At 36.3% G+C, this 144,179-nt stretch overlaps 3 protein-coding genes across 3 annotated transcripts; 2 read left to right on the forward strand and 1 right to left on the reverse strand.

Annotated features, from left to right (window-relative positions):
• Positions 1-2,036: 2,036 nt before the first annotated feature.
• Positions 2,037-45,687, reverse strand: LOC129758082 (monocarboxylate transporter 7). Its single transcript, XM_055755524.1, has 5 exons — positions 45,266-45,687; positions 20,519-21,129; positions 18,639-18,783; positions 18,166-18,286; positions 2,037-2,409 (listed from the first exon to the last, which is right to left on the reverse strand). The coding sequence occupies exons 1-5, from the start codon at positions 45,612-45,614 to the stop codon at positions 2,097-2,099; spliced, it is 1,539 nt and encodes a 512-aa protein (XP_055611499.1). The 5' UTR covers positions 45,615-45,687; the 3' UTR covers positions 2,037-2,096.
• A 21,845-nt stretch (positions 45,688-67,532) lies between these two features.
• On the forward strand, positions 67,533-80,062 carry LOC129753300 (glutamyl aminopeptidase-like). Its single transcript, XM_055749102.1, has 3 exons — positions 67,533-67,881; positions 77,835-78,605; positions 79,410-80,062. Exons 1-3 carry the CDS (start codon positions 67,533-67,535, stop codon positions 80,060-80,062), a joined length of 1,773 nt encoding a protein of 590 aa, XP_055605077.1.
• A 33,841-nt stretch (positions 80,063-113,903) lies between these two features.
• LOC129756211 (uncharacterized) lies at positions 113,904-124,040 on the forward strand. The gene is made up of 2 exons (XM_055753026.1): positions 113,904-114,272; positions 123,249-124,040. The coding sequence occupies exons 1-2, from the start codon at positions 114,204-114,206 to the stop codon at positions 123,942-123,944; spliced, it is 765 nt and encodes a 254-aa protein (XP_055609001.1). The 5' UTR covers positions 113,904-114,203; the 3' UTR covers positions 123,945-124,040.
• Positions 124,041-144,179: the final 20,139 nt, after the last annotated feature.

Below are 144,179 nucleotides of genomic sequence, written 5' to 3' on the forward strand. Positions count from 1 at the left end.
CGGAAACAAGCCAAACCCTCCCGACAACTTCGTCGGAAGGCTCTAAAAACTAAGAAGGTTAAAACTGTCCGACGTATTAGCAAGGTACCGAGAAAGAAGCGCACCTCAACTACCGCTGGGAGCTCAAAGTTTCGTTCTGTTTCCAGAAAGGCTACCACCAACAAGGTCAAGCTGGTACGAAAAGCTCGAAAGGCACATCCACTCGGAGGAACGACGAGGAGACCAAAGAAAATTAAACTGATGCGCAAGAAAAAGGGCAGCTCAGTAGGGACCACCCCAAGCAAACGAAATGATGGGCACAAGCGAGGAAGAAAGGTCGTGAAAAAATTACTAAAGAAACGCAAAGTTGGCACTTCTACTACGGAAGTTTCTACACAATAATAAATGTTTCACAAGAATAGCAGTGTTTTATAAATACACAGAGTGACAATAAAGTTCTAGATTTGTTTTAACGAGTCGTAGCTTCCTTACATAAAATAAAATCGAATCAACCAAACAATAATGTTAAATTTTTTCTATCTGATTAAAACGAAAAAATACAAAAGTAGCTCAAAATATCCTCCTTGGATGTCTTTACATTTTTTCAGTAAGTGAAATATTCATTCGACGATGTTTGGTACTAAAACGGGTTCGGGAAACTACTTGATCCCAAAAAGTATTTAACAATAAATGTTAACAAACATGTCAGAAAATTGGTTCGCCTTCGGGGTAACTTAGTCCTTCTCACTTAGATTGCAAATATTCTGCTAGGGATAATGAGTCTTCAAACCACAGGGAAATTGCTCAAGTTTCACGAAATTCGAACGAAACTTCTTCCGAATTTCGTAAAACATCATTTCTCCTGATATTTAGGGTGAAATTTTACGAGTGCAGAAGAGTAAGTAGCAAAGATTATACTGACTAGCATTAGGAAGTTTTATTATGGTTTTATTATGGCATTTTTTGTGCAGCTCGTTTTATGACGGTTTTATTATGGTCATGCAATATGATTATATTCTACCATGTTTTCAGATAGTTTTGAAAATGCTAAAATGCTTTTATTAAACATGCTGTTCTAGTTGTTTCGAAAGAGTTATGAATGCTCTGTTTAAAATACAATAAAACACAAACTTAGAAGTTTGCTCCAAGGTTTTTTTTTACATTATTATAATAGCACTCAGAGCTTGATTAATCAACAACCATAAAGCTTAGTGACAGTTCTCGATCAAGATGTCAAAACAGGACACGCTCAGGTTAGACAGCACATATTGGAATCGGAATTCCCATTGATACACATTTTTAATATGTTATTTGTGTTGTTTTTGAGTTAAAATAAAAAAAATATTTGAGAATCTTCGAAAACTTCAAATTACCAGAAGTTGAATGAATATCTCCACAATATGAGTATTGAGTGAAAGGGCCCAATATTAGGAAAAAAAAATCTGTTGCATGACGCCATCATAAATCCAAGATTTCTATTTTCAAAGTTGTAAATTCTTGAAAACATCTTGAAACCTTCAGAATACGGTTATTAGGTGAAAGTGATAAACGAGTAGAAGTCGAATTTCGTTGTCCGTCGCCATCTTGAATTTCTAGATGGCGGCTTCCGCTGAACATTAAAATGTTTTAAATGACTTAAAATCGCATGACACCCTAACAATACTGGTATTGGGTGAAAGGGCTAAACGAGTAGAAGAAAAAATTTACTATCTGACGTCATCTTGAAATCTAAGATGGCGGCTTTCACCTAACTTTAAATGAAAAAAATTGCATTCAACTGGCACTATGTGGCTAAACTATAAAAAGTCGATTTTTTCCTTTCTGGCGCCACCTTGAAATCCAAGTTGGCGGCTTTCATTGAACTTTAAAATGCTGTGAAACGCCACCAAGCACAAATGTTGCGAATCCTGAAAGAATGCCATAAAGTCGTAAATTTCGGGGAAATAAAATAAATTCTTGGATAAAACATATTACAAGCAAATTTTCCAAATAAATTCCAACAAAAATCTGGACCATAAAACTTAATGGATGTCATCATACATAATAGGAGCTGTCACTAAAAGTTGAATCAGAAACACACACATACACCGCTACTGTAGCTATATCATCACTTTACTTCACTTCCGTCCATCACCTGCCGCAGAGTCAATCGGTTCCAGAACAATGTCCACTCGTGGGATACCCTCCAGGTCCGGGTCGCCTCCGTTGCTTTCCAGCCCTCCGAGCGCCCGAGAATGGGCCTTTTCCTTCAGCCGCAGATAGACGATCTCAAACAGCCACGGCACGACGCACAGCGCCATGAACAGCGTCAGGCAGTGGAACGAAATCGTATAGCTTCCGGTCACGTCACGGATGTAGCCAACGATGGGACCGACTGCGAAAGTGATGTTCCCTTGTAGGAACATAAATAACCCGTAACCGGAAGGAAATCTGCGAAATCAGAGCAAGAACGCATGAATGATAGAGATGGAGATTGGTTCTACATGTTGTAGGTAGGGTTATGTATGCTTGAAATGTACACATGGAAGAGTGAGAGAGAGAAAAAAAATGCGAAATGCGTATCATTCCGGAGCAGGAAAATGAAGCCCATCAATCAGATTTATGCATAAAGGCAGGGGCTCTAGAATTTATGGCCATTTGTTTTTCTTTTCGATACTAGCGTGCCCGAGCCTATCGAGCCTGATATAATAAACGTTCTCGGAAACCGTATGCTTCACTTAGCTGTTTCAATTCTACTAGAAGTAATTTTGAAAAAGTTCATTGCTTTTACAATCAGGAGCAGTGCAGCTCATAAAATGATTCAAATAGTTTGTAAATAAGCTAGACACATTTTTGAATAATATCAAAGCTGATTCTAGTACAGCTCTATAACTAACTATCCTGTTTTTATCATTTGTTTTAATAGCAAAATTATTCGTAATGTTCTATTCTCAGTAGTTTACGATATTATGGAAAACTTTTTCCAAAACCGATGAAACCGGGATTGAGGGTTCATTCAAATACAAACAACGAAATGATGGTCAAGATTTATCTGAAGAAAAAAAAAACATAAACATACCTACTTAAAAACTGTATCGAAAAGTCATTAGCAACTTTTAAATTAGTTAACCTGGTTCCAGTCAGCCCCAGTAGAATGCTTAAGCAATCACTCATATCGTAACGCTTTTCGGGCCAGTCTGCGAGCTATTTGTACCTGTGGACTGCGGTCAAGTATTTGTATTTTGTATTTTGTCACCGCTGCTTTTTCTCATCGTTATGGATGAGATCTAGACTGGATCGATTGACAGTAGACCAAACCGAGGATTGCCGTGGAATCCTTCAATCATGGAGCAACTGAACGACCTTGACCTGGCAGACGATATTGTTTTGCTCGCCCAAACACAACAAAACATGCAGAGCAAACCCGACGACCTCACCGAAAGCTCCAAGGCAGCAGGTCTCAAAATCAATGTCGGAAAGACCAAATCGATGGAAATCAACACAGAAAATCGTTCCAATTTCGTGGTAGCTGGACAACAGGTTGAGACAGTGGAGTGCTTCCGGTATCTTGGTAGCCAGATTACGCCTGATGGTGGTACCAAGAAGGACATCGAAACCCGAATCAGAAAAACCCGATTTGCGTTTGCGAGTCTCCTAAACATCTGGCGCTCACGCCTGATCTCTCTACTAACTAAGATCCGAATCTTCAACTCAAACGTCAAATCCGTATTGCTGTACGGGTGTGAAACTTGGTGCACATATGCGGTGACGACGCGAAAACTGCAAGTTTTTGTGAATCGTTGCCTGCGGAACATCATCCGCGCTTGGTGGCCTGGCAACTGCATCTCAAACGTTGAACTTCATCGCCGGTGTCATCAAAAGGCGCTAGAAATCGAGATTCGAGAACGTAAGTGGAGATGGATTGGGCACACGCTGCGAAGAGATGAAAACGAGATTTGCAGAGAGGCGCTTGACTGGAATCCAGAAGGCAACGAAGAAGAAGCAGGCCCAAAAGCTCGTGGCGGCGAAGTCTAGCCGCTGAAATCCGCACAGTTGACGAGAACCTTGGCTGGCAGCAAGTGAAGACGCTGGCTCCAGTTCGCCAGCAATGGAGATCTTTTATCTCAGCCCTATGCGTCAGTCAATCGACGCCGGACCCTTAGGTAGGTAGGTACTGCGGTCAAGTATTTTCTTTACAAAAGGTACAATAAATGCTCAAGTTTAAAAAGATGAATGCTTGAAAAAAGTGGGCTGCCCCTCAATAAAAAGCATCAGTATCCTCCTCTCTTTTGACTGGATTTGGCATCTGCACATAACGTCAAGCAAATACTGCAGTGGCCTCATGAAGACGTAATTCGGACTATGAACATGGAACATCTATTGGAAACCGACTCCATTTGGTGAAGGTGTAATGCTGAACCGTTCCGATGTTCCTGTAAGGCTGGCGGGTCGTCAAGTCACGTAAGTCCCAAACGGTAGCCTGTGGGGCACCAGGACACACACTACAGTATTCCAGTCCATGCTGCGCTAAGCAGCTCACTGGCGCACCGTATACTTACCTCGCTACTCGTGGGATTAATCATGGACATAAATACAAAAAATTAAAACGGAGGAATGAGAATAAGGCGGAGAAGGCGCTCGCCGGTTAGGGAACTCGCCGAGCCGGTGAGGACGCCTGTAGACAGTGGAGAGAGCGAAGACCCCTTCGCTCAAACCCAGCAGGCAGTAGAGGAACTCCTAAGCTCCCTGGAGCTTCAGGACTCTGAGACTCCTGCTGAACTAGCGGTGGCTATGGCGGGCATACAGGACCGTGTGGATTATGTTAGAAAGAAGTCTAACATCCACAAGGAAAACTGGGAGAAACTCATCAACGTAAAGGCGATATTCGTTAAGGCGAACCGAGCTAGAGAGCTTGGAAGTTGGTGTCCCTCAAGGCAGCAACACAGGACCCTTAATGTTCTTACTTTACATCAATGATCTCAGCAAATTACCGCTGCGTGGTATACCTCGTCTATTTGCTGATGATACAGCCTTATTTTATCCTGAAAACTGCCCAAATGCTGTTATAACCAACATGGAAGAAGATTTAAAACTCCTTCACAAATATTTTTCAGCTAACCACCTGACCCTCAATCTTGCTAAAACGAAGTACATGATTTTTCATTCTCCAAGGAAAAAAATCGAACTTAATTGCGATCTCAATCTATCCAATACAACTATAGAGAGGGTTACCAACTTCAAATATCTTGGAATAATTCTAGACGAAACTCTGTCATGGCTCTGCCACATTGATCAACTACATAAAAAAATTTCATCCCTGAGCGGAGTCTTATGGAGGGTGAAAGCTTTTGTTCCACGTCATATTTTACTTAAATTTTATTTTGCTTTTGTACACTCCCGTTTATATTATTTAATAGCTGTATGGGGCAGAGCGTCGTTATCCCTTGTTTCTCGTCTACAAACCCTTCAAAACCATTGTCTGAAAACCATATTCAATTTTCCCTTTCTCTATCCAACCAATTTAATTTATTCTAATCGCTCTCATAATGTATTACCTCTCTCAATACTTTGTGATCTTCAAACTATAACCTATGTTTTTGATAATTTAAACTCTTCAAACAATAATCAAAACTTAAGATTCAATGCGGGTTTGCGATATCACAATACTTGTCAATCTCACCATTTGATGCGCAGTACAAGTTCAACAAGCTTTGGCCAACGTCGAATTTCCTTCATTGGTCCAACCAAATTCAACAGCCTTCCTGAAGAAATTAAAAACAGTTCCAACAGAAATATTTTTAAGACCAAACTTATGCAGTACTTCAAAGATAACCTAAACCGATGATCAACCAACCACTTATTTCAGTCCTTTTTTTTAGTTTTCTTAGCGATAAATTTAATTTTTAATTATGTAGTTTTAGTTGTACTCTTAGTAACTCTTTATATTAATAATTCTTTTAACTCTTAGTTTTTTTCATTAAATAAATAATGGATCTCTTAAAAGGAATTTCTTCCACTGAGATTCATTTCAACAAATATTGTTATATTCCCTCTTACATTTCCTCGCATTAAATAATCACTTTGAAAGTTCTCAGCATTATTAAAACTTTGCTCGCGTTTTCAAGTACATATTAAGTTTTTTTCTTGTTTTGCTGCCAGACATGCTGAGAACAGTTAGCGTCCATTACCAGGGGGCTAAAATCGAGTTTTTTGGTGTGGGGGAGTGTGGTGGGCCGCTTAGAAAAAAAAACCGAGCGGTGGTGAGCCTGCTCACCGCACCGGAGTGCCGGAAGAATGATCCCTCTGCGGGCAGATACCATTCGACCAAAGAAGGTCAGCGTCTGCGTGCAGACGGATGACGAAGAGGAGTTTGCTGGAAATGGCAAGAGAAAGAGAGGGTCTCCAGGAGAGACGAGACCAGGAGCCCTGAAAAAACGTGCCCGGGATCCTAAGGTCCGGCAGGATCCGGGCGAAAAAGAGGGAAAGGCCAAGTCTCGATGCGCCAACCGGGTGGCAGACGGTTGAACGCAAAAGGAAAAAGGCCACGGAGGCCAAAGCTTAACCCATGCCCAAACCCAAAACCCAAACTGGTCAGGGACTAGTGGGAGGCGTTCTTGGTGAAGGCACCGGAAGGTACCTACGCCGATGTCCTTCGTCAGATGAGGACGAGCGATAGGCTGGTGGTCCTAGGAGGGGATGTCAGGAGAATCCGCTGAACACGTTTCCGGCGATATGATCCTTGTAAGATCGTGTGTAAGATCGGAACAGACCTGATTTCGGTCAAGATGCGGGAAGGGCCTCCCAAATCCGGGACACAGGTGGCGTTCGTTAAGCTTCCGGTTGCGGCAGCAAACGCAGCACTCAAGTGTGGGTTGGGGTGGTCTATCTGCCAGATAGTCATCTCCCAGCAACCGGAAAGGTGTTTCTGGTGTGTCGAGTACGGGCACAAATCATTTGCCTACAAGGGCACTGATAGGAGTGGCTTGTGTTGGCGGTGAGGTGAAGCCGGCTATCAGGCGGCTAGTTGAGCCAACGATGCAAAATGTCTCCACTGCGGTGGAGGACACAGACAAGACCTTCTCCGCAGTCGAATTTCTAGGGGGAAGAGTATTCTCGTCGCGTAGTACTCTCGGGTAGAGTGGTCTCACGTCACCGTCGGATGAGCCACTTGAGTCGGGTAGGATGACATCACCGTCGGGATTCATCTGAGTCGCAAGTATTAAAGACCCGTACGTGTTCTGTGACAGACTCGAGTCTAGGATAAGCTGCTTTCGATTCGGCACACGGCGAGCAAACAGCCTAGGGCTGTTAGGTTCGTCGCGAACGTTGTGTAGGATACCTCCACCGCCGCAGCAGTTACCGGGATTGGATCGGACAAGACACCGTCGTGCAAGACTTTGCACGAAAATGCCTCGTACTGTACGATGAGATGAACTAGTTTCTCTGGGACTCCTCGTCGCCTTAGAGCAGCCCAGATGTTTTCATGGTTAAGTCGGTTGATTGCTTTTTCGAAATCAACGAACACCAGCAGAAGAGAGTCCTGGAATTCTTTGATTTGTTCCAGTATGATTCGTAGCGTTGTGATGTGGTCCACACATGATCGTCGGATCGGAATCCAGCTTGTTGCCGTCTGAGTGTAGCGTCGATTTTCTCCTGGATCCTGTTCAGGATCACTTTGCAGAGTACTATGACAGTTTTACAGATCAACGTTATGCCTCGCCAGTTACCGCACTCGGTCAGGTCTCCTTTCTTCGGGAATACAGTCGGCCGGGAATTTTGCAGTATCCAAAATGTCAGCGAAAAGACGGTGCAACATTTGTGCTGACAAGGCAGGGTTAGCTTTCAGCATTTCAGCAGGAATGCAATCGATTCCAGAAGCTTTGATTGATTTCATGTCTTTGATTGCCGCTGCAGGTTCGGTTGGCCTTCGCTATTCGTGACTCGGAAGAGTTTTTTCGAAGTGCTCAGTCCATCGTTTGAGCTGATCTGGTTGATCGGTCAATAACCGATCGAGTTAGTGCTCGACTTCCGAACAGTGCGGTCGATTTTTCGGTTTAGCTATTCGGGAAGTACTCACGGACTATACAAAGTTTAATTTTACCCTCGTACGATTGGTGTCACGTGTGACCCCTGATCGTAGCGATGGGTCGCCGCGAAAATACGTTTCGCATCGACTATTCTCAGGCGCCAAAAGCGCCTTCTTTTGCCGAAATACATGACTTTATTGGCGATCAACTTGGATTGACTCGCGAAAACGTTCTTGAAATTCAACCCAACCGGCGGCAAGCATGTGTGTACGTTGAGGTCACTGACCTCGAGCTTGCACAGCATATTGTCGACGACCACGACAATAAACACGAAATCGTCGTGGACAACAAGGCCTTCAAAGTCCGAATCATCTTGGAGGATGGGGCCGTAGAGGTGAGAATTTTCGACTTGACGAAAGTTGTCACCAACACGCGAGTGTCTGAATTTCTCAGTTCTTACGGAGAGGTATTATCCGTGCGCAATGTTCTATGGGACGAGAAACTCCGCTTTGGTGGAATACCAACAGGAGTTCGCTCGGCCCGAGTAATAATCTCAAAAAACATACCATCAACCGTCATTATTGACGGACAATCCACGGGGGTCAGCTACAAGGGTCAGCGGAAAACCTGTGTGTACTGCGAAGAATACTCTCACGCAGGCATTCCCTGTGTCCAGAACAAAAAGCTTCTGGTGCAGAAACTAACAGCTCTATCGTACGCGAACGTTGCTAAGCTTTCGTCGCAGCCCAAACCAAATCCAAAGGTCATCAGTGTACCAAACACAACTACAGCCACTACTCCAGGTGCTGTTGGAGAGCAGCCAACGGGAGCTGCAACACAAAACCCACCAACCCTCGGAGAACCGAAGGTAACTAAACACAGACCCACACCATCTTCAACACTACCCCTCAAATCCACAGAACAAATGTCTATTCCTCCGAAAACAACTGCTGCCAAAACTGCCTCAAACCTGTCTAATGATGATGAGACTGATGACTCCTCTGCACCAAGCACCAACCGCACACGTCTGCGTGAACGTCTACCAACCAAAAAGGTGAAACACACTGTAACCGTTGTGTCGGATCAAGATGAAGAAATGCAATAAATATGGATTTTGTAAGTTGTAATATAGCAACCATTAATATAAACACGATCACCAACACCGCAAAAATAGAAGCTTTACGTACCTTTATGCGATCTATGAATCTTGATATTGTTTTCCTCCAAGAAGTGGAAAACGACCAACTTTTCTTGCCAGGCTACAACGTTGTTGCTAATGTGGATATAACTCGTAGAGGAACAGCAATCGCTCTCAAAAACCATATACGTTACACACACGTTGAAAAAAGTTTGGACGGTCGACTTGTTGCACTCAGAATACACGATACGACGCTCTGCAATGTGTATGCACCCTCGGGTACTGCATTGAGAGCCGAAAGAGAACGTTTCTTTAACACTACGTTAGCTTACTATCTCCGACATAGCACTGAACACATCATCCTGGGAGGAGACTTTAATAGCGTTCTTCGCCAATGTGATGCCACGGGATACAACACAAGTCCCGCACTACAAAACACTATTCGACAAATACATTTGCAAGATGTATGGCTGCAACTACGACCTCGGGATCTAGAGTATACCTACATTACACAAAACTCTTCATCTAGGCTTGACAGAATCTACACAAGTATAGGGCTACGTGCCCAGCTGAGATCCATCGAAACTCATGTATTTTGTTTCTCAGACCACAAAGCTCTCACTGCAAGAATATGTCTCCCTATCCCGGATCAAACAAATGGCTCTGGTTACTGGTCCCTACGGCCCCACCTCCTAACCCCCGAAAACACCGAAGAACTGCAAATTTCCTGGCAATACTGGACACGACAACGACGAGCTTATGCGTCGTGGATAGAATGGTGGATCGCATATGCTAAACCGAAAATTAAATCCTTCTTCAAGTGGAAGTCTAAAATCGCACTGCAAAAGTTTCACCGAGAACAACAACAGCTTTACGCGCAACTGAAACGAGCTTACGATGGATACTACCAGAACCCGAGCATGATACAAACCATTAATCGCCTGAAAGGAGAGATGCTGGCGCATCAGCGCCGCTTTACAAGTGTTTTTGTGAGAATCAGAGGTGCAAATGAACGTTCAGCGCAAACGTCGTCGAGAAAAAGTCGCAAGCTGATTATTTCTTGAAAAGGTTAAGATCAGCTACGACGCCTAACTTGTGGTTGGAAAAAATGAACGCATCGCAACGACGCTGTGGCACGATTGGTTCAAATGACTGCATCTCTTAAGTTCATTCCGATGCTTTGCGAACAGTTCGCCTACTGATTTTAAGGCGACGTCAACCGAAGGATCCGTTCGTTTGAATTTATCGGGGATAAGTTCAAACGACCTTATCGAGATAGGGTCACTTTTGAACGTTCAATTGAATGTTCGTCTGATGCGTTCGGCAGCCTAAGGCAAGACGCCGAGCCGTGTTTGGATGGGATGGATTATTGATATGGTGCATTGCTTGCATTGCTTGTTCGGTCGTCGCTCGACGATAGAGGGTGTCGGGTGTCTTGTAGCGCGCGGACGACTTGGTAAAGAGAATGAGGCGCAGCTACAGTTTCATTTAACGGTGCAATTTTACTGAATAAAATACAAACCGCCCAACTACGGTAAGGCTTGTAAGAGATTGTTTATTCTTTTTCATTCCATGTTAGGTTCAGAACTGAAGCAAACCGTCAATACATGCGAAATTTAATTCAAATTTTCAGATTTTAGATTCAGATTTCAGATTCAGATTTCAGATTCAGATTCAGATTTCAAATTCAGATTTCAGATTCAGATTTCAGATTCAGATTTCAGATTCAGATTTCAGATTCAGATTTCAGATTCAGATTTCAGATTCAGATTTCAGATTCAGATTTCAGATTCAGATTTCAGATTCAGATTTCAGATTCAGATTTCAGATTCAGATTTCAGATTCAGATTTCAGATTCAGATTTCAGATTTCAGATTTCAGATTCAGATTTCAGATTCAGATTTCAGATTCAGATTTCAGATTCAGATTTCAGATTCAGATTTCAGATTCAGATTTCAGATTCAGATTCAGATTTCAGATTCAGATTTCAGATTCAGATTTCAGATTCAGATTTCAGATTCAGATTCAGATTTCTGATTCCGATTTCAGATTCAGATTTCAGATTCAGATTTCAGATTCAGATTCAGATTTCTGATTCCGATTTCAGATTCCGATTTCAGATTCAGATTTCAGATTCAGATTTCAGATTCAGATTTCAGATTCAGATTTCAGATTCAGATTTCAGATTTCAGATTTCAGATTTCAGATTCAGATTTCAGATTTAGATTTCAAATTCAGATTTCAGATTCAGATTTCAGATTCAGATTTCAGATTCAGATTTCAGATTCAGATTTCAGATTCAGATTTCAGATTCAGATTTCAGATTCAGATTTCAGATTCAGATTTCAGATTCAGATTTCAGATTCAGATTTCAGATTCAGATTTCAGATTCAGATTTCAGATTCAGATTTCAGATTCAGATTTCAGATTCAGATTTCAGATTCAGATTTCAGATTCAGATTTCAGATTCAGATTTCAGATTCAGATTTCAGATTCAGATTTCAGATTCAGATTTCAGATTCAGATTTAAGATTCAGATTTCAGATTCAGATTTCAGATTCAGATTTCAGATTCAGATTCAGATTTCTGATTCTGATTTCAGATTCCGATTTCAGATCCAGATTTCAGATTCAGATTCAGATTCAGATTTCAGATTCAGTTTTCTGATTCAGATTTCAGATTCAGATTTCAGATTCAGATTTCAGATTCAGATTTCAGATTCAGATTTCAGATTCAGATTTCAAATTCAGATTTTAGATTCAGATTTCAGATTCAGATTTCAGATTCAGATTTCAGATTCAGATTTCAGATTCAGATTTCAGATTCAGATTTCAGATTCAGATTTCAGATTCAGATTTCAGATTCAGATTTCAGATTCAGATTTCAGATTCAGATTTCAGATTCAGATTTCAGATTCAGATTTCAGATTCAGATTTCAGATTCAGATTTCAGATTCAGATTTCAGATTCAGATTTCAGATTCAGATTTCAGATTCAGATTTCAGATGCAGATTTCAGATTCATATTTTGATGCAGATTTCAAATTTCAGATCCTGATTCAGATATCAGATTCCGATTTCATATTAAGCATTCAGTTTTAGAATTAAGGTTAAGATTTTGGGTTAAGATTTTATATTCATATTTGAGGCCCTTGGAGCCAAAGGGGTATAAGTGCAAAATGGAAAAAAATCGAGTTAACCATCGAGAACAAATCTTCGACTATCAAACATCATATGCTGTTTTAATCACAATTTTATTTCGCTATTTTCTCATGTTTTGATATTGTTGAAAAAATCCTGCTTACTGAAAATTACTTTTCGTTTGGAGCCAAAGGGGTATAAGTGTAGACCCCTTTGCTACCAAGTAATTTACTTATACGGTATAAGTTATACCCCTTTGCCACCAACCCAAACGTCATTTCCATTTAAAGTGTTCATTCCATCGGGACGAAAAAAATATGGAATTTAATTGGCATTTGAAAAGTAAATCATGTTTGAAAATTTACCACCAACACTTAATCATTTCATTACATTTAGTGATAGTTCTGGTGAACAAAATATTACCAAATTTTTCATTTTTCTATTCTAACCCCAATAAATGAATTCCAAATTTCTGATTTCGGGTCTTAATCAAATGGTGTACGCCATGAATTTGGGACTCAATATATTTAATCATCAACTCATTAACTCATATATGTTAAACATCAACTCATACATATATGTAAAACATCAACTCATAATGAGCGGAAGTCCATTTCCAATCTGAAATCTGAATCTGAAATCTGAATCTGAATCTGAAATCTGAATCTGAAATCTGAATCTGAAATCTGAATCTGAAATCTGAATCTGAAATCTGAATCTGAAATCTGAATCTGAAATCTGAATCTGAAATCTGAATCTGAAATCTGAATCTGAAATCTGAATCTGAAATCTGAATCTGAAATCTGAATCTGAAATCTGAATCTAAAATCTGAAATCTGAAATCTGAAAATTTGAATTAAATTTCGCATGTATTGACGGTTTGCTTCAGTTCTGAACCTAACATGGAATGAAAAAGAATAAACAATCTCTTACAAGCCTTACCGTAGTTGGGCGGTTTGTATTTTATTCAGTAAAATTGCACCGTTAAATGAAACTGTAGCTGCGCCTCATTCTCTTTACCAAGTCGTCCGCGCGCTACAAGACACCCGACACCCTCTATCGTCGAGCGACGACCGAACAAGCAATGCAAGCAATGCACCATATCAATAATCCATCCCATCCAAACACGGTTCGGCGTCTTGCCTTAGGCTGCCGAACGCATCAGACGAACATTCAATTGAACGTTCAAAAGTGACCCTATCTCGATAAGGTCGTTTGAACTTATCCCCGACAAATTCAAACGAACGGATCCTTCGGTTGACGTCGCCTTAAAATCAGTAGGCGAACTGTTCGCAAAGCGTCGGAATGAACTTAAGAGATGCAGTCATTTGAACCAATCGTGCCACAGCGTCGTTGCGATGCGTTCATTTGCAATCAAAAGTCGGCGTGCTATGTTCGCAAGCCGACGCTTCCGAAGATAAAGTTATGGCGTATTTTTTTTTGATTCCGGATTTGGCTCTGGAACCGTCAGAATAGAAAAACGAGTTTCGGGTTTCGAGTTATTCCATACGTAGGTGTGCGTGAGAACGAGCGCAATGTTTACATGCAGCTGTCATTTTGTTCTCCCTTCTGGATTTCTTCATTCAGTTCTTCACATCCGGATTGCCGTTTTTCGTGTCCGGATTGCACTGGACTGCATATAGTACGATTTTCCTTGGCTGAGAGGTTCAAAATCTTGGCAATAATCATTTGCCCGTTCATTATTTCAACTGTTTGTTTTCAGCCAAAAACAGCTGTTTAATGTTTTGACAACAACGTTGAGTGTATTGGTGGACTTCTCGCAAAACTGACTTTTTTCTCAGGGCGACTCCGTCCCTTTTTCGAGCGAACCTAGGTTGCCTCTCGAGCAATAAATGAGCACGATGACAGCAGTTAGAGCGAACCTAGGTTGCCTCTAGTTTGCCTCCAGGAGTAAAAAAATACGGTATTAGTTTGATCTGGTCGGGAAAAAGTCGAACGCTGCATGCAAAATGATGCGATGCTTTGCACCTCTGGTGAGAATAAATGAGACTCATGTTGGTGGAGAGCCGATTTCAACCTTCCAACTGGGAGAGCGAAGAAGAAAGAAAACAGTGATAGTGAAACTAAAAAACGAACGAGACGAAATGATGAATGACCCCGTAGAAATCCGACAGCATATGGTACGACACTTTTCGAATTTGTATGAGCGAAGTGAAGTGAATTCGGTTGAGAACACTGTTTTCCGATGTGATCAGATTATTCCAGATAGTGATGAAACCAATCAGGCCTGTATGAATGAAATTGTTACCTCCGAGATATATTCCGCAATAAAGACAAGCCAATCCAGGAAATGTCCTGGACCAGACGGAATTCCTAAAGAATTTTATTTGTGCTGTTTCGACATAATACACCGTGAGTTAAACCTAGTTTTGAACGAAGCCCTTGCCAAAAACATTCCAGAAGAATTCGTGGAAGGTGTTATTGTTTTGGTTAAAAAACGTGATACTGACAACACAGTTCAATCATACAGGCCTCTATCCATGCTCAACTATGATTACAAACTGCTATCGCGAGTGCTAAAAAAGAGACTGGATTGTGTTCTCCGAGCACACAATATCTTAACTGCTTCTCAAAAATGCTCAAACGGTGACCACAACATCTTTCAAGCTACACTCTCATTAAAAGATCGAATTGCGTATTTGAACACTACACGACAACACGGTAAAATGATCTCGTTCGATCTAAAAAGTGCCTTCGACTGTGTAGACTACTCATACTTGTTTCGTACCATGTGCTCTCTCGGTTTAAATCGGGATCTTGTCGAACTGCTGACCTGTATTGCTGAACGATCGAAATCACGACTACTGATCAACGGACACCTCTCTGCATCATTCCCAATAAATCGATCCGTGCGACAAGGAGATCCTCTCTCGATGCACCTCTTTGTGCTATACCTGCATCCGCTGCTCCGAGAACTTGAACGTGTTTGTGGAAGAAACTTGGTCGTTGCCTATGCCGACGATATTAGCGTGATTGTAACCAGCGCAGACGAGATTAATGCAATCAAACAGCTGTTCGATGCATTCGGTAGGGTATCTGGTGCCGAATTGAACACTCAGAAAACTACCTCAATCGACGTGGGTTTTATAGATGGAAACAGAATTAACGTAAATTGGTTGAAAACTGAAAACACAATCAAAGTGCTAGGAGTTGTATTCGCCAATTCAATACGAACCATGATCCACATAAACTGGGACTCGATAGTTGCCAAGTTTGGTCAGCATCTTTGGCTCCACACAATGAGGCAGCTCACGATACACCAAAAAGTGACGCTTTTAAACACATTCGTTAGTTCAAAGATCTGGTACATGTCGGCAATTTTGCCTCCTTACTGTGTTCACATTTCCAAACTGACGAGCCTGATGGGATCATTCATATGGAAAGGGCACCCAACTCGAGTCCCCATCCAGCAGCTAGCGAGAAACATAGAAGACGGTGGCTTGAAACTACAGCTCCCAGGTACAAAGTGCAAGGCACTTTTGACAAATCGTCACATACAGGACATTAGTGCTATGCCATTCTATAGCACTTTCCTGAATACTAACAATATTCCAAGTGTTCCTGCCGATCTAATCTGTTTGAAAACTGTACTCCAAGTGTCAAGGCAGTTACCCGACAATATTCTTAGGGGTCCTACATCGGCAACTATACTGCAGTGGATGTTGCAAAACACAGACCGACCAAAAGTAGAAACAAACAGTCCAACTGTCAACTGGTCTCGCATATGGCGAAGTATAGCTTCTCGCCAACTCTCTCCGTTGCACAAACAACAGCTGTTCATCTTTATAAATGAGAAAACAGCTCATAAACAGCTCTCCTACCGAATGCAGAGAGTAAACGACGACATGTGCGACTTCTGTAGAGCTGCGACAGAAACAATTCAGCATAAATTTTCTGAGTGCCCGCGTGTCGATGCTGGATGGAGAAAAACGAAACAAAAAATAACGAGGATTACAGGGCAGCGACGTCTTTCATCCAACGATATCTTGCAACCAGTGCTGCCTAGACTGAGACTCAGTAGTAGAATACGAGTTCTGGAGTTAGTGGCGAAATATTTGGACTTTGTTAGCAAAAGTAACAGTACAATAGATGTAAATGAATTGGAATTTTACTTAGATCTACCAACAAACTAACGTAAAAATAATGTAAATACCACTTAGTCAAATAAACAAATTTTACAAAAAAAATAACTGATCTGCTCGGTCTTTTAGCGGCATTCTTGCATTAGTCCTTGCAACACTAAAGCGCCAAGAAATTTCATAAATTAATCGGATATATCCATTGGCGGCGGCTTTTACTCCCTCTTCGGCTAGGGAGTTTGTCCAGACTCTCTTGTCTCGTCTACAAGCTCGTTTAACTGCGACCATCCTCCAAGTTTCATCCAACATCCATCCACTTCTTCTTCCACAAACTTTACCGAGAGTACCGACGAGCCGTGATAAAGGCATCCTTGATTCCACACCACTGTTCTTCAACTGTTCCGTCTGTCGGCAATTTCGAGGCTCGGGAGTTAGCTGTTCAACGCCCTTTTCTCCTCCGCATTCTCCAACCGGTGTCGTATCGACACCCGACTTTCTCTTCGCGCCGTTGGACACGCGCAACTCTCATTCGTATCTCGCCAAGAACGAGGTGATGGTCAGATGCAATGTCTGCGCTTCGTTTGTTGCGGACATCAAGAAGGCTCCTTCTCCATTTTCGGCTGATGCAGATGTGGTCAATTTGATTTTATGTTCGGCCCTCTCAGGATACCCAAGTGACCTTATGTGCTGGTCGATGGGGGAAGAGCGATTCACCGATCACCATGTTGTTCTTGTCACAAAATTCTACAAACAGCTCTCCGTTTCGCTCATCTGTCCTAGGCCATGGCGCCCCATGATGCGCTCAAGGTCCTGATTGTCGGAGCCAATCTTTGCGTTGAAATCGCCCAAATGGATTTGAATGTCACCCTTCGGAATTTTCTCTACCACGTTGTTCAGTTGACTGTAAAACTGCTCTTTCTCCTGCAAATCGCTAACGTCAGTTGGCGCATAACACTGGACCATTGTAAGGTTTCTAACCCGTGTTCTTAATGTGGCTACGATTATTCTTTCGTTTATTGGTTCCCATCTGATGAAAGCCGCATGGGCCAGGGAGCTTAACTGGAAACCAACTCCTAGTTCCCGACTAGCGTGTTCTCCTCGTATGCCAGAGTAAAGCAGTACTTGCCCGGACTGTCTTGTGTTCTCCAGTGTTAGGCAAAAGAACATCGCTCAGTCCCAGAATTTCAAGCTTGAGGCGGCTAGCTTCTCTAGCAAGTTGAGCCAGCTTGCCTTGTTGGGCAAGGGTTAAAACGTTCCAACTATCCAATAAGATGAAAATCCGTGATAAAAAAAACATGCCAGTAGTGGCAAAGGCGATCATGTCATCTTTTGCGCAATGAGTTTTTGAGATCATGTTGGCATATAGTTAGATCCAATCGGCATTTAATTTTTACAACCTCTTTTATGGGTTTAGCATTCAACCAAAACAGATCATCAGATTATCTAGATATTAACAAATTTAAACTTACTTAAATTAAAAATCTATCGACCTTTGTTTCAAATAGCTCTTTTCCATCACAACAAAGAAATCGTGCCTCGATCAAAGAGAAAAAGAAATGGAAAAATAAATCAACGAATGTTGAAAAAAAGGAATGTAGAAAAAAAAGTATACAGTATATCAAAAGTTTTGATAAAATGTTAAAATCTGGCCATGTATCCTGTTCCTGTTAGCTGTGGTAGAAGCCGGTGCTGATTGATTTTATTTTCGGCTTATTGAAATTGATTCTGATACGGATATGAAAAAAATCCCTCGAAAAATGCCAAAATAAGAACTAGTGTTGCAAAATAATAATACATACGTACCTTTTCTGGGACAAGTACTCGGAAAACACAAGAGGCAGCGGAACATGGATCCAGGTTCGCAGGAACCCCATTATGGCCGTTATGATGGCCATCCCATAAAAATCGTACACGAACAAAAACGCTGCCAAAAAAGGAAGGAAAAAAGTCAAGTGAAATGCAATTCCAATTTTTTTAAATATAGGCCGTTATTTTTTGTTAATATCAATAGAACAAGCCAGACCAGAGGAAACAATCCTGTCGAATGGCTCGTTTCCGTTCCGAGGCACTCGTATGCACCACGAAATCTTCCGCTTTTTGGTTGTTCCATTCCCGCGCGTTCCGGAAGGCCATCAACCATTAACATATTGTTTCCTCGTGGCAGATATTGAAGCACTCATGCCTTTACTCCGCTCCCATATAGGAAAGGGAGGAAAACATCGAAAAAAAAAACCAGGAAAATAAACGGATTCCTCAATATGGGGAGAAGTAATTACCGAAACGTGCCAGAATGGTGAAGAGCGCCCCGGCTAGATACACGTAGCGGGCTTTAATGTTCAAACATGTGCTGGAAATGGCCAGGAAGACTCGCGACAACAGATCCGCCCCGGCGCCGATGGCAATGATTAGCGAAACGTCCGGCTGAAAGTAAACATGCCGCCGAGAGCGAGTGGGCCCAAGGCGCCATTTCGGAAAGACCGGAGATGCGATTAGTATGGTATGGTATGATGGCTGCCTGTTTAGTATTCAAAGCGGCGCGGATGTGAATTCATTGCTCGGCTACAAGGCTCTCATAATGCCCCGGATGCTGGATTATTGAGGGTGTTAGCGCAAAAGTAATGTTCGGTTGATTTTACAATTGCATCAAAATTTCTACATGGTTAAGTAATGGGGAGGAAGGGAAAATAAATGTTCAGGGCTTATAGTCTGTGTTTCCTAATTGATGTTTCAGACAGATAATATCTACTCTTGTTGTCAAGTTTCTGCCAAACTAAATGATACTTATGAATTCTGTTTCACATAGAATCTGGTCGCATCTTTTCATTTACTGCAGCGCCCCTAGTTGGCACATCGCAAATCTATTGACAGTGTTTTGATCTGGATGATTTGTTTATTTAGTGGTGAAAATTTCATCAAGATTGAAGCAGTCAGTCAAAAGTTATCGACGATGGAACGCGAAAGGCGAGAGAAAATTCTGTACACTCACGTAGAGAAACCGACGTGGTCAGGGGTAAAGATCGCGAAATTCCTTAAATATCCAGAATCGACTGTAAATTCGGTGCTGCAACGTTACCGGGAGACCCTTACGGTGGATCGAGCAAAACAAACCAGGCGTAAAAGTGGAACATATGACCGGAAGCAGCGAGCAAAGGTAATTCGATCAGTTCACAATTATCCTGGAATCTCCTTGCGTGATTTGGCAAAAAAGTTCAAGACTAACCACAGTGCTCGACGAATTTGTTTGCGAGAAGGCTTGCGGTCGTATCATGCAAGCAAACACCCCAACAGGACGCTGAAACAAAACCTGGTTGCCAAAACCAGGGCAAGGAAGTTGTACGAGAAAGTGTTGACCGAGTACAACGGATGCATTTTGATGGACGACGAAACTTACGTCAAAATGGATTTTGGACAAATACTCGGTGATAAATTTTACCTTGCGAAGCGTAAAAGAATGTTGCGGGTAGATTCAAGTTTGTTTTCGCAGATAAATTTGCTCATAAGTTGATAATTTGGCAAGGGATCTATAGTTGTGGGAAGAAGACTAAGATTTTCATCACTGGGGACACAATGAATGGAAATGTTTACACAGAAGAATGTCTCCAGAAGAGGGTTTTCCCATTCATTCGGTCCCACAAAGGTCCGGTGAAGTTGTGGCCGGACCTGGCAAGCTGCCACTACAGCCGGGATGTTGTTAAGTGGTTTAAGGAGAACAAGATCGATTTTGTGGAAAAAAGTATCAATCCACCAAACTGTCCGGATTTTCGTCTCATCGAGAAATATTGAGCAATAGTTAAGGGCAAGCTGAAGAAATGTTGCAGAACCATGAAAAAACCCGCTCAAATGGAAAAGTGGTGGAACAAGTAGCGAATTAGGTTACCAGCACTACTGTGCTTAAAATGATGGGTGGTATCACAAAAAAAGTTCGAAAATTCAGCCGAAAAGCTGACGAATGTTTTTCATGTATTTTTTTTTTCCTTAAAGTGCAATAAAAACCCTACAAAATATCATTTTTACTTATGTTGTACGTTATTTCTTTGCGGAGAAATTATCTATTTTATCCGACCAGATTCTTTGTGAAACAGACTTTAACACAAAATAACACGTTATCAGAACATAGAAAGTTCCCATACTTTTGAAAATGTCTCAAAATACTTACCCTATTGTATCCTATCATGAACAAATACATCGGCTGCAAGGTAAAGAACGCCAGATCTGAATAGAGAGCAAACGAGATCCCCAGCACGATGTTGACGTAGATAGGATCTTTGAGAAGCGTCAGGTCCAAAAAGTCCACCAAAACTTGCCACTTGGTGGCAGGCTTCGTGTCCCGTTCAGTTGAATCACTAACCACTACCGGACCGGACCAGTTGCCCAGCCCTGGGATGGAAGACGCCCGTCGGGATCCTTTTCCCTTCATCAGTTTGGAGGCGACACTTTCGGCAGACACCTTCATGAACTCTGGGGCCAAGGGTTTTTCCAGTAACGCCATCGGTTGTTCTTCCTGTTCGATCTTAACCCGCTTCATGTGCCATTCGACCGGATGCATCACCAACATGGCCACTAGGGTGTGGCTGTTGACCGCAGCCAACACGGCCATACAACCTCGGAACCCATAGGCTTCCATAGTTTTTTGAATGAAAATCGGATAGATCATGGTACCGAGGCCGATTAGGGTCTGTGAGATGCTCATCATTACCACCCGCTTTTGGACAAAATATGCGTTGAAGGTTGTGTAAGAAACGGGGATCATTAGTCCGAAGCCAGCTCCTGTTTAAATCGAAATAGAATTATTTGAAATTCATTATGAAGGTGTTTGCAAATAAACATGATTCGAATTTGTTCCGGTCGACTATACTTTACTATCTACAGAATCAAATCATGCGAAAAATTCCTTATCATTTAACCACGATTGATTTATTTCAGTAGAACTATCCAACCAAATAGGCTTACAACACACGACGATTTTCGAGTACCTTAGAGTCACTGTGAGATTTATCACTTTATTCCCGCAATCGATGTGGGTAAAGTGACAGAGGTTCATTTCTAGGCGAGTGACTGAGTGAACTCATGTGCCAAACTAGCTCGGTTTGTTTTGTATAGCTCGCGCTTCCGTATTTTAAAAATAGTTTTTTAATCAACAAGTGCGAATTTTGGCTCGAAAAAGACCACAATCCGATTTAACGGTATTAGCAAGTCGTCCAAGCCGGAGTTGAAACCGAGTTTTTTTTAAAATGGAATACAAACACATACAACACATGAAACTTAATGTTTCCTCGAAGAGATTTATTTTTACTTAACTCTAATCGTACATCTTCCGAGGATACGGTGGCTAGCTTCTTACAAATGCTAAAACCACCAACCCATAAAAGTGTACCAAGTATGCCTTGACCGGGATTCGATCTCATGACCGTTGGCATAGAAGATTTGAAGGCTGTTCTCTATGCCACGGCACGGGCTGCGGCACTAAAGTAATTAAGATATGTTTTTGAATGCAGCTTCTAAATGCGGTTTTCTCCTGTTCAATTTATTTGGTTCCTCACTAACCATAACTGTAGCAGCAAAATGTCACGCTGCTGGGGGGAACCTATTCATTCAACCGTTTTTGATTTGCGAATGGCAGCAGCACCCGCCGGATAAATAAATGCATGCATCAAGATGTAAGCAATTGAGTTGGACAGATTGCTCGCCATTGATTACCAAAACACACAATTTTCAAAATTCTGTAGATTTTCTGATTGATACGAAAGAACTCCATAAAATGCTTAGTATTTAAATGAAATTTTTAATTGAAACAAATAAGGGTTCGGCTTTAAGTTAATTGTGAAATTTTGGTTTTCGAAGATTATTCGAAAAATAAAAACTCAGACTGATTCAATGGACTCCCTTTACTTGAAGTTCCAAAAAGTTCCTTAAATAGCCTTTTTGTGACGTGTCAACCACATCCAGTCAGTATAAAAGTTACAAATTGGGTCTCAAACAGCCTTTTATGGACTTGAAATTCCAAAAAGTTCCTCAAATAGCCATTTTTGAGACATGTCCGCCATTTCATGAATATGAAATGTGAACGAACGTCACAAAAGGGCATATAATCAATAATTTTTTTTAGCTTGGAAATTCTTGAAATGTCTAATTTATATTGAAATGTCAACTCAGAACAACTTAAAGCTAACTCGCAAAGGATTGTTTTTTAAAAGAGTAAACACTTTCACTTTAAAAATTTCGTCCAACTGCATTTACGGTATTTTTTTTAACGGACGTTTGATTTAAATGCCGTTTCGTAATATATCTGAGTAATAATTAACATGCGTCTTCGCTGCTGGCCGCTGGCTGCCATTACAAGTATTTTAGGAAAGCTTATTACCACTTAGAATTTTAGTTGCTGGTTAGGCGGCGTCCATACATTACGTAACGGCACTTTTTTAACCCCCTCCCCCCGTATGTCACAAATCGTCACGCTTTGACGTACCCCCTATGCAGGGCCGTAGGAAGAACCGACTCATGGGGGGGGTTTTGGTGACTGATTTTTACCTATGATATTTTGCCCAACAGAAAACGAACAAAAAAGATTAGATCAAAATATATTTGAAACTATATGATTATTAACTTTTAAGTACTCATTAATAGTTTTCGTATTAAATCGTAACTATAGAAGAGTGGTCCTTAGCCTTAAGGGTGAGCTTACTTTTTTATAATGAAACCTTTAGAAACAAAATATGTAATTTGTTTTCATTGATGGTTAAAATTTATGAATTTGTTCAAGAGTCTGGTAGATCAAAGTTATTTGATTTGAGCATAAAATAAGTTCTTTGTAGGATAGCCTTCAATTTCTCAAAAAAGCTTATTCTATACTTTAATCAAACAAGCCCAATCTTCCAAACTATTAAGGAAGTTCCAAGATTCTATCCTTTGATGAAAATAAATAAAAATGTTCAAATAAACAGTAAGAGATAATACATTCTCGGACCAAATTTGTTTGATGCAAACTTGAACAAAATTTATGATTTTAATTTGAAATTTGGCTTTAAAAAAACTACAATATTAAAAATGTTAAACAATACACTGAGAAAATATAAAATTTCGTGCAGATTTTTTAGGTGAAGATCAGGTACATGTTTCTTTAACAGTTTCTTTCTTTTCTTTCAAATATAGGTTCATAAAGAATCAATTCCAGAATGATAATCCTGAGGATGATTTTTTTAAATATAATTTATGATATTTTGCATACTATAAAACTTAAAAAATTAACTCAAATTCTACTTTATATTTGTAATTTTCTGCTGAATTCTTTTTACAAACTTATTCTGATTTAAAAATTAAATCTGGAAATCAAGCAAATATTTAAGTTCATGTTCTCTCGAATTCCTCAATAATTTAATGTTGATTGAAAAACTTATTCACAAGTCAAATCTTTTTCTTTTTTAATCTGAATTCTGAACCTAAATTCAAAAATTGATTTTTGAATCTGTTTCCGAATTTCAATACGATTTCTGAAATGTACAAAAATTACGATTTTCGAATCTTATTTCCAAATAAGAATTTTATGAGCCAAGCCCTCATTTATGAATCTTTTATTTGAACTCTGTAGTGCTGGTCTAATCTTAATTTATTATTAATTTATTTATTTTAAAATCAGTTTTTTAGATCTGAATTAAAATGTGAATTTAGAATGATGAATCTGAATCTGAGTTTTCAATTTTGGATCAACACTTAGAAGCATTAAATGTTAAAATTTTGTGTAAGAATAATTTTTATTCTTTAACTTCGAATTTGAATATAAAACAAAATTATTCTTTTTTTATATTCGGAAAACTGTTATAAAAACATTGGAAATGCATAGGATTTTCGAAAAACATGATTCAAATTTGATATGAAATGCTTTTGAACCGGGATTTCAAAGCAGCTTATCACTTCTTATTTCTTATGATCATTCGAACTGAAAATCAAGAATCCTGAAAATCCGAAATACGAAAATATGTAGAAATACAAATTTGGTTATGGGAACATGGAACCAGAACCTCTAAAATGAGTTTAATTTAAAATTTTACATTCAGACCTGAATTTCTATGACAAGGTTGCAGATTTCCCAGTTTAAACCGGGTTGGCCTGGATATTTAATATAAAATTTTGGAAAGCCCGGTTTGACCCTGTTGCCCGGATTTCATTGGAATAGCCCAGATTTTGCCTGGGTTTCATTCTCATTTTTTAATCAAACTGAAAAAATGGTGTTGTAAATAAATTTATTTTTATTTATGGGTCCAAAATTTTTGAAGCAAGTTTAAAAAAAAGAATCATGAAAAGGTTTTCTTTATTGATTTTTGATGAGTTATTCCTAGGTTCTGAACAGAATTGCCCGGATATTCCCGGCTTTTGGTCGACAGTTTTGAAATCAAATACCCGGATTTTGCCAGGTTTTTATATAAAACAGCTCGGATTTGTCCGTCCCGGATACGTGCTGGAAAAATTCTGGCAACCGTTTTCCATGAACAAGTGAGAAAATTTTGAAAAACTGTAGCAAAATTTTAAACTTAGGATGTATTTTTGTGGTTTTGGCACTAGTTTTTTTAGTCTAGATTGTTACTCTTCAATAACTCTGCTCTGGACTTTGCTAACTGGATTACGAATTTAAAATTTTAAGTGTAAGGTAGAATACCTCGCTTACTTTTTTGGACCCTCATGGGGGGGGGGGTTTAACCCCCAAAACCCCCCCCGTTCCTACGGCCATGCCCCTATGAAAATTACGTAACGCTGATAATTACCCCCCCCCCCCCATCTTTCATGTTTTTGAATAATTTTCGATGGTAAGAAAAGACTTTTACATAATTTTTTTTAACGTTCTTCGAAACGGAATTAATATCTATCCAAATCGCTTGTTAGTACTCATTGATGATAACTCTCTGATAGAATAATATGATTGTCTTATTTAGTTGTTCTGTGCTTGTTAACTGATGATCTACCTTCTTTAATTTATTTTGTTCAAGGAGCATAACTTGTTATTCAAAATATACTCCACTTAGTAATTTTCGTGGGAATAACAGAAATTGCTTTTTTTGCAAATTGAGAAAAATAGTAAAATTTCCGTCTCTTGATTTCTTGTACATTGTACACATTTTCTAGCGATTATTACTTGGATATCCCATACACAGTTTAAAGAGTCTTTATCAGAATCATTAAAGAGGAAAGGTTACCAACCAATTTTATCATGTTGAAGCTTACAAATTTTAAGCTGATTTTGGTTTGCTTATCATTCTGCAAAAATTGCATGACATCAAAATAGCTGCGATTAAACTGAAATTTTTAAGGAAAAAATCGTTACGTAACGAGGAGCATACCTCCCCCCCTCCCCTATGTCACAACTCGTAACGCTCGAGCTTACTCCCTCCCCCCTCCCCCCTAGGAGCGTTACGTAATTGATGGATGCCCCCTTAGACAACATCTTTTAAACAATCTGATCAAACGATTACATGTGAGCTGAACAGAAGGCCGCTCAAATCTGTAATGGAACTTAAAATTTTCAATAAAAACTTAAATTTTGGGCTGAATAAAACGAACTCCAGCACATTGATAGGGCATAACTTAAGAACTCATAAAGCTTTTGAAAAAGTCAAAATATCAAATCTTGAAGATCAAATTGAGATATAAAGTTTCAATTGAGAATAGGAGATCATGTTACTTTTCAAAAATCAAAATTGTTTGAATATCGATTTCCATTGATGTTTTTTTTCTGAAAAAAGTCGTTCCGATGAAAGAATTTCTGGTAAATGGTTTTTTCTACCAATAAAATTCTAGAGATTTTTCAATCTGGGCAAACATCTCCGGAGTACAACCAATTGAATCATATGTGACACATTTAATTTACAAAAAAAAAATTATTTACCTTTTTTTTATTTTAGTAGGGGAGATGAGGGCATAATGCCCACCTTAAGGAAAACGCTTATTTAACCATAGAGAATAGCTGTAATATGTGAATTACATCATTGTTTCGTGTTCAGACACTCAAATAGTCTATGGCCTAATTGGATGAAACTTGAAAAAGTTGACAAAAACGTTTAAAAATGGATTTTTAAAATTTTTGCCGAAAGCTGAAAACCAGTCACTGTAGAGGCATAATGAGAAACCCCACGAGGCAGTATGAGCACCATTAATGAAGGCATAATGAGCGTTTTCTGCCGGGGAATCTAGCAGCGAATACGACTCGATGAAGTCAAGTGACTAATAGAGCTACAGCTTGACTTGGTTAAATGTCGGAGAGGTAATCAGTAGGCTCGAGTTCGATTTCTGGTCAAGGTGATTTTTTTTTTTTCATTTATCATTCATGATCATGATTGCACTAAACGGTGAAGCGTAGATTCATCAAACAAAGCAATAACAAAATAATCTAGGTCTGTTTGTAGAATTCAAAGAATGAACACATGCTCATACATTATGTTTCTGGTGTTTTGTTTGACGGATGATGCTTTGATGCTATTAGCCGTACAATGTAACAATAAAAAAAATCAATCATGAATGGTATGTGAAAAGAAAAAATCCCCTCGATCAGGAATCGAACTCGAGTCTACTGATAACTTCTCCGACACTTTACCAATAGGCCAAATCGACAGACGAAACAAGTCAAGCTGTAGCTCTATTATTCAGTTGACTTCATCGAGTTGAATTCGCTGCTAGAATATATAGCAGAAAATGCTCTTTATGCCTTCATTGATAGTGCTCTTTTTGCCTCTAGTGAACAAATTAAAGTAAAAAAGCGTTTTGAAATTGATTAAAGTGAAAAATCAAAAATTTTAAGATGTTGAAAATTGAGAAACAATGTGTAGATCATGTTGCAGTGCGTCCATTTCAGATCAAGATGATATAAAGGTCATAAAAGCTTATTTGGTGGTGCTCAAAAATTATAATATTTTCGACACTGGCTGGTTATTGTTCATTATTTCAGTAAATATGAAAAGGATATTTCTTTTTTGGTGAAAATTTAATACTAAAGGTAGTTCGAAACAAGTCCTTATGAAATTTTTTTTTAAGAAAATACGTACTTATGTAGAAAAAAGGAGTGCTCATTATGCCCTGGGTGCTCGTTATGCTCTTATCTCCCCTATCTTCGTTATGCAGATTTTTATTGTTCGTTTGAAAATGCATTTTCTATAATTCCATTAAACGTTGAAAGCATTTTATTTTATTATGTGTGGGATATGGCTAAACGAACTGCATAAAAATGATTAAACATGTCCGAAAATATCAATTGGCAACCCTATACACATTACTCTGCGTCAACGGCTTTTCCCTCGTTCGATGGCGTTCTTTCTTCTCCCTCGCAAACGTCAGCGAACACAGCCAGTCTCGCGCCAAGTCACCCCAAAGCAGGAAGCCTTCCTACCGAACAAGAACCTACGGAATCGTTGCATCGGTTCTCCTGATCCAGAAGCGGATCTCACATTTGGCGACCGTGACAGGACCTCCGTAATTAATAGAATGAAAACAGTGGTGATACTCCTAGTGAAAATGTGAACGTGAAATATCAGTTCAAAAAAAGTAAACAAATGATATGATGCTTCTGACGAACGATGGTTGCTTTGTTTGTTTCAAGATGGCGATCAAAAAAGCGACTGAGTGAATCCAAATATGAAAGAAAGTTTTTTTGTCTTATTGTAGATCGGCGGATACCGACTGCATTTTTGGAAAAATCCGGCGGATACCGGTCAAAAGTTTTAGTTTGAAACTAAAGCTTTGAAGTACTCTGGCGGATACCGGATGCTTATTTCTATAGTCCGGCGGATACCGGCTATCCCAAGTAACCAAAATTTCCATAAAACAGTCTCTTAAAAGCTTACTCAGCCCTTCTCAAAGGCTGTATAGTATTCTATTCAGCTGAAAATTTAAGTTCTTATCCACACTTTCAATTTCTATAATCAAAGCTGAGTAGAAGGCTATTCAGCCTTTGCATGAAACTTTCAGTAAAGAGAAAAAAGGAAAAAAAAACATAGCGTTCACTTTTTACGTACTTTGAAATCTATCAACTCTCAAATCTGTTGTAAGCTAATTTTAACTGTTTTCTAAATTCATTTCATACTTACTTAAAATTATTGGCATGTTTGAAGATTTGAACCTGGACCTACGTAGTGAGAACTGAACACGCTACCGCTGTACCATGGCCAATGCTTAAATTGATGTTATTAAAAACATCAATTCAAAGTTTTCACTTTTTCTAAGCAGGCTAAATTTAAAAATGTAAACATTTGTTTTCAACACATTATGCATAACATATTTTCAAACAAGACCTGCACGATTCGAAATCAAACTAAGTTTATTTAAGTTTTATTTTACTTTTAATGATTTGTGTGCCAATGCTGTATTGTGTTTTTGCCTTTACTTTTTCTTTGAAAGAAGGAATAGTCCTTGCGGTTAGTCGGCAAGGTATTTTTTATATAATCCGACGATAAAGTGCTGCGGAATCAGTTTCGAAAAAAATAAATGGAATGCCAAATGGAGCTCGTGAAGAAGTACGGTATTTCAAATTTGTATTTTGTTTTGTTTTATTTGTACCACTAACGATTATTTTCCAAATTTTAGATTGGATTGGAGACTAAAATCGCTGTTTTTCAAAATAGATATGAAAAAAAAAACGGAAAAGATGCATATATTTGATTATTCTCAGCAGTAACAAACCAAGTAAACGGTTGGTATTAATATTATGTGTGATTCCGGTCGCATTAAACCATCCGTGTCAGCCAGTGACGACCTTGCTGTAGGTGCGGAGGTGTTGCTCTGTTTCTACTGTGGCAATTTTTCTTCTAAAGAAACAATCAAGGAGATTCGGTGTGTGTAATATAAACAAAGAAAATTTTCAAAACAAAATGTAAATAAAATATCAAACTGTTATGTTCGTTTGGTCAAAAAACTATACTTTCAATGATTATGATGTATGACCCTGTGATAGATTAATGATGTTGCTAAAGTTTACGTCGTGATTCTTTTCCCTAAGCCAAATTTTGTTCAAATTATGGGCTTCTTTATTTTCCGAATAATCCATATATCATTCGTTGGTAAAAATTGAGAACAACTCCGAAAAGTTTTCAGGAGAGTGTTAAAAACCATCGGAAAGTTATCGACAATATTCAATACACATGGAGTTCCATAGAAGTTCAGAATAGAACCAATAAGTTCGTTGGGAATTCAGAATGGAACCAACAAGTTCGTTAGGAATCCAGAATGGAACCAAAAAGTTCGTAAGGAGTTCATTAGAAGGTACGAGGGTTGACATTGATATTCAAACTACACAAGTCACTTAGAACGCACAAACATGAACTATGATACTTCTAGGGACTATTCATGTCCGTCCAGAAGTACAAATTGAGCACTTACGAGAATCGGTTATCATTTCTCTCGAGTACCTTTTACTCAGCCAAATGTGAACTTTTATTGTACACGATTAAGTAACTATGTGACTTTTGGTTACTTGGGTATAGCTTGGATTATTCCGGCGGATACCGGATAATCAGTAAATAGTTCGGCGGATACCGGCTATTTTAAAAAATCAATCTGAGGGAAATCAGATAATTGTTGAAATAGTTCGGCGGATACCGACTATAGTTTGGATTATTCCGGAGGATACCGGATAATCATTAAATAGTACGGCGGATACCGGCTATTTGAAAAAATCAATCTGATGGAAATCAGATGATTTGAAATAGTTCGGCGGATACCGACTATAGTTTGGATCATTACGGCGGAAACCGGATGATCATTTGGAAAAAAACTGATTGTTAAAACAGTTCGGTGGATACCGACCATAGATTGGATTATTCCGGCGGATACCGGATGAAAATTTGGTAGTTCGGCGGATACCAACTTTGAGAAAAGAAAATCCGGCGGATACCGGTGAAAGAGTTTCAAAAGTTCGGCGGGCACCGACTTTGAATAAAGAACAAAAAAAAACGGCGCATACCGGGAAAATTGTTTTAGTTGTCAGTTGTATAGGTACCTAAAATGAACTGAAAATTCCGGCGAATACCGGACAATAAGTCATGATAGCTCGGCGGATACCGACTCATGGATTGAAAAATCCGTAGGAACATAATAGAAATAAAAACAAAAAAAAAGAGGAAGAGTTTGACAAATAGAAAAGAAAAAACAGATGCTATTTTCTAATATGCAAGCTGAAAAATGAAAAAAGGACCATGATAATAAGAAACTACATCAATCAAACCAGTGAATTTTTGTTTAGTTGATTCGAATAATTCAAGCCTACTGATTAAAAATCCCGGCGGATACCGGTTCATTCTAAACTTATCTTGGTTTTTACCAATAGACATTGAGGTGAAACCAAGAAAGGATGTTTTACTCTTGGTAGATGCCGTTGAAGAGCGCGAAGTTGACCATCAATAAATCTGTGAATATCTAATTTATTTAGCTTTGAAAAAATAATGTGCAGTGAAATGTGACCGTAGAATATTGATCTTCTCTTTTTTCGTCGCATCACATATAATCCGAAGCTTTGGCCGTTGTTTGGCCCCTAGCTATCGGAAAATTAAGTTTAAAATTCTACGAGAGTGAAATTGAGAAAAGACAATCTAAATCAGATTGCTATGATGAAATACAATTAATTTTCGATAGCCCGAACAGCAAAGTTGTTGAGTTCAAAAACTCAACAAGATAGAAGCATGAAACGTCTCAAGTTTCAAATCTGATTGATTGGAGGTGATTGATGTAAAGCTTAGTTAATAAACTAAAAACTGAGTTGATTCCAGCGTGATTAACCAATGAAATGAAGTTTCATGATATGTTTTGAAAACATTCATACTTTCAAGTTTATTACGAAAATAGTAAATTTAGTTTGGCTTCAAGATCTGTGAGACTTGAAGATGGTATCTGCTAAGTATAAAAATGAACTAGAAATTGTAGTAAGAAGATTTTAATTTGCTTTTCAATACAATTCTGTGATTGAGTAAGGTTTACTTACTGGATACGTTTAGCTAATGATGGATACTCGATAACGCAATCGACGTCTTGACAGCTTTGGAAAAATAATGTGCAATCAAATGTGTTGAAATGGAGAAAGAAATGAAACAACTAATGATGATGAATATTCAAGCTGTTGCATTGGGTGCTTTCGTGCAAATCAATTTGAGCGATTTCGAGAAAAGTAACAATTAACTTTTCAGAAATGTCAGAACAGTATTCAGTAATGTTTTGATGCAATGCTAAAATCTCTGTGGAATGAAAAGGTGAATCAGACTGACGCACCAATGTGCGGTGAGATTTTTGATCATTACAAGCAAATTACCGATTGAATTTCTAAGTTTTCTTCACTTATAAAGATCTATCTTTTTAATGAGGAAATATAAAAATTACAGTACTAAACGAGATGTCAAGTCTGGACAATAATTAAATAACAAATCTTGAATTCTAAAATGTGAATCCATCGTAAATGAGTTAACATTGAAATCGAAGAAAATCATCGCTGGAAAGCGCTACACTTTATAAAAGAAAGTAAAAAATCTAAATGAAAACAACATTGTATACCGACACAATTAACTTAATTAACGAACTGACTTGTGCGAACAAGTTTTAAATTAAAAGTGCCGAGATGGGAATCTGACACATGCCATCGATAGGTCTGGTGATTATCGTCTTACCAGGTTAACCACTTAAAAAGGTTATGGTTCTCTATCTAAGTTGTAGTGAGTATTAGTTTTCAAAATAAGAGATTCAACCACTGACCACATTCAACTAGAGGAATGCCAAAACTAGTCGAAAAAGATTACTTCACTCATTACTCATTAGTATGGCGAGTAAACATTACAAAGAGAGGAAGATTTGTTACACATCAATTAAGAATGACACCTTAAAAAGAGAGGATAAAGTGTAGAGTCTTCAAAGCAGGAAGGACAACTCGCGTTGCAATCAAAAGAAGGATACATTTTAAATGACTTCTGTTGGAAATACACGCCCGTTGAAACTTTTTGAAAGTAAAAATGGAAAAAAAGAAAAAAAAACAAGAATGAATCGAAAAAAAGAATATTTCTTTAAATTCATAAATCGCTCTAGGAAAAGAGAAGAGAGATGAATGCAAATGGAAAAGGAAACAACAAAGATATTTCACTGAAAAACATACCTTATGCTTTATTATGAATATTTGTTTATTTAACTAAGATTTCAAAAATTTGAAAATTTCAATTTGAGAAATTGCAAAATATTTTGATCGGTTTTAACAATGAAAGGTTTCTTAGAGCAGAATCACAAAATCAGTAAAAATGAAGGTTGAGGTTTCAGTCAAAAACAATCTAGTCACAGTTAACAGTAGTAAATATTTTCTCAAAGCAAGTCGGACCGAAATAGGAAACATAAGTTATTCTTCTGGTAATATTTTTTTTTTCTTCTCGGGGAAGGGGGAAGATGTGGGATATGGCTAAACGAACTGCATAAAAATGATTAAACATGTCCGAAAATATCAATTGGCAACCCTATACACATTACTCTGCGTCAACGGCTTTTCCCTCGTTCGATGGCGTTCTTTCTTCTCCCTCGCAAACGTCAGCGAACACAGCCAGTCTCGCGCCAAGTCACCCCAAAGCAGGAAGCCTTCCTACCGAACAAGAACCTACGGAATCGTTGCATCGGTTCTCCTGATCCAGAAGCGGATCTCACATTATGCAGATGAAGAAAAAATAGATTTTGTATTGAAATTTTACTTTCATTTCATTGAGTAAATATCCCGATAAAAAATCAAGTTTTTCGATTCAAATCCTGAATGCTATTAACTTTTGAGAAAAACCAAATATCAAAGCAAATTGTCATATTTTTTATTTGCTGACTCAGAAATAACGATAAGAATGCATAATTTAAGGTTGCCAGAATTTTTTCAGCACGTATCCGGGCCGGACAAACCGGGCAATTTTTATATAAAAACCTGGCCAAATCCGGGCCTTCGATTTCATATTGACGACCATAAATCCGGGCAATATCCTGGCAAATTTTGTCAAAACTCAGAAATTCCAGGAAAATCAAGGAAAAAAATTAAAAATATTTTTTTCTTCAAAACTCATCGATAGATTTAAAACTGTATCTGAGGCTTCCAAAAACCATTCATCATTATTTTTGTAAAACTTGCTTAACAGATTTCGTTTAGGAGGTGTTTTTTTTTTGTTTAATTTGCCAAAAAAAGTGAATAAATCCGGGCAAAATCCGGGCAGGACGGACTGTTCTTAAATTAAGTATTAAATATCCGGGCAAACCCGGATAAAACCGGGCAATCTGGCAACCTTAGCATAATTATATCAAATTTCGTGCTTTTTGAAGTTTTAATGGTGCACCAATTAAAATCATCTGCCGCGATATCAGCCAAGAAATTGAATTTCGTTGCCTACCTGAAGGCATTTTATTTATCAGGATATCAAAAAGTGTATTTTGAAAAGCAATATTTTCGATAAGTTCAACAATAATAAATAATTTTTTGCTGAAGTATTTCTAGTTTACAAAAATACGATGAACATGTAACTAAACACTTGATGTTTCAATTATAACATTGCGTATATTCATTGTTCCATTTCTAACCACCCTTTCGGATTGGTGCGTTCTGTCCACTCGTTGTAGCGTTCTACTCCGCGGGCCATTTTTTTTATCTGTTTAAGATATTTTTATACAAAAATATCATCAAAATCGAATTTTTGAGTTATGCTCCAAATATAGAATTTTGGAAAAAGTAAAATAAGTACTTGTACTTACATTCAAATATCTCGGAATGCGTAATATTAATTTGAAATCTCTTTTCTGTACATTGAGGGTGAATAAATTTGCTATCGACCATGCGAACTTTATTTTGGAGAATGATGAACAGGATTGTTGATATTAGTAAAGTTTTGATAGCAAAAAAAGAAATACAATTTTTTTAGAGATTTTTTTTATCTATAGTTTTAGACTCGATGGTAATATTTAAAAAATCTGGACATCATGAACCGTAAATGTCAATTTAAAACAAAGATTTCAAGTGGCTTTTATCAATATCGATTGAAAATTGAAGAAGTTATGGTTATTTTACTAAAACATTGATATTAGCATTTATGAACAGAACAGTTTAACGAACCGCAGTGTACTAATCTAAATAAACGAAGAATCAAACATGACAAATCTTACTCACTCCAAGCTGAAATTGATCATTAGTTTACCAGGAGTGATAGGATCTATCATGTTTATTCTCTCTATAATCAGATTAGTACACAGCGGTTCGGTCAATTATTCAAAAATGCAAATACTACTGTTTTAGTAAATTAACTTAATCAATTTTCAACCGATTTTTATAAAAATAAACAACTTGAATTTTGGTTTTAAGTTGGCCTCTTCGACATTTTTTAAAATGTTACCATTGAGTCTCAAACTGTCAATAAATCAAGATTTTCTATAAAAATGCATTTTGATTATTATTTTCGCTATCACAACATCACTAATATCAACAATCCTGTTGAACATACGCAAAGATGAAGTTCAGATGGTCGATAGAAAATTTGTTCAGTCTCCAAATACAGAAAAGAGATTTCAAATTAGTTTTAATACAAGTACTTCATTATTCAACAATGTCATATTTGGAGCATATTGTAGAGAATAATAGTATGAAATAATCAATAGAAAAAATTAAGAAACCAATCAAATCACATGTCATTCAAACAATAATGCGATATTGCTATTTCATCGGTATATGTGATATAAGTCAGTTTTGTGAAAAGCAATATGAGAACAAAAAAAAAGATTTCTCTGCTTTTCGCCTGAAATGAATGAACTAGATGTGAAGAGAGTGAGAGAAAGAGATAAACTGAGTAAACTTTAAGGGCAAAAGAAAGAGGTTGGACTCTGACAGTTAGTCTATTAACTAAACTTTTAGGGCTGTCCCAACGGTAGATGCAAAACACGGCCCAATAAACCATTAAGCCCGGTTGTAAGCCGCATAGGGGACAGATAACAGCACTTCAGTGCCTATTAGTCGTAAATAATGGTTTTAAATTCCGATAGGCACTGTTGCAACTATAGGCCGTATATTGGTACTAAGGCGCAGGGATGCCAACTGTTTTTCAGAAATGTCTGGAAGATTTTGAAAAAAATGTCTGGAAAAGTCTGTATGGCAAACTCATTATGTGACGACCTTTTTTTTTTTTTTTGGTCGCCAGATTGAAATATTGTAGTCTTGGGATCAACACTCATTACTTGAAAATAATGAAGATCTGAGTCTATGCGAACAAAAACAAAAGCTTGAACAACCGAAAGCTTAGACCCATTCAGCTGTCAAAATAACTTCTGTATTCTGCTTCACAGTAAATTAGTATTGCCGTTATGAGCTATTGGATTTCAATTAATTTTTTTTTTCAAAACGTTGAGTTATACCAATTTCTGGACAAATCTGGATAATTTATTAAAAGTCTGGACCAGACAACATGAGGTCTGTATTTCTGGATGACACATAAAAATCTGGAAGAATCCAGAAAAATCTGGAAGGTTGGCAACGCTGCTAAGGCGGTGCTTTAGGGCTTTCAAGCCCTGTATAGATTGAACACTCTAAGCCATTATAACCCAAAAGCAAGTTGGAATGCCGCAAAATCGGATGATTTTGGCTCCCGACGAAAATGAGTTTGAGGGGGTTTTCCCAAACTTGAGAATAGACGTCATTCTCGCAACTTAATTTTGGGGCATGTCATACGGTAGGGATTTTTTTTGGGGTATTTTTGTTTGTTGGCCCACTTATCAAAAGGGATCATAAATATTTGAGAAATAACAATTTGTTTTTCATTAAATAAAATTAATTTTATTAAAAAATAAACTTTACACAATTGCATAGGTACTGATCTCGGCAGTAATTTAAAAATCATTACATGAAACCCGAATCTGATTCGTTGTAAAAGAACATCTTACCTTTACGATACACCATCTGTGAGTGACCTCCACACCAATCAGAAAGGAAATAGGAACATCCGTATTCATGTTTTGATAAATGTTAATGGGAAATTTCCGGAGATTGGCACCATTTAAAATAAAGCAAGAGTCGTCACAATTTTCGGACCTTCCGGAGTTCCCGTCTTCAGTAAGTAGTGAATGGCAAATCCGACTTTTGCCCTAGATCGCCATCCGCTTCTTTCGGGTTTTCAATGGTTTCTTCTTCCTTCCTTTGCATCGCCGGAGTACAGCGCATTCAAAGGTACCGCTCCAGAAGAATGATTACATCCGATACAAATCTGCCTAAAAAACTTTAAATAAGAAAAAAAGAACGCCCGAGAACATTGCTTTTAGATCTACTTACCAAACTTTTTTTTCCAGAACGATCGACTGACTCGCTGGGAAAAAGAAGCAACCTTTCTGAAAACAAAGGGAAATTTTTTTGGGGTGGTCAGTTCCAGCAACGAACTTTTGTTTTGGTGCATTGACAACACCCCAAAATTAAGAAAGCAAGCTGAACTTGATTTTGCTGCCTCGGCAAAGTCAATTTTGGGTTGTTTTGATTCTGAGTGAACTGACATAAATGTCAATGCATTTGACATCTGGGTCTTGGAGGAAAGTGAAAAAAAATAGAGTTGAAAATTAGAAGCGCAAAAATATTTGTCGAGTTTTCGCGATCGGGTTAAGAATTCTATTTTGTTTCGTTTCATTTCGGTTAAAAATATCCCTCGCAGAATAGTATTCAATAGTATTCAATCGACGGATCTGTTGCAATGGAGTTCCCGATTCAACATCACATTTTTCCGGAAAGCACCGTCAACCCAAAATTTGACCTCACCAAGCAGTTAAAGGAGCAGGGCAAGGATGAAGCAGAATTCTGTTGGCTTTTTCGTGGTCAGTTATCTCGGAAAACTCATCGCAATCGTCGGCAATCATCGAAACGTTGGATGATGTGCGAATATCAGGTTCCGGAACAGGTGCCCGGTGCCGAAACAGTACCAATAGTTCGCTCAAATAAAAAGAGCTATCAGGTGTTTTGAATGACACAATGCATGCATAAATTTTGTGTCTTGTGATTTTAATATCAATAAAAATCTTTTTTTAATTTGAAAATGTTCATTATTTACGGTGTTTTCCTTTGAATAATAACTCACAAAGCTTCATTTAAGAAGGTCTAATTTGCGTCCATCGACATAAGAACGTAAATAGATCATGCAGCAAAGACAGCACTTAACGCATAGTCCCAGAAATTCTAAGTTCAATTCCAGATCCTATCCAACAGCAATTGAAAAAATACGAGTGTGAGGGAGATAGAAAGAGAACAAGGAAAGAACAGTCTTGGGGAAAAACGACAACACATCGATTCTTTTTTTTTTCTTTTTTTGCGGGGAATATATTTTGACAGCTTCGCATTGGCGTGTTTCGAAAGTGGGGTCAAGCCGCATATCGGCCGAAATACACGCCAAAAGTGGCTTTTGGACAGCCCTTAAGTCGAATATAGAGCTAAATAGGCTTTGTAAGCAGGTACTATATTCGACTATAGGGCTGACTAAGGGCCAATTTACACGGCTTAATGGTTACTTGGGGGTTTTCGACCACGCTAAAACATTTCGGCTGGCACCGGTGTTGTAAATTGCTGTTTTAGCACAGTTATCGATTTCAAAATTCCCAACAGTTATACGCCTTTGTTCCAAATTCATGCAAATTTGGAACAGGATTTCAAAATATACGACAGACCGATTTAGTTCACGGTGAGAAAATTTCGGCCAACAATGATTTCTTTCACACATGTTTGGGTAACATTGGGTGTGATAATAATTTCTTTTTGAGATATTATTTGAATTTTTTTTTTCGCTTCAACCACCCTATACGTAACATAAATTGAGAATAGATGTTAATAAAAACCATATCAAGTAGAAATAATAGATGGCACATTATTCTCGATTTAATATCATTAAATAAAAAGCTTTTCATTTGGGCTCACCGAATTAGTGAATCCAGTCAGCGTTCTAAAATTTGAAAAAAATAAACGAAAAGAAAATTTTAATACTTTTTCGATGAGGTAAAATAAATGTTTATTGTTTGTTCTATAATTTTTGTTTTATTTGAGATATTGAGAGATTTTTAGTTTCGTATGGATTGCTCGGAGTTTTCGTCAATATTTTTATTTATTTATTTTTCTGTATCCACCCGCATAAATGAGGATTGTAACCGAACGATTTCTGAAATAGTCAAACGACGATTTGATAAAGCGTAAAAAAACTTTTAGCAAACGATTATTTAAACCGTGAGGTAAATTGCCTGAATCGTGAATTCCAAATTCACAGTATTTTTAATATGTCGTTAGGTTATGTAATTGTTAAAAACCGTTAAAACATTTGTATGGGAGAACTGTTCAATAAGCAGTTCGTTTAAGGTTGAAAAACCAATTGTTGAAAACGTTTTTAGATCAACGAACTGTAGTAATTATAGTTATTTTGAAGAGCTCTCATACCTCTACCTTTACGTAGATACGTTCAGTAACGGTTTGACTTTACGTTATTCCAACTTTAAGCAGACTGTTTGAGCAACCATTCGTGAAAATAGCACGCACACAGACGCAAAATGTTTATCATGTTTATAGGAAATATTTCGGATAATAATAAGAAATGTGTTAATTTTCACTATTTTTATTAATATATTTCGTAATTACTTACTTAATTAATACTATGCATATCACCCTAAATCTTGTCCCATTGGGTCATTTTTATTCTGCATCCACCTGTCGAACATTTTGATCAGCACGCCCTGTAAACGGATCCGGAGCCAGCACCATGCATGTCCCTGTGGGGTCCGTAAGGATTTCCGTCTGCATCGTTGAATTCTGAGCTGAGACGATTCCATCGTATGGACCAAAAAGAGGGAGGTCCCGGGTGCACAACCTAGAATATGAGAAACGGGGTCATTAGGTTTGGTTTTTTCTATAATTTCTAATTGTACATACCTGTTACTATCGGGTTTTTGCATTCCTTAAAATTAGAATGCGGTGCCCTGGCGTTGCCGGTTGCACCTGATCCAGCCGAAAAAAGAAAGAATTTTCGGCCGCAAAAAAAAATCCGTTCGACGCACCAAAACAAATGAGGACCGTTAGCGTCAGTGGTGCCAGATTCAATGTTTTATCAATAATGAAATGCGAAAGTTCTTTTTCAATATTTTAGGTGATTATGTTTAGTTATTGAAAAATATTATTGAAACTTTCATTTGGCATTAATTTGATCATAGAATTTCGTTCAAAAGAAAGCAACGTTATATCAGCTATATAGTGTCAAGAAAACCTTAAGCGGGCCATAGACTACACCAAATTTGATGACATTCTGTTGCTGTGAATACGATTTGCATCGTGTACTGCTTGAATAAGCGCCCAATTTGAGTAAAATCGGTCCAGATCAAAATATTTTGTACGAACCACCCTCTGTGGCATGGTGTATGGTGCTGTTTGTACAAAATTCAGACTATTTACTCAGCCCCAGGCGGGTTTTTTTGTTGTTGCTGTTGCTGATTTCGCCAGCCAACGATTGTGTTCGTGCGAAATTTGTATCGTGTAGTCTATGGCGCCATTTGTGTAGTCTATGGCCCGCTTTAAGGGCTCCATACTCCATGTAAACGCTAACACAAATCGATGTTGTTATGCCACCTATATTTGCTCTTTGCTGATTCACACTTTGTATTTATTATCGCAACATCTCTTTTAAAAAAACGATTACTGGCGGAAAAAGCAACAGGAACAACGAAAACCATCAATAATCCGAATTCTTCTTCGGATCCTAATCGAATTAAAAACATCTGTTCCAGAGAAGGATTTGTAAAAGCATTATTATTCACTCCTACAAACTTTGAAATAATATGTTGATTTTGGAAATATAAAAGATATCTGCATGAAAATGTACAATTTTAATTTCCAAAATCGTCTGGCACCTCTGATCCACGTTTCGATAAATTTTGACATAAGACATGAACGCTCTGGATAACGGTTTGAGATCATTTTTAAGATTAAAGAAAAATCGAAGTATATCGTCCATACCGTCCTTTTACCTTTTCAGAAACCATCACTTTTCCACATGAACGTTCATGATACGTTCTTATCGTTGTCGAAGTAAAGTTTGATATAATTGCTACGCTAAAAGAGAACATCACCATTTCGGATGCAGTAGATGTATCGTATAGACAGTTTGAGATACAGTTTTTTAGTATGCGGGCATACATAAATTTACAAATAGTGAAACAAGTTTTTGTCAAACAAAAATGTCGGCAAATCAAAGAGAAATTTTTTTGGACTTTGGGATAAACATTTCTCGTTTCCTTTATCAATGTCAGCAATAACTCGAAAAAAAAAAATTGCTTTTTCATTTCATTTTAACAAAACCTTATTCCATTGACTCAAAGCAATTTGATTGAATTAATTGAAGAATTGTTTCAATTGACCTTTTTTCCTCGTTGTGTAGTCATATTTGCTTTTAAATTAGTGAAATCCTGGTAGAATAGTTGAAATAATTATTCTGTCAAAAAGAATATTCGTAGAATTAATTTTAAGACAATCAACCGTGAAACTCAAAACTTATGCAATTTTTCCAATAAAATGGGTTTTTTCTTCTCAATTATTGAGTGTCTGCAATGGAAGTGTTTCCGTTTTAAATTTGCTCCTACACCGGTGGGGAGTGGGTGTTTTAGCCGATTCTAAAATTTTAAATTGTGCTAAAACTGGTATACTTAAAACCAATATTTACACCTGAACCGTTGCAGGTGCTCTTATACGCCTTTGTTCCAAATTCATGCAAATTTGGAACAGGATTTCAAAATATACGACAGACCGATTTAGTTCACGGTGAGAAAATTTTAGCCAACAATGATTTCTTTCACACATGTTTGGGCAACATTGGGTGTGATAATAGTTTCTTTTTGAGATATTATTTGAATGTTTTTTTTTCGCTTCAACCACCCTATACGTAACATAAATTGAGAAAACATGTTAATAAAAACCATATCAAGTATAAATAACAGATGTCACATTATTCTCGATTTAATATCTTTAAATAAAAAGCTTTTCATTTGGGCTCGACGAATTATATAGTGAATCCAGTCAGCGTTCTACAATTTAAAAAAAATAAACGAAAAGAAAATTTTAATACTTTTTCGATGAGGTAAAATAAATGTTTATTGTTTGTTCTATAATTTTTGTTTTATTTGAGATATTGAGAGATTATTAGTTTCGTATGGTTTGCTCGGAGTTTTCGTCAATATCAGCATATTTTTCTGTATCCATACATAAATTTACAAATAGTGAAACAAGTTTTTGTCAAACAAAAATGTCGACAAATCAAAGGAAAATTTCCTTGGACTTTGGGATAAACATTTCTCGTTTCCTTTATCAATGTCAGCAATAACTTGAAAAAAAAAAGCTTTTTCATTTCATTTTAATAAAACCTTATTCCATTGATTCAAAGCAATTTGATTGAACTAATTGAAGAATTGTTTCAATTGACCTTTTTTCCTCGTTGTGTAGTCATTTTTGCTTTTAAATTAATGAAATCCTGGTAGAATAGTTGAAATCATTGTTCTGTCAAAATGAATATTCGTAGGATTAATTTTAAGACAATCAACCGTGAAACTCAAAACTTATGCAATTTTTCCAATAAAATGGGTTTTTTCTTCTCAATTATTGAGTGTCTGCAATGAAAGTGTTTCCGTTTTAAATTTTCTCGTACACCGGTGGGGAGTGGGTGTTTTAGCCGATTATAAAATTTCGAATTGTGCTAAAACTGGTATACTTAAAACCAATATTTACGCCTGAAGCGTTGCCGGTGCTCTTAGCGTATGATTGGTTTTCATTTTTATTCGGTAGTAAAAAATGTGTAGTGAAACGGACATGAAAAAAGAAAGGTCACGACACATATCTCGAAAACTGTTCTACTGAGATTTACTTTTGAATTTCATGTTCGGACTCAGCGCTCGATTTCACATTGAAAGTGATCTGCAGCTTACTTAGTTGAAAAAATGCTGTAAACTACACTTTACCCAAAATCACACTTAAAAAACACAAAAAGATACACTTAAAAGTGAAAACTCTGTGAATTTCTTTGTTTCAAGTGGCTCATGTACATTTCATTTGTCTCTCACTTAAGTTTTAAGTGACCGAATCAATATTCACTTACTTATCACTTGAGTTTTAAGTGACCGGCACAGAATGTTACGATGTTCACTTGAAATTCACTTGACTGGTCACTTAAGCCAATATTCACTAGCCATCACTTAAAATTCAAGTGAGTTTTTGCATAGCGAATGTCAGCAATGTCAGTATTGAAACATCAGGGGTTTGTTTGAGTTGAGAGTAATTTGTATGTTTTTAAACAATTATATTTTTCCATAGGTCAACAGAAACCTCGTGTGAATCGGTAAACATGTCGCAATGACCTTTTTCAATGCAATCAGGTTTCAGATACGTTTTCCGATGATGATTTATTTTGTAAATATTCAATTGCAGTGAAATTAAAGTAAGTATCATGCAAAACAATAAATACTTGTTAAACTTTTCTTTAATTATTATTTTAGGAAGATCAACCAGAATGTCTCATCAAACAAGTGAGGGTTTTACGTTGTATTTTTGAAAACGAATAGTTGTTTTGAAGAAACAAAGCTGATTCATGTTTGATATTCCGAAATTTCACCTAAAAACCACTACAACTGAAAGATATTAATGACCTGAGCAAACATTTGAAATTGACTTTGCCACTCACTTGAAATTTACTTGATCGGTTGCTTACGTGATATCACTTGACGGTCACTTAAAATTCACATGAATTTTCGTTTGGCCAGAATTCACTCCAGATGCCACTTACCTTTAAAGTGAAATTTATTTTCAGTGTTGTGTAATTTGAAGATAGGGGAGATAATAAATTTGTTTGATCATTGACGACGATTCTTCGTTTATCTCAGTCCCCTGCATTTTACACTAAACGGTGAGGCGTAGATCCATCAAACAAAGCAATACTAAAATAATTTATGACTGTTTGTTGAATACAAACAATTTGCACACACTCTTACATTATGTTTTTGGTGCTTTGCATCACCCGCCAAGATGCTACAAGCCATATAATGCAACAATCAAAATAATCGATCATGAATTGTAAATGAATAAAAATCTCCTCTAACAGGAATCGAACTAGAGTTTTCTGATTACCTCTCCGTCATCTTACCAATAGGCCAAATCACCCGATGTGAAGCTTTAGCTCTATCATTCAGTTGACTACATAGAGTTGAATCTGCTACTAGATGCTACGGCAGAAAACGCTCATCGTGCCCCGAATAATTGTGCTCTGTTCGCCCCGAGTCAACAAATTTTAGTAAAAACGCGTTTTAAAATTGATTTTAGAGAAAAATTAAAAATTGATGATGGTGAAAATTGAGGAACAATGTGTTTATCATGTTGCAGTGCGTGCATTATAGATTAAGATGATTCAAAGATCATAAGAGCTTATTTCCTGGTGCTTGAAAATTATAATATTTTCGTCACGTGAAAGCCTACACTCAACGAAATCGACACATTGAGGCTATGTGTGAGCCTACATAGATTTTTGCAATTTGATTTCCATATGAATATTATGTGCCACACACATAGCAAAAAAACATAGAACGGCTGATTTTGGCGACACATTAAAAACATATGCTTCACAAATGAAAACAATAAAAAAAATCAATAGAAAGCATTTGTGAGGAACAATTAATTATTAAATTTTTCCGCAGTTGAAAAGTTTGTTTATTCTAAATATCTTTCAATTTATTGCATATATTGATTGAAAAGCACACAAGCAATATTGTAGCGATTTGTTCCAATCAACACATTACACACACACACTTTACACATAGTTTCGGGTGGCAACTAGTCCGAGTCTTCAGCTCCCGCTCCAGATTCCTTTGGATGATACGGAAAATGGCTTTTCCTATTTTCATGCCGGAACGGTCGCTTTTTGTTGCGAAGAGGCTGTCAATCGTCACCGATTGGTCCGTGAAAAATGTTTGGGGAGATGTACAGCATAGTTCCATGATTATTCGGCATCCTATTGGCGAGAAAAATTTACAATTTAGATTCTATTTCGAGTTTCACTAAAATATATACTTACACAAATTTATTATTCACAGGCTTATACTTTCACTACTGATAAGGTTTCACGGGAAAATAGCTGCAGCTCTACATCGAATGGTTTACATGGAGCTCGAACGTCCTCGCGGACACCTTGCGCTGAAACTAATAATTGGTCTTCTCCATCAGCGGCATCCATTTGTATCCAGTGCATGATTTCTTTGTTGTAGCAATACCCGTAGGATGTAGGCTAGTTCAAAATCCGAATCCTTGAGTGGAGATGAATTCGTCATTTTACGGTGGTATTGCGATACAATTTTTTCCTCCCGGCACCATTTTAAAACGCGGACGACTGATTAAAAGCTGCAAAATTTGTTCGAAACCCACCATTTTGAGAACTGTTCAAAACTCATCGAAAACGGAGTTCGATGATTTTTTACGGTTTCCACACGCTCATTTTAATACAGTCATCAGTATTTATTATTTCCACATTAAAATTATGTGTACTTATAATAATTTTTAAGCGATTCATATAAAGCAAAATTAATGGAAAAATGTGTGGAGAAACATATATTATAAATGTCGATTTTTTGCAGTGTAGATGTTTTTGTTTAAATATTTCAGTTAAGATGTTAAGCCGATTTTTTTTCTGGTGACAAATTAATACTATAGGAAGTACGAAAATATTCCTCATGAAATTTATTTAAGAAAATGCGTACTTTTGAAGAAAAGAGAAGTGCTTATTATGCCCCGGGTGCTCGTTATGCCCTGATCTGCCCTACCTTTCAAGTTTCTTAAAATCAACTCCGCAAAAAACTTGTTTTTTTAAATTAATAATATTTTAATATGAGTTTCTTTTGAAGTTTACGTTATGAAACATACCTTGAAAAACACTAAACGAGATCAGCAGCTCATTGGTTGACCGCACGAAAACGGTCAGAAAACTTCCGCAAACGTACAGCACGGCTCCAACTAAACCCACCGTTCGACAGGACGTTTTCTTCATCAGCGTATTGGTGAAAAGGCCCGCAAAACTCAACGCACTAAAGAAGCAACTAGTGATCAGCGCTATGGCACTGGTTTCTTCTCCCAAATTAGTTAGGAAATCTCCAAACATCAACCCAAACGAGGGAAGAGACCCAAGCGAAACGGTAAACATGGCGGCCATCCCAATTCCCACCAACAGCCCCCATCCACCCTCGGGAGGAACTTTCTCGTATCGATGACCCATATCTGGTTCAATCACTTCCTTCACAGTTAGTTTGCGAATCTAACGATACCCAAAATTGACACATTCGGTTCAAGTTCTCGGAAAACACTGAGAGTGGTTAGTGTAACTTACCACGGTCGTGAAGCTGCAGGCAGGTATTCCTCATCTCAGTTTGATCAGGATTAGTTTCCGTTTAGAAACAGATAAAACAGTAGCATAGTTGCTGATGACGGCTGTCTGCTCATGGATCAACGATTGTTTTCCGAGCGTGTTTCTGGGCAAACGCGAGATATTGCAGAATCTACACAGAAAACGTTGCGTGTTGTCGACGAGCGATAGGGAAATCCTTAACGAAGAGATTATTCTAGCTGGATGTTGTTGGCATTGGAGAAAGTAAAAATAGATTCGAAGGATTCCGGAACGCAAAGCGGAAATGAAAAAATACCTAAGTTTTGGTTTTTATAATTGCTAAGTAAATTTTTGAGGCATTTAGACAGTTTGTTAAGTTTTCCTTAGCACTACCTAAAATTTAAAAATACCTTATAGATCAGGTTTCGTATGCAGAAGAGTGTTAAAATCGTTTTTTTACAATTTTTCCCGGTATCCCAAGAATTCCCTGGATATATACGGCTGATGGTATTAGCGAAAACTTGGCCTCAGCCATAACCTTCAAACTACATTTTTTGTCGCCATCAATTTGACGTTTAGTCCATTGGTAAACAGAACAGGAAGAGGAAAACAACATTTGTTTACGTTTTGCTACGGTTAACAATATCAAGTGGTCTGGAAATTTATTTCGTGAAATAAATAAGTAGGATTTGATATGGTGAGTGTGTGGGAAGCACGAAACGCCTAAGATTTCTTGAAGCGCTGATTCTTGATCGAAGTGATACGAAACAACAATATATTCTTTTAGGATCCGAAAGAAGAATCTCTGTGTTACTCGCAGAAAGTTCTACTTTGTGGTGGTTCCGATCCATATCACATTAAACTGCCAACGGGGACATATTTCGTTGACGGTTTCGTTTAACGAAATTTATATCTATTTGGTCCAAGATCCGTTTCCTCTCACTGGAGAGTTCAAAAGGTCGGTTGCTTTACTTAAAACAGTGGTTGGTTAATAATTTGAAAGGAGCACTTTGCCAAAATGGAATATGTGTTGTGCATGGATTGATACACAATTCATTTTCTTTGAATAAATCACCATTACTCATATGGATTCTACTGAAATTAAACGGAACCATACTGGCAGCACATTGCTAATGCACCATTGGAATCCTGGAATCATCAAGCACAAAGTGCCACATTTTTTGCCTTGCATGAAATGCGAACAACAGTTCTTGATAAAAAGGGTGTGTAAAACATTTTATACAAAATTTTGTATGTTGAGAATAACATAAATCTAATTTTTATATTTGTAGCTATCGGTTATTGATTTGCCAGCTTATTGGAAAACCCCAAAAGGCATACAGAATCAGCTGCACAACAAGATCAATGAAATCGATTTTGGAAGAAAAATTAACAGGAGCTATGTTCTTCCAAGCTCTTCAAGCCAGGAACAGTCAAACGAAAGGAGCACTTCTTTGCTGCAAGCACTCCAAGGAAACGATCAGAGCTCAGCTGTAATAATGGAATTTTGTGGTGAAACTGCAACATGTGCAAATACAAACAGGCAATAGATGAACAATTAGGTGGTTACTGTTTAAGTAATCTTTTTGACGAAGTATATTCTCGTAAAACACCTGTAAAACTTCGAGAATTATCTGTTAGCATATATGCAACCTATCTAAAAATCCTGATTGGTTGAAGCTAATCGAACTGTCAACAAAATTTCAGAACCATACCGAATGGTGATGCAAATTTAGAACTGGGTGAATCACAGCTTTAGTCTTCAAAGATGCGTACAAAGCAATTGGACAGTATTCAAAAACTACTGTCAAGAACATTTGTAGTCCCAGCCCTGTCCCACTAAAAACTGCAGCAACTCATTACGGTGTTAGAAATGAACAAACTGCTGTCAATCAACTCTTTTCCAAAATTGGTGAACAACATTCGATTGCAGCTACAAGAGATGCGTGCTACGACCCTTTTTAAGGAGCATCACCGGAAGCATTACATTTCTTCCGGGGTAATTCCGACATTGCTTGTCATCTTTCTCCAGCTCTTTTAATGTTGGACTCGCTGTAGCTCGCGTGTTTATTAATCGTTGGCGTAATTTTGCATTTTGTCGTGTTATCTTTTTATTTATTTATTTATTTTTTTTTTTGATCGATTTACCTGCTAACCTAAGTCCTGATTTCTGAATTTCTTCCTCGTAGGAGACTGCTGTTTGCACACATGAATCGCTTGATAAAATAGGTCTAACAATCTTATCAGTGGAGTAGAATGGTGCAGAATCATTGAAAATATTTAAATATGAATATGATGAACTTTATAAGTCAATGGCTTTATGTACTTACTTTTCATATTTTCGATCGTTTTCAATAGCATCGTGGAAAGACGTACATATTACATCGAAATGAAATGCGCCGTTTGAAAATGAACATATATCTTCTACATCTTTATTGACGCTGTTTAGGTTGACAGTTTTTGATTCCTTTGTGGTCAATGAGTTACTATTTGGTTTTCATAAAATTTTTAAAATATTAATTATTGAAACTGGAATAATTTTTATGTTATTATTTTGTTATCTTTTTCTGCTTTAGTAATGCCGATTACTGTCGAATTACTGTCCGGAACATGGTTGGCAAAGTTTATTGTTGGAACCCAATCAACATTCCGGTGGTCCAATAGTTCTGACGGCTTGCCTCCAAAAAATGCAATCCACATACCCTTAAATTAGCAGTAATTTTTTTTAAATTGCTGGAACGTATCCTTTTGGCACGGCGTATTTCGGACATATTCAGTCTATTCTCAAAAATCGTTCCGGTTAGTGATGGGAGCTTGTGAAAAGATATTCAACATTCAGTTTTGGTCCTGCATCCTTTCACTACACATTTATTCGCCATTTTTTACACTGTCGAACACGAAAAGTATTCCTGCACGAGCAAAACGTTACGAAACGTTGTTATTGTCTATAAAAAATCATAACAAAAACAGCTTTAGTTTTGAGGTTATGGCTGAGACCAGCGATGCCACATTAAAATCGGTATTTTCAAGTCCGAAAAAATCGGTGTTCGGTATGAAAATTTCAAAAATCGGTATAAATACCGATTTTTTTTCAAAATTTTAAAACCATTTTTTATTAAAATGATATTTAAAAAAATGCTATTTTGCTGATATCGAAAAGACAGTCCACTAGGACTTTATTGTGTTACTCACTCTAAACAATATTATTATTTAGTATTTTCATACTGAATACTAAACAGGGGAACAGAATTTGTTTGCTGATTTTAAATCAATTTATTATTCTACATTAATGGATCCAGATCTTGCCTAGATGTTCTTGTTTAATAAATGCACAGTTGAGGAAAAATTAATTTCCAAAATTTTTGAAATTTGGAATAGATAAGATTACAGCTATTTCTAGCATCATTCAAGAAGGTTGTTGAGACTGGATATTATAGATTTTGACTCATTTAACAACTTTGTTAAAGGCTGCGAACATATTGGACTTATCGAATTTTTTAAATATCAAAAATTCAATTCTTTTAAAAATTTCTCTGAAATTTCGTAAATATTCCCGTTTTCTGCGGTGTTGAAAAAAAAAACGAAATCAAAACTTCCATAACTTTTTTTTTAAATCAAAATTACTTATGGTTTCAGGGAATGTTGATTGTTGTGTAAACTCTTTATTTTTAAAATATTTGTAATGTTTTAGAGCTTTGCCAAAACAGCGCACAAATTTTAAAAGATTTTTTATCAGTTTTTAAAAGTTATATAAAAACATCGGAGTTTATTTTTATTTTGTGGGCTTGTGCTGTTTATCAAGTGCGTAAAATTATCCTAAATTCCTAAATTTTTAACATACAACTTCAAGACATGATCTATTTATGTCTTAAACTGCTATACTCCCTAATCTACTATGTTATTTGATAATCAAAATTCGATCTCAAGAGAGTTGGCACAAAGATGCATTCGAATACTCTGAGACTTGCTAGCTCAATAGGCACTAGAATAATATTGGTTCGAAATTGAAAAAACAAAAGCAAAACGAAAGTTATAGTTATATTCTGCAGGGCTAGAAGCGACCATGAAGCAAAAAAGTAGGTAAAAATAGTAACTTTAAAGCAAAATTAGGGTAGAAATAGTGACCAAATCAAGTCGAAAAGTAACTCAATAGTGATTTCAAAATTCCTATAGAACGATTCCAAGACAATTTTGCTTGTTGAAAATAAGTTTTCTAAAAGGCTCTTGGTCTCACTAATAGAAAGGCATATGTTGGAAAAAAAGGAACATTTTACCTAAAACAATTTTGATGATTTAGGAATTGCGACCACAGAATCCTTAAGTTCTGAAACATCAGTGGGAGAGAACTGAAAGATCGTACCCTATGGGCTAAGGCAACTGAGCCTGAGGGATAATTCAAGTTTATCCATTTTCTTTGAAAAAATAAAACATTAACATAGTTGAAGAAGACTCAAATTAAATTGAAAATTCTACAAATGTACTGACTGAAATAAGAAACAAGCACTTGTTTGACAAAAACTTTAAAGCATAAACTCGAGATTAAGTTAGGCACAATTTTGAAAAATGACAGATAAATAAAGAAAGTCGTGACAAATCAATTGGAAGATCCTTATAAAAAAGTGACAGCACATCGATACAAGATTGAAAATAGCTGTACAGTATGTTGACCGAATATTGACAAAAGACTTTCAGAAGATTAGAAAAAATTAACGAAAGATTCAAGATAATCGCACAAAAAAGCGCAGAAATTTCACAAGAATAAACTTCTACGTAAAATATATTTTTGTTAATTCAAAACTAACTCAAAGGACATTTGCTAATAATAATGAAACATTAAGCAGAATTTTAAAACAATCATAAAAAAATAAAAAGTTTTAGAATGCCTCGAACACTTTGACAAAAGCACCTATATTTTTTTGGAAACATCTCAGAAGTTCATCTGAATATTTACTGTAGAAAATTTAAGAGCAAACTTGCAAAAAGATGGAGATTTAACTGACATTATTTTTGAAATCATCAACTGATATCAAGCTATCTTTTAAAGAATAATGTCTATAAATATGCAAACTTTGAAGTAATAACTAGATTTTTTCAATTCGATTGAGTAACTTTTCACAAGTTCACCTCACATTTAAATCAACCAAAACTCGATAAGCATGACAAATGTTACTTGCCATGCCACTTTTAAATGTTATTATTTGGAAGCTTTTAGCAATTAAGCGTGGTGAGTATTAGTTTTCATAATGCTTGTTGCTTTGTGAAACGAGTGACATTAAACGAAATTTTTAAATAATTAGAAAAAATGTTTAAAAATTAGCTCAGATATAAAGTTATTATAGAAAAATGTGACTTAAGAGACCAAATTTCAAAATAAGTAACATCTGAGTGACCAGTCTGAAAAAAGTGACAAAGTTACTAAAAAGTGACCAACTTCTAATCCTGTATTTTGATAAATTGTGTCAGAACGAAGTTTTCAAAAATCGTTATGAAATCGGTAGGTTTTGCCAAAAATCGGTGTTCGGTATATACCGATTCTTGGGTCAAAATTTGCCCAAAAATCGGTATGAATACCGAAAAATCGGTAGGTGTGGCATCTATGGCTGAGACCTTTCAATGGGTCGATTTACGATGACGTATTCTCCCTTTTGTGGTGACAGTTCGCGCGTCCTGTTTACAAAATTTTACGAACGAGAAGGGGTGCGGCGAAATTTTTCGTGTAGCTGCACGGTCAAGAAATTTAACGCAAAACTCAGTTTAAGGATAGCAAAACATCAAATTCCATTCTGTGAATTTAATTTAGCATATTTTTTAGTTTCTCACGTTTATCTCTCCGGAAATGAACAGAAAGTTGAAAATTCGTAAAAATTTCGAAAAGGAGTTTTGTTTATTAAAATGTTTCAACATGTTTTTAAAATTCTTTTCACCACATTTCTTCTGGACCAACTCACTTTGCATTGAATATTCTAGGGCAGCGCTTCTACTTGAAATAAAAAATCCTATCAAATAGCAAAATTTGGAGGCTTCTAAAGAATTGGAATGTTTCGAATTGATTGTCTGGAAGTTTCTTGTGTTATTTTGACCAGAAGCTGAGAACAAATACACATACTTGTACAATAACACTACTCAGGGAAAGAAGAATTCAACATTGGAAAATTCTCCATTTAACATACTGTGAAAAGGGCTGAACCGTGTAGGGAACGAGAGCAACATAGGAAGGAAAAATTGGAAGAGAGGAAATACTTTAGTAGAGAGAGAGAGAAAGAGAGGGGCAGTTATAGAAGTGAAGAAATGAGTCCAGTTGAGAAATAAAGAGCCAGTCGTATGAATAGCTTTGACAAGGACAGACGGCAGCATAATTCATTTAAACAAAAAAAAAAAAAAAAGATACAAAATGGCTATGCCACGACGGCCGGGACACGACAAACTGTTCTGAATTTTTACGATATGAAATTCCGAGGCAAAAAAAAATAACGTCAGATAGTTTAACTTTTAAGTTTAAATCCATTTATCCCTGTATTTCTGTTTTCAGCTGGATTAACAAACAAAATGATTGATTTCTCATTATTTGATAAGCTAAAAATATTTAATTTCTTAACAACTAACTTCCTTTTTAAATTTATTTTTATCCCAAAATTGAGCTGAGAACTATTGCTAAAAACGTATGGTTGAGAATTTAATGAGGACCCAAATATTTGCTTTGTTTCCTCAGCGTGTAGAGTTGGAAAATAAGGAATCAAAACAGGAATCGCGAAGTGTCAAAAACAGTGAGGCCAGGCAGTGCGTGAATCGACCTATACATCCCAATTATGAAACTCGCATTAATTCATGAGAAAACTGTGGATTTTTAAAAACCGTCGTTTTCGGGTTCAAAGTAGATTAACCTATTTGGGAACGAGAAATCTTTCTATGCTTATTTGAGAAACCTTCCTCCATCCAGTGGGGAGACAAATAGGGAAGATGGTGGCTCAAATACATTTTTGCATAACTGGATAACTTTTTAAGCAAATGGCGCCAAATATGGTATGGAAGAGTACCGTAAAAAGGGGTAACATTGATCACCGTGATAGTTTTGATCAACATGAAAATTGTCCACATAATCATCAATAACTAAGTCTGAGTCTAAGTCTTTCCACGTTTAAAAACCTACATGTTGAGTTTCAAATTGGGAAAAACTTGGTTTGTTTTTCAAAATTTCAAATTTCGGTAAAACTGTTATTTCAAAATCTTTAAATATCTGTTTTTTTCGAAGGCTCGTAAACAAACACCCTTCCTGATAAATTCAAAGCGTTTAGAAGCAGCAGGTTAATTTATGTGTGAGTTCAACTTTTTTCATTAGTAGGGTAGAAGCACTAGTTATTGAACAGGTACCAGATATTGAACACTAGTAAAACATTTACTGATTAAAACAATAATATACAGTAGAAAAATAAATCAAAATTCGTTGTGCCACTGTTGAAGCATTTTATACCTATGTTCAAATTTTTATTAAGAATCTCGGACTCTTAAAGCCACAATCCCCGAAACTTGAATAGGTGTTCAAATTTTGGCTTGGTTTTTCGACTGGATGAAGAAAACAGCCTATTTTTGATTGGGGGAAAAATTGGATATAAGACAAATAAACGTCTAAGATAAGTTTCGTAAAGAAATGCATGTACCAGTTATTGAACAAACATCGGTTGGTGTTTGGAAATGTAAACAAACTGTTTCTTGGTTGCTAGCTCAACCAAAATCGCCCCTGCAAGGCATACTATCAAGCGAAATACCCCTGAATATATGCAATGATAATCAATGTTTACGTGTTCAATAATTAGAACATTGCCTGTTCAATATTTGAATCATTGTGTTTAATCATTGGGACAAAAGTAATTTTGAATAAAAAGGCTTAAATAATAATTTCAAAACATATTTCCACGAAAAAAATATATCGATTCGAAGCAGAGAAATAAGCTTAAGCTACGGCTACGCTATCAAAATTTTATCAGAAAAACCTTTCGTTATTATTTGTTGGCCACAAATATGGTGAATCCCAAATATGGTGTTCAATATATAGTGTTCTTACCCTATATGTATAGTTTTTGTTGTATTTAGAGGCAAATTTTTGATATTTAAAAAATAGGGACGTTTTTCAAGAGTTAGTCAAGGACTGAATGAAAAAAAGTGGAATTGTGCGAGGACCTAGAGAATTGAACGAAGGCAAAATTTCATTTTTTTTTATAATTAAAATTTTATAAGTAATGTTGATTCACGCAGCATAATTTTCCATCTTTCGATTTTAATTGTTTTTCGACCTTAACACATTAAGAACCGCGATGTTTTTTCGGACCGCGGGAGAAATTTTATGCAAGCTAATAATTTATTTTGGTAGATTAAAGACACTTATGATAAAAAAACACAGTCTATATTGCAGACACAACGTAATGATTGGAAAATAAATTTTAAATCAGGTTTTGAGAACAGGATCATTTTTTTTTTTGATAAAACTAGTATAAGGTATTCTTATATTTGAGTTGGAATTCAAAACTCAGGTTTCAGCTTTTATTTCTAGGGGATGATTTTTATTATGATTTAATCTTAATACCATATAATAAACAAGCATATTGAAATATCAATATTTATTAACGTTACCATAAATTTTAACAACGTGTGGCAAAGCACACCAGGTCAGCTAAATTTGATATTAATCTTAATATGTTGGATATATTTTTGTAATTTCTTCATAATTCAGTTCTCATGTCGATGTAATTCTCGAAAGGAAACAGTCCTAAGGTCACAGGATAGTCACATTTTTTCCCGCAAATCACAGTCAAAGCGTTGTCCTCTGGGTTGTGAACCTGATGATCTGCCATGTAAGAAATTGCATTCAACATTGGTATCAAATTTTCTCATGCTCAGAATGAATGCGCCCGGTAGGTAGGCAAACGAATGTTGGATCACACCGTCTCCACTCCAGATTCAGAATAGATACCTGAAATATTTTTAATGAAACATTTCGGATTTTTCTTACTATCAGAACCATAATCCATAGATGCTTATCACAGATAGCATTAAAGGTTTTCGGTCAATATTTGGAGGATCAGATTCCAAAGGTTAAACTTGTTTTAGAATTGAAGATTCCTACGGTAATTATCTAAAGAGTACATGTTCCCGTTCTTGTTGAAAGAGTGCTTTTAAACGAAATGAAGGAATTTTCATCAAACATTTTCATCAATCCAATGATTTAAGAGAATTTTATAAAAATTGCACCTTTACAACATGTAGTCCTGTTATGCATTATCTCGTTGGTGAAAAGATGTTGAATTGAAAGTTATGAATTTGGCGTTAATTTTAAAGTCAATAAGTACTAAATTTTTTGTAGTATAGAACATTCGCGGTGTAAAGTTGCTTGACCACGTTTAAGGAAAAATGATATTAATGGATTAAATTCCAATGAAAAAGGAAAAAAAAGTTCATTATTACGAGGTAGGTAAGGTATATGATAAGAAAATTGATCTCTAACATTATGTAGATACTTAAAATATAAACTCTCATCACACAACTAGGCGTTTTGCATTTGATCTAAAGCAACAGTTTAAATCCCAAATTTAACAGTTTTCAACAACTCGATTTTGCATAAATATTTTCGGGAATCTTCATTTTCTGTCAAACAAAATAACAAATCAATTAGATGTAAGAAGTTTAAAGAGAATATTTATTAACCCATCACCCCTTACAACTTGGCCATTAACGCAGTGTAATCGCCGACCTTGTTGCTATTTTTTAACGGATACTTCCCGGGATCATACGAATACGATTGTATAAAATTGATAAATTAACCGACCGAAAACACAGATTGATTGGAGAAATGTCTAACAAAAGCTCCCCTGCATTTCGCATTCCCGTTTCTGATCCATTGATGATTTTAGAATGGAATGATGGTCGAGCAACGTAAACTAACTGCTGCTGCTGCTGCTGCTGAAAGTGGGAACCTCGCCACCAGTGCCAAACAAGAAGATCAAAGGCAAACAGTCTGATCTGATGAACCGCCACTCTTTTGCTGCTGCTTGCTCCTACTATTTGTGAATGAAAACCGCAAGCTGGCTGGCAAGTAAACACAACTGTGCGAGATAAATGGCCAATCTACAGGGAGAAGAGGCATGAGGCAATCGTTTATATTTACCAAACATTGCCACCATCATGATTGCAAATATCTGCTGGTGGTTCTTGAACTCGGCGTGAGGATATCATAGCGAAATTGGAGCGAATATCCGCCCATCGGCAGTAAGGATTGACGCTATCATATCGACAGCATTGATGAGCAAAATAACTTAAACAATCAGTTTAAATTTTTTTTTAGCTTTTTATCTATCCATAAAAAAGTTGATAAAACATTGGATTATCGATAAGGCAGGCTTCGCATAAGAAATAAACTATACCTAGGGATATAAGGGCATTACGAGCACCCAGGGCATAATAAGCACTCCTTTTTTCTACAAAAGTACGTATTTTATTAAACAAATTTTTGTAAGAATTTGTTCGTACTACTTATAGTATTAATATTTCACCAAAAAGAAATATCCCTATCATCTTTACAGACATATTAAATAATAACCAGCTAGGTTCTCAAGTGACGAAAATATTATAATTTTTGAGCACCACCAAATAAGCTTTTATGACCTTTAAATCATCTTGATCTGAAATGTACGCACTGCAATATGATTCACAATTTCACAATATTCACAATTTTCACCATCATAAAATTTTTGATTTTTCACTTTAATCAATTTTAAAACGCGTTTTTACTTAAATTTGTTGACCTGGAGCGAACAGAGCACATTCAATCAGGGCAAGATGAGCGTTTTCTGCCGTATAATCTAGCAGCGAATTCAACTCGATGAAGTCAACTGAATAATAGAGCTACAGCTTGGCTTGTTTCATCTGTCAATTTGGCCTATTGGTAAGGTGTCGGAGAGGTAATCAGTAGACTCGAGTTCGATTCCTGTTCGAGGAGATTTTTTTTACATCCCATTCATGATTGATTTTTTTGTTGTTACATTATAAGGCTAGTAGCATCATCCGTCAAACAAAACACCAGAAACATAATGTATGAGCATGTGTTAATTCGTTGAATTTTACTAACAGACCTAAATTATTTTGTCAAAGCAGTAGTGATGAATCTACGCCTCATCGTTCAGTGTAAAATGCATCGATCATGAATGATAAATTAAAAAACATTGACCTTGACCAGGAATCGAACTCGAGTCTAATGATTACCTCTCCGACACCTTATCAATAGGCCGAATCGACAGATGAAACAAGTCAAGCTGTAGCTCTATTATTCAGTTGACTTCACCGAGTCGAATTCAATACTAGATTCCCCGGCAGAAAACGTTCATCTTGCCCCGAAAAATGGTGCTTCTACTGCCCAGGGGGCCCCTCCCCCCCTCATTATGCCCCTACAGTGACTGGTTTTCAGCTTTTGGTAAAAATTTTTAAAATGCATTTTTAAAATCAGAAAGCCCTTTCTTTTGTTTGGCTCCGACACTTGGGAAATGTTTCATCTATCAACATGGAGTTCCGTCAGTAGCGTTGCCGTACCTAATGTTGACAAAAGCTCCGGTTTGGGGATTCAGTGACAATACCATTTAACAAAATGAATGTCATACATCTTTTCAAACAAAATGTCGTTTAATATGCCTAGAAAGCTTTAACCATATTCAGATGTTTTCATTTTAGTCTTTGGGTTGAATCAGACCAAATGTGTACTTGTGGCAACCATGATTGCAACACGAGTTTTGTCTCACCAGTTCTCTCACATTTCTAGTGGAAGAAAATACACACACCACTGTCGAGACCGGCCGAAAACCAACGCCATTTTCTTCCACTTCATTTCAACATTTTACTAGCGCGATGCTGCGCGATGAGCGAAAACGGAGAGCTGTTTGTAGAATTTTGTGGCAACAACAACATGGTGATCGGTGGATCGCTCTTCCCCCATCGACCAGCACATAAGGTCACTTGGGTATCCCGAGATGGCCGAACAGAAAATCAAATTGACCACATCTGCATCAGCCGAAAATGGAGAAGGAGCCTTCTTGATGTCCGCAACAAACGAAGTGCAGACATTGCATCTGACCATCACCTCGTCCTTGGCGAGATACGACTGAGAGTTGCGCGTGTCCAACGGCGTGAGGAGAAAGTCGGGTGTCGATACGACGTCCGCCGGTTGGAGAATCCAGAGGTGAAAAGGGCATACGTTGAACAGCTAGAATCCCGAGCCTCGGAGCTGCCGACAGACGGAACAGTCGAAGAACAGTGGTGTGGAATCAAGAATGCCTTTATCACGACGAGCCATGGTACTCTCGGTAAAGTTTGTGGAAGACGAAGTGAATGGATGTCGGATGAAACCTGGAGGATGATCGATGATCGGAGAAAGGCGAAAGTCGGAATTGAGCAGGCATGTACCGGGTCAGCCAAATCAGCCGCCCACTTACGATATGCGGAGCTGGAAAAGGCAGTTAAACGAGCTTGTAGACGAGACAAGAAAGCCTGGACAAACTCCCTAGCCGAAGAGGGAGAAAGAGCCGCCGCCATTGGAGATATCCGATTATTATATGATATTTCTCGCCGTCTTAGTGGTGCAAGGACTAATGCAAGAATGCCGCTGAAAAACCGAGCAGGTCAGCTGCTGACAGATCGAACAGATCAGCTCAAGCGTTGGACTGAGCATTTTGATCAACTTTTCCGAGTTACAAATAGCAATGGCCAACAGAACCCGCAGCTCGAGGCGCCCACAGTAAGTCGCATTAATGGCGTCAACTCGGAAGCGCCCTCGCTGGCTGAAATAGAAGCGGCAATCAAGGACATGAAATCCAACAAAGCGCCTGGAATCGATTGCATTCCTGCTGAAATGCTCAAAGCCGACCCTGCCTTGTCAGCACAAATGTTGCACCGTCTATTCGCTGACATTTGGGATACTGCAACATTCCCGGCCGACTGGATGCAGGGTATTCTCGTAAAGGTCCCAAAAAAAGGAGACCTAACAGAGTGCGGTAACTGGCGTGGCATAACTTTGATCTGAACAACCCTCAAAGTACTCTGCAAAGTGATCCTGAACAGGATCCAGGAGAAAATCGACGCTACACTCCGACGGCAACAAGCTGGATTCCGATCCGGACGATCATGTGTGGACCACATCACAACGCTACGAATAATACTGGAACAAATCAACGAATTCCAGGACTCTCTTCTGCTGGTGTTCGTTGATTTCGAAAAAGCATTTGACCGACTGAACCACGAAAACATCTGGGCTGCTCTTAGACGACGAGGGGTCCCAGAGAAACTAGTCCATCTCATCGAAGCACAGTACGAGGCATTTTCGTGCAAGGTCTTGCACGACGGTGTCTTGTCCGAACCAATCCCGGTAACTGCTGGAGTGAGACAAGGATGTATTTTGTCACCGCTGCTTTTTTCTCATCGTAATGGATGAGATCTTGACTGGATCGATTGACTGTAGACCAAACCGAGGATTGCCGTGGAATCCTTCAACCATGGAGCAACTGAACGACCTTGACCTGGCTGACGATATTGTTTTGCTCGCCCAAACACAACAAGACATGCAGAGCAAACTCGACGATCTCACCGAAAGCTCCAAGGCAGCAGGTCTCAAAATCAATGTCGGAAAGACCAAGTCGATGGAAATCAATACAGAAAATCGTTCCAATTTCGTGGTAGCTGGACAACAGGTTGAGACAGTGGAGTGCTTCCAGTATCTTGGTAGCCAGATTACGCCTGATGGTGGGACCAAGAAGGACATCGAGACCCGGATCAGAAAAGCCCGATTTGCGTTTGCGAGTCTCCGAAACATCTGGCGGTCATGCCAGATCTCTCTACGAACTAAGATCCGAATCTTCAACTCAAACGTCAAATCCGTATTGCTGTACGGGTGTGAAACTTGGTGCACATATGCGGTGACGACGCGAAAACTGCAAGTTTTTGTGAATCGCTGCCTGCGGAACATCATCCGCGCTTGGTGGCCTGGCAACTGGATCTCAAACGTTGAAATCGAGATTCGGGAACGTAAGTGGAGATGGATTGGGCACACGCTGCGAAGAGATGAAAACGAGATTTGCAGAGAGGCGCTTGACTGGAATCCAGATGGGTATCGAAGAAGAGGCAGGCCCAAAAGCTCGTGGCGGCGAAGTCTAGCCGCTGAAATCCGCACAGTTGACGAGAACCTCGGCTGGCAGCAGGTGAAGACGCTGGCTCCGGATCGCCAGCAGTGGAGATCTTTTATCTCAGCCCTATGCGCCGGTCAATCGGCGCTGGACCCTTAGGTAGGTAGGTAGGATGCTGACGCGATCCGTCACTCACAAAATTAGTCTGTAAACTGACCCGGGATAAGTTTCTCTTTCTCTCTAAACGCTAAATTTTGTTTTCTCTCTCCCGTGGAAATAGACTCGTCTAATTCTCGCTTTCTTCGTCCTAACGTACTCCCAAAAAGACAGGGGCGGTCCTAGAGTTGGCTCTGGGGGGGGGGGGTGATTTTCCAAATTTTCAAAAATCAGTCAATATGAAGGAACGTAATATCTGGTGAAAAAACGATCGATTTAAAATAGCGAAAAGAGGAGGAGGGTGGCGGGGGGGGGGGGGGGGGAGTTGATGAGGGTTGCCTCTTTCAAATGAGTACAATGAGGTTGGCGAAATAAAATAAATAAAAATAAATAAAAAAAATATGTATAAGCTCCACACTGCTCCTCCTTCTCTCCCACTTCAATTTCACTGAACAAAGTTAGATATATTTCAAAAAATTTGAAACAAGAGAAGAATTATGAAATCTTTTAACAAATTTTTTCAATAATTATAGAACAACTAGCAAATCTATAATATTCAATCAAAAAAAAATGTTAATACGAAGAAAATTGTCATAATTTGTTATCTGGTAATTTTAAATTCTCACATTCAAGGATCTTTTAAGAATTTCTTGTTATAAATTTCATTTTACAAATAAAAATTATACACACGTTGTTGAGCTTCTGAATATTAGTGCTAGACCAAACAAGAAGTATAGTTTGAGATAAGTTTTAGTTAATTTTTGCTATGAATTCCAAACTGGTTAACGGTGATTAAATTTTTCATAGCAGTGATTTACTGAATAGTGATTTGAAAATTTCGTAATGTTTTTTCCAATTTGGTTACACAATCCTCGTTTAAAATTCTGGTTTTGATTTTTCAAATTCTCAATATCGAAAATCAACACTCCAACAATGTTTAAATTTAGTTGATAATAAGATGATCAAAATGAGATACTGAAATATAAGGCTTTTGGAACTTGATTTTAAATGATTTGCTCTTGAATTTCAGAATATAATACAAAATTTTCAATTTTAATTATACTGAAACAATTGAAATAGCAACAAATAGATTATAAAGAAGGTGAAAAATCGTTTTTTTTTCATGTAGGTACCTATTTATAATTCCAAACTCTTGAAACGATATTGATTTATAATGAAAAACATGGAATCAAGCCATGAAAGGTTAATTCAGTGAAGAGTATTATTCAATTGCGATTGAAATAGCCAAACTTTCAGATGTAGAGTATCTTAACCTAAACTGAATTTCAACTTAAAATTTCAAAATTATTATGTGAATGAGCTGAAAGCAGATTCGGCGATTTAATTGGTGTAGATCTTGAAATCCAGCAGCATAAGTCAAAAGTCACAAAAAGCTCTTACGAGTGTTAGGTTGATGGATTGCCTTGTTGCCGAAAAAATAATCGACTGATGACGGGAAAGTTTTAATCCACAAGGGAAAATATAAAACATAGGCAAACTGAATTTGAAAAAAAAATTGCGTCATTTACTCGATTTTTTTATTAAATTTTTTGTCAGAAAACTAATTAGTTTAGAGTTTAATCGATCAATGAAAACTGATGAAGCAACTGACCTACATGAACAAGAGATAATTATTTTGAATCTATAAATTATCTTTCATTCATTCAACGATGCAGCTTTTAGGGAAGAATGCCACTAAGTGGCAAATTCTCGAAAAAAAACGATACAGATTTTTTTTCCTAATGTTCAAACAACGATTTAAAAAAAAATTATATTTTTTTTTTCAATTCTGAAATTTTGTCGTCCAGAAGCAACAATAATTACTCACAGTCTTCAGAAAAATTGATCATGAAGTTAGAACCTTTTTTTCTAAATCATTTTGATACTGTACAGTTTTGCTAAAAAGTGCATTTTGTCAGTGAATTTTAACGTTGTACATATTTTTAAAAGTTATACCGAAAAAAAGCAAATACAAAAAATACAAATTTGCATTCAGATGTGTTGGAGATGTTTTTAAATTCTATTCCAAAACTCCAAACCCTTCATATTAAAACAGCTTTTATAAATTGTTTTTATCCCTTATTGGCTTCAAAAACTCATACGGAACGCAAATATTACAAATACTGCCCACAATTTTTTCTTTTGATTTATTGTTGCTCTGGAATCTCTTGTGTTTTATTAATGCATTAACTTGAATTTAGAAATCTTTAAAAGGTTTGTAAAACGGAATTCTTACATTCAAAACTTCATATTCAATTTCTGTTCTCTTTTTACGGTCGATGTGATAGATTTCAAACCAAATTAAATTAAATTAGATCTACTTTTTTTTAATTTCTTAATAAAGGTTAGTTTGAAGTTTCATAATTCATATTTGAATGATGTAAAATCGTGGGAGAGATTAATTCGTGCAAGAGAAACTTTACTGTGATTCAAAAACTCGATTGTTATTTTGCAATCTATGTTATTATGAATTTCTTGTAAACGCAAGTGAGAATAGTACTGCATTGGATTTTGGAATAAGTTAGACATAATTTTGTACAGATTTTAAATTTTCAATAAACCAACTGTAATCAAAAGAAAAAATGCAGAATTGGAAATTGTAATTTATTTTTGAAATTTCAGATTCGTCTTAGCTTTTTATTCTTGAAGAAAAACTGCATGATAAGGGCAATCAGTGTATGACTTCAGAAAAAAAAAATTCAAGTATTTCAGTGTTATAACAATATTCACTCCCCTATTTCACTTTTTCAAATTTGTCAGCCTAACAAAATCAAAACATAATGAAGATTTTGATACAAATACAAAATTTATCACAATTTGCTTATATAAATTTAGGCATACGAGGGATATTAGTGACAAGTAAAAAAAAATGTCTCTACATTTCATTACCTAGCTCAAATGTTAAGTAGATAAATGGTTAGGAAATTCAAAGTCTACACTCTAAGAAATTCAACAGAAGTTGAGGGTGCTTAATAGGTATAGCGCACGGCACCCTTCCAAATAAACGAATTTCAAATCAAATCAAATCAACAGAAGTTGATTGGTATAATTCGGTCCAGGGAACTGCAAGTTACAGCTGCTTGAGTTTGGTAGACCGACTTTTCATCAATCTTAACCTTTAAGTGATAAACTTTTTCGTTGACTAAACACCCCCACGGAGTGGAAAATTTTTGAAAATTCAAAAGCACATATACTAGGGGAAGTCCAAATTTTTTTAGAAATTCGAGCATTTACGGGTGTTTTGCAACGGTTTTTTGCCGCTTGGGGGGGGGGTGATCACCCCGATCACCCCCTCCATAGGACCGCGCCTGCAAAAAGATTCAATTCCATGCAGAGCGCCCAGTGTATCCATTTGTTTCTTGTGCTCCCTCTCTTTACAACCGAAGGGAATAGGGATGTATAAATTTCATTATAACATTGTTGTATATTTTCACATTTATTTGCTTATTTAGCTTTATTCCCTACAACCACCACCGGTGGAATCGCAGGAAACGCATGGCTCTTCCGCAACTGTCAAGAGAGGTTTGCGCCAGGCTTGCCAGACAAATGTTTCTTCTCGTATTTTATGTATGTATTATAGAATATGTCTTCGAAAAAACCATACTTTTTTTTTGGCTACCTAGTACGTTGGAAACTATTTGTATTCTCTAATTTGGGACCTGTGATACAGTTCAAGTTGAACTCTTTTCTGATTCAAGTTTCTTTTCCTGAACATTCAATATTTCTATAATTTGATTTTTATGATTTCATCCATTCATTCTTCAAATCATGACTCTCGCTTGTCGTCTTTTGAAAGTTCTGCTTCAAACTTGGTTTTACACAAATTGTATTTTGTTTATCATCCAATCATGATTTGATTGCCGTACTGTGAGCTGGGCTCTTCGCAAATATTATATTATTCATAATTCATTTACCTGATTTAGCTTATCATCCTATTTTTCAACGAAAATTCAAAACATGATCTCTCGCATAAATTAAATTGATATTATTTGCAATAAGCTCATTCAATTTGCTCGTCATCTTTCCAACTTATTCACGTCCTTATCTTTTCCACAACTTCTCATCCGCTCATCTTCTCCTTTTCTGATTTTCTCATCTGATTATCTTATCATCTTATACTCGTCAAACTTTTCATTTACCGAATTCATTTTGTTCTCATCTTCACCACTTAAAATCTGGATTTCATCTTTTAACCAACTAACTTTCTCACAATATCACCTTCTCATTTTGTAATCATCTAATTTTTTAACATCTTCAACGCAATTTCTTATAACCAGATAATTTTCTCAAAACCATCTAATTTTTCCTTTTTGCATTTTCTTCTTGTTTCAGCTGATAAGTTTCTAATTTTTCCAAGCATTTCATAATTTCATCATTTAATGTTCTTCCATCTTTTCAATTACCTCATTCTCTCAAATCATCTTCTCATCATTTCATCTTCAAGATTTCACAAAACATACGCATTTACAGCATCCACAGAATGTCATTAGTTCCGTTGATTTCCCGTTGCGGTCCTCATAACTCGCAACTCATTGCCTGCCTTATCATTTCGCATTTTTGATACAGCTGTCCTCTCAACACGCTGTTTTTTTACTTGCGGTCCTCCCAACTCGCAAGCATAGGCTGTCCTCTCAACTCGCCTTTTTTTTTATTCAGCCGTCCATTCACCACGCTGTTTTTTTTGCGGTCCTCCCAACTCGCAAGCTTAGGCTGTTCTCTCAAGTCGCCTTTATTTAATTCGGCTGTCCTCTCAACACGCTGTTTTCTTTGCGGTCCTCCCAACTCGCAAGCATAGGCTGTCCTCTCAACTCGCCTTTTTTTTTATTCAGCCGTCCATTCACCACACTGTTTTCTTTGCGGTCCTCCCAACTCGCAAGCTTAGGCTGTCCTCTCAAGTCGCCTTTATTTAATTCAGCAGTCCTCTCAACACGCTGTTTTCTTTGCGGTCCTCCCAACTCGCAAGCTTAGGCTGTCCTCTCAACTCGCCTTTTTTATACAGTTGTCCTCTCAACACGCTGTTTTCCTCTTTGCGGTCCTCCCAACTCGCAATAATAGGCTGTCCTCTCAACACGCCTTTTTCATACAGCTGTCCTCTCAACACGCTGTATTTCTATGCGGTCCTCCCAACTCGCATGCTAAGGCTGTCCTCTCAACTTGCCTTTTTCACTCAGTCATTGAATCTTTTTTGGTTTCGAATTATAAATACTCACATGATCATCTAGCAACACTGGTCGGTCTTCTCTCAAATTCCTCATGTTTTTTTTGTCTGGTGGGTGATCTCTTCTACAGGTTCGTTTGTTGTTAATGAAATCTTGTTCTTTCACGCAATACGGGATAATTCATGCAATTTTCCTCTTCACAAAATATCACTTCAGGAAAATTGGGTCCTGTCACGGTTGCCAAATGTGCAGGTTGGTTATCCAACAGAGATCACTCACCAGGATATTCTCAGCCTCTAGGCGGCAGGCGCGCCTCACTCGGTTGACAGTTGCGTCGTTACTGGGGTAGATGATATAGCCAACTCAGAGAGAGTTTATGGTATACCCATACATTCATTCCAGCACCACACAATGTACAGGGTATATTAAGCTTGGGACTGGAGTATCGACGAGATGAGAAGGCACAGACGTTGCTAGTCCATTCGGATGCGGACTGGGCGAACGATACGGTGGATCGGCGTTCCGTAAGTGGCGGAATTTTGAAGGTCTTCGGCTGTACAGTGAGTTGGATCACTCGTAAGCAACAAACAGTCTCACTCTCGTCTACGGAAGCCGAGCTCACGGCTTTGTGCAAAGTTGCTTGCCACGAAATATGGTTGGCGAAACTATTGCTAGATTTTGGCTGTAAGATCGAAGGGGCTGTCACGATTTTTGAAGACAATCAGTCAACGATGAGGATTGCCGAAGAGTCGAAGGACTTTGGCCGAATCAAGCACATGGATGTGAAGTTCCATTTCCTCAGGGAACTGATCCAGGACAGGCGGATTAGATTGGAGTATCTGCCAACTGCTGAAAAGTAGGCCGACATGATGACCAAGGGGCTACCGGCACCAGTGTTTCGGCGACATCGATCCAACATATGGTTGGCGATCTGCAAAGGTTGAGCAGGGGTGTTAAGGTTGCAACCCTATGCATAAAGCCCGTTCCTACAACGCAAGGCTTCTACTGAAGTTACGCAATGACAGTGTGTGAGCTGTCAGACTCTTCCCTTTCTGTTATCGAAACTCGAACAATATAGACACGTGTTTCTTTATTCTGTTTAACCTTTCGAGTCTTTCGAGTTGTTCCGTTTTTGCACATCCGAAAATATCCACTTTACAACCAAATCATCTCAAATTTTATATTGATGTTTGGTGATCCAAAAGGCATCGAAAAAACGTTTGGGAGCAATAAGTCATTTTTTGCAGAGGTCTTATGTTAACTCTTCAGCAATAAAAAAAAAACGGTGGTTAAAAACAACCAATTTTTGGAAATACATATGTGTGTATTTAACATTATTAGTAATATTGCCTTAATAGCGGGCAGATCCTTTTTCGAAAAGTTTTAAATAATATGCTTTTCATTAAGTTTATTTGAAAGACATTTTCAAGGTGTTTTTAAAGTCTTAAAAGAAGGGTACAGCAGAATCCAATGTTATTTTGCTTCAACCAGAAAAGCGCCTCAAGCTAATGAGATAATCGCCGATGTGGCAAGATGCTCCGGCATAAGGTTAGAGAAAGCAACCACTCCCGCAGTTCTGAAACCAATTTGAGTGTTGTTCAATTTCGCCAACCACCTATACACGACTATAAAGCTTGCCAAACTAGCCACACATACTAGGAGTAGTAGCTCGATGGTGGTTTTGTCGAGCAATATTATAGACAACCCCGCTGGGATCAATTCAAATAAACTCTGGTAAAATGCTCTTAACTTTAACCGTTTACAAATGTTTCGGATAAACGGAAACCAGCAACGAAACAACAAGGAATGACTAACTAGCTAGCTAACTAACGGGTTTGGGGGCACAAATAATAAACTTCCTGTTTAGGCATGCCGTTAGAACGGTTGGTAGTTTTGAATTTGAGAGAGTTTTCCCGGCGCCACCATCAAGCCGGAAGATGACGATGGCCACCACGTTGTTGTTGGGGTAGTCCTTGACCAGTTTAGGGATGGGGGCTTGGCTGAAAGGGAAGACGAAGTGCGGCTTAATTTATGGCTACCGTTTATTATCACCGGGATTAGAGTTAGTATTATTACGAGTGACTAGCAATGGCCGATAAACAACAAGGGTTAAGCTGGGGCTTAGTTTGTTGTGGTAAAACGAGATTAACGACGGAAGTGAGGGAATTCGACGAACTCAAAGTGCCAATTTTCAATAGGATTGTTTTGTTTGGATTCGGGATGCAAATCTGTTGTAGGACTATTATAGTGCCATTAGCGCTTCGAAGCGTCACTAATAAATCGGTTTTCGGGAAACAGCGGCGGTTGTTTTTCAGTTTTGAGCAGTCGAGTGGCTTGGAATGATGGCTACTCCATTGTGGGTGTTGTTTTCGCTTATGTTTTCGTTGGATCCGGGCTCGAGGAATGCTCCGATTCCAAATAACTGTGTTCCGGAGCATTACGATTTGGAGTACAGTTTTTCCGGCGGTTCTCGAGGAATGGATCAAGCCAGCGGATTGGTTGCGATACATTTGAGCTGTTCGGATAGCTCCAGTAGCGTTTCGCTACACTGGAAACGACTGTTGATTATTGAAGACCAGGCTTCGATGCAGATGAAAGATGGTAAAAATACCAGCATTGGCATAAAACGGTTCTTCTATTGGCAGAACAGTGACACTGTTACAGTTCATTTCGAATCGACGATTGAAAAAGGTAATTGGGTAAATAAATTTTGATGATTTTTTCTTAATTTTTTTTTATTCAAAAACTTATTTAAAAGAATCTGCATTGATTTTGAATCTGAATTTAAAACATTTTGTAAAAAAATGAAAATTCAAAAATCGTAGGTGTAGCAAATAACAGCAGGGACAGTAAGCAAGTGTATCCAAAAAAAATCTGAAATTTGGTGGGTGAGCCCAATTTAGCTATATACAGATCCCGTTCGTTTTAAGCAACACCCGATTTTGGCACATGTGGTTTAGGTAAAGTGTGTATGAAATAGTATCTTAAAATAAATGCGGCTCGTCATCATGATGGAATTGATGGAAAATATGACTGAAAAAATATTTTCAAATATGGTGATTTGTCAATCGTTGAACAGCTAAGCACATGATTTTGGTTTTTATGCTGTATTTCAGTCATTTCAAAAAAAATCATTCGTTTTTTTTTTGTCGATTACACTCATACAGGATTGGTCAACAAAATCCAATAGTTCAAGTGTTCGATAAAAGTGACATAAAAATCATTTAAAACAGCTTTTCTGTGCCCAATTGTTGCACAGGCAAATTTTATTTCGTGCCTAATGTTGTCCGATTTTTTTAAATGATTGCACATTTTAAAAACCTTCTTAAGGCTCAGTCACCATGTGGTCGAAGAGGCTGATATTTGTTAAGGAAGCTTATTATGAGAACTTCCAGTTCAAATGAAATTCAATTTGGAGGCGACCCCTTTTTAGGGGGCCTTCCATATAAACCGTCCAATGCACATTGGGAAAATTCAGACCTAAAATCGAGGAAAAAACCCGAAACCGCCGGTTTGAGAGTCTGGAATGGCATTTACCACACTTGAAATTTAATCAGAAACACACATCTGCTGCTGAATTTAACCAGAGCTATCAAAGTGAAGTGTTATTTGCCTTTTTTTTTTGCCAAGTATTGAGCTTTTTTCTTTATTTGCCCTACCAACATAAAATTTGTGTTAAATAAATTTCATAGAATGAACAGAAAGGTATTAATTTTTTTTTTTTCAAAGTGCCTTTTCACTGGCGGAAGGATAAAAGGACGCGATCTGTTTTGCCTCTCTTTATCACTATGAAGGAGATATAATTTTATAAAATATTTGCTTTAGGACTCACTTGGAAGTCGATCGTTTTTCAAATGAATGTCGATTTAAAGCTAAAAAATGGACTCAACCACGCCGAAAGTTTCAGATCGTTCGTCTGATTTATTTAATATATATCTTTTCAAAAAGTTAATTTAATTGATAATAAAGTATTTAAACTTAATGTTTAGCACAAAAATCGCGCGAAAAAAATAAGAAAAATTAGTACTGTAGTTAGGGGCCGTTCAGATACCACGTGGACAGAAAAATGAGATTTTTAACCCCCTCCTCCCCCTCCGTGGACAAGCGTGGACATTTGGCAAACCCCTACCCCCCTCCCTGGATGTCCACGTGGACAAATTTGAAATAGTTTTTTTTCTTGGAAATCTAATTTGACAGTTAAAAACACTACTTTTTGCCTTTTTATTATTGAATTGGCTGATTTTGAAAAAAAAAACGAATTAAAATTTCTTGGTATAAAATAATATTAAAAATTTTAAATTTCTAAATTATCACATTTATCTTTTGCTTTCAAGTGACTACTATTGTTAATACCTCAAATGGAAAGCTTGCAATTTTACGATTTTGATAAAAACATCACCTCTACAAAATATTTTTGAGGTAAGTATGTCCACGTGCACATGACTCAAACCCCTATCCCCCTCTCCGTGGACATTTCCATACACCCCCCCCCCCCCCCTAAGTTGTCCACGTGGTATGTGAACGGCCCCTTAGATGCATATTTTACAGCAGAAAAATCGTTAAAAGCTTCATTTCATCAGTAAACATTCCAATTAACATAATCCATTTTATTTTTGTGAAAAACAACTGAAATATTGACAATTTTAGTAATTCCGTGCAACAATGAATAAGTGGACAACGATTGGCAAAACACCCTTCTTGAAAATTGTGAATCCATCAATATGGCGTCATTTTGTGCGTTTCGATTTTGCAACCAACATGGCGTTAGTCAATTCAATGCTTAATAATTTTACTATGGTCAGATCAAATTAGTGTTACAATGATTTTATAAGAGCGACATAAAAAGCTAAAATTTTACATTTCCCTCGCAAGCCATTCAACTACACGGTAAGGATGAGTTCCTCATTTCTGAGTTGAAAATCATTTACACAGCAAATGAAAGACAACTTTTAAAATGAAAAGGGATTAGTTGTGAATGACCCGTGAAATAGTCCATGAGTTAAAGTCGAAAATCGTTGTCTGACGCCATCTTAAAATCCAAGATGGCGGCTTCCGCTGAACTTTGAAATGTTGTAAATGACTTAAAATCTCATCAAACCTCAGCAATATTGGTATCAGGTGAAAGGGCTGAACTAGAAGAAGTCGATTTTTTTTTCTTTTCGACGGAACCATGAAATCTCAGATGGCGGTTTCAGCTCAACTTTAATGCTGTAATTGAATAAAAATCGCATGAAACCCCCACAATATGGGTATTGGGTTAAAGGGCTTAACTAGAAGAAGTCAAATTTCGCTATCGGGCCCCAATCAGGAGGAAAAATCAAAATTATTTCAAAATGAGATATATTGATACTCAATTTTTTTTCTGTCAAAAAGAGTTATAATTCAGTACTCATAGGATGTTAAAATATCTAAAATCATATCAAAAAGTCTATACGATTATATCAATATCAATCAATATATTATATCAATTTTTGATATGCTCAAATCTAGATTATATCTTGTTTAGAGAGCATAGCTTGATACTGGGCAGAACAAAACCTTACTTAATAATAACTCATCAAGATATGAATGCTTCGAGAAAAATTTCTAGAGGAATTCCAATAACCCACATAATTTACTAAAACCATGCTTCATTTATGGTTTCCCAAAAATTGAATTCAATTTTATGTGGGTTGAGCGAATTTCATTAAAGTGCGGTTTGGGCCGTTGACTTCGATGTCCGTGTTTTATGGAAAGTTGTATGCATATTAAAATTAGATATGATCATAATATGCTCTCCTGATCGGGGCGCCATCTAGAAATCCAAGATTGCAGCTTCCACTGAACTTTCAAATGCAGTAAATCACTGAAAATTGCATAAAACTCCCACAATATGGGTATTGGTTGAAAGGGATCAACGAGTAGACGTCAAATTTCGCTATCAGACGCAATCTTCATATCATGATGGCGGCTTCCGCTGAACATTAAAATGATTTTAATCACTCAAAATCGTATGAAACTCTCACAATATGGGTAGTTAAAGCAGACAGTCGGCCCTAACAGGCGGAAACATTGCTTTTTTTTTAGGATGGTCGAACAAAAGTAAAATGAAACGTGAAACTAGTGATTTTTTTTTAAATACCACCGAACAAAATTAACAGAAGAAACCCTCAAAAAAATAAGGGTATTTGGGGTATAAAAACGACCAAATAATTAGAAATCGAATTCCACTATCTGACGCCATCATTAATACAGGATTTCGGCTTTAGCTTTTATTTTCAAAGTTGAAAATTACTTAACATCTCTTGAGACATCCACAATACGGGTTATTAGGTGAAAGGGCAACACGATTAGAAGTTGAATTTTGTTGCCCGATGCAATCTTGAAATGTAAGATGGCGTCTACCGTTCAACTAGAAAATACTGTAAATGAAGATTGCGGCTTCCGCTGAACTTTAAAATGGTGTTGGTGACTCGAAATCGCATCAAATCTCCACAAAAGGGGTATTGGGTGAAAGGGCTTAATTAAGAGAACCCGAATTTCGCAATCAATGTTATGTCAAGCTGCAATTTTGTTTTTGATATCCTTTTTCGTCCTGTTGCATTTAGTATTATTTATTTTAGCTAGCGATTTAGAGTCGTTGTTCCCTTTCACCATGAACAGACCCCGTTCGTTTACGGCAACACGCCTGAACATTAGAGTGCCTCAAATGACCCGACATTTGAAAAAGTTATGCGCTGCAGGCTTAAATTAATCCTATGCCTAGTACAAGGGCTCGTGCCAAATTTGGGCCAAATCGGATCACGGGAAGGGGTCGCTCAACAAGACTAAAGTTTGTATGGAATTTTGAGACATTATGTTCGGGAGGAACATGAAAATCCAGTCCAGTAAGTTGAATTGTAATGCAGTCTTCCGAAGAAATATTTGTCATAGTTAAGGCTCCAAGAAAACCCGTTTTCAAAAGCAATCGGCCGAAGGGGACCAAAGCTATTTATGAAAAACTGGATTTTCATGTTCCACCCGAACATAATGTCTCAAAATCCCATACAAGCTTTAGGCTCGTTGAGCAACCCCTTCGCGTGATCCGATCTGGCCAAAATTTGGCATGAGGCCTTGTACTAGGCTAAGGATCTACTAAAGCCTGCAGCGCATAACATTTCACAAGCTTGAAATTTTCCATTCAAATTTGGGGCAGTCTACTGAACATTTTGTGTTGCTAAAATCAAATATTGCCAAATACGAACGGCTTTTTTCTCATTTTTTTTTCACTACTAACTACATAGAAACCTAGGTCAGGCAAATAAAGATTTGCTGCAGCATTTTTTTTTGATTTTCGGCAAAAAACTGAACACTTTTTGAAAAGAGTTGTTATCGTCAAAGATTAAAATGCGTGCCGGAACCAAACAAAATAGGCAAAATTATTGTTTTCTAGAAAAGACAGGCTTATTTTGGTGAAATTTGTAAACCTGTTCAATGCAAAACTCTCTTAAAAACTTAAATAGAGTTTTAATAATAACCATTTTAATGAAAAAAATTGTTACCTGCTCACTGCTCGATGATTTCATCAGACCAAATTGACGTTTGAGTGCTTTTTATTTTTCATTTTTTCTGTTTTCCAGCCCTGGATAAAAAGTACTGTTTATAATTTTAAGTCAATTTCAGATCATTTTTATTTATTATTTATTTTTTAATCATGTTTCTGATGCATTTTGCACTTTTCTTGTTTTGTCTATAATTTTTGTTTTTTTTTCATGTTTGTTATTAATGTCATTCTTCAATCTTTTTTAGCTTTTTATTGTCATTTTAAGTCTTTGGTATGTAGATATTTGATTTTTTTTAAATTTTATTTTTTATTTTTTTTATTTGAAATTTTCATCTTTTTGTCATTTTTGAGTACTCTTCAAATTTAGAAAAAAATGTTTTCTTTTTGTATTTGACTACCATTAGAAAACGTGAAAACATATTGTTGATGTTTGTCTTAATTATATTGGTTCTGTTATAGCGAAAACTATTAGGTAATGTTGCTTCTCAAAACCGTTCTCTTTTGGCATATGTGTCAGAATCGGATGTTGCCAAAATCGAATGTTGCAAAAAACGAATGTTGCAAAAAACGAACGGAGTCTGTTTTGTGGTTGTTTTAGGCAATTTTCAGTCATTTACAACATTTTAAAGTTCAGCAAAAGCCGCCATCTTGGATTTTGAGATTTGCATCAGACATCGAAATTCGACTACAACTCGTTAATCTTCTTGAACTAATACCCCTATTGTAAGGGTTTTATGCGATTTTCGATCATTTACAGTATTTTTATGTTGATCGGTAGCCGCCATCTTGGAATTTAAGATGGCGACGGACAAAGAAATTCGACCTCTAGTGCTCTAATTTAGTGCTTTCACCCAATACCCATATTGTGGATGTTTCATAAGATTTACAGTTATTTACAGCTTTGAAAATAAAAGCGAGCCGCCATTTTGGATTATTGTTGGCGTCAAGCAACAAATTTTTTTTCTTACTAGTTGGGCCCTTTTACTCAATATTGTAGAGATATCCATACCACTTCCGGTGATTTAAATTTTTTCAAAAATTTTTATATTTTTTTTTTTATTTTAACTCCAAACCAACTCACATAATTTATCGAAAATGTGTAAAACGAGAATTTTAATTCAAATATGAGCAATCTAACCTGAGCGTGACCTGTTTTGACATCTTGATCGAGGACTGTCACCAAGTTTTATGTCGGTTTGATAATCAAGCACTGAGTGCTATTATAAATGATGCAGAAGAAAGCTTGGAGCAAACTTTGTAAGTTAGTGTTTTATTGTAGTTTAAACAAAGCATTCAGAACTCTTTCAAAACAACTAAAACTGTATGTTATGTAAAAGCTTTATTATCGTTTTCAAAACTATAACTATCTGAAAACAAATGGTCGAAACAAGAATATAAGCATTTTTTATGACTGTTATAAAACCATTATAAAACGATTTGTACAAGAAATGCTATAATAAAACCATAATTAATGCTAGTTGGTTTAATTTGTATTACTCGAGATTGAGATTTTTTACAAATTAACATCGCTAATTTTTGCACCATTCAAAAGCTGGGTCTTTCCCCTTTCATTTGGACCCTAATTTAAAATAATCCAATGGGGGGGTCTAGAAAAATGGTTTTTGAAGATTTTTTAACCTTTTTAATGGTTTTTTTTTTCAAAGACAAAATCAAATTATCCACTTTGAAAACGCTCTTAGCTTTAGCGTTATCCAACTATATACGTGAATTACACGATTTCATAGGAAATTTCCCTAGCTACAGTTTGGTAGAAGACATCTACATATGTGATACAAATTAAGAGAAAAAGTTGTAAAGTGACGTACAGAGTGATCATTATTTCATTTGAAAAACCTCATAAAACTTCTCATCACTGATTGTACCATGACCAGAAATATTATTCTACGAGCTTGGTTATTGATTGTAGAGTGTATTAATGTTTAGGATGGTTTATTTGCATTAAATAATCTATCTTCCATCTATCATATTCAGGATAATTAGAAGTAAAGAGCATTTTTAGGGGTTTATTCTGAAAAAAAAATCCCCCGCTTTTCTTCAAAATATAGTTATTCATATTTTGAGCTAAGTTTGTGTGAGAACTTCATGAATAAATATTTGAGACAAATAAGACTTACTTTTAACATTTAAGCTCAAATTTTAAATAATCCACCTGGATTTCAAAACCAAATATCTTTGTTGAATATCTTCCATCCGTTTTGATGATTTCTGAAGGTTTTCATACTTTTCACTTTTAATTGATTGTAAAACCTTAAACACGGGTATCACAAGGATGATAAAGTTTCACATATAAAACCAAAAAAAAAAATTCGGTCAAAATTTGGTCAATATCAACTTGACGTATTTCTTTCAATTTTGCATTTAAAAAACCTGAACACCCCTCATTTTGAAAGTGTGTGTTTGTAGAATGTTGCTCCTATTTTGATTTTGGAATTCACTCTTTAGTTGTCAAAATGCCGTCCAAGAAAGAAGAGCAGCGTATCAAAATTTTGCTCGCGCATCACGAAAATCCGAGCTACTCGCACACAAAGCTGGCAAAATCGCTAAAAGTTGCCAAATCAACCGTAACAAACGTAATTAAAGTGTTTGGGGAACGTTTGTCGACAGCCAGGAAGTCTGGATCGGGGGGAAATCTAAAACCGGAAGCCGCTGAGACGACAAAGAGAGTTGCCGGTAGTTTCGAGAGAAACCTTAACCTCTTTCTCCGAGATGCCGCAAATAAGCTGGGTGTATCGTCTACAACCGTGCATCGGGCAAAAAAAAAAACGAGCCGGACCATCGACTTACAAGAAGATAGTGACTCCAAATCGCGATGATAAACAAAATACGACGGCCAAAGCGCGATCCCGGAGGCTGTACACGACGATGCTGACGAAGTTTGACTGCGTGGTAATGGACGACGAAACCTACGTCAAAGCCGACTAAAAGCAGCTTCCGGGACAGAAGGTTTATACGGCAAAAGGAAGGGGAAAGGTAGCAGATATTTTCGAGCACATGAAACTGTCAAAGTTCGCGAAAAAATATCTGGTTTGGCAAGCCACCTGTGGCTTGAAAAGTAGAATTTTCATAGCTTCCGGGACTGTCAACCGAGAAATTTACGTGAATGAGTGTTTGAATAAACGTCTGCCGCCTTTCCTGAAGAAACACGGTTGTTCCGTACTGTTTTGGCCGGATTTGGCATCTTGCCATTACGGTAAAAAGGCCATGGAGTGGTACGCCGCCAACAACGTGCAGGTGGTTTCCAAGGACAAGAACCCTCCCAACACGACAGAGCTCCGCCCAGTTGAGAAATACTGGGCTATTGTCAAGCGGAACCTAAAGAAGACCAAAAAACTGCTAAGGACGAGCAGCAGTTCAAGGCAAACAGGCTTTCTGCGGCGAAGAAGGTGGACAAAGTGGCTGTACAAATTCTGATGGCAGAGGTTAAGCGTAAGGCCCGGCAATTCGGATTTGGAAAAGCGGAAGCCTAACTGAATATTTTTCCTGAATTTTATACTAATTAAACTTGAAAAAGAAATTTAATTTGATTTTTTAAATAAACGATTTCACCGAATTACACGCGTTTTCCATTGACCAAATTTTGACCGTATCACCCTTTAAGCTGGCGCCAAACGAAACACACCGAATGAGGCTCTATCTAAACTAAGGTTGCCAGATTTTTTTCCACTCCCATCCGGGCCTTGTAATTCCGGGCATTAGTTTAAAAAAAAAACCTGGTAAAATCCGGGAATGGATTTCAATTTTTCAAATCCAAAAACCGGGCAAAAACTGGGCAAAATTTAGGTATTATCTATATATAAAAGCAAAGAAAAAATGCAAAAAAAAATTGTTTTTGTTTTTTGTTTTTCTGGGATTTTAACACTCTCGTGTTATTCATCCCCTCAAGCAAAAAAAAAAATGAAATATTAATTTTATTAATGTAATGCAGACTTCCTAAATCTTTTTGGAACACTTAAATATTTAAAGGTTTATAAAAGTAAATCAGCGAAATTATTTGAAACAACCGTTGAAAATTTCCATACCATTAATCGATTTTGCTGAACTTACTCAAAAACTTTAATTTATTTTTTGGTTTCTTTGTGAAAATTTTGAAAAAATCCGGGCAATATCCGGACTTTTTTCATGATATCCGGGCAACCGGGCCGGACCGGACATTCTCGAAGTTTTGCATCAAATATTCGGGCAAACCCGGATAAAACCGGGCAATCTGGCAAGCTTAATTTAAACGCACTTCTAAATATCCGCCTTTACATCAATACATTGAATAAGAGGCAGACTCTCAGGACGCAAGTACGTGGAATGTGTAAAAAGTACAATATTCAATTAAGCGTTTTATCATTTCTTGTTTCTTATTTTTTAAGTTGTCGTCTACCCTTCGTTTTTTTTCCCTTTGAGCTTTGTTTCATCCATTGCCTTTGTGGTTTCTTGAAAGCAAGTTCCAGCTTGAAGAACATACTTTTTTATAGCTCTGAAATTAAATGATGCTTTGCAGGGTCAAAAGAAGCTTCAATAGCTGCGCAACTAATTATGTGAATATTTTGGTAAATATTCATAGCAAATTCTTCAGCACGTTACCTGGTCTTTCATCAGATAAATGACTTCGCTGGAGTATTCCTTCTGAGGACGAGTTGTAACACTTCATCTTAAATAAAAATCGCTATTCCATCCGATGTTTACGACAGCTTCCGGATCGAAGGAATAGATTTGTTTTTTTTGGCTTTATAACAAGTCAGTTTAGCTACCGAGAAAGCCCGGATAATTCTTTCTTTCTTCGGACCAAGATATTTTCCGGCCCGTTATCCCAGATTTAGCTTGTATTTATAATTTTCCTACAAATGTTTAAACTTTAGTTGAATAAATATTAACTTGATTTGTTGATGCTGAAGGTGGGCTCCCATACTTATAAACTTGAAATGAAACAAACCTTTAACAATTTTAAGACGATGTTCATAAAAAATTGATACACAAGCTCGAAGAAGTTTAGTATGTGTAGATGAAGTTAAACATTTATAACGATTTATTAATGTAATGGTGAAACGAAGTTCACCGGGTCAGCTAGTTTTTTTTATATAAGTTAACTATGACTTTTCCTTAATATTTACAGGTAACAAATATATTTTGACGATTGCCTTCATCAAGGCGCTGAATACGGAACCAATTGGATTGTTTCGCAGTTATCATTATGACCATGAAGTGGAAGCGATTAGCTGGATGGTGATGACTAGTTTCTACCCGAACCATGCTCGAAGCGCCTTTCCTTGCTTCGATGAGCCGCATTTGAAGAGTACATTTAGTTTGAAGCTGACTTTTGATCAGCAGTACAGCGCCGTGAGTAACTTGAAGTCCCAACAGAATGACAGCTTTGACGAGGATGACCCTAACCGGACCAGCCAAAAGTTTACTTCTGAAAAGCCGATGGCGCCATTTGAATTGGCTTTTTCGATTAACGAGTTCAACGAAATAGAAGAATCTGAAAGATCGAATCCCACCATCCAAGGACTCACCAGCGATAGATTTGCCGAACTTACTGACGGCATCAGCTATGCTTCGGACATTTTGGATTTCATCGGAGACACGTTTGGTTTGGAGTATCCAACAACAAACTTATCTCTTCTCACAGTACCTTCGATGTCCGAGGAATATTTCGGTGGACCGGGACTAGTTGGACTGCCGTTTGTCGTCTCTGCCAACTCATCGGAAGATCACGATTATTTAGTTCTACAGCTTTCCCGAAGTCTTTTACGTCATTATATTCTGAGCAAATTGAAGCCAACTACTTGGCGTGAGATGTTCATCGTTGAAGGGCTGTCCTGGTACTTCAGCACTCAGGTTCGGGACTACATGTTTCCAGATCGACCCACGGAGAAGCAATACAGTGAGTGTTGGAAACTTTTAGTCCTGGAATCTCTTACTACTAGCGAACCATTATATGATGAAAAGACTCCATTCCCAAGATTGATGCCGAGGAAGGAATTCGGCCTTAAATCGTTTTGCTTGTTCAATAACTTGGCACATACTGTTGGGTCAGCCAATTTCTTGAACGATTCCATCAAGCTACTGTCAAAAGTATCTAAACATAGCTCAGTTGCAACAACGTTTCTTGAAACTTTTACTTCCGGACCATTTTCAGGAGGCAGCACCAAAGCAAACTTTTACAAAACTTGGCTTTCTACTGCAGGAATACCTGTACTCAATGTAACAAAAGAAAGCTCTTCGAAAATGGTTGCTCAACAAATAAGGTCTTTATCAGAGCCAAAGAGTAATGACTTAAAGAACAACTGCCGTTCGCTGTGGTTTGAAATAAACGGCTCTGAAAAAAACTGGATCAACTGTGAGCGTCAGCCTCTTAATTTTACCAAATTTCAACCAGCTTCTTCAAAACATCGATACTTCCAAGTAATATATGACTCACCAACCCTCGAGATTTTACAAAAGGAAATTTCCAACTTGGACAGTTTCACGAGAGCCGTCCTTCTAGGAGATGTTCTCCATGCGGCGTTCCTAGGGCACAGCAACTACGCATCAACCCTCAAAATAGTTACCCAAACTTTACGCAACGAACCTTATTACCTACCCTGGAAATCAGCATCCGACCACTTTCTGCTCCTCTGGAATTTATCAAATTGTACCGTACAGTGCTCAAAATTCGAAACCTACCTTAAAAATCTTTTATCTCCAGTTCTAAAAGAACACAATCCTTTCAACAAGATAACCAATCTCTCAGAGGATCAAGAGGACCTCAACGCACTGATAGCGACTTGGAGCTGCCGATTGCGAATGCCCGAATGTGCCATAGGAATGACTAAATTCCTAACCCAGGGTTCTCCAGAGCACATGAAACGACCATTTTTATTCAAACAGTTAACTTTCGAAAACGACTTCCTGTGGAGCTTCAACGGTACAGCTGACCCGGATGTAACAGGAAGAATCCGAAAACATATTTCACTGGGCAAAACCGACTTCTACCCGTCCCTTTTGGAGGCCGTACCAGCCTTAGAAGAATTTTTGCTGATGCAAGACAACAGAGGGATGATTTTTGAATTTGTTTTGGAAAAAGCTTTAACGAGCAGTTCACAAAACGATCAACATCAACTGCTGGACGAATTGTTCCGATCCATGGAGGAAGCCGACAAGCGCGACATTCTAAGGAAAGTGGCAGCACGAATAGAGACAAAGCCAGACTTTGAGATACTTTCGTCACTTGTTGAACACGCGAGAGAAACTTTTGTTGATACTTCCATTTTGGATCAAATCATTCAAATTGCCAAACGAAGTGTGGATTGGAGGACTTTGAGGTACAAGGAATTTCTGGCAGCTTTGAAATCGGTGTGATAGTATTCAATGATTGGATTTTAAACACTTTTATGAAAATTTAGAAGTATGTTTGTTACTTAATTTATCGGTCAGACTTATGATATAAAGCATGGATCACCCAAAATCTAGACGCATTGAAAAGGGTCTATCTCGGAGCTATGTAAACGAAATAAAAATGTTTGGTACTCAAAATGTGGGATTTTTATTGCACTTTAAAGGAAAAATAATAAAAAATATAACTATTTTGATGAAATGTGAAACTTTTCGTCGAGTACCGTAAACTGGGGGAACTTTGATCAACATGAAATTTTGGCAGATAATCATTATTAACTAAGTATGAAGTTAATATATCTGAAAACTGTTTATTGCGTTTGAAAGCCTGTAAATTAAGTTGCAAATAAGCTTAATTTGGTTTTTATTAGAAGATTTTTTTTATATCAAAAAATATAATTTTAAATCTTAAAATATCTGGTTTTTTTAAAGGCTCACAAATAAACAATCTCCTTATCAAATTTAAGCATTTAGGAGCAAATGGGTTGTTTAACGTGAAAGTTCATCTTTTTTCTTGGTTTAGATTAAGTTTAAGTGTTATTTTTATGGTCATTCTATGATAATTTTCGGATATTAATAAAAAACGGTCATTTTCCATCGAAAAGACCGTTTAGGATAAATAGCTAAAAACCCTATCAAATGGTTAAGTTTGAAGATAAAAAGAACATGGGAATAGTACGAAGACTTAAAGAATTGCATGGCGGTAAAATTTTATTTGTTTTTGAGGCCTAAAAAAATATTGAGAATGTTTATAATTTTTGCCCCTAAACGTATGCAGCAACATTGTTTATCTTTTGAGTATATTTGTTTTTGATGTTTTGAGATACGTAAAAACCATAGTGATCAAAGTTACCCCGAAACTCGAAATCTGGTTTTGTAACAAACATTTAATTAAAACCACCAATGTCGTTTGAATTTACTCTAATCAATGATCATGTTTAATACCCCACACCTCAGTAAGGGTTTTAAAGCTTTAAGGTATTACTCAAGGCCGTGCGAACGGTGGGTGGGGGGGGGGGGGGTGGGAGTTGGTTAGGGGTTTAGCTCCCCACCCCCCATAAAGATTTTTTCCAAGTAAAATTTTTCGAAAAAGTAAAGAAAAATTACTTAATCTTAAAACGTGTTAAACAAGTGTAAACAAGAAAGTCAGAAATGTTTCTCGCCTCCGGCGGAAATTTATCTTAAATCATCCTAGGCTTGAGACATTTTATTTTACGACATTACATACATATATGCCGTTCACGATTTGAAACTAGTTTTTAATTGTTAATTTCGATTTGCAATTCAATCAACTATTAGCATTGAAACGATAAACTTGACATACTTCAAAATTAATTAATCGCATACTAATTTTATGCATCAATAAGTTGGAAGCCATGTATCATGACTCACGATGGTCATCCAAATTAGCAAATTAAAATCTTAAACCTTGTATTCTTTACTTTTGTAACTAAAAATTTTGATTTTATTTTTATTAATTGGAAAGCTAATGTTGACTCATTTAGGTGCACTGGATCTAAAGATGCAGTTTTACTATCAGCTTTTGTTGTTTGAATATCTTTTGAAAATATTTCAAAATCATTTTAGAAATGTCTGCATTATTTTGACAAAACTTTGAACCAAAAACACCAGATCTAAAATTAAAGGTATAAATCAATTTTCAACTTTCCTCAAGACTTCAAGTTATTTTGAATTCAACAAAAAAGTTATAGAGGTTTTCAACTTGTGTACTTTTCCCCATTTATAATTAAGTTATAAACCAAATTGAATTTTTGATATTGTTAAAACAAAAATCTAATTGTTTTGCAGGTTTGAACAAATTTTGTTAAATGTAAAGAAATATTCTGTATGTCAGAAATACTTGTGATGAATCTTTCCAAATTTTTATAATATGTAAAAATTAACTTTTTAGATATCGGAATATTATTCCTTAATTGAATTAAATGGGTATAGTTAACAAATTTAGAATTTGACTTTTTTCGGTAACCGTAGATTTGTTACATCATAAGTTATCAATGATTGATTTCGCTTAAAACTGGTACATTTTAAAGCTTATAAACTCCATATAACCAAAACGCAACGTAATAGACAACAATTGACAAAAGATTTGAGTTCAGGACGCTTATCAAATCAAACATTTCTTCCTAGGCATCAAAATGCAGCTCTTGAGTTAAATGAAAATTTTTTTTAACTAATATTTTTCTTCTTCATGTTTTGTTTTGATTTTCAAAAAAAGGAATTACCGAATTTTTAAATAAAACTATTTAAATTTTACGAAATATTTTTCTTAAGTTTGTCTTCGTTTTTCAAATCTGAATTTTTGTGTTCTGAAAACAAAATCTTCGCATTTGAAACTAAATTTTCAATAAAAAACAAAACAAAGTGTACACCTACTGTCCTTTTCAGGACCTAATATTCCAATTGACAGCGACAAAATATTTAGATCTTGAAATTTCAAACTTTAAAACCTTCGATTGAAATTATTTTCTAAAAGTTTATCTTATTTTCTAAATATTAAACAATGTTTTTTTTTTAAATCGATCATGATTTTTAATTTATCTTATTCATAACTGATTCGATTCGAAGTAGCAACTTTCCAGTTAAATTTGAATGCGCAATTTCAACTCAATTTGTATTATCATTTTGCATTGAATATTTACAACAAAACTTGGAATTCATTAATTTTATTTTATCAGTTTCTTATTGATTGTTTCCCAATCTGCAATTTGTCAGTATAATTGAACATGTTGTTTTCTTAATATATGCATTAAGTTTTTATTTTGAACTTTCGAACTTTTTTTGCCTTTTATTTTAATTTCTGGGCGAATATTGATATAGAAAAGGGTTTTATCTATGACTTTGATCACTGGCAGTCTTGAAAAAAATAATTTTTTTCTTCTTTTTATAAAAAAAATTCAATTAGGCTGGAACAAATATCAATTTCTTCTTTTGTCACCCCCCCTACGAAATTTAAAAAAACCCGAAGGGGGGAAATAAATAAAGTTTGAAGTAGTTTATGTAAATTTCGCTAAAAAATCCAATATCTGAAAGATTAAAAGACCAAAAAACAAATTTAAGAAGATGGATGTTATTTCACCTTTTGTTTTCTTGATTTGATTGAATTATTCGGTACAAAATTACTTGATTTACAAGTTTTGTGCAACGATATAGTATGCATTTTTTTTGCATACAAGCTTCCGTGCAATTTGTTTGTTTTTCTTATTTTTTTTTATTGTACACCGCCCCCCCCCCCCCCTCGCGATGCTCCAACTCCGAGTGACAAAAGAAGGATTTGAAATTTGTTCCGGCCTTACCAACTATTGCAGTTCAAAATGTTTTCTCCCTTATCGAGAATTCACATTTCTAATCGTGATAATTTTGTTTTCCAAATTCAAGATATTACAGTGGATTTTTTTAATCCTTCGATTGAAAATGATAAAAGAAATGTAAAATAAGATGAATAATGAATAACAGTCATTATAATATTTCAAACAATTTTCTATCATTATTTTTTTACGTGAAATAAGATGAATAATGAATAACAGTCATTATAATATTTCAAACAATTTTCTATCATTATTTTTTTACGTGATTTAAAGTTTATTTAAAAAATTCTGATTTTTTGTAAAATCTGGTGTTATATTTTATGTATTCTTTATCTGTGCAACAATTCTGTCCGAAGCATTACTCGAAATTTTGATTTGCATTCTTTTTTGGTGTTTCAGAAATATTGATTCTAAATTGGATAGACTGCTAGAATTTATTTTCAAGAAAATTCCTAGTTCAAAATAAAGAGCATCATTATGAATGATTTATCAATGATTTACCAGAAATAGCATTGGTTTAAAATATTCATTTTGATTCGTTTTTGAAAATGTTTTCTAAATTTTATTTTTGATTTTTTTTTGAGTTTGTGTGATAATTATGAGTATGAAAATTGTCTACAAATCAATTTTCTTATTTCTTGTGTATTTTTGGTATTGTTATTATGTTTGGCTAAATTTGTATTTTGAAACCCCCCCCCATGGACGAGTCCTTCGCACGGGTCTGGGTATTACTTTTTTTTGTTTCGATTATAGTCGTTTTTTATGACATTCGCGACTTTATCAACGTTGCAGTTGGCGGATCGTTATTGAAAAACTTATCCGGTACAACTGCGTTCGATGTTTTGCTCTTGGGCTCGAACTCGCGGACATCGGCTCAGGAGACAACAGACTTTCCAACTGAGCTATATCACAAGCCCCGGGCCTGGGTATTACGAAAAAGCAACTTCTTCCAAAATATTCAAAAATAAATGAAAAAAGTGATCAAAGTTTCCCCAGTTTACGGTACCACTCATCATAGTTTAGACACCCTATTCGCTGACCTCAGCGGCCATTTTGTTCCACAATCTCTTCATCTCTGTTGCATCCTGAGTCGTCCTACCATTCTTCTGTATCTTCTGCTTGACAATTGCCCAAAATTTTTCGACTGGGCGAAATTGAGGGCAGTTGGTGGGTTGATGTCCTTTTCGACCAAAATCCGTCCCATGTCCCCGATACCACTGTAGTACCTCTTTGCTGTAGTGGCTGCCTGCCAAATCTTGCGAAAACTTTAGAAGTCCTTTGTGAGATCTAATGTACGGAAATAAAACAGTTTTCAGGCACTCCTCCTTGTACATTTCGGAGTCCATGGTCTTGTTTTTCACAAAAATCGGGGTTTTTCATCCGCAGCTGCAAATACCTTGCCAGATCAAACACTTTCTTGCAAATTTATCGGCAAAAAACGAATTTGAACTTGGCGGGGACATCACCTCGACCAGTGACTTAGTAACATTTTTGGCCAGCAAGCCGCCTAAAATCCATCTTCACGTACGTTTTGTCATCCATGAGGATGCATCCGTCGTACTTCGTTAGAACCTTGTTGTAAAACTTCTGGGTCCGTTATTTGGCTTCTACATTCTTCTGCAATGTCCGGTTTGGTTGCTTACTGGCCCTGATAAGATCTTATTCCTTGGCGCAGACGAATCCTTTTGACGGTGCACCGGTCGGCATTGAATTTCTTGGCGATGTCATAGTCCGAAATGCAGTTTCCGATCCTTAGGTCCACTATAACCACTTGGTATGAACCTGCCGATCGATAGTATGCATCCCACGGAACCATTTTGAGAACGCTGCACATGGATGATTTGACAATTTTTACTGATTTTGCGATTTTTGAACCCAACCTCGTCTGGTTTTTGACGTGAGTGTCCCAAAATTAATTTTCGTCTCGCGGATTCCATCACGTGTAACTATTTTAGAACAAAACGAATCGTAATGAAATTTTTAGCACTGATAGAGGAAATTTTTCCGAACTAAGTACTGTCAAAACATTCCAGATCCGACAACTAGGAGCGCTATGGTGTAATAAACGTGTCCAGATTTTGTGTGATCCATGCTTTAGGTTAGGTGGTAAGTCAGTAAACCCCCAAGAGTAGACATCGAACACAGTTGTACCGGATAAGTTTTCCAAAGTCGCCAATGCCATAAAGATGGTAAATCGACTATAATCGGAACAAAAAAAAAATTATCTTAAGGTTGTGAAACTTTATAGATGGATAGTTAGTTAGAAGAAATGAAAGATGGTGAAAATGAGCGTATAGAATTTATTAAAAAGCATTATCCTCACTTATCAAAATTTTTGTTCAGCATTTCATCAAACTTTCTTTTCTATCTATAAAATATTATATTTTTAAGGTATCCTAACTAAAAGGACATCACTTTTCACCGATAAGGCCGATAAATTAAGTAACAAACATACATTACGGTAATTCATCTCTTCATAGAATGTAGAAGTTTATTTTAAAAAATTGTAAGATAAAACGATTGTTTGCAAAGAGAAACGAATAAAAGCAATGAATTTCATGAGGAGAGAGAGTTGCACAAGAAAAAATTGCTAGTGTATATAACATTTATAAACATATAAGATTCATTTTAAAATAAAATTTAAAATATAATATGTATCATATTTATTTCAGGGATATGTAACAGAAAAACAATTTTTTTTTCAAGATTAAATCAAATAATAATTGAGAGTTAAAGTTCACTGATGAATCGTAATGAGGAAGTATGAAAACTTTACAGTAATGGAAACTAACCCATAATATTTTTTTTCAATAAGGAGTGTTCACGGGAAAAAGGGGGACTTCGATTTTTATGTTGAAATTGGGTTTTTGAAAATCAAAAACTCAGTTTAAAATATCTTGAAAAAGTGTACATTTCAACAGATGTATGAGAAATCTGAACCATTCACATTGTTTTTAGAGCGGTCGGTTATTTAAAAAAAAATTGTAAAATTTTGCACAACTATGTTTGTGACCATTTTCCCTATCTATACCCAAGTAACAATTTTAGCTTTAATATGGTCAGCAAAACTTTGTGAGGACGTTAACATTTATCCTCATTAAAAGCTAAGCGTAAATGGAACAGTATCTTTGAATCTGGGATTGGTTGTGAATGACCTGTGGAATATATGAAACCGTAAATAGAAGTTGAATTTCGTTGTCTGATGCCATCTTGAGATCCTAGGTGACCACTTTTGCTAAACCTTAAAATCCTGTAAATGACTAAAAATCGCATGAAACCCTCACAATATGGGAATTGAAATCCAAGATGGCGGCGTCCCACTGAACATTTAAAATGATTCTAATCACTGAAAATCACATAAAATTCCAACAATATGGGTATTGTGTGAAGTAACTAAATGAGTTCAAGTCGAACTTCTCTATCAGACGTCATCTTGAAATCTTAGATAGCGGCTATCGCTGAACCTTAAAATGCTGTAGATGACCTAAATTCGCATGAAACCCCTACAATATGTATTGGGTGAAAGGGCCAAACGATTAGAAGTTGAATTTCGCTTTCAGACGCCATCTTGATATCCGAGATGGCGGCTTACGCTGAACATTAAAATGATTTTAATAACTGAAAAAACACATTAATTTCCCACAATATGGGTATTGGGTGAAATGCCTAAATGAGTACAAGTCAAATTTCAATAACAGACGTCATCATGCCATCCAAGATGGTGGCTTCCGCTGAACTTTAAAATGCAATAAATTATTAAAAATTGCACACAATATAGGTAGATATTGGACAACAGGCTAAACTATAAGAAATCAAATTTCTATATCAGACGCCATCTTGAAATCCAAGATGACGGCTTCCATTGAACTTTAAAATGCTGTTTATCACTGAAAATCGCATGAATCTCCCACAATATGGGTTTTGGATGAAATGGCTAAACGAGTAGAAGTCGAATTTTGCCATCAGGCACCATCTTGAAATCCTAGATGACGGCTTCCACTTAACATTAAAAGAATTTAATTCACTGAAATTCGCATGGAATCATCACTATATTGGCATATGGTGGACGGACTAAACTAGAAGAAGTCGAATTTCGCATTCTGACGCCATCATAAATCCAAAATGGTGGCTTTCGCTATTCTTATCTAGGCTGTAAGTTAATGAAAATCTCATGATACATCCACAAGCAAGCAAGCAAAAAAAAAACTAGCTTGGACCAAACTTCTACGTTTGTTTTTTTTCTGGTAGTTTTAACAGATAATTCATAACTCTATTTAAATAACTAAAACAATATGTTTAGTTAAAGCTTTATAAGAGTTTTCAAAACGATCTGAAAACAAATGGTCGAAACAAGAATCTGGCATTTTCCATGCCTAAATTAAAACAGTCATAAAACGAGCTGCACAAAAAATAAAACCATAATAAAATTCTAGTTGGCTTAATCTGTGTTACTTGGGTTAATTCATTTGAGTTTATCATGGTGTTGTCTTCTGTAACGTGTTTCTCAAGGCGTTTATTGATAAAGTTCCTTTAAATATGTTGCGATTTGATAGATTTTGGTGAATTTCGGTATTTTTCGATAAAATTTACTTTTACTTGGTTTAGCCGATAAAAAATATAAGTAATAAAGTGATTAGTTAAAAAATTCGGCAAATGCAATAAGAGATTTCTCAGTTAACAAAAATGACCCAGAAATACCTAAAATGGTTTTTTTTTCAGCAAGTCTCTTCATTTATTGTGACCAATTTAAAAAAAGCAGAGCAAGTCGTAAAAACAATTTTTGTACTCCACTTACACTTATGTTTATGATTCTTTTTTAAATGCACTGTAGGTTGTCAGGAACATTCTTGGTTTGAACATTTTAGATAAATTGCAGCAGGGCCGTAGGAAAAACCGTCTCATGGGGGGGGGGGGGGGTTTGGAGACTGATTTTTACCTATGATGTTTTGCCCAACAACGTACGAAAAAAAAAAACAAATTATACTTGTTACTATTTATATGATTATTTATTTTTAAGTTTTCATTAATAGTTTTTGAATTAAAACGTAACTTTAGAAAAATGGTCCTTAGCCTAAAAGATGAGCTAATTTTTTTTTGAAACCTTTTGAAACAAAATATGGAATTAGCTTTCATCGAAAGTTAAAATTTAAGAATTTGTTTAAGAGTCTGGTAGGTCGAAGCATAAAATAAGTTCTTTTTAAGCAAGCCTTCATTTAAAAAAAACCTATTCTATGCTCAAATCATACGAGCCCAATCTTCCAAACTCTTTTGCAAATTCCAAGAATTTAACCTTTGAAGAAAATAAATAAAAAATGTCAATAAAAAAAACAGTAAGCGATAGCAAATTTTCGGATCAAATCTACTCGGTGCAAACTTGAACTAAATTTATGATTTCAGTTTGAAATTCAGCTTTAAAAAAACTTCAATATCCATAATGTTAATCAATACACTGAGAAAATATTGAATTTTGTGTAGATTTTTTAGGTGAAGATCAGATACTGGTTTTTTCATCCGGAAATATTTTTCATAAAGAATCAATTCCATAATGAATATCATGTGGGTAATTTTATAAAACATAATTTGGGATATTTTGCATAAAACAAAACATAGAAAATTAACTCAAATTCTACTTTATATCTGTTATTTGCAACTGAATTGTGTGTACAAGCTTCTTCGTATTAAAAAAAAAATAAATCTGTAAATTGACAAGCAAATTTTGATTTTCATGTTCTCTTGAATTCTTTTACAATTTTATGTTCATTGAAAAACTCTTCCACTCATTCCTGAGTTTTAAATCTGAATACTGAACCTGAATTCAAAAATTGAACTGTTTCCGAATTTTCAAACCATTTCTGAAATGGACAAAAAATACGATTTCCGAATCTTTTAGAATAAAGTTTGAGAAGGTTGATTTAAAATGAAAAAAAAATTCTTCTTATTTTCAAATTCGGAAAATAATTATCAAAATATTGAAAATGCAAATGATTTTCCAAAAACATTCTTCAAATTTGATATGAAATGCAAAACCGAATCAGGAAAGCAGCTTTTCATTTCTAATTTCTTATGCTTATCGAACTGAAAACAAGAATCCTAAACTAGATAAGAAATCAAAAATACGAAAATATGTAGAAATACAATTTTGGTTATGGGAATATAGAATCAGAACCCCCAAAATGGGTTTAATTTAAAATTTAATATTCAGACATGAATTTTTATGATAAAGTTGCCAGATTGTCCGACAATTAATAGGGTAAGTGTTCCTAATGTGGCATGTGTACCTAATGTTAACATACTGTTCGATTTTGCCTGTTTTTGACGTTATTTTTCACTTATCACAATTATCAAAAAAATGATAATGTTAAGGATCATGTGAACTTTCATTTTACAAACAAATTAGCTTTCTAATTCACAAGATTTTTCGTAAAATCCGTATTATTTCCAAGTATGTCCAAATTGAATGGAATTGTTAGCAAATTTCTTAAAAAACACCTGTTTAGAAATAGAAGATTAAAGCTGAATTTGTCAACCGATTTTTTTGAAATTTTTTGTCGGATTGTTTTTTATCATGATTTAAGTAATAAGTATGTTAGACCGATGTTTTGTTTGGGTAAAAACTAAAAAAAGCATGTGTCCACAATTAGGAACATTATTTTCGATGTGTTCCTAATTATGGACATAGTCAAAGTTTTCCAAACTATATCAAAGTCATAGAATGTATTTGAAATAAACTTGATTGAAAGAATTGTGTTTTAACATAATTTTCAACGATCTGGTAAAATAAACTGTTTTGAGCTAATAAAACATGATTTTTTTTAACTTCAGTATATCTCAAAGCTTAAAATGTTGAAAAAATATTTTCGCCAGGTTGTAAGGAACGCACCTTTCGCGACAGAGAAAGAAACCATCAAGTTACAGAGAGCTTCTTAACGAGAACAGAATCGAAAGGAAAAATAAAAAAAAAATCTCGATAAAATACGTTGTATACCGTCTTTTGGGGCATCATGCAACACTTTTCAACTTCAATTGCTTCTTAAACCCTAATGTCCACTGATAATCCTACAGTTTGTACATCAAAAGTTTTAAGGTTAATTGGACATCAAATTAACGTAGTCAGAAAAATAATTGGTTTTACGAGTTATTTTTAAATTTACATAACATGCGATTTTCACTCTACTAAGAAAAAGGGGTATCTAAGTTGCAAAAACCTTTGTTCTTAATGAAAAATCAAACAAAAAATTTTGAAAAGTTTTTGACATATTTGTGAAGTCGTTACGCATAAACCACAATCTGCAGTTATTTAAGATTTTGTTAGAATTAAATTTTTAAATTGCGACCCAGAGATGGGTCTTGACTCAAACATTCAGTCAGCGAAACTTTTTTGTAGAGAAATGAATCCAACTTAGATGAAATTTCAGGGACTAGATAAGAGAAAATCGATGTTGAAAAATATGCGAAAAAAATTCGCCTTGTCTCCCGGTGAGACTTGAACCCACATCTTGCGCCTCTCCGGGGCCCATGTATTAACATTCTACTACAGGAGACCAACCTGGCGTATGAATATTATACTGGTTGAGTGTCGATGTCTATCGGAATGAAGGGAATAGTTCTCCCATGTGATCATAATCATTTTTCTTGGTCTATTTCTATTCCCATCATTTCATCTTATGGTAGTTGGAATCAAGTTTGGACACTCAACCAGTATAATATTCATACGCCAGGTTGGTCTCCTGTAGTAGAATGTTAATACATGGGCCCCGGAGAGGCGCAAGATGTGGGTTCAAGTCTCACCGGGAGACAAGGCGAATTTTTTTCGCATGTTTTTCAACATCGATTTTCTCTTATCTAGTCCCTGAAATTTCATCTAAGTTGGATTCATTTCTCTACAAAAAAGTTAGAATTAAAGTTTATATTTTTTCTTTTAAAAGAAAGCAGAAGGGTGCTGATTCATTTAGGGATAAATAATACTACAAAAATTTTACATCATATTCTAGCATATGGAAACAAGATTTAAACTGTGAATCATTGATTTGCATGTTGATGCATTTTAGCCCAGACTGGTAACGGAATTTTAAAAATATTTATTTTAAAAAATTAAATGTTTGTTCGAAAAATATTCATACACCAACAGTGTTGATGTAGGATAATAAGTTCCATATAAAGTTTGTAGGTAATATCACTAAGTCAACACGTCCCATTGTGTAAAGTTTTTTTTACGGCATCAAAAATGTAAAAATGTCGATGTTTCGAATTTTCTATGAAATTCAAAAACTTCATAAAACTCGCTCACGATGTGAGAAACTATGGCATCATCGTTTTTTTTTATCATTAAATGATAATTTTAATCAATTATATTAAAATAAAAGTTAAATAAGTGTTGTGGTACCCAAATGTTGCATCTAACAATGCTGTTGCATGATGCTCTGTTTAACTGAACTTATTTCTATCCATTACAATGAATTTTCTACTTTTTGAAATATAATAAATGTATCCATTGGAAAAGGTAAAGTTTGAATTTAAATGAGCTCAATATTCACTATTTTCTTCAAAACTAGCGTACAGGAATATTGTGTAGGATTTAAATAGTTCTTATTTCCCTATTCATATTCCAAAAACGTCGTTATATTTATAAAAAGGTGAGTTTTAAGATTTTTCTTTTAAAAGTATTAAAAAAACAGACCCATATGCAAAATCAGGAACAAAAAGTGTAATATTTGGGTACGCTGATACATTTTTCCTCATATGTTAACATTAGGAACACCCATATGTTAATATTAGGAACAATTAGTGCCATATTAGGAACATCGACACACTCTATAAAACATGATATTTTTCGTAAATTAAGGCTTGAAATGATTATTTCAAACCAAAACAGAGTTCAGAAAAAAAATTGGAATTTAGTTACCAAAAAATTGTATATCTAAGTATTAAAAATTCGGCGCAATAATATCAAATCTAAAAATCTCTGACAAAATATAGCGAAATTAGGCTCATTTACCTTATAAATATGCTGGGTTTGAATCTCATTTTAAATCAAACTTAAAAAAAAAAACAAATTGAGTTGTAAAATATTTTTTATTCAGCGTCCAAAATTTTTGGAGCAAGTTTCAAAAATAAAAATAGTCAAAGAAGGTTTTCTCAAGTTTTTTTTCATGATTTTTGATGAGCAATTCCTAAGTTTTGATCAAAATAGTCAGATATTGCCTGGATTTTGGTAGGAAATTTTGAAATCAAATACCCAGATTTTGCCTGGTTATAACATAAAACAGCCCGGATACGTGCTGAAAAAAATCTGACAACCTGAGTCTATGAACAAGTGAAAAAATTTTGAAAACTGTAGCAAAATTATGAACTTGGGATGGATTTTTGAGGTTTTGGCATTAATTTTTAGTCTAGATTGTATTTCTTGAATATATTTGCTCTATTATCATAATTGGATTACGGATTTGAAATTTTGAGTGTAGAGTAGAATACCTCGCTTGCTTTTTTGGACCCTCATGGGGGGGGGGGTTTAACCCCCAACCCCCCTCCCCCCCGTTCCTACGGCCATGAATTGCAGAACCATATGCCTACTCGTTTCAAAATCAGTAGAAATTTCATCGTTTTCTAAAATCCACAATTTTTTTCAAGGATTTTTTTTAAGAAAGAGCTCGTATCAACATTATGATCTTATATATAAAAATGGAGTCGTTTTCTTTGTAACATCATCACGTATTAACGGACGGTCGGAATGAAGTGAAATTTGGTATTCGGGGGTGTTTCGGGTCAGAGATGGTTTGTATAATAGTTTCAAGAATCTCACTTTTTCAACATTCATAAGGACGTTCAAATAAAGGTCAATCCTCTAAACGATTTATTTATTTAAAGGTAAAACGAAGTTTACCGGGTCAGCTAGTCTTTGATATATAAGAACAAGTTTAACAATATTAGGGTATATTTTTTTTATTTTTCTAGTGTGATTTTACTTTTTTGTTAAATTTTTTCACTGTATCGTGATGACTATGTGCAATTTTTTGATAACGTTTAAGAAAAAAACACGCATTTTTCGAATTTAACAAGCGAGCGGCAGCTCCCTTTTTATTTCCTGATCGCTTTTTTATCCAGATTTCAAAGAAACTTGAATAAATAAATACGCAAACACCTTACGTTTTCAACGTGTTTTAACGTGTTTTGCTTAATGCTGGATTTAACAAACAATTTAGCATAATTTTCACAATTGTAGTTGGTATATTTACTTAAAAACATTAAATAGCCCGTATCTAATTATTTTTCGTGAACAACCACCATATTTCGACATTTTATGCATATTTCAGTCATTTTGCCGTGTTCTATTGAAATTTAACTTTGCATTTATTCACTCTCAAATTAACTATCTCATTATGACAAGATGAAGAGCCCCCTTGTAAAATTTACAAAAACTTCAATCTCTCCAGAATAGATGCTTGAAAAGTATGAATATGTCTACGACATTTTTTCCAAATTTTTAATAATTAAAACATCCATTTTACAACGGGATTGCGTACTGATAACACTCACCAGTCAGATTTTCTACAAGCCGATGATCCATGACATCCGTAGGCCAAAAAGAACCTAATTTGTCGATCCTACTAAAAGCAACGCCTTGCCTAAGAGCAAGTTCACTGGTGTTGGGAAAAATTGGTAGAAATTTTGTCACTTTTAGCACATTTAGAAAATTTTGCCATGTAAAAACATTTTCCTGTGGCCTTCAAGTTTTTTAACTACACTTGTTGTAAAAAATACAACGCCCTAAGATCTTGAAAACATTTTTGCATGGTATAGTTCTCAAAATGTCAAAATTTCTACCACTTTTTCCCAACAACTTGCTCAAATAAAGTAAAAAACCAGTTCATTTAAATTCTAGGTTCTCTGACTTTTTCAGTAAGTAGCCGTGCCCCCCATGGTGATAAACCATCAACAACCGTTCCACGTTAAAATCGAAGAATACGGTTATTAAAATAAAAATTGAATCGTTAAAAACAGTCTATCAGTTACCAGTTTCCATATTTTCTAATTACATTTTGTGAATTTAGTAACGATGAAATTTCGTTTTGAGTGTGTTTTTTTAAATTATACCTAGGGGAGATAAGGGCATAACGAGCACCCAGGGCACTCCTCTTTTCTACAAAAGTACGTATTTTCTTAAATAAATTTTAATGAGAATTTGTTTCGTACTTTCTATAGTACTAATTTTTCACAAAATAAGGAATATCCTTATCATCTTTACAGAGATATTTAAAAAAAAACAGCTAGGTTCTCAAGTGACGAAAATATTCAGGAACAAATCTCAATTTCTTCTTTTATCACCCCCCCCCCCCCCCCCCCCTCCCCTTCGAAATTTCCAAAAATGTCGAAGGGGGAAATAAATAAAGTTTAAAGTATTTTATACAACTTTCGAAAAAATAATCAAATATTTTAAAGATTACAAGACCAAAAAACAAATTGTGGAAGATAAAAGTTATTTACCCTTCTATATCCTTGATTTTTACGAATTTTTCGACAAAAAAAAAATACTTTAACCCATTCGAGACGGATGCCTTTTCACGACATCCGAACTCATAGTACTTTACTCTTAGATAACTTTTATGTCGTTTTATTTTCATCAAAACTACTTCCCAATACATTTTGTCTAACATTTGCGGATTCCATTGGTATAAGAATATTATTTTTCCGAGCATTAGTAAACTCACAATGAAAGATTGTTCTGACAAAGGCACAAAAATTCCATTGCACACACGGTGTGCAATCGGTCTCGAATGGGTTAAATATTTATAGGTATCGTGCAATAATATAGTATGCAATTTTGTTGCATACAAACTTTCGTGGAATTTATTCCAATTTATATGTTTTTCGCATTATTTTTTGTTATCCCCCCCTCGCGATGTTCCAACTCCGAGTTACAAAAGAAAGATTTGTAATTTGTTCCGGCCTTATTTTTGAGCACCACAAAATAAGCTCTTTTGATCTTTAAATCATCTTGATCTATAATGTACGAACTGCAACATGATTTACACTTTGTTTCTCAATTTTCCCCATCATAAAATTTTTGATTTTTCACCTGAATCAATTTTAAAACACGTTTTTTACTTAAATTTGTTGGCTCGGGGCGAACAGAGCACTTTTAACCGGGGCACGATGAGCGTTTTCTGCCTTATAATCTAGCAGCAAATTTAACTCGATGTAGTCAACTGAATCATAGAACTACAGCTTGACTAGTTTACATCTGACGATGTGGCCTATTGGTAAGGTGTCGGAGAGGTATTTAAAAGACTAGAGTTCGATTTCTGTTCGAGATGATTTTTTTTCCATTCACCACGGTCGATTTTTTTATTGTTACATTATAGGGTAGCAGACTTATTTGGACCACCTTATAAAGCTCTCTTATAAAGCAATTTATCATGGTTTTTTTTAACGAATATAGTTGAAAACAGTGCACTTGATGTAATGCACAAATTTTTTTCATTATTAGTTGCATTATAAGAGAGCCAGACATGGTGGTCTAAAATAGGTCCCCTGGTCCAAAATAAGTCCGTTACCCTGCGGCTAGTAGCATCATCCGCCAAACAAAGCACCAGAAACATAATGTATGAGCGTGTGTGAATTGTTTGCAATCTAAAAACAGACCTAGATTATTTTGTTATTGCTTTGTTTGATGAATCTATGACTCACTTGACATCATAGAGTTGAATTCGCTGCTAGATTCCTCGGCAGAAAACGCTCATGGTGCCCCTCTTAATGGTGATTATACTGCCTCAGGATGGGTTCAAAATATGCCCCTACACTGACTGGTTTTCGGCTTTTGGCAATTTTTTTAAAAATGCATTTTGAAACGTTTTTATTCTTATTTATTATTTCCTAATTTTTCAAATTTCTGCCAACTAGGAAATAGACTATTTCAGTGTTCGAACATGAAAAAGTGATGAAATTCACATATTATAGCTGTTTTATATGGTTAATAAAGCTTTTCCCTTAAGGTGGCCATTATGCCCTTATTTCCCCTACTTTTTTAGCTGTTTGCTAAGTACAAGGTACATCAAATAGTGGATTTCTTTGAAGGAAATCTCTTTTCCATTGAGATCCATGAAATATTTAATTTGTCATTATCATTACATTACATCGCACTATAAGTTAAATTTGTGAATTCTTAGCTTGAGTAAAATTTTGCTCGCGATGGCATTTGGAGATAAGAAATATTTCTATGATAATTTGAGGCCCCTTTTTTTTACCAGTAGAAAATGGGAAAGAGGAGTGGAGTCCACCCCCCCCCCCCCCCAACTAACATGAAATTGTAATAGAAAAATGATAATCCAAATCGAATTTTCTGACGTTTTCTATAACCATCGTTAAAACATTGAATTTGAGTGATTTTCTCTCATTCATTCACGACAAGCTTTGCTCAAAAGAAGTTGAATTGGATAGCAGTTTTATCAATTAGTAAATATTTCTCCAAAAAGATGAGAATATGCTCATTCGACCTAAACGATCTGAGCTATCTCAAAGTGAAATAATGTTCGATAAATGGGTGGTCCTTCATTTGACACTCTATCCGGTTTCTTCCTTCCTTAATTTTACCGAATCGTTAAAAGAAAATCTCACCTATAAAGCTACAGCGTGGATCTTATCAACTGATGAGTAGGCATAGTGGTGAGATATCGGACAGCAAACTCGGAGAACTGGAGTTCAAATCTCGGTCGAGGAAATTTTATTTCATTTTACTCATATTATTTTGCTTTTTGTGGGGAAATCGAATCGTTAAAATTTTGTCATTGTCGAAATATCGCCTCTACTTTTGTAGTTATATGCTGTTTTGGTCAGTTGATTACAACGTTTTTATTTGGTGTATTTGTTTGAATAATTCTGTTGTTCCTGCGATATACTTTCTTAAATGTTTGCTGGGCCTATACTTTATTTTGGATAACTTGAAACGACTCAAGCAAATACAACCACATTTAGTGTAGAAGTGGAGATGGGAAGTAAGACCCCCCTTATAAATTGTATGTATGTCAAAAAATGGAACCAAATTCGGTAGAAGAGCTGAAATGAAAAATGAAAAATGGAATGGGTAGGGGTCTCCCATACATTATTTATTGTAAAACTCAAGTATCAATATCGAAGGCAAATGGAACAAAATTTGGCAAGTGCAGAAAAATTTAGCATGTGAAATGGTTTACATCCATAAAAAGTTCTTATAATTATATAATACCTATACTTTTTCCAAAAGATGGGGAAATGAAATACAAATTTGGTTATAACACAAGGACATATCAAGCGAGTGAGACCAAATTTGGCATATGGAAGTTTCTGTGTTTTAAAACCTATTTCTTAGAGCACCCTTCCCTCAATGAACGGAGAGGTTTCATACGAATGATGCATATACAAAATTCATTTAAAAATAAGCTGCTTAGCGATTCAATTTCCAAGTAACATCAAAATGGAACAGAACCAAATGTTGACATGATGAGACGATATTTTCTACCAGTTTTGTGTAACACAATTCAGATTGTTGTGAATTTCCCAAAAACTTTTATATATGCCTTATGACTCTTAAATAAAAAACCTTCTTGTAAAATTAATATTTCTGAAAATTGTATGGCATATCTATCAGTTATGCTTGTTTGACTTCATGAAAGCTAGCTCAATCAGGGACGTTTTAACTTTTTCTCGCTACTTTTACCGTTTTGCCGTCTTTGGAAAAGTTCTAGCTAGGGAGTTTTCCATTAAGCTCTATCTATTGGAATTTCACTTGCATTGCGTAAGAACAAAACATTCAAGAATAACCAAAAAGGGGAAACCACCGAACAAATTTTCGGGTTATTCCATAAAAAAATTGAATTAAAACCAGAGTACCTAAATCTGATTTTATAAATCTGCAAAAATTATGTCCTTTGTTTTGACCGAAAACGAAACATTTTAAACTATAGGGTTCTTAAAATTTGCAAAACGATGCACTTCGACACACCCTACTGTCCAATATCAATAGGATCTTATCTCATTAATAGTCTGGAAAAACTAAAGGATATAAAGAAAAAATAATTTTCACTGAAATCATAATTGTTAAGGCCCAATGATAAGACCAATGTTGTTTATAAGTCACGAGTCAAACAAAGTAAATAATAACTAATTGTTTCACGCTTCATCAAAATAAAGTGGTTTCAAATAAAAATATTGCTCTGTATAAAATAATTTTCAACCAAGCCATCAACGATCTATAAAAAAAAAACAATTAAAAATGCATCTGTTGTCTATTCGCCTCGGTGAGCTAGCGCCAGATATATGAGCGATACAATGATCGAAAAGCATGCATCATGCTAACTCTATTAAAATCCAATTACATCTCAATCTACACCGCCTGGTTTAACGATAACGATCTCTTCATGAGACGCCGCGCTGAAGATATCGGGCGCGAGAGAAAAATGAAAAAAAAAAACGTTAAGCTCCACCCTGTGTTTGTTAGTAGGAACGGCGACGAACATTTTTGAGGCCGAGGCAGTGAGAAGGCAGAAAAAACTAGCCAAGAAAAATAATATCCACACTATGTAGAGAGGTATTGCTAAGCACAATTTCTTCGTGAATAAGAAACGAAGAATGGGTTATGATAAAACTAATCCGATAAAATGCCTTCGAGCCGTTTCGTTTTGGGCAGAGTCCAGAGGGATTCCTTATGGGATAAAGATGGATTAATTCCGCCGAGTAATGGACATGTGTAGTTTGGAGTAGATATGTTCTTCCCCCCTTCCTAGACTCGCCTTCAGTTGGATTGTGTTCTCTGTTGATTAGCGATTGAGATACTGAAAGGGGGAAAAACGAAAACTTGCTGGGTGGTATCAATTCATTTGGGAACGTGTGGTGAGATATTGGCTTTTATTGATGATGTGAATGGCCGAATAACCGATAGCTTAATGAGAAAATGAGTTTTCAAAATCCCAATTGTATGGTTTACGCATGTAAAACTTTTTTAGAGTTGCGCCCTATTCAGAAGAAAAGATAATTTTTATAGCTGCGTTATTAATTCCCTGAGAACATCTTATTCATTTTCTTATAAAAACCACACCAGATGTTTTTGACGCTTTACTTGTATCTAAATCTGCTTACAGGTGATCAGCGTGATTGCAATCGCAACTGATTTGCATGCGAGCGAATATTACACATAGGACAATTAAACTCAAGGCTATTCGCGGAAGTGTTCCTGCATATGATCAGACGTATTTGTCATCCTAAATGAAATACTTAGATTACTTCCACAGATGATGCAACATTTGAAATTAACATGTTTCCTTCAATTTTTTTCAAAACCCAAATAAACATCAAATTTGAGTCATTGTTACACTTTTTTGAACTAATCAATTTTTATTCAAACTAGCTGACCGAGATTCTTCGTGCTCGTGAATCAATTTTCATGAAAAATGTCATAAAATTGTTCAAGTTGTGTCCCATTTCAAGTTGATTTTGTATAGGAGCTCCCTTTCCAAGAAAGGTAAGATTCTTTAGGCTATTATATAAATAATCTCTGACCCAAAAAATCCTTGGAAACCGAGTTTTACTTCACTCCGATCGTCCGTTTACACGTGATGGTGTTGCAAAGAAAACGCCTCAATTTTTATATAGAGGACAAGCTGATCCGGTGTGCTTCCAAAACCTTCAAAAAATAAATTCAATTTGTTAAAATAATTGAAACTTGGTTTAATTTTTTAGACAGCATGTCTAAGATGATTTAATAATATTTTCTCAAATTGATCTCTAAGTTTGTTTTTCAAAATCTGAAACTTTTGTTTTGTTTTTATAAGTTTCAAAAAGTTTAAAATGATGTCAAAATGTATGTTTTATTGATAAAGACTTCCAGCTGTTTCCCTCTTCCAATACAAGAAGTGCTCACGAACTATTAACTATAAAATCATTTAAAGGATTTAAATGACGTAACATTTCGCATTATTGATCTGATAAGTTTTCAAATTATGCCAAAAATAATTTGGATAAAGACTTTCCTCCTTCTTTCCGACTTCACTCAGAAATATTCAAAAGAGGGTCTCAAATTGTTCGTACATAAACAACCTCTCTTAGGTATAAGATATGGTTCGTTTTGCTTGATAAGTTCTCGATTTATAGTATAAATTTTATACCCACAAACTTGATTGGAAGCCCTGATTGGTTAATAAGTTTCTAAGCAATACAACACAATTTATATGGAACTCCTTTTGTCCTTTTCCACACTACAATGCAGAAAGATTTGTAACAATCATAGGAACATATCTCATTAGCAAAAACCATCCCATGTTTAAATCATGTTAATAATGTTTTCTCCATATACTTAACTAGTTGATATATCACATAACAAGTTGAAGTGATGCCAAACAGCACTTGTCATGGTATGAAATATGGCGACTTTTAATTTTGCAATTTCTTCAAAATTCGACTAAATCATAGAAATTTTAAATTTTTTGTGCTGATGCTGACAGTCTATTTTAAGACTTTTAAAGACTTAAACTTACTGACCTTATCTATTCATTCAAAATTGATAGAAAAGCAGATTTTAAAAAATTGAATCCATCGAAAAAAAATCTGTTCAATACCTTAAAATGATAATTTTTGCGCCGAGAAGGGTAACAGTTATCAAAGTTTATTTTGCATCTATTTTTCAAATTTCAATCTTTATTTCAATTCTGATACCCCGGGGCAAGTACAAACGATTTTTACCATCGTTTGACTTTTAAAAATCTTAGATGAATGTATTAATCTTAAAAAAAACCAATTTTCGTTTATTGCACAACCAAATCAATTCTCAACAAACTCTTGTTTAAAGTAAAAGATGAAGAAAGATTGACAAAAGATATTCCTAAGTTAACATTTGCCTCGTTTATTTAAAAAGACATACACCGTCTTAGCCGATTTAGGCTTTACAGACTGAATAAATGACGCGGACAACTTAAGATTAACATTTATAACACCCAGTATCGAGATGGGAATCGAACCCATGCCATCAGTGGACCAGCGATTACCGTCTTACCACGCTAACCACTCGACCACCGAGACGTACGTACGTACGTTTATTGAGGTAAGTGAAAACACGAGGCTTCTCCTGAACTTATTTATAGATGCGTAACATAATGTGAAGGCTTTAACATGAATTTAAGTTTTCTTGAATGTTTTGTCAAGTTTCATTGATGTATCTGCAATTTTTATGCAATTTATTTTACTGAATGCTTTTTTAAGCAATAGAACTTAATTTACAAAGACATTTAATAATTCTGTTGACCCACTTCAGGCTGGTAAATGGTGGATAATGTGCAACACGAGGCCCCATAGTGGTCATATCGCCTCTTACTCACAACTCCTATTTCAACCTTCCCGTGGTACTGGCTGAAAAGTGAGTAACCTAAGCGGAGATCGGGTACCAAACCCCGGTGGATGCTTTGGTTGCATGCAGACTGAGAAGGTCGCACGCATCTGTTCTCCAGGTCAGCGACGGCGTGCAACAACAACCGAGCGTCTGTTATCCAGGTCATAGGCGGCTCAAACAGCGTCTGTCTCGCAGCGAGCGGCTGAATTTATGAAATGCGGCTCCCGCCAGCTGAGTCCAAGATGGCACCCCCATCACGGGATAGGGACCTTAGGCTAACAACCTACTGATCCCAATTTATTCAATTGTTACGGGATCCGAAAGAAATGACCGACCTGGAACTTTGACGACGACTTTTAACATGAAAACACGGAATTCGAACTTGGAACGTTTTAACCAAGGAAAGCTGACTCAACTTGCTAGAGAAGCTAGCCTGGAGAACACAAGACACAGTCCGGGCAAGTACTGCTTTACTCCGGAATACGAGGAGAACACGCTACACGGGGACAAGGTGTTGGTTTCCTATTAAACCCGCAGGCCCACGCGGCTCTCATTAGATGGGAACCAATAAACGAAATAAATGGGTTAGAAACCTTACAATGGTCTAGTGTTATGCGTCAACTGACGTTGTCGATTAGCAGGAAAAAGAGCAGTTTTACAGTCAACTGAACAGCGTGGTAGAGAAAAGTACGAAGGTGACATTCAAATTCACTTAAGTGACTTCAACGCAAAAATTGGCTCCGAAAATCAGGACCTTGAGCGCATCATGAAGCGCCATGCTCTAGGACAGATGAGCGAAAACGGAGAGCTGTTTGAAGATCTTTGTGGCAACAATAACATGGAGATCGGTGGATCGCTCTTTCCCTATCGACCAGCACATAAGGTCACTTGAGTATCCCGAGATTGCCGAACAGAAAATCAAATTGACCACATCTGCATCAGTCGAAAATGGAAAAGGAGCCTTCTTGATGTCCGCAACAAACGAAGCGCAGACATTGAAACTGACCATCACCTCGTCCTTGGCGAAATACGACTGAGAGTTGCGCGTGTCCAACGGCGCGAGGAGAAAGTCGGGTGTCGATACGACGTCCGCCGGTTGGAGAATCGAGAGGTGAAAAGGGCATACGTTGAACAGCTCGAATCCCGAGCCTCTGAACTGCCGATAGACGGAACAGTCGAAAAACAGTGGTGTGGAATTAAGAATGCCTTTATCACGACTAGACATGGTACTCTCGGTAAAGTTAGTGAAAGACGAAGTGAATGGATGTCGGATGAAACTTGGAGGATGATCGATGATCGGAGAAAGGCGAAAGTCGGAATTGAGCAGGCATGTACAGGATCAGCAAAACCAGCCGCCCGCTTACGATAGCTGGAAAAGGCAGTTAAACGACCTTGTAGACGAGACAAGAGAGCCTGGACAAACTCCCTAGCTGAAGAGGGAGAAAGAGCCGCCACCAATGAAGATATCCCATGACTTTTTGACATTTTTCGCCGCCTTAGTGGTGCAAGGACTAACGCTAGAATGCCGCTAAAAGACCGAGCAAGTCAGTTATTGACCGATCGAACAGATCAGCTCAAACGAAGGACTAAGCACTTCGAACGCAAAGTCACGAATAGCGATGGCCATCAGAACCAGCAGCTCAAAGTGCCCTCCCCAGCAAACATTTATGAAGGTATAACGCAGGAACAACAGAATTATTCAAACAAATATACCAGATAAAAAGATTGTATTAAACTTACCAAAATAGCATATAGCTACAAAAGTGGAGGCATATATCTACAATGACTAGATTCCAACGATTCGATTTTCCAACAAAAAGCAAAATAAACGAAAAAAAAATTTCCTCGACGGGTATTTGAACTCCAGGTCTTCGAGTTCGCAGTCCGGTATCTTACCACGATGCCAACTCATCAGATGATATGGTTCACGCTATAGCTCTATATGTGAGATTTTTTTTTTACGAACCGGTCGAAAGAACAGACAGGAGAGAATGTCAATTGAAGGGCCGCCCATCATCGTGAATCAGTTCACTCAAATCGTAAATGTCGAATTAGCATATTCTCAACTTTTCGGAGACATATTTACGAATTGACTAAACTGCTATCCGATTCAATTTTCTTTGGGCAAAGCTAGTCGTAAATGAATGATAGAATATCACTCAATACCAACGTGTTTACGATAGTTATTGAGAATGTCTTAATATTCGATTTGGATTATCATTTCTATTACAATTTCATGTTAGCTGGGTCGCTGGCTGAAATAGAAGCGGCAATCAAAGACATGAAATCCAACAAAGCACCTGGGATTGATTGCATCCCCGCTGAAATGCTGAAAGCCGACCATGCCTTGTCAGTACAAATGTTGCGCCGTCTTTTCGCTGACATTTGGAATACTGCAACATTCCCGGTCGACTGGATTCACGAGGATAAAGGTCCCTAAGAAAGGAAATCTGCCAGGGTGTGGTAACTGGCGAGGCATAACGTTGATCTGTACAACTTTTAAAGTACTCTGCAAAATGATCCTGAACAGGATCCAGGAGAAAACCGACGCTACACTCCGACGGCAACAAGCTGGATTTCAAACCGGACGAACATGGGTGGACACAACGCTACGAATCATACTGGAACAAATCAACGAATTCCAGGACTCTCTTCTGCTGGTGTTCGTTGATTTCGAAAAAGCATTCGACCGACTGCACCATGAAAACATCTGGGCGGCTCTAAGGCGACGAGGTGTCCCAGCAAAACTAGTCCACCTCATCGAAACACAATAAAAGGCATTTTCATGCAAGGTCTTGCACGACGGTGTCTTGTCCGATACAATCCCGGTAACTGCTGAAGTGAGACAAGTATGTATCTTATTACCACTACTTTTTTCTAATCGTAACGGATGAGAGCCTGACTGGATTGATAGACTGTGCACGGAACCGAGGATTGTCGTGGAATCTTTCAACAATGCAGCAACTGAGCGACCTTGACCTGGCAGACGGTATTGTTTTGCTCGCCCAAACACAACCGGATATGCAGAGCAAACTCAACGAGCAAACACCAAAAGAGGCACCAAGGCAGCAGGTCTCAAGGTCAATGTCGGAAAGACCAAGTCGATGGAGATCAACACAGGAAGTCCATCCAGTTTCATGGTAGCAGGGCAACAGGTTGAGAAAGTGAAGTGCTTCCAGTATCTTGGAAGCCAGATTACGTCTGATGGTGGTACCAAGAAAGACATCGGAACTCAAATCAGAAAGGCCAGATTTGCATTTGCGAGTTTTCGCGTCAGTTATCTCTACGACAGAAAACTCGAAACTTCAATTCAAACATCAAATAAGGTGATGGATCTCGATCATTATTGGTTACCCTAATTGCAGTGTATTACGTATTATAACAAAGCCCCTTGAATTGTTTACTATAATTTGAATCTTAAATGTTGCCAGTTTGTCATTGTTTTGTTTTAAAATCATTTGTGAAGATTTGGAGGGAAAAATTGTAATGTTAAATAAAATAAGAATAAACTGCCCTTTTTTAAGTTGGTTGTCCACAAGATAACATCTTTATCTTAATCCTATCCGAAAGTCTGACCAAACATTTTGGTGCCGTGACCAAGATGGGAAGGCTTTCGCCAGGAGCCTATCGCTCCTGATCAGCGTTAAGCTATCCCGTCGAACCGCCCTGGACCTATCCAAGTTACCCTAGACGAATTCGACTCACCCCAGGCCAAAGCGAGTGACCCTATACCCACCAGAGTGAACCTATACCCATCCGAGTGTCCCTAATTCCAATCGAATTTATTAAACCGCCCACGGCAGAATCGCATCGTTCGAACCCGAATCTAGTAAGCGTCGAGCCAAGCCACCCTGTTTTCCCAGCTGTGTTGTCCCGTTCCCGATCTGTTATTCGACCCAGATGGAGAGTACTGGTGCCAATACCAGCCATCTAGGTTCCTGCCGTACTGGCTACCGGCCAGTACTAACTCTCGATAGAACTTTGGAGGTCCCATCGAGAGTGATCGCGCCGATAGCTGATCCCTGTGGCTCTTGGCTGCCGGATCAGTGAGTCATAAACATTCCACAGAATTATGTCCCAGCCGATGAACGAAAACCACCAGTCCAAAAGTTTGTGGAATTCAGATGCCCGCAACTAATCTTCCTGTACCTACCAGTTTCTGAAAGTCCGAGCATTCGTGAGCCAGTCGACAAATCCTACCGAGCGCCTGCAGCTGTTTAATGCCATCAACCGTAAGCCATCATATGTAACAATAGAATGGTCTACTAAAGATTGCGCCCAAGTTAACTTGAAAACAAAACATTCTAGGGCTACCATATTTTAAACAGGTGTTTAAGGTGGCCGGTATGATGGATCTCGATCATTATTGGTTACCCTAATTGCAGTGTATTACTTATTATAACAAAGCCCCTTGAATTGTTTACTATAATTTAAATCTTAAATGTTGCCAGTTTGTCATTGTTTTGTTTTAAAATCATTTGTGAAGATTTGGAGGGAAAAATTGTAATGTTAAATAAAATAATAATCAACTGCCCTTTTTTAAGTTGGTTGTCTACAAGATTACATCTTTATCTTAATCCTATCCGAAGGTCTGACCAAACATTCTTATTTGCAAACTGCTGACTGCGGAGTATCATCCGCGCTTGGTGGCCCGGCAACTGGATCTCAATGAAGAACTACATCGCCGGTGTCATCAAAGGGCGCTAGAAATCGAGATTCGGGAACGTAAGTGGAGATGGATTGGGCACACACTGCGAAATGATAACAACGAGATTTGAAGAAAGACACTTAATTGGAATCCAGAAGGTCATCGAAGAAGAGGCAGACCCAGAAACTCGTGGCGGCGAAGCCTAGCCGCTGAAATCCGAACTGTCGACGAGAATCTTGGCTGGGACCAGGTGAAGACGCTGGCTCCGGATCGTCAACAGTGGAGATCTCTTACCACGGCCCTATGCACCGGAGGATCGGCGCGGGACATTAAGTCAGTAAGTAGAACGTGTTTCACTGTTAAAGTCACTTAGAAAGTATTGTACACTGGAGGGTCTTCTTTCTTCAAAAGATAATCGTGTGTCATCTTCGTGTGACCAATTCTCAGCCTTGTTAGGATGCGCTGGTCTTTTTTGTTTTCCATATCTCTCCATAAGCCGGTCGCCATTTTCATTCCTCTTAATTTGTTCGTTGTGTTGTTTCTCCATGTAGATTAGACTGCCCCAAATTTGTATGGGAAATTCGAAACCTGTGAAATGTTATGCGCTGCAGGCTGAAATTGATCCTAGTCCTAGTACAAGATCTCATGCCAAATTTGGGCCAGATCGGATCACAGGGGTCGCTCAACGAGCCTTAAGTTTGTATGGGATTTTGAGACATTTTGTTCGGAAGTAACATGAAAAACCAGTTTTTCAACAATAACTTTGGTTTCCGTCGGCCGATTTTTTTCAAAAACGGTTTTTCTTAAAGCCCAAATTATGAAAAATATTTCCTTCATAGACTTTTCAATTAGAGTTAAGATAAGAAAGGTATTAGGCTTCAAAAACGGGCTAACTTTTTTAAGGATGGTATTCATCACTGTTAATGAGTCGAGGCGGTCGAACATATTGACGCCTCATTAACAGTGATGAATACCACCGTTAAAACAGTTAGCCCATTTTTGAAGCCTAATAACTTTTTTATCTTTAATCTTATCAAAATGCAGTCTTCGCATGAAATATTTTTCATAGTTTAGGCTTTAAGAAAAACCGTTTTTGAAAGAAATCGGCCGACGGAAACCAAAGTTATTGTTGAAAAACTGGTTTTTCATGTTTCTCCCGAACAAAATGTCTCAAAATCCCATACAAATTTCAGGCTCGTTGAGCGACCCCTTCCCGTGATCCGATCTGGCCCAAATTTGGCATGAGATCTTGTATTAGGCCAAGGATCAATTTTAGCCTGCAGCGCATAACTTTTTCAAAAGTCAGGTCATTTGGGGCACTCTAATGTAGATGTATGTTAATTTACAATGGATTTTGTTGTTGTTCTAAAAATTTAAAGGCGCTTGATAAATCTTCAGATAAGTACATTTGTACATGTTCATAAAATATTTTCGATCCATTTCTGTCGAAAACACCTTATTCATATTTCTGTTATCGATATGTATCAAAACTAACCTTCTAGGCGTTTTGGATTATAAAATGTTATATAAATTTTTCCGCTTTCTTTTTTTCAAACGTCCGCAAAGAGTCATACCATTATTTCATATGCATAAGTATTGAATTCATATTTTTTAAGGCCACAATTGCTGTTTTAATTAACACGCAATCAAGATTGTTCAAATTTTCAAAATGGTTTAAATGGTTTTGAATCGATTGGCAAAATTTCAATGTGGACAACATCTAGACGTCATTTACTAATATGTGCTGTATAAATGAGCTCGGAATCATGAAGAAAACAATCACATCTAGGCTTCATTTCACCACCACGTGCATTGAAAATATGCTTGGTTGAGAAATACGCGAACAAATATTCCATCTAATCAGTATGCTATGGTGGCCATGGTGACTCTCCTCTCGCAACGTTTCCTCGCGACGCCTTTACCGTGGAGAGGAAAAATAAACCCCCTAAAGGAATGAAAATTTCGAATAAAGGGAAGCCATGACTTTTATTTCATTCAAATTATTAGAGCAAGATAACAGGTGTGGGAAAAAGTGGTAGAAATTTTGACATTTTGAAAATTTTACCATGTAAAAATGTTTTCAAGATCTTTGGGCGTTGTATTTTTTTACAGCACTGTTTCAATTTTAGCCGTATGTGATAGAAATATTTCTATTTTTGCATCACAGCATGCGAAAATAAAACACGTGTTGTGAAAAAACTTGAAGGTCACCGATCTTGAAAATGTTTTGCATGGTAAAGTTTTCAAAATGTGCTAAAAGTGACAAAATTTCTACCACTTTTTCCCAACACCAGTGAACTTGCTCTTACAAATTGAAAACTGGTTAAAGTGGCAGAAAGCCGCATTATATTTAAAACACTTGACAAATTATTCCCATAATGAAAAAAAATACAAGTTAGCAAAATATGAATTAAAATCCATTCGTAATAATTTCTTGATTTCAAAACACACCGAATATAGTTTGCTTCCCGTAGGTTCTTGATATGCAAAAATGTTTTGGTTTTACAGTTTATAAATAGAAATCATCATTCATGGAAGTCATTGAAAGTGGAGTCGTTGACAATAAATATGGCCCCGGCCATAAAACCAGGGATGATAACTGTCCGAATGTCATTCGACATTTTTCTGAAGCCTAGAGCGACATTCATCAGTACGAAAACGACTGTCGCAGTCATGTCCTTTTTGGATTTTGTGAATGTCATCGCTAAGAAATTCCTTCGAAAAAATGTCAAATAACATTTGGGACGAATGTCACAGCTTGCATCGCGACTGTCATAGTCATGGGAAAAAATGTTACGATAAGCTGATGAATGTCGGTCGTTGCTTCGATGACATTCATAATGGCAAATGTTATGGCGACATTTAACATTTTGAATGTCACAAAATGTAATCGTAACATTCATCAGAATCAAAATGAAATGTTATTAAAATGACAGTCGCGACAGTCAAAACGGTTCCTTGCTGACTTTGCCGTGTGGACTGGCCAATCTGGCCGGTTCCGGAATCCGAAAAATAAAAATGATCAGATTTTAACTTGCGACACATCATTAGAAAGCTCTTGGCCTGTACATGGTGGGAATTGATAGGAAAAGTGGTTCCGGGCCATCTGGTCCTGGCCACGGCCAATCTGGCCGGTTCCAAAATCCGGAAAATCAAAATGATCTGATTTTAACTTGCGACACATCATTGGAAAGCTCTTGGCCTGAATATGATGGGAATTGATAGGAAAAGTGGTTCGGGGCCATCTGGTCCTGGCCACGGAAAATCTGGCCGGTTCCGAAATCCGGAAAATCAAAATGATCAGATTTTAACTTGCGACACATCATTAGAAAGCTGATGGGAAATGATAGGAAAAGTGGTTCGGGGCCATCTGGTCCTGGCCACGGCCAATCTGGCCGGTTCCGAAATCCGGAAAATCAAAATGATCAGATTTTAACTTACGACACATCATTGGAAAGCTCTTGGCCTGCATATGATGGGAATTGATAGGAAAAGGGGTTCGGGGCCATCTGGTCCTGGCCACGGCCAATCTGGCCGGTTCCGAAATCCAGAAAATCAAAATGATCAGATTTTAACTTGGGACACATAAATAGAAAGCTTTTGATCTTTTTATGATGGGAAGAATTGCATGCTCTACAGCAGTGGCATGAAAATAGGAATTTTTTGATGTTTATGATGTAGTAACTGTTTTTGTATGATTTAAGCGTCTTGAATTCGAGTTATTTGCCAGATTTTGTCTATCAGCTCTTGGTCCGATGATGTGGTGTATTGAAATTTTGAAATTAATAGAATGCTAACGGCTGGGACAGAATTTTTTTGTGTTTAGGAAATAATTGAGTCCAGAGAAGGGTTACCATATCCTGCAGCACCAAAAAGAGAACATCAAGATTTTTTTCCCCAAAAGAGGAACGTTCGGAAGAACGTTCGGAGGAACGTTTATATAATCAAAAACGAAGATGTTAAAAGTTATTCAACTAAAGCCAATTTTCTGGAAGATGTTTAACTTACAAGATATGTAAAAAATTTCCTTAGAATATTCTTCTACTATTGAAAAGCGAAAAGTCTGGGGTTGAAAATTCTTAGCTGGAATATTCGAAGGGATAGTAATGTTCGGTGTTAAGCTGATAAACCTCACCAAACATGATAAAATACTGCGGTTCTAAAAGAGTTTAATTATGACGCGCGTTTTTACTTTTAAATAAACTATATTTTAGATTTGTGCATTTGTTATTGGTGCATTAGTCATTCAAGAAAGTATCTTTTGTCATATTGATTACGGATTGATAGTTTCTCGCTCTCTGATAGTTTGTTGCATACTTAAAGGCGCTTTTCCCGCTCTGGTAATTACGACTTGAAGATGCCTCCATGAAAAAAAGGATAATTAAGTAAACTGTTGTGAGTTGTATTTCTTCGGTGATTTTTGTATAAGATGTGGAAAACTAACTTCATAAATTGTAAGAAATAAGCACTTTTCTATTATAACGTCTTTGAAAAACAGTGTAGATTTCTTAAAATTTCAGAAAAAGAAGAGTACGCACATTTCTCATTCGAGAAAGAGAACATGTAGGAGAAACGTACAAGACGCACCAGTTAAGCATAATCGCTATTTACAGCGGGACCAATAATCTAAGAACCAAATTGAAAGTATACGAAGATTCAGGAATCTGATTTAGGGGAAAACTGTACAAGACGCACCAGCGGGGGAAGATGGCCCATGTCATTCTTTCTCAAAAATACACTAATCTATTTCTTAGAATGATGTTTTTCTTCATTTCTATTGTAGCGAAAAAGCTTTTCCATCATTTAATCGATAAAAAGTTCACAAAAATGACTTCAGTTCTTACAAACAGCCTGCGCAATCTGATGAAACTACAGCTTATCGTTTTTACACTCGTTTGCACTTTCGGATGACTATAAATATTTTGTTGTATTTTACTAACTTCTCACAAATTTTATCTAAAATCAATCATATAAAAATTGGGGCAGAATGCCCACAATACGTTCAAATATCAAAACAAAATTTCATTCTTTTTATTTGCTGACTCCCAAATTACGATAACAATGCATAATTGTACAAATTTCTTCCTTGCTCGAGTTAAAAAGGTGCACCAATATTCGATTCGAAAAAGATATCCGCCGCCATGTTTGCCGCAATATCAGTCAAGAAAATAAATTTCGTTGCCTACCTGAAGGCGTTTTACCTATAGGGTTGTACACAAGTGTTTTTTGAAAAGCGAAATTTCCGATAATTTTAGCAATAATAAAAGATTTTTTTCCACAGTGTGGTTGTTTTATAAAAAATACGAAGAACATGTATTTAAACATTGATGTTACAATTACTACATTTCATATAATCATTGTTCTTTTCTCACCACCCTTTCCATATGGTGCGTTCTGTCCACTTGTTTTGGCGTTCTACCCCAAGGTTTGTTTTCTAGCTGTTTAAGTTTTTTACAAAAACATAATGGAAATCATATTTTATTTTTTATCAGGACCAGGACCAGATGGCCTCGAACCACTTTTCCTATCAATTCCCATCATGTATAGGCCAAGAGCTTTCTAATGATGTGTTGCAAGTTAAGATCTGATCATTTTGATTTTCCGGATTCCGGAACCGGCCAGATTGGCCGTGGCCAGGACCAGAAGGCCCCGAACCACTTTTCCTATCAATTCCCATCATATACAGGCCAAGAGCTTTCTAATGATGTGTCGCAAGTTAAAATCTGATCATTTTGATTTTCCGGATTTCGGAACCGGCCAGATTGGCCGTGACCAGGACCAGATGGCCCCGAACCACTTTTCCTATCAATTCCCACCATGTACAGGCCAAGAGCTTTCTAATGATGTGTCGCAAGTTAAAATCTGATCATTTTGATTTTCCGGGTTTCGGAACCGGCCAGATTGGCCGTGGCCAGGACCAGATGGCCCCGAACCACTTTTCCTATCATTTCTTATCATATGCAGACCAAGAGCTTTCCAATGATGTGTCGCAAGTTAAAATCTGATCATTTTGATTTTCCGGATTTCGGAACCGGCCAGATTGGCCGTGGCCAGGACCAGATGGCCCCGAACCACTTTTCCTATCATTTCTTATCATATGTAGGCCAAGAGCTTTCCAATGATGTGTCGCAAGTTAAAATCTGATCATTTTGATTTTCTGGATTCCGGAACCGGCCAGATTGGCCGTGGCCAGGACCAGATGGCCCGGAACCACTTTTCCTATCAATTCCCATTATATACAGGCCAAGAGCTTTCTAATGATGTATCGCAAGTTAAAATCTGATTATTTTGATTTTCCGGATTCCGGAACCGGCTAGATTGGCCGTGGCCAGGACCAGATGGCCCCGAACCACTTTTCCTATCAATTCCCATCATATACAGGCCAAGAGCTTTCTAATGATGTGTCGCAAGTTAAAATCTGTTCATTTTGATTTTCCGGATTTCGGAACCGGCCAGATTGGCCGTGACCAGGACCAGATGGCTCCGAACCACTTTTCCTATCAATTCCCACCATGTACAGGCCAAGAGCTTTCCAATGATGAGTCGCAAGTTAAAATCTGATCATTTTGATTTTCCGGGTTTCGGAACCGGCCAGATTGACCGTGGCCAGGACCAGATGGCCCCGAACCACTTTTCCTATCATTTCTTATCATATGCAGGCCAAGAGCTTTCCAATGATGTGTCGCAAGTTAAAATCTGATCATTTTGATTTTCCGGATTTCGGAACCGGCCAGATTGGCCGTGGCCAGGACCAGATGGCCCGAACCACTTTTCCTATCAATTCCCACCATGTACAGGCCAAGAGCTTTCTAATGATGTGTCGCAAGTTAAAATCTGATCATTTTGATTTTCCGGGTTTCGGAACCGGCCAGATTGGCCGTGGCCAATGAATGTCATGACTGTCAAAACCATGACATTTTTAAAATTTTTCCATGACAGTCACGGAATCGAAAATTCAAAAATGTCATTCCGACAGTCAGAGGACCAACAGAATCTTCGACTGTCGCAAGTCAAAAATGTTATCGAGATGAATAATTCGATGACATTTTTCTGAGCGACTGTCATTGCAAAATCGAATGACATTTTTTCCAGTCGTTTAACATTTTTTTGGATGACCGTCAATGTCATTGCGACATTTTCGAATGTCATTGGAAAATGTTATGCGACTGTCACGATCGCGACTGTCTTTTGGATGACATTCTCAACCCTGCATAAAACCTTCCATATTCGCCCCGGTTAATGATTCACGTGACTATCTGCCTGGCTCAGGAATCCCAATTCCTTTGATCCCGCTCTCGAAGTTCTACTAGGAACCAGTTTGTTGCATGCTGTTGGATGCAACCGATCTCACGGCTTCGAACTTGACTCATTCGCTCAAGGTAAGGTGGCAGAGAACAGCGATAGTGCAATCATCGAGTGCATCATCATTACTACCATTTCGTCAGTATGCCAAGGAGCGGAAATCGTCTCAATGGCCACTCATTAACAGGCGCGGCGCATTTCTGTATTTAGAGTAGCGTAACGCGTCACCACTATCATTAAGTTTAGAATTGTTAGAACTGCGCTGCTACTTACTATTAACTGCTGCAGCTGCGGGGAAACACTTAATAACAAATATATCACGGATAATTGATTGATTGCGCTTGTAAGACGGCAGCATTGAATTGCATTGTAGTGGTGGGTTGGTCTCTGGCTGGTCAGTCATCTGCGATCGATGCCGATCTTAACGGATTAGGTAGCGACCTAGCAGCACCTCAGTGAGTGATTAGAATTACTGTCGTCGAGATGAATTCCTTCGCCGTTGGATTTGTTCTGTGCCTGATCGCTGCCTGTGGAATTGCTGGACCTACCGTTGTAAGTTTGTTTCTGTTTTGGTGAAAAATTATCATGTTGATGTGACCGTTTCGAAATGTTATAGCGTTTTCGTTTATTTTCCACTGGCATGGGGGCACACTATTTCCTCATGAACAAACCAAATCGTTACCCGGGACAACGCATAGAATGTATTGTATATGCATCGTCCCGGCCGACGATTTTGTTGGTTTATGTATAGTTTCATATCAATGAAATGTGTTACTGTTGATAGATTATAATTTGTGTTTTCAAAAGCGCATTACTAGTTCAAATCAGAACGTGAATATGTAGATCATGGTTCAAATTACTTTGATTGCTTTATCATAGTATTTGTATTTCTCTCGTAATTTTTTACATAAACCATTTGTATTGAGACATTTGCAACATCACGAACTTTGTGATTGGAATCTAGTTTAAATTATTTTAATCTGTGTTCAAAGATATGTATCGACTTTTAATAAAGGGTAAACGTGACTTTTTTTTAACTTTTTTAACCATAATATATTTTAACGATTTTTGCATTCATTCGCTTTTCATTTTTGCATTCTCGGGATCCATAGGCGGAACATACATTTTATTTATTTCTGATCCGCACCAACTTCCTGATCCTGATTCCGATCCCAAATTTGATTTCAAACCTGAAATTAGATATGATCAGAATTCTTTCGAGGAAGAATGACCTCAACGGGTTAACCCTCATCCGCCCTTGAGTGTCAATATAACACCATTGAAAGTTTTGCGGCTTGTAATTTTATTCGGGTGCATTCACATAAAAAAAATCTTCGGGGACCCTCAATGAATTCATGAAATCATCACGTTCAACACAAACTACCGCCAAAATCACCTAGTAAAGAATTGGGAAAATCCAAATCCAGCATAAGCTTAAAAAGCTGTTCTTTAGAATTTGCCATTTTGAACTCTGAAAATAAAAACAATTACAACCCGACATTCACTTGAAATTCAAGTGATGGGGAAGTGAATATTTTTTCTCACTTCAAATTCAAGTGACGACTGAAGTGAATGTGGATGAATTCACTTGAAATTTAAGTGACTGCCCAGTGAAATGTATATGTCGCACTGGAATGGAAGAAAATCATTGGATCCTTGTTTTTAAGTGAAAAATCATGTGTATCTTAAGAGTGAAATTGGGTTTAGTGATTTTCAGATACTAGGGGAGATAAGGGGCATAATGACCACTCTAAGGAAGACGCTTATTTAACCATAGAGAATAGCTATAATATGTGACTTACATCATTGTTTCGTGTTTAGACACCAACAAAGTCTATCTCCTAACAGGCTGATACTTGAAAAAGTACATAAAAACGATTAAAAATGCTTTTTAAATTTTTTTGTCGAAAGCTGAAAATCAGTCACTGTAGGGATATAATGAGAACCCCCCACTGGGGCAGTATAAGCGCCATTCATCGGGGCATGATGAGCGTTTTCTGCCGTGGAATCTAGCAGCGAATTTCACTCGATGAAGTCAACTGAATAAAAGAGTTACAGCTTCCATCTTACGATTTGGCCAATTGGTTAGCTGTCGGAGAGATAATCAGAGGACTCGAGCTCGATTTCTGGTCGTGGAATATTTTTTTTCATTTACTATCCATGATCGACGCATTTTACGCTAAACGGTGAGGCGTAGATCCATCAAAAAAAGCAACACTTAAATAATGTTTGACTGTTTGTAGAATAGAAGCAATTCACACACACTCACTCATTATTGTTTTGTATCTTTTTCTTCAACAAAGATTCTTCTTAGAGAGACTTCTTATAATCGGTATTCAATATTCCTAAAATAACCGTTGGAAAACCGAATATCAGACCTCCAAAAACTCAATTTCACTTAATCGATTCCAAGCCTATTAAGCCTACCCTCAATCTGAGCTCCTAGAGCAAAATAAAGTGCATAAAGACCATTAGATAACAAACAACATGGAATAAGACAATCAAGAAGTGTTTACAGAGAGTTATCATTAAGTCTGTTTAATAAAGTCTGGTAGAAATAGATAGAAACAAGTATAAATGAATTGACATTGTATCACCTGTCTCTTTCCAATTGTCTTCGACCAGTTTCTACCAGGTCGAAACGAATCCTGCTTTTGAGCTGAACAAAAAAAATGTCAAAAAAGTGCATTTTTCGTGCAACGTAATTAATGGATATTAACGCATTTTTCGAAAAAAAAATCCATTCATATAGGTATTTAAATGCATTTATTTGTAAAAGTTGTTAACATTTATACTTTTTCCAAACAGAAAAAATTGATTCCAAGAATTGTAATAGACCTGTTAAATTAATTTTTCCCTTTTTTCCGTTGGTTTTGTGTGATTTGAACTTTCGAAATTATTCACAAGTTTAAGAATTTTTGATACGCGAACGGACAAATTTTGAAAAGTGGATGGGAAAGTTCAACTCACGAATGTGCCGGTTGAGAATCAAGGGCCGGTTCTTCAACATCAGCATCATCAACGTGCACAGCCCTCACCTCGGAAGTACCGGTGACGACAAAGACGAATTTTACGCGCAGCTGGAGTGTGAATACGACCGTTGCCCAAAACATGATATCAAGATTGTCATCGGGGATTTTAATGCTCAGGTCGGCCAGGAGGAGGAATTTAAACCGACAATTGGAAGGTTCAGTGCGCACCAGCTGACCAACGAAAACGGCCTCAGACTTATTGATTTCGCCGCCTCCAAACGAATGGCCGTACGTAGTACCTTTTTCTAGCACCGCCTCCCACACAAGTACACCTGGAGATCACCGTACCAAACGCAATCACAGATCGACCACGTTTTGATTGACAGCCAGCACTTCTCGGACATCATCGACGTCCGATCCAGTCGAGGCGCCAAAATCGAGTCAGACCACTATTTGGTGATGGTGAAGGTGCGCCCAAAACTGTCCGTAGTGAACAACACACGCAACCGGCGCCCGCCTCGGTTAAATATCGCGCGACTGAAGCAACCTGAGGTCGCGACAGACTACGCGCAATCGGTCGAAGCAGCGCTGCCGGCAGAGGGCGAGCTTGACGAAGCCCCTCTCGAGGACTGTTGGGATACCATCAAGACAGCCATTAACAGTGCGGAGAACGTCATCGTTTATGTGGAACGAACTCGACGGAACGACTGGTTCGACGAGGAGTGTAGGAGGGTGATGGACGAAGAGAATGCCGCGCGGGCAGCAGTAGTGCAAAGAGGCACCCATCGAAATGTGGAAAATCATCGACAGCGGAAGAGGCAGCGAGTCCGAATTTTCCAGGAGAAAAAGCGCCGCCTGGAGGAAGAGGAGCTCGAGGAGCTGGAGCAGCTGCATCGTTCCCAAGAAACACGAAAGTTCTATCAGAAACTCAACGCATCCCGCAAAGGCTTCGTGCCGCAAGCCGAAATGTGCCGGGATAAGGACGGGAGTATCCTGACGGACAATCGTGAGGTGATCAAAAGGTGGAAGCAGCACTTCGATGAACACCTGAACGGCGCACATGCAGGAGATCAAGACGGTGGAGGAAGGTACATCGCCAGCGTCGCCAACGACGCGACGTAGAGGAGCCACTCCCAACGATGAGTGAAGTTAAGGAAGCCATTCGCAGCTGAACTCATCAAAATGGGCCCGGACAAGTTCGTCGATTGCCTACACCGGTTGATAGTGCGGATCTGGGACATAAAACAGCTACCGGAGGAGTGGATGCCCCATCTACAAGAAGGGCGACAAATTGGACTGTGAGAACTACCGAGCGATCACTGTCCTCAATGCCGCCTACAAATTGTTGTCCCGAATCCAACTCAGCCGCCTAACCCCACAAGCAAACAGATTCGTGGGAAGTCATCAGGCCGGCTTCATGGAGGGACGGTCAACGACGGACCAGATATTCACATTACGGCAAATCCTCCAAAAATGCCGGGAACACCAAGTCCCTACGCACCATCTATTCATCGACTTCAAAGCCGAATACGACACGATCGACTGTAACGAGCTATGGAAAATCATGGACGAGAACGGCTTTTCCGGGAAGCTAATCAGACTGATCAAGGCGACGATGAATGGAACCCAGTGCTGTGTGCGGATTTCGGGTGAATTGTCGAGTTCATTCGAATCGCGCAGGGGGCTTCGACAAGGTGATGGTCTATCCTGCATGATGTTCAACGTGGCGCTAGAAGGTGTTATTCGACGAGCGGTGGGCGAAATGCGGGGCACGATTTTCAACAGATCCAGTCAACTTATCTGCTTTGCCGATGACATTGATATAGTCGGCAGATCATCTGCGGCGGTGGAGGAGATCTACCGCAAAATGAAACGCGAAGCAGGAAGGATTGGGTTGATGATTAATACGTCCAAGACGAAGTACATGCTGGCCTGCGGATCTGAGACCGACCGAACCCGCTTGTCCAGTAATAACAAGGTCACGATCGACGGTGACGAGCTGGAGATAGTCGAAGACTTTGTCTTTCTCGGCTCACTGATGACCGCAGACAATGACACCAGCCGTGAGATCCGGAGGGAATTATCAGCGGAAGTCGTGCCTACTATGGACTCCACAAGCAACTGTGGTCGAGAAGACTTAAACCTTGCACGAAGTGTAACCTGTATATGACGCTCATTAGACCGGTTGTTCTCTACAGGCACGAGACATGGATATAGCTCGAGGAGGACCTGCGTACACTCGGAGTTTTCGAGCGACGCAGAAAGTTGAGTTATTTCAGTATCTTGGTAGCCAGATACTGATTTGGATTGTATTGTCGTAATAAAATCATGCAATGTATTCAAATACGATAAAGAATATGCATGGGCCCAAGGCCGTGCGAACGGGGGGGGGGGGGGGGGATTAGGGGTTTGACCCTCTCCCATGAAGATTTTTTCAAAGTAAGATTTTCGAAAACGTAAAGAGAAATTACTTGATTTTTAAAGGTTTTGAATAACTGTTAACAAGAAAGTATGAATTTTTTCTCGCCTCCGGCGGAAATTAGTCTTAAATCACCTGAGGCTTAAGACATTAAATTTTACGACATGCCTTTCACGAATGGAAAACTGTATTTAATTGTAAATTTCGAATAGCAATTCAATCAATCTTTAGCATTAAAACTCTACACTTGACATACAAAAACGCTACCTCGTCTTTAGAATGGGTTTTTATACGGAAATGTTACCAAACAAATTCAGATCTTGAAACATTTTTACTTCAAAATTAATTCATTTAATACAAATTTTAGGCATCAACAAGTTGGAAGCTGTTTTTGACTAATTTAGATGCCCTGTATCTAAAGATGTAGTTTTACTATAAATATTGTTTTTTGAATAACTTTTGCCAATATTTTGAAATCTTTTTAAGAAATTTCTGCATTATTTTGACAAAACTCTAAATCACAAATACAAGATATAAAAATAAAGGTATAAATCAATATTCAACTTTCCAATAATTTTAAGTTCTGCGAAAAAGTTATAGAGGTTTTCAATTTGTGTACTTTTTCGCATTTTAAATGAAATTATAAACCAAATTGAACTTTAAATATTTTCAAAATCAAAATTTAATTGTTTTGCGGATTTGAACAAATTTTGTTTAATGTATTGAATTGTTTGTAAAACTTAATCCAGTAATGTGAGAAATACTTGTAATGAATCTTTAAAAAATTTTATAAACTGTAGAGACTTTTTAGATCATGCATCATCGTCTTTGAAATATTATTCCTTAATAATAAAATAATAAACAAATTCAGAATTAGATTTCTGTAACCGTAGATTTGTTGCTTCATCAAGGTGATCGACAAAACTTGGCAATCATTCAATCATAAGCATTAAAAATGCAATTTCATTAGGTCATAAATTAAATTCGTTTTTTAAATCTTCTTCAAATGATTAGACGAGTTGAATGACAAAAAAAATTCTAAAATTTTAAACAACTAATATGTTTCTTCTTCATATTATGTTTTAATTTAAAAAAGCGGAATTTTTAATTACAATTATTTAAATTTTACGAAATTTTCTTCTTAAGTTTTTCTTCGTTTTTCAAATCTCAATTTTTATGTTCTGAAAACATAATCTTGTAGATAATGTAGATAATGTTTTATTATTGTGAAATAAAAATCTATTTTTGGTGTTAACCGTCCAAGAAAGAAGTTGGTTTTTTCCTTTCCGAAATGGTCTAACACAAGTCACAACAACGAAAAACATAGTTTTCACCTTCTGTCCTTTTCTGGACCCGATATTCCAATTGATAGTGACAAAATATTCAGATCTTGAAATTTTAAACAATGAAACCTTCGATTGAAAATGTATAAGAGGTTCTCAAATTTTCATCATATTCAATAATGTTTTTTTAATCGATCATGATTTTTAATTAATCTTATCTTTAATTGATTTGATTCGAAGAAGTAACTTTAAATACAAATTTTAATGCACAATCTTAACTAAATTTGTATTACCTTTGTGCTTTGAATATTTAAAGCAAAACTTAAACTTTTTATTTTATCAGTTTCTTATTGATTTTTTCCTAATCTGTAATTTGTTAGTATATCTGAATATGTTGTATTATAAATATATGTATAAAGTTATTATTTTGAACTTCAGAACTTTTTTGCCTTTTATTTTAATTACTGGACGATTTTTGATATAGCAAAGGGTTTTATCATTGACTTTGATCACTGGAAGTCTTGAAAAAAAAATAATGAAATAGTTTCTTCTTTTTATCAAATAAAATTCAGTAATCAACTATTGAAGTTCAAAATGGTTTTTTTTCTAATCGAGAATTCGCATTTCTAATCGTGAAAATGAAGAAAAGAAATGTAAAATAAAATGAATAACAAATAACAATCATTACTATTTTTCTAACGATTATTTTATCATGGTTTATTTTTCACATGATCTGACATTTATTTGAAAATTCTGATTTTTTTAAAAATCTGGTGTTATATTTTATGAATTCTTTATCTGTGCAAAAATTCTTATGGCCGAAGCTTTATCTGAAATTTAGATTTGCATTCTTTTTCTGGTGTTTCATAAATATTGATTCCAAATATGGTATATAGACTGCTTAGAATTTATTTTCAAACAAAATTCTAGTTTAAAATAAGAATTTATTATTTTTTACTGTGTGATAATTAAGTAAAAAAATGGTTTAGAAATAAATTCACTTATTTCTTGTGTATTTTTGGTATTGTTATTATTTTTGGCTAAATTTTGATTTCGAAAACCCCCCCCCCATGAACGGATCTTTCGCACGGGCCTGCATGGGCCGCACATTGTAGGTGCAGATACACGAAAATGAGATTAAATACAATTCTATACGATATAATCTGAAAAAAATAAAATTCGACTTATGGTTGTCTGGGGTATATCGGTCGTTTCAGAGATTTTTTGCGAATTGTCGTACACAAAGGTCGAGTTCATATGCACATAAATACGAGTCTCTCTTCTTGTCGTAATAAAGTCATGCAATGCATTTAAATACGATTAAGAATATGCATGGGCCGCACATTGTAAGTGCAGATATACGAAAATGAGTTTAAATGACATTCTATGCGATATAATCTGTAAAATAAAATACGACTTCTGGTTGTCTGCACCAAGTGCTTGAAAAGCTATATTTTTGTTGCAATCGGGACCTTCAACCAGAAAATTTACGTGATTTCGCGTTTGCTATCTGAAGAAACATGACTTGTTATGAAAAAGAGCCTTGGAGTGGTATGTCGCTAACAACTTTCAGGTTGTGCCCAAGGATGAGAACCCTCCCAATACACTCGAACTTCGCCCAATCGGAAAATATTGGGCGGTAGTTAAGCAGAACCTTAAGAAGACCCAAAAACTATTAGCAGTGAGAAGCAGTTCAAAGAAAACTGGCGTTCTGCGGCAAAGAAAGTGGTTAAGGTGACTGTACAAAATGTGATGGCAGGCGTCATTTTGGAATTCAAAATGGAAGATACTTTAATTTTTAGTAAACAAATACTCGATTCACTTGCGATTTAGTTTGACCACTTTTCGATCCGAACACCCTTTATTTATAGCTATTGATTCGATTCAACTTTTATTATTTTCATGCAATACTTAGAATTATGTTTTTATATACAGTCCCCCCACAATCATAAGTCAATTAACGTATCCTTCCACCACAAAATGTTCGTTTATTCGGGTGTTAGTTAGCCAAACATCAAGCTTTGCATGAATTTCAGTCATTAAATACTTCCTCTTTGGTTTCTCATGTGTTTTTAAATTAAATTTTGTTAAAAACTAAAATAATTAACCGAAACAATCAACGTTTTTCAAAACCACAATAATGGTTCAAAATTGTAGCTTGAAACAATTATTAGTCAAATTGCCCACAATTATTAGTCACATAGAAGTCCATGGCAACACCCGAATATCAACATGAAAATCAACAAGTTTCTGGCAAACATTCAGAGGAATTATTTGCTAGTATACATTCAAGGGGCAATTGGGTTGAGCTAGCAACCAAGAAATGTTTTGTTTTGCTCGCAAAAAAGTGACCCATGATTGTGTGGAACTTGGTGGATTCTTTAACAATTATGGGTCACTTTTATTTTGCCAAATATTATTGAATTTTCGCATTTCATTCACTCAGTTTCACTTGGAAAATGTAAACTCGTCCATTGTGTTTACATGGGACAAATTCATTTGGTTGGAATCTTTGATATACCCGCATAAGGGGCTTAACGGTTTAAGATGTCAACCTTATAAGTATAACATTAAAATTTTATGCGATAGTTCGACAGCTTATACTTCACCTATGATAAAAAGTATTTAAACACCAATTTTACTGTTATCAAACGCACAAATAATGTTTTTAATGCATTTTGATGATATTGTCAATAAACTAAAAATAATATTATGAAATAATTTCTTTTAGATTAGTAGATATCAGCAGTTCTAATGATCGGTGACTAATAATTGTGTGTGACCCATGATTGTGGGGGGACTGTAAATCTCTTGAAATTATATTCTGATTCATTGAAACCTTCTCTTTCCTCAGCACTTGATCAAAGTGGAAGACAATGATTTCCCTTCGTCGGATCGCCAATATCCTGCAAATCCGGATTTGGGAGATGTAGTGGATCCCGTCTGGATGACAGTTACCATGAGGCCACTGATCAAAACAACTGTCGTCAACCCCGTCGGAAAAAGCGTTCCAGCACTTCCGAACTCTGGTGTTTCGGTTGGAAATGACCTACAGCAGTTCGTGCCCTATCAACCGCAACAACCACAGCTCCCTCAACAACCTCGACCTCAAGTAACGAGGCCTCAGCAACCTCAAGGTGTACCTCAAGTAGTACCTCAAGTGCGAACTCAATCGCAATATCCTCAATCGCAATATCCTCAATCTCAATATCCTCAATCTCAGTATCCTCAATCTCAATATCCCCAAGTTCAAACTCAATACCCTGCTTCTCAACAACCGCAACCCTATCCCTATAAACCGTCCTTTAGTCCAACCTACTATAACCAACAACCAGCTTCAACTGGATCGCTAGGATCAACTGGGACTCAACAAAAACAGTATCCGTATCCCTACTACCAGTATCAGACCAGTTACCCTGGAGCATATTCGTGGTATTCGCAAGGATCGGTTCCCCAGTTTTATCAAACAGCACCCCAGCCCATCAACTCTGCACCTTGTCTAGGAGATTCAGACACGGTCCTAGAATATTTGAGTGGTTGGGACAATTAGTGTTCAATTTCTACTTTCTTTTGCTGTACGTACCTTTCTCTAGGCCAACAAATGACAACTTCGAAAAAGAATAATAAATTTCCATTTTTATCTAAATTACCAATGTTGTCACTGATTCCGAGAATTCCGATTCCAATCGATTAAATTCTTCCAGAATGATTTCGAAAATAAAAACTGCCGATCATCAATCTTTATAAAATGCACTTCCCACCTGTTCTCTAGCTGAAAGCGTCAAATAGGTCCCAAAGATTCACACTCTACCAAACGCTTTTAGCTTACCTTATAGAGAGCCGTTAAGCCAAACCTTTTCCTAGTCTTCGATGTTTATGGAAAACAAAAAAAAAAAATCAACGGATTAACTCCGGTGATTCGCCACGTGAGATAATGTTTTAATTGATGACAATCCATTAATTCTAAACACCTATCGGTTAAACGAAGGAGCTAAATGTTTTTGTTTCGGAACTAATGGTGGGCTTCCTGTTACACACCTACTTACTAACCTATCGTTTGATTTCAGCTTAAATTGACGCTGATACAAATTTCCCTGCAGGGGTGATGGACATTCCCCTTTGACCGCTCCGGACCCGTTCGTTTCTAAATAAAACTACTGGTGAGTGAGTCATTATTGGATAGACTTAGCGCGCGGCGTGGGAAGAAGGAAAGCCATGGGTACTGGTCCCGGCAAAGATATGCTAATATGTGAAGCTTGATACTAAATCGGCAACCATTAATCAAACCATCACATACTTGGCTTAGCTAAATAGGCGGTCTTACTTACTCAGTTGAGGGAGCTAATGGTCCTTAAAATCAGATAATGGTAGCTTAACTTTAAGTTTCCTAATTTAGACAAGAATCCGTGTGATTATTTACCGTATAATATTATTGTACTCTGGTAAGTACAATATTTACTAAGAATTTACACTATGACAACTTTCTATAGCAGCATCCTAATTTAGCGCATTTTTTTGAAATTCAGCACCTATATGATTTTTTTAATTCATAAAACATCAAATTTTCTAATCAAATTTGAATTTTGTGTTTCAAACATAGGCCAAGAACAAATATTTTCAATATTCTAAGTGTCCATTTTCTACAGTCGCACTTGGAATTTTCCCAAGCAAATAACTTTTAAAGGTCGATAATAGATGCTTTCAGTTAAAATGAAAACGGAAGATATAAAACATGTACATTGAGCGAAATAAGAATAGAACCACTATGTGTTTTGCTTGTTAAAATATGAATGATTGAAAATTACGAAAATTTTCTTCCACAGTTTGTTCTGAATTGCTTAACGGATAAATCAAGCATAGGTTTACTTGTTTTGGACGTAGCAATTGGCATTGAGGACCAAAAATGGTAAAAAGGGGTGCGAAATAAGAATAGCACCACTTGAGTTTTTCAACAAAAACGAAATTATTTTTAAAAATTTACTGTGTAAAAGTGAACAATAATGCTAATTATGATGTTAACTGCATTTCAGGAATTTTCCAGAATTCCAAAGGGTTTCAAAGGTATTAAAAGGGGTTTTAAGAGATGCTCCTCTAGCCTTAAGGAATTTGATATTTGAGCTATAAAACTTTATGAAACTGCTTGATTTCTTCCCTTATGAATGTTAAATATAATGCAAAATGATGAAACATAGATTTGAGGCTGAGTTTGAACCATAAAACAGGCTTCAAATTCAAAAATACTAATGTTTTTTAATTGTCAAACACTATTTCTCTAGTTTTAAGTCATAGATGGCAGCACTATCTTGCCATTTGACCAATTCCATGCTCATTTTCGAATATCTGGGATTAATTAGGTAGTTTTGGATGATTTTGGTCAAGAAATAAATACATGTACCGTGTGAAACCTTTGGAAATTCTAAGATCGCTAAATCCGAAAAAAATAGAATTGCATCAAGGTCACTAAAAGTGAATTTTTTGAATCGGTTAACAGAATAAAGTTTTACTTAACGATGGAGCTTGATGGAACAGTCGGCTAACAGTATTATTGGTATGATTTGCAATTGAATCGGAAGTTGAGATGAGCAGGAATTTTGCCGGTTGTACATTTTTGTGCTGGTAAGGGGCCGTTCAAATATTACGTAACGCAATTTTCGAGCATTTTCGACTCCCCCCCCCCCCTACGTAACACATTCGTCTTAGAATTTTCCAAGAAAAATCCACAAAGCGTAACAAGCTGCTATACCCCCCCCCCCCCCCTAAAGCGTTACGTAATATTTGAATGGTCCCTAATTCTTTTGCAAATCCGGAAAAGCTGTCTGCAACGTGAACTTCCACAAAACTGTGATTGAAAAACACCTCAAAATGATGAATATGGGCCTAAATAAACCAGGAAAATCAATATTGAGACTAAATTTGGTTTTACCTGCAAGATAGAGCTGCCATCTACGACTTGAAACTGGAAAAAGTGTGGTTTACTGAACAAAATCAAAGTTTTTGATTTCACTAGTTTACAAAATTTTTAAAAAAAATCGTGAACTTGATTAACTGACCAATATTTTTAATGTAAAATCGGGCGCTGAATCCGAAAATGAAATTCAAAAAAATCTCAGTAGAACCGTTTTTGAGTTATGCTCCAAATATGAAATTTCGAAAAAATTAAAAAAGTTCTTGTACTTAGATTAAAATATCTCGGACGGCATAACAGTAATTTGAAATCCCTCTTCTGCATATTGAAGGTGAATAAGTTTTCTATCGATCGTCTGAACACTGTTTTTGCGTTTGACCAACAGTATTGTTGATATTAGTGACTTTATGAGAAAAAAAAAAAATATAAAAAACGCATTTTTTTAGAGAAAATTTTGTTTCAACGAAAGTTTTAGACTCGATGGTAGCATTTAAAAAATTTGATTTTCTTTTGCGCTTAAATGTCAATTCAAAACACAGATTTCAAGGGGTTATTTATCAAAATCGGTTGAAAATTGAAGAAATTATGGCTACTTTACCATAACTGAAATTTTTGGAGTTTTTAATAATTTAACGAACCGCGGTACACTTATCATAGTATAGGAAGAATGAAACATGATAAATCTCACTCGCTCTAAGTCAAAATTATTTTTAGCTTACCAGAAGGTCACATGCCAAGTTTCAAGAAGATCTGACCATAGGGAGGGGTTGCTGAAGTCTCAAACGTGAATAAAATTTTGAGGTATTTTGCCCGGAAGGAACGAAAAATACTGGTTTTTCTTCGATTACTTTTTTCATCACTAGCTGATTGTTTTTTATGGTTGATTTTCTTAAAGCATAAGTTGAGACAAATATTTCACCCGAAAACTGTAACTCGATTGGATTTGAAACAGAAAAGTTATTGCGGTTCAAAGGCCGCAAATTTTGTCCAACACGCAATGAGTACTTTTTACGCATTGCGTTTTATACGACAATTTTCGACCAAAATACAATCTTTAAACCGCAATAACTTTTCTGTTTCAAATCCAATCGAGTTAAAGTCTTCGGGTGAAATATTTGTCTCAACTTAGGCTTTAAAAAATCAACCATAAAAAACAATCAGCTAGTGATGAAAAAAGTAATTGATGAAAAACCAGTATTTTTCGTTCCTTCCGGGCAAAATACCTCAAAATTTTATTCAAGATTGAGACTTCAGCAACCCCTTCCTATGGTCAGATCTTCCTGAAACTTGGCATGTGACCTTTTGGTAAGCTAAAAAATAATTTTGACTTAGAGCGAGTGAGATTTATCATGTTTCATTCTTCCTATACTATGATAAGTGTACCGCGGTTCGTTAAATTATTAAAAACTCCAAAAATTTCAGTTATGGTAAAGTAGCCATAATTTCTTCAATTTTCAACCGATTTTGATAAATAACCACTTGAAATCTGTGTTTTGAATTGACATTTAAGCGCAAAAGAAAATCAGATTTTTTAAATGCTACCATCGAGTCTAAAACTTTCGTTGAAACAAAATTTTCTCTAAAAAAATGCGTTTTTTATAATTTTTTTCTCATAAAGTCACTAATATCAACAATACTGTTGGTCAAACGCAAAAACAGTGTTCAGACGATCGATAGAAAACTTATTCACCTTCAATATGCAGAAGAGGGATTTCAAATTACTGTTATGCCGTCCGAGATATTTTAATCTAAGTACAAGAACTTTTTAAATTTTTTCGAAATTTCATATTTGGAGCATAACTCAAAAACGGTTCTACTGAGATTTTTTTGAATTTCATTTTCGGATTCAGCGCCCGATTTCACATTGGAATTGACCTTCAGTTTACTGAGTTCAAAAATGCTGTAAACTAGTGTTTCCAACCCATTTTTTTCTGATTTAAAATTTATCCAGAATGTTTGTTTAATCATTTCACGTCATTTTAATGAATAAAATAAGTAGTTTGGTAAAGAATTACCGCTAAAAAATCAAATTTCTTAACGCTAGAGGTGCATCTCTTAAAACCCCCTTTAAAAACCTATGAACACCTCTGGAATTCTGGAAAACTCCTTAAAATGCAGTTATCTATTCAAATAATTCGTTGAAGCATTATTATTCATTTTACACAGTACATTTTTAAAAATAATTTTGTATTTGTTGAAAAACTCAAGTGGTGCTATTCTTATTTCGCACCTCTTTTTCACATTTTTGGTCCTCAACGCCAAATGCTTCGTACAAAAAAAGTAAACTTATGCTTGATTTATCCGTTAAGCAATTCAGAACAAACTGTGGAAGAAAATTTTCGTAATTTTTCAATCATTCATATTTTAACAAGCAAAACACATAGTGGTGCTATTCTTATTTCACTCACTGTATAAAAAGACCTTTTTGCCTTTTTACAGAGAGGTATAGTTATCAGTCGATTTCGGAGATAATTAATTATGGCTCTTATACCTGTATAGGTACCTATCGAATCAGCTCGATGAGTTCTGACGATGTCTTTGTATTTGTGTATATTAGTGTGAATTTTTGTACCCTTTGTTCTCGACGTTTTTGCGAAACGGAGCTTTACAATTCAAATTATTTTTATCATAAAGTACCGTAAAACGGGGTAACATTGATCACCGGGGTAGCTTTGATCAACATGACATTTTGCCACATAATCATCTATAACTTAGCCTGTAGTTTGAATTTTTGAAAACTGTTTTCTGCATTTGAAAGCCTATTTATTGAGTATCAAGAAAGGAAAATTTGGTTTGTATTTGAATTTTTTTTAATGTTAGTAATAATGTTATTTCAAAATCCAAAAATATCTATTTTTTCCATGGCTTGCAAAAAAGCAGCTTTCCTGATGAACTAAAAATAATTTAGAAGCAAACGGGATGTTGAAAGTGAAAGAACAACTATTTTTCTTTATATTTGTAGAGTTTAAGTGCTATTTTTTTAGTCATTTAATGATAATTTTTTGATATTTAAAAAATAAGGACATTTCCGAAGAGTAAGCCCGTATTCGACAAATGGATAGAAACCCTATAAAATCGTTATCTTTGAGGAAAAAATGAAAATGTAAATAGTAAGAGGGCCTAGGCGAATGTGTGAAGGTAAAATTTCATTTATATTTTGAAGTTCAAACTATTTAGCAATAATTACTATTTTTGCCCCTAAATGTAGGCAGCATCATAGTTATTTTTTCGGTTATGAATATTTTTAAAATAAAAAGTTAAAAATCAAGGTAAAATAGATAAACTAGCATTAGTAAATATTCTGAAGGTGTTTTTTTTATCCTGTATGATAAAAAAAAAACTCGTTAAAACCGTCAGAATAGAGACTGATCAATGTCACCCTAAAGCATCAAATTTTGAACAAAGACAAAAAGGATTTTTAAATCAAATAAAAAGTAGTCTAATAAATTTCTGCATCCATGGTTTACATTCATTGGAGTCCAGTACTGGTTTTAAAAATATAAAACATGCCACATTCCCCTTAACAGAAAAAATAATCGAAATTTATTGAAAAAAGTGATCAATCTTACCCCGGATTACGGTAATGAATATTTTTTACTCTTCGATCTATAAAAGAAAGAAAAAATAACAAAATAATTGAAAAAACTATGAGATTTTTTAAAAATCATAATACAATCACTCCAAAAAAACGTGTCCATTTTGGCTGGCTGATATCCAGCAATCACTTATAAAGATGATCAACATAATGACGTCATATCTTTCATAACGTCATGGTCAAAGACGATAACCCGTTAAGTAAACTAGGAGGAGCCTTCGATAAAATGATAACCATTAATAGATTAAATACCAAACCAATAAACATGGTATGGTTTCATTTTATTAGGCATTCCAGTTCAGCTGTTAACCGAAATGGATTCAAAAATTGGGCTGAAGTTCCTTTTCATAGATAACATGGAATGGATCGCATCAAGGTCTACAAAAATACAAAATAAATAAAAAATTGAAGCAATTGAAAAAATTAAAAAATTGAAAAAATTGAAACGATTGACTATATTGACAAGATGGACAGAATTGACAAAATTGACAAAATTGATAAAATTGAATAAATTGACAAAATGGACAAAATTTAATGATATTGGCAAAACAAATTGACCAAATTTATGAAATTGACAAAACGGTCCAAATTGACAAAGATGTCCCAATTGACAAAATTGTTAAAATTGAATAAAATTGAGAAAAACTGACAAATATGCCATGAAAAAATGAAAAAAATGACAAAAATGACAAAAATGACAAAAATGACAAAAATGACAAAAATGACAAAAATGACAAAAATGACAAAAATGACAAAAATGACAAAAATGACAAAAATGACAAAAATGACAAAAATGACAAAAATGACAAAAATGACAAAAATGACAAAAATGACAAAAATGACAAAAATGACAAAAATGACAAAAATGACAAAAATGACAAAAATGACAAAAATGACAAAAATGACAAAAATGACAAAAATGACAAAAATGACAAAAATGACAAAAATGACAAAAATGACAAAAATGACAAAAATGACAAAAATGACAAAAATGACAAAAATGACAAAAATGACAAAAATGACAAAAATGACAAAAATGACAAAAATGACAAAAATGACAAAAATGACAAAAATGACAAAAATGACAAAAATGACAATAATGACAAAAATGACAAAAATGACAAAAATGACAAAAATGACAAAAATGACAAAAATGACAAAAATGACAAAAATGACAAAAATGACAAAAATGACAAAAATGACAAAAATGACAAAAATGACAAAAATGACAAAAATGACAAAAATGACAAAATGACAAAAATGACAAAAATGACAAAAATGACAAAAATGACAAAAATGACAAAAATGACAAAAATGACAAAAATGACAAAAATGACAAAAATGACAAAGATGACAAAAATGACAAAAATGACAAAAATGACAAAAATGACAAAAATGACAAAAATGACAAAAATGACAAAAACGACAAAAATGACAAAAATGACAAAAATGACAAAAATGACAAAAATGACAAAAATGACAAAAATGACAAAAATGACAAAAATGACAAAAATGACAAAAATGACAAAAATGACAAAAATGACAAAAATGACAAAAATGACAAAAATGACAAAAATGACAAAAATGACAAAAATGACAAAAATGACAAAAATGACAAAAATGACAAAAATGACAAAAATGACAAAAATGACAAAAATGACAAAAATGACAAAAATGACAAAAATGACAAAAATGACAAAAATGACAAAAATGACAAAAATGACAAAAATGACAAAAATAACAAAAATGACAAAAATGACAAAAATGACAAAAATGACAAAAATGACAAAAATGACAAAAATGACAAAAATGACAAAAATGACAAAAATGACAAAAATGACGAAAATGACAAAAATGACAAAAATGACAAAAATGACAAAAATGACAAAAATGACAAAAATGACAAAAATGACAAAAATGACAACAATGACAAAAATGACAAAAATGATAAAAATGACAAAAATGACAAAAATGACAAAAATAACAAAAATGACAAAAATGACAAAAATGACAAAAATGACAAAAATGACAAAAATGACAAAAATGACAAAAATGACAAAAATGACAAAAATGACAAAAATGACAAAAATGACAAAAATGACAAAAATGACAAAAATGACAAAAATGACAAAAATGACAAAAATGACAAAAATGACAAAAATGACAAAAATGACAAAAATGACAAAAATGACAAAAATGACAAAAATGACAAAAATGACATAAATTGCAAATCGACAAAACATTTTGACAAAATTAACATAACATATTGACAAAATTGGTGAAACATATTAAAAAAAATTAGATGGAACTGATCAAACTTGTCTTCTTTTTTATTGATTCAAGATTATAATTAGTAGAGAAGGGACAATACAAGATATTCCAGACTGCAGTCATTCAAAAATCTCAAATAAGTTGCAAATTATGTAATCTTTATGAAAATAAGGATTATATCAAAATACTTTTATCCTTTAAAAATTTTTTGAATCCCAATTTCTTGAATTCATTTAGGATTCACTGCTTTCGGAATTCTTTGATCAAAATCTGAATTTATAAATCTATGAAATGTTTATTATTTTGGGTCATGTGGTAAATATAATTGACAGACTGTAAGAAAGTCTACAATCCACTGTTAAGTGTATCAAGCCGGGTTTTTCATAAAAGTTAACGGGAGGATTGAAAACATCTTGATAATTTGTTTGTCGAAAAAATATTAAACTGAAATGAGTTATGTATTTTCTGAACTTTTCAAACGTTTCTGTTGATTTGCATAAGGTTGAACTTACTGTACTAATTTTGAAAGCTTATAAAGATTTTGTTTTCAGACTGTTTTAAAAAATATAGTTTCCTTGTTTGGTTCGGATCAAAGCTATGAGCAGAATCTTATTCCTGAAGTTATTTCACACAAGAATGGTTTTTTTTTGCACATGTATATCAGTAGTCTTCCTGTTTACTCTTATCTCATTGGCTCAGATTCGGCTTGTGCTTTAGAAGCATTAAAAAAACTCAAGATCTCTGGTAAAGCTGGACAGATGGTTTTGAAACCCAGGAATGTAATTTTTAATTTGAACAATTTAAGTTACTCCATTTCGTTCTTATGGGTTCCCTCTTATAACGGAGTTTTTGGTAGATAATGAGATAGACTGATAGACACTAGATGTAGATAATGAGAGACACTCTAGCTGAAATTGGTGCTTTGAATGGAGAGGTTTATCATCGGGAACAAGAAATTCGAGACTTTTATCCTATGTTGAGAAATCGGTTGGTTGATTCGTGGCAGTCAATATGGAACAGTAGTAATCTTGTTAAATTTTGTTATAGTATCTTGCCTGCTGTCAGTAAAGTTCCCTGGTTCGCCAAATTAAACGTAGAACGATTATTCATCAAAAATATGTCGGCATTATATCGAATCATTTTATTCAAAATATCTGTTCAGAATCCAACTTATCACTTTTAACCTATGCGAATGTTGCGATGATTACGGAGAAACCGATAACCTTATTTGGAATTGCAAACGTTTAGTTTTAGTACACACCGTCAAGAATTATTTGCAGAACTTGGGAGATTTGGAAAACCGAGTGACGTCCCTCTTCGAGATATCATCGCCAGCCAGGAAATTACAACGATGACAGCTTTTAACAGATTCATCATCGCAGCTAAATTAAGTTGAAGCATCAACCGATTTTCCCGAAACGAGATGATCTGAAATCGAGAGGCGATGGAGGAAAACCCGCTGCTATTTTATTTATCCTACCAAGTCGGATATCTTTATAACTTATAGAAATGTTATGAAAATCTCAACATTTTTTTTTAATTGTATTTCACCTTTTATTGTATGTAAATAGTAACTCAGACTCCCGGCTCCTGATCAGGTTTTGGAAGTCACTTTCCTGTCTGATTGAGTAATAATTTTAGCACAGACTGTGATTTAGGTATAATGCTATCAAGTTACGCTTGCATGGACTTTTCGATATAATTTGAGATATTTTAACATCCAACTAGTATGGGAGAGTGGGGAATCATGGGCCACTTTTTTTTCGTTATTCCATAACTTCTTTATTTTAAAAGATATAATAAAAATTAAAAATGGTATGGTTTTCTACATTTTCAAGGTATCATAAAGTATTTTTTTTTTAAATTTTTAATAGATCATTTTCCCCACATTCTGATTATTTGAAAAAAGCAAAATTTTTTGGATTTTGAAAAATGGTTGGGAATTGTGGGCCAACAAATCCAAATTGACCAAATAACTTGCAAAGTTTATGAGTTAACCCAAAACTGTGATTTCTTAATTCATTTCGTTATTTTAAAGCAATTTCAGATGATGAAATAAAAAAGAGAGCTGTGTATGATCGCATAGATTCCAAAACCTGGCTCGCGAGCGTTTTGGCCAAATTTCTTATATAGGATGGACAAAATATTTTTCATAATTCTTCATTTGGCATAAGAAAACTTTACAGATAGGAAAAACGTATTTTAAGTTCTGAATGTGTATAAAAACATAAAAATATAATTGGTTCAAGATGTATGGCCCACGATTCCCCAAAAGCTATGATTTGCAAATTGGTTGCGTTTGTGTGACTTATTGATGTTTCATCAAAAATTCTTTTTCCACGTTAAAGATCATGACAAAACTAAGATCATAAGCGTATGAGCATATTTTAGTTATGCACTTTAGGTTCTCCATCGGTGAAATTAGTGGGTGTTTTTTTAATTATGTAAGTAAATTTTTCTAAGTTTTTTTTTAGCTTGATAAATAAAAGAAGCATATGATGCGTATTTCAGTCAACAACATATAGAAATATATGCTCACGCAAAGCGAAGACAGTTGATTTGAGTTTTTTATTTTAACACACATCTGAGATATTAAAAGTGGCCCACGTTTCCCCATGGCCCAGAATACCCTACTCTCCCCTACTAAATTATATCTCATTTTGATATGAAAGAAGAATTAATTTAAAAATATCTTATATTGATATAATTTTAATTTTCTCTTCTGATTGTGTCACTTCAAGAGACATCTATTGACAAACAGTGAGAACTTCGCACCTGTGCACCTTATCATTTAACGTCAGTGCAATACTTTTCCAACTATATTTATTTATGTTCGAAGTTGTTTCCAACTTAAAATTTTATTTATGCATGTATTGGGGTTAAGCTTTGATTTCCAACTTTGAAAAATCTTTGTGGAAAACGTAAGGCGCACAAGTAGAAACATTTTGGTATTTACCGTAACCCGGGGTAAGATTGAACACTTTTTACAATTTTTTTCGATTATTTTTCCTATTAAGGGGAATGTGGCATGTTTCATATTTTTAAAACCAGTACTGGACTCCTATGAACGTAAAACATGGTTGAAGAAATTTATAAGACTATTTTAAATTTGATTAAAAAATTCTTTGGGGTCCCGCATAAATCAGTATTATATAGTGACTATTCCCATTATCTTCTTCCCAAGACAACAAAAAGATTACTTCTATAGTTTTGGATTATTAAAGTAAGATAAGGCTTATCATTTTTTCATGACATGGAATCGTTTGGACGCACTTTACGATACATCGAACGGGTCGTTAAGTAGAGTTACCATTCAATTTTTTTTGCTTTTTTCTACTCAATCTTCAACGAGTTGATCATACGTGTTATCGTTGTCTTATAATCCGCTCATAAAAAGATGACGTTACAACTTATCGTCAACCAACAATGAAAAGATTCAACCCCATGGTGAGATTTTATACATTTTATTAAATTTCAATTAATTTTCCGGAAAAAAATACAAAAAGAAATTTGATTTACTAATTTATTTAATTTTTCACTATTTTTATTACATGATTCATCATTAAAATACTAACCTTCCGCATTCTGCGGATACACCTTCCGGATGTTCCCAATCCTGCAGCACTTCGGTACCAACTGCGATGGCAGTTCCGATCCATCCTTCCGGTATCCTAGGGAACGAAGAAGCAGACCAACTAGCTAGGGAAGGATCTCAGGGACTGTTGATTGGACCTGAACCTTTCTGCGGAGTATCGAGAAGTGCCTTGACTATGGAGCTCAAGAACTGGGAAAGCACCACTATTGTTTCCAACTGGAAAACAGCGGAGGGAGCAACTCAGGCAAAAAGATTCATTGATCCAAGCGCACGACTCTCCAAAAACATGTTGAATTTGAGTAAGCACGAGTTAAGTACTTACATAGGTCTCTTGACCGGACATTGTCCAACAAAACAGCATCTCAAAAGGATAAACATAATTCAAAACGATGACTGTCGGTTCTGCGGGTTCGAAAAAGAAACTGCAGAGCATCTTCTATGCAACTGCTGCGCCCTCCTAAATAGGAGAGAGCGAGTACTTGGGGCAAAGTTAATAAGCGCACAAGACATATGGTTGCATATCAGCCCTAAGAAGGTTATATCATACATCTTTGATATTATACCCGATTGGGATAAAATGCTTAGTCAGCAATCAACTGTCACTCCAATCAATAGTGCAGGTGAACCTGAAAGCATATAGTAACGCGGGGTAAATACCACAATAGATCAGCTACTGGTCGCAGTGGGCTCTCCCCTACAAGGAAGGATCCATCCTTTTTCGTGTTGCCGCAGCACTGCTCAACCTTCCTTGGCTTCCAGCTTCAGCTCTGGAACCAAATGCACCATCATTCTTAGCCGTCGGTTTTTTGTGGAGACACTCGATTACCTGGGCCTGGAATTAAACATTTTACTTTAAAAAACAAATCTTATTACCACAATAAATTAGTCAGTGTACTCACCGTCATACCACCGGAACCGTTTCTGTTGCCTACCGCACCCATGATGAATTTAGATTCATCAGAACCTGACCAAAATGGTAACACTTTTCCGGGAGATGATTTTTTTATTCACAATTTTTGCCACGCGGGTGATGCTGACAGCAGAAAAAATGTGAGGAGCGTTGCTAAAATATTCGATTATTTTTTATGAATATCAACTGAATCTTTCATGAATAATTTTGTATCTTATCGGTGCGTTGCCAAATTAATCAATTAATTTCTTGGAAGATTATACGTATCTTTTAACAATGGTTTTTAATTGGTTTCTAGTAAAGGCACATTAGCAATGACCCAAAAGCAATCGAAACTATTAATGCAATCAGAACCAAATGGTTCGCAAGATTCACAGTATGGTTCTTAGCTATGCGGGGTATCATTAATCAGTCTCTATTTTGACGGTTTTAACGAGTTTTCTTGATTATAAAGGATACAAAAAACCTTCATAGTTGTAACGAATGTTAATTTATCAATTGCTAAGGCAGTTTGGAACAAACTCAAATAATATAAAATTAATCGTGAAATTCTAAAAAATTTAACACAGCTCTTTCGGTAGCTCAAAGATACTATATTTGTAACATTTGGTCCAGTGAATTCTGAAAAATACAATGCTGAAGATGATAAGTTTTAATCGCCGATAAATTTATTCATTTAATCATGTTCATTGACACGTGCGGCGAGATGAAAATGCTAGGTAGAATTTTGTAAAGGAATGAAGAATAGGCGGATAGGCAAGCATCAGATGAGCTTCGTAGGATAAAGTTTGGATAGGTGTTGAAACTGTAAGTCTAGGGCATTTTTTATTGGAAAGCATGAAAGTGTGGTGGTACGCCTTTGCCGTACACACTTCCCGGCAATGTTATACAAACCGTATGGAGCATATCTCTCAGATTTCCCCTTTTTTGACAGATTTGAGCTTTTTTCTTCAGATTTGAGCTTTCATCTCCTATGCTTTAGCTTGCCAGATTGCCCGGTTTTATCCGGGTTTGCCCGGATATTTGATGCAAAATTTCAAGAAAGTCCGGTCCGGCCCGGTTGCCCGGATATCGTGAAAAAAGTCCGGATATTGCCCGGATTTTTTCACAATTTTCACAAAGAAACCAAAAAAAAAAATCAAAGTTTTTGAGTAAGTTTAAGCAAAATCGATTAACAGTATGGAAATTTTCAATGGTTGTTTCAAATAATTTCGCTTATTTGCTTTTATAAACCTTTAAATATTTAAGTGTTCCAAAAAGTTTTTGGAAGTCTGCAATTATTATTAATTTCATTTTTTTTTTGCATTTTTTCTTTGCTTTTATCTATAACAACACCTAAATTTTGCCCGGTTTTTGCCCGGTTTTTGGATTTAAAAAATTGAAATCCATGCCCGGATTTTGCCAGGTTTTTTTGAAAACATGCCCGGAATTGCTAGGCCCGGATGGAAGTGGAAAAAATTCTGGCAACCTTACCTATGCTCTCAAGGCAAAAAAAGCTTAAATCTGAGGAAAAAAAGCTTAAAAACGAGATTCACCAAGCCTTGTTTAAAAGATGTTGGTCACACGATACATAGACAAATCGTGTAACGTTGCAGGGATCTGTTCCTATACAGAGTAGTCTGTTGTACGGCAAAGGCGTACCACCACACTTTCATGCTTTCCAATAAAAAATGCCCTAGACTTACAGTTTCAACACCTATCCAAACTTTATCCTACGAAGCTCATCTGATGCTTGCCTATCCGCCTATTCTTCATTCCTTTACAAAATTCTACCTAGCATTTTCATCTCGCCGCACGTGTCAATGAACATGATTAAATGAATGCTGAATTTTGGTGTTTCTTGGTTTAGATTTCTTTGTGGTCCAAAAAAAAAAACATCGTGATGCTTAATGTGTTAAGGCCGAACAACAATTTAATCGCAAGATGGACAATGATGCTGCATAAATCTAAAGGGGCTTATTTGGTCAACATTGAATATAAAATTTTAACTACAAAAAAAACTAAATTAAAATATTAGTCATTCAATTCTCTAGGCCCACGCACTATTCTCCTTAAGTTTTTTTTCCTTCAAACTTCACCATTTGATAGCGTTTCTAGCCTTTTGTCCTAGACTTGCTTACTCTTGGAAAATGTCCCTATTTTTTTAATATCAGAAATTTACCTCAAACTATAACAAAAGCTACTTCAAAATTTTAAATTTACTACGGAAAAAAGTTGAACTCTCACATCAATCAACCGGATGCTACTTAAAACTTTGATTTCATCAGGAAGGGTGTTTGTTTCCTAGCCTTCAAAAATTGATGTTTCAAGATTTTGAATTTACATTTGTAGTTACATTTGAAATTTACAAAAACAAACCAAGTTTTTCCCAAATTGAAACTCAAATAATAGGTTTTTAAAGGTAGATAAAAAGTTTGGAGATATTTTAACTTTAGACTTAGTTATTGATAAATATGTAAACAGATTTCATATTGATCAAAGTTACCCCGGTGATAATGTTACCCCGTTTTACGGTAATCACAATTTTGAATACAAATACATTGATAATTTTTGAACATATTTCCAACATTTTGAAATAACTTAACTGTTATGCATTCTCTTCGTGATATATTTTTACCATTGCTGTAATCTATCTGAATCGATTTTCACTTAAACCAGTGCAATAAAAATTTCGACATTAAATCCAAATCTGAATTATTAGCAGCCCCGGTTTAATTTATAGCCGGCAATAAAAGTGAACTTACCAACCGCGGATGTCGGTCAGTGTGTGCGCCAGTTGCATGGCAGGAAACTGGAAAATGGACTTCCCGGCCAGCATTCCCTCCTCAGAATGCCAAAACCGATTATGACTGAAAAAAATACCCACTGCACTGCAATTTCGGTTCAAAGGTGCATCCGTTTGAATGTTGTATGTACATAGGTATGTGTTTTACTCATACCCGTGCTCGTAACTCTAACGAACCCATTTTCGCATCTGCTCCCCGGTTCAAATCGGAGAGCAGATGAAAACCGTTTGCAAAAAAAAATGGTAACATTCCCAAAGTATTGGAAATCTGCAACAAAGGCGCTCTGGTCAAATGACCCGGCAAAAAGTAGGAACGCAGGTTGAAAAGTGTTCATAAATTGTGCCTCTCCACCTCCCTGGCGCCGAATGCCAGAAGTGGTCCGATTTTGGTATCGAGTGATAATAAAATGATGATTTATTGGAAGCTGCATCATTTTGCCATTGAGATCCATGGAAACCTGCTTTGAAAGTATCTGTTCGGGACCATTAACAAGTTTCTAAATTGAGCACAATACAATCGATGAGACTAGACGCAGATTCGTATGAGCTTATTGATGATTATTATTAGATGAAAATATTTAGAGAATTTATTTTTCAAATCAATTATTTTAGAATGCATTTTTGTTTGATTTTAAAGTAATTTTAAAAATCGTTTTAAAAGTTTGAATTTTAAGTTCAACGTTGAACTAATTTATTCGGAAAACTGAAAACTGAAACTCTCATATAGAAATAATTCAGAATCCAGCCCCTAATAAAGGTGCATCCTGCAGTCACGTGCTGCAGACGTGACTCCCTATCAAGCCTTACGCATCCACACACAATCCAGTTTTCAGACATACCTAGTTCGGATTTATGCAATGAATGTTTATTGTTCATGTGTTCTCTCTGTAGTGTTTTGATCTATAAATATTTATGTGAAAATATCCTATGCATATCAAATATGTCATCAACGTTTGATATCGGTACTGAAACCCTAGCCCGAGGAGAACTCTAGCTGGCACTGCTGCAAGTTCCTGCTGTTGCTACAGTTCCGATCAATTTTGTTTGACAGTTAAAAGAGATTCTGAAAAAAGAACTTGTAACTGTAACTTTAATAGTAACTAGAACTGTAATAGTAACTGTTACTGTAATAAAAATTGTAACTGTAATAGGAACTGTAACGGTAATAGTAACTGTTACTGTAATAGTAACTGTTACTGTAATAGTAACTGTAACTGTAATAGTTGCTGTAACTGTATTACTAACTGTTATAGTAACTGTAACGGTAATAGTAGCGGTAATAGTAACTGTAGCTGTTACTGTTACTGTTACTGTTATTGTTACTGTTACTGTTACTGTTACTGTTACTGTTACTGTTACTGTTACTGTTACTGTTACTGTTACTGTTACTGTTACTGTTACTGTTACTGTTACTGTTACTGTTACTGTTACTGTTACTGTTACTGTTACTGTTACTGTTACTGTTACTGTTTCTGTTACTGTTACTGTTACTGTTACTGTTACTGTTACTGTTACTGTTACTGTTACTGTTACTGTTACTGTTACTGTTACTGTTACTGTTACTGTTACTGTTACTGTTACTGTTACTGTTACTGTTACTGTTACTGTTACTGTTACTGTTACTGTTACTGTTACTGTTACTGTTACTGTTACTGTTACTGTTACTGTTACTGTTACTGTTACTGTTACTGTTACTGTTACTGTTACTGTTACTGTTACTGTTACTGTTACTGTTACTGTTACTGTTACTGTTACTGTTACTGTTACTGTTACTGTTACTGTCACTCTTACTGTAAGTGTTACTGTTACAGTTACTGTTAATACGGGGTCAGAGAAAAATTAGAGTGTGCATGTTTTTGCTTTTTTCACCTCTTTTCGCTATTATTTTTTGTTTTGATTATGTTTGCTCAGTTTTGCTCTAAATGCCGTCGAAACAAAAAGCGTTTCGCGAGCGCGTTGAACTGTTCTACAAACAGCACAAAAAACTAGGAACAAAGTATACAGTACAACTTTTTAAAAGTGATAATGTGGCAGCTTCCACTGTTATCCTAAAATCCCCAACAACTTCTCGCAAGTAAGGTTGTGGCAGACCAGCGAAAATTATGGACGCAAAAAGACTTCGTTCTTATTTTTTTTGTCTTTATTTTTAAGAGACTTTCAGCCTTTGGCGACTTCGTTCTCTTTCTCGTGCCTTCCACAACAAGGATTCACTGGGCCAACGGGATGCCGAAAAAAGTTCAGTTGTTCTAACCAGTACGTTGGCAAGACATTGAAAAAAAAAATGGAATTAGGAGCCAAAAGAAGACAAGAGCCCCAGAATACACTGAGGATCAGATTTCGACTCTTAAATCCCAATACCGCTGGATGGTAACAAATAATTTCGGAAAATGTTTTGTTTTGGACGACGAAAGTAACTTCTCTTTTTCGAAAACGTACATCACCGGAAACGATAAATACTATGCCAAGGATAGTTCTACAGCATCTCTGAACATAAGTTTGTACAGAAAGTGATGCTGTGCATCGCCATTTCCGAGAGAGGTATTTTTATTCGATCCCATTTGTACCCAAGAACCACAACCCGACAAATCTACCTCACTGTCGCTCAATCAAAGATTTTTTCGGAACTTTGAACTCATTGGTGTACAATAATAATAGGAAAGCCAATTACTGCAAAAATTGATTGGTAGAATCAAGAGATGTATTCACAAAGTTAACATGAAGTCTATACTATGCTCCTTTTCCGACATCAAACGGTAGCTTCGAGGAACATACGATTATGGACCGTTTTCAACTGTTCACTGTTTTTTTTTTTTTAACAATGGACAATGTGACTTTAATTCCACTAAATCAAATCTGCTTCATGTAGATACACTTTGCTTTTTTTCAAAATTTGAAAGAGAAATTCGAAAATTTTAATTGCAGCCAACTATCTGTATCATACGGCTTTCAATCCAGGAACTGTTTTAAGGTTCTGGTCAAAGTTGCCAAAAAGAGTTCTGTGTTCACTTAAGAAAAATCAATTGGCATTATCCTTCATTTTCTAAATTCAAAGTAATTAACATTGACTTGAAAAATTTAAATTTAAAAACACGTATAGAAATGTGTGGTTTGTGTATGTTTTTAAATTATGTTTTCTGTGCGACAGATTCTGTCATGTAAAGTTACTTAATATTCTGAGAAGTTATAGCTTTTTGTGATTTTGGCAACCTTCGGGATCAGAATCAGGCTTAGACTCAGAATCAGAATCAAGATCAAGATCAGAACCGTGGTCAGGTGCAAGATTAGGATTAGAATCACTAACAGGATCTAGGAGTTAGGTCAGGTTCTGCATCAGGACTAAGAGCAGGATCGCAATCTGGTGTCCAATCAGGTTCAGGATCAGAAAAAGAAAAAAATCGATTGGTATCTAATTCCGAATCAAATTTCAGGATCAAGATCAAGTACCGCTCTTAAAGTAGTTGGCAACAGTTTGTAAAACTTCTTCAGCTGCAAATAAATGAATAAAGCAAAAAAAAAGATCCAGTATCCGGATTCAAGCAAACAAATAAAATATCAGGATCATGGTCTGAAATGGGATAGTGATCCTAGGATTAGCGCTAGGAGTTCTAGGACTAATACTAGGCTCCAAATCAGGGTCAGGACTCAGTATTTCTATATGGATCAGAAACGGTATGAATATCAGCTACGGATTTGGATCAGAATCAAGAACAAATTCAGGATTGGAAAGGTTTAGGATAAGGATAAAAACAGGACTGGATTAGGACGCGTGGGAGCCCGGGGCAATTTTCCTAGTGGAGTCCAGAGTTTTTTTTTCATTTCAATTAAAGATATATCTGAAACAAGCTTGTATTATTCATTTTTTTTTTATTTTTATTTTTTTTTATTAATAAAATAACGTTTATTGAATAATGGAAAATACTAAATTACAATTATTTTTACATTTGTCATTACATTACACTTCACTTACAGTTTAACTATACAGTTGCTAGCAAAATTCATCGGACATTTTGAGGTGTATCGTAAAAAAAAACCTTCAAAGCTACTACTGCCTACGTTGACTTGGTGCGCACGAAGAGCTCCTAGCCTCTCGTCTACAGGGACGAGTGACCAGAGCTTGCGCGTAAAGAGCATCCATTGCATTTGCTGGGATGATCTGCTGCTTTCGACCAATTGCATCGCTTTCCGAGGTATCGCCAGTTTCGTAAGCCAATATCTTTCGTTCACGTTTTTTCCCTTTCTCCTTCTTTGTCGTCTCCAGCCTCGGATTCGATGCACCGACTTTGGCTCCGTTATTCAAATCGGTAGTCCTAAGATCCAAGTTGTTCTTAAGAAGCTCTCTCTTATCACGCTCTTCGTTGTCGATAACTTTTACTGACGACACAGCTGCATCACTCTCAAGCAATTTGTCCTCATCGGGCAGCTTCGGGCTGACCACAACTGGTGGCGAGTGTGACACCGAAGGGGCTAGCCCTTGCTGAACGATTTCAGCAAACGTGTTTAACCGGTTTTATGCAAGGCGATCGTTAGCACTTAGTCTTTTCGGGCAAACAGCCTTGAGATGGTCTAATGCACCACACGTAAAACATCTACTTGGCAGACCTTCGTAATATACCCTGACTTTTATGCAATGAATATGGAGTTGTGCTGGAATCTCCTCCATCACCTCCATATGCAAGCCTCTCACTCCATTTAGAATAGGAAATCCTGTTTCAGCTGAAAACCTT

The sequence above is a fragment of the Uranotaenia lowii genome, chromosome 3, assembly GCF_029784155.1.
Source record: "Uranotaenia lowii strain MFRU-FL chromosome 3, ASM2978415v1, whole genome shotgun sequence".
Taxonomy (NCBI): Eukaryota; Metazoa; Arthropoda; class Insecta; order Diptera; family Culicidae; genus Uranotaenia; species Uranotaenia lowii.

Excerpts from the sequence above, each read along its gene's own strand:
- LOC129758082 (XM_055755524.1), bottom strand. The coding sequence starts at position 45,614 with ATGGGTCATCGATACGAGAAAGTTCCTCCCGAGGGTGGATGGGGGCTG. Across the intron at positions 21,130-45,265 it reads CTCGTTTAGTGTTTTTCAAG|GAGCTGGCTTCGGACTAATG; the intron begins GTATGTTTCATA and ends CGATTTAAACAG. Across the intron at positions 18,287-18,638 it reads CACCATTCTGGCACGTTTCG|CGTTTTTGTTCGTGTACGAT; the intron begins GTAATTACTTCT and ends CTTTTTTGGCAG.
- LOC129756211 (XM_055753026.1), top strand. The coding sequence starts at position 114,204 with ATGAATTCCTTCGCCGTTGGATTTGTTCTGTGCCTGATCGCTGCCTGT. Across the intron at positions 114,273-123,248 it reads GAATTGCTGGACCTACCGTT|CACTTGATCAAAGTGGAAGA; the intron begins GTAAGTTTGTTT and ends CTCTTTCCTCAG.
- LOC129753300 (XM_055749102.1), top strand. The coding sequence starts at position 67,533 with ATGGCTACTCCATTGTGGGTGTTGTTTTCGCTTATGTTTTCGTTGGAT. Across the intron at positions 67,882-77,834 it reads CGAATCGACGATTGAAAAAG|GTAACAAATATATTTTGACG; the intron begins GTAATTGGGTAA and ends TAATATTTACAG. Across the intron at positions 78,606-79,409 it reads ACCCACGGAGAAGCAATACA|TTCTAAAAGAACACAATCCT; the intron begins GTGAGTGTTGGA and ends TTTTATCTCCAG.